This window comes from Xenopus laevis, chromosome 8S (assembly GCF_017654675.1).
Source record: "Xenopus laevis strain J_2021 chromosome 8S, Xenopus_laevis_v10.1, whole genome shotgun sequence".
Taxonomy (NCBI): Eukaryota; Metazoa; Chordata; class Amphibia; order Anura; family Pipidae; genus Xenopus; species Xenopus laevis.
The window spans coordinates 103829394-103973572 of NC_054386.1; the positions used below are offsets into that span (position 1 = coordinate 103829394).

At 43.1% G+C, this 144179-nt stretch overlaps 2 protein-coding genes and 1 long non-coding RNA gene across 6 annotated transcripts in view; 1 reads left to right on the forward strand and 2 right to left on the reverse strand.

Moving 5' to 3' along the window:
• Positions 1–43753: 43753 nt before the first annotated feature.
• Positions 43754–66158, reverse strand: arhgap30.S (Rho GTPase activating protein 30 S homeolog). 2 transcript variants are annotated; one of them, NM_001093552.1, is given in 12 exon segments: positions 43759–46257; positions 48402–48625; positions 48848–49576; positions 51723–51797; positions 52288–52394; positions 52911–53070; positions 55025–55152; positions 55369–55476; positions 55818–55900; positions 58252–58396; positions 61169–61271; positions 65836–66158. In NM_001093552.1, coding segments are annotated over 12 exon segments (4212 nt in total). In that variant the 5' UTR covers positions 65942–66158; the 3' UTR covers positions 43759–44013.
• An 846-nt stretch (positions 66159–67004) lies between these two features.
• nectin4.S (nectin cell adhesion molecule 4 S homeolog) lies at positions 67005–96297 on the reverse strand. 2 transcript variants are annotated; one of them, XM_018233659.2, is made up of 9 exons: positions 95880–96297; positions 80451–80804; positions 77004–77294; positions 75999–76113; positions 73777–73928; positions 72137–72284; positions 71763–71844; positions 71273–71347; positions 67005–68943 (listed from the first exon to the last, which is right to left on the reverse strand). In XM_018233659.2, exons 1-9 carry the CDS (start codon positions 96007–96009, stop codon positions 68641–68643), a joined length of 1650 nt encoding a protein of 549 aa, XP_018089148.1. In that variant the 5' UTR covers positions 96010–96297; the 3' UTR covers positions 67005–68640. The 2 variants fall into 2 exon arrangements, with proteins under 2 accessions (XP_018089148.1, XP_018089149.1); XM_018233660.2 differs by lacking the exon at positions 95880–96297 and adding an exon at positions 81836–81995.
• Positions 96298–142521: 46224 nt separating this feature from the next.
• LOC108705851 overlaps positions 142522–144179 on the forward strand; it is a 2489-nt gene continuing 831 nt past the window's right edge. For both annotated transcript variants that reach the window (XR_005963800.1, XR_005963799.1), the window contains exon 1: positions 142522–143578. This is a non-coding gene — a long non-coding RNA (uncharacterized LOC108705851). The remainder of the gene's footprint in view (positions 143579–144179) is intronic.

Sequence of the window (144179 nt, forward strand, 5' to 3'; positions counted from 1 at the left end):
CGAAGTACATTGGGGGTTGTATGCAGACACGAGTACATTTGGGGTGTATGAGACACGAGGTACATTTTGGGCGTGTATGAGACATCAGTACATTGGTGTCATGAGACATCAGGTACATTTGGGTGTAGAGACACGAGTTACATTGCGGGTTGGTATTGAGAACTCGAGTACATTTGGGGTGTATTGCAGACACGAGTACATTTGGGGTGTATGAACATGAGTACATTTGGGTGTATGAGACACCAGTACATTGGGGTGCTATTGAGACACGAGTACATTTGGGGTGTATGAGACAATGAGTACATTTGGGCGTGTATGAGACACCAGTACATTGGGCGTGTATGAGACACGCAGTACATTTGGGGGTGATGAGACATCATACATTTTGGCGCGTGTATTCGATGACACGCAGCTACATTTTGGGGTGTATGAGACACGAGTACATTTGGGGTGTATGAGACAATCAGTACATTTGGGGTGTATGAGACACGAGTACATTTGGGGGTGTATAAACATCAGTACATTGGGGTGTATGAGACATCAGTACATTTTGGGGTGATGAGACACAGTACATTTGGGCGGATGAGACACCGAGTACATTGGTGTGTGATTGAGACACGAGTACATTTGGGCAGTGTATGAGACACGAGACATTTGGGGTGTATGAGAACATCAGTACATTTGGGGTGTATGAGACATCGTACATTTGGGGTGCTAGAGACACGAGTAACATTTGGGGTGTATTGAGAACACGAGTACATTTGGGGTGTATGAGACACGAGTTACCATTTGGGGTGTATGGAGACCTATGAGTACATTTGGGGTGTATGAGGACACCAGTACAATTGGGATTGGTGTATGCATACACGAGTACATTTGGGTGTATGAGACATGATACATTTGGGGTGTATGAGACTACCAGTAACATTTTGCGCGTGTATGAGAAACGGAGCTACATTTGGGGTGTATGAGACACGAAGTACATTGGGGTGTATGAGGACATCAGCTACATTTGGGGTGTATGAGACACCCGAGTTACATTTGCGGGTGTATGAGACACGAGTAACATTTGGGGTGTATTGAGACGACGAGTACATTTGCGGCGTGTATGAGACACCAGTAACATTTGGGGGTATGAGACACGGTACATTTGGGGTGTATGAGACATCAGTACATTGGGGTGTATGAGACACGCCAGGTACATTTTGGGGTGTATGAGACATCAGTACAGTTGGCGTGGTATGAGACACGAGTACATTTGGGGTGTATGAGACACGAGTACATTTGGGGTGTATGAGCACACGAGTTACATTTTGGGGTGATGAGACATCAGTACATTTGGCGTGTAGAGACATCAGTACATTGGCGGTGTATGAGACATCATACATTTGGGTGCTATGAGACACGAGTACATTTGGGGTGTATGAGGACACCAAGTTATCATTTGGAGTGTATGCAGACACGAGTACATTTCGGTTAGAGGACACGAGTACATTTGCGGGTGTATGAGGACACCGAGTAGTACATTGGGGTGTATGAGACATCCAGTTACATTTTGGGTGTATGAGACATCAGTAATTTGGGGTGTATGAGACATCAGGTACAGTTTGGGTGTATGAGACACGAGATACATTTGGGGTGTATGAGACACAAGTTACATGGGGTGGGTATGGAGACACGAGTACATTTGGGGTGTATGAGAACATCCCAGTACATTTGGAGTGTATGCAGACACCGAGACATTTGGGCGTGTATGAGCACATGAGTACATTTGTGGTGTATGCAGACTTGAAGCTACATTTGGGGTGTATGAGACAGAGTACATTTGGACTGTATGCAGACACGAGTACATTTGGGGTGTATGAGACACACCGAGTACATTTGGTGTAGAGACACGAGTACATTTTGGGGTGTATGAGACATCAGTACATGGGGTGTATGAGACATGAGTACATTGCGGGTGTATTGAGACACGAGTAAACATTTGGGGTTGTATGAGACATCAGTTTATCATTTGGGTGTATGAGACATCAGTACATTTGGGGTGTATGAGACATCCCAGTACATTTGGGTGTATGAGACATCAAGTACATTTGCGCGCGTGTATGAGACATGCAGTACATTTTGGGGTGTATCGACGACATGAGTACATTTGGGGTGTATGAGACACGAGTACATTTGGGTGTAGAGACACCGAGTACATTTGGGGTGTATGCGAATGAGTACATTTGGGGCTGTATTGAACACCAGTTACATTTGTGGTGTATGAGAACTTGAGTACCATTTGGGGTGTATGAGACAGGAGTACATTGGGCTGATGAGACACGAGTACATTTGGGGTGTATGAGACCGAGTACATTTGGGGTGCTATGAGAACACGGAGTACATTTGGGCGTGTATGAGACACAGTACATTTGGCGGTGTATGAGACACCAGTACATTTGGGGTGTATGAGACACGAGACATTTGGGGTGTATGAGACACGAGTACATTTGGCGTGATGAGACACGAGTACATTTGGGGTGTATGAGACATCAGTTCACATTTGGGGTGTATGAGACATCAGTACATTTGGAGTGTATGAGACAGAGTACATTTGCGGGTGTATGAGAACACGAGTACATTTGGGGGTGTATGAGCGACACGAGTTTACATTGGCGGTGTATGAGACATCAGTACATTTGGGGTGTATGCAGACACGAGTTACCATTTGGGTGTTATGCAGACCATCCGTACATTTGGGGTGTATGAGACATCAGTACATTTGGGGTGTATGAAGACCACGAGTACATTGGTTAGGAGACACGAGTACATTGGGGTGTTATGAGACATCAGTACATTTGGGGTGTATGAGGGAACATCAGTACATTTGCGGCCGTGTATGCGAACAGCAGTACATTGGGGGTGTATGAGACACGAGTACATTTGGCGGTGTATGCAGACACAAGTACATTTGGCGGTGTAGAGACACGAGTACCATTTGGGGTGTATGAGACATCAGTACATTTGGGGTGTAGTGAGACACGAGTACATTTGGCCGGTGTATGAGGACATGAGTAGACCATTTGTGGGCTGTATTGAGAACTTGGCCAGTTACATTTGGGGTGTATGAACATGAGTACATATATGGCTGTATGCAGACACGAGTACATTGCGGGGTGGTATGAAGACACGAGTACATTTGCGGGTGTATGAGACACACATTTGTAGGCGTGTTATGAGACATCAAAGTACATTTGGGGTTGTATGAGGACACGAGTACAATTTGGGGATGCTATGCAGACACGAGTACATTTGGGGTGTATGAGACATCAGTACATTTGGGGGTGTATGAGAAAGACTACCATTTGGGGGTGTATGAGACACGAGTACATTTGGGGTGTATGAGACACGCAGTAAAAAAAAACCCCCAATTTTTGGGGGTGTATGAGACACGAGTACATTTGAGGTGCTATGAGACACGAGTACATTCTGGGTGTATGAGACACGAGTTACATTTGGGCAGTGTTATGAGACACGAGTACACATTTGGGGTGTATTGAGACACCGAGTACATTGGGGTGTATGAGACACAGTACATTTGGGCGTGTATGAGGACACGAGTACATTTGGAGGTGTATGAACATCAGTACATTTGGCGGTGTATGCAGACACGAGTACATTTGGGGTCTGTATGAGACACGAGTACATTTGGGTGATTGGGAAAGACCATCCCAGTGATCAACAATGGTGGTGTATGAGACACGCAGTTACATTTGGGTGTATGAGACACGAGTAACATTTGGGTGTATGAAGACATCAGTACATTTGGGGGGTATGATGACGATCAGTTACATTTGGGGTTGTATGAGAACGAGTAACATTTGGGTGTTATGAGACACGAGGTACATTTGGTGTATGAACACGAGTACATTGTGGGGTGTATGGAGACATCCCAGTACATTTGGGGTGTATGAGACACGAGTACTTTGGTGGTGTATGAACACGAGTACATTTTGGGGGTATGAGAAAAGTACATTTGGGGTTTATTGAGACACCAAGTACATTGCAGTGTATGAGACATCAGCTACATTTGGGGTGTAGAGAAATCAGTACATTTAGGGGTGTATGGAGACCACGAGATACATTTGGGGTGTATGAGACACAGCAGTTACATTTGCGGTGTATGAAGACACGAGTACATTTGGGGTGTATGAGGACACGAGCTACATTTTGGGGTGCTATGAGACGCACGAGTACATTGGGGCGTGTATGAGACATGAGTAACATTTGGGCTGTATGAGACACGGTACATTTGGGCGTGTATGAGACACTAGCTACATTTGGGGTAGTATGAGACACGAGTACATTTGGGGGTGTTATGAGGACATCAGTAACATTTGGGGTTGTTATGAGACACGAGTACATTTGCTGGGTGTTATGCAGACACGCAGTACATTTGGAGGTGTATGCAGACATCAGTAACATGGGGTGTATGAGAAGCACTACATTGGCGGTGTATGGACACCTGAGGAACATTTTTGGGGTGTATGAGACACGAGCTACATTTGCCCGGGTGTATGAGACACGCAGACATTTGGGCGGCTGTATGAGAACACGAGTACATTTTGGGGTTGTATGAGACACGAGTAACATTTGGGCGTGTATCGAGACAAGAGTACATTTGGGCGGTGTATGAGACACGAGTACATTGGGGTTGTATGAGCACGAGTACATTTGGGGTGTATGAGGGACACGCAGTACATTTGGGGTGTATGCAGACACGAGTACATTTGGGGTGTTATGAACATCAGGTCATTTGGGGGTGTATGAGACATCAGTACATTTGGGTGTTATGAGACACGGCAGCTACATTTGTGGGGTGTATGAGACACGAGTACATTGGCGCGGTGTATGAGGACACGAGTACATTTGGGGTGTATGAAGTACATCAGTACATTGGGTGTATTGAGACACGAGTACATTTTGGCCGGTGTATGAGACACGAGTACATTTGGGTGATGCAGAAAAGTACATTTTGGGGTTTATTGAGACACAAGTACATTTGGGGTGATGAGACAGGCAGTACATTGGGCGTGGTATGGAGAATCAGTACATTTTGGGTGTATGAGACACGGAGTACATTTGGGGTGTATGAGACACTGAGTACATTTGGGTGTATGAGACACGAGTCATTTGGGGTGTATGCAGAACGAGTACATTTGGGGTGTATGAGACACGAGTACATTTGGCGGTGCCTATGAGACATCTAGTACATTGGCGGTGCTATGAGACATCAAGTACATTTGGGCGTGTATGAGACATCAGTACATTTGGGGTGTATGACGACACGGAGTACATTTGGGGTGATGAGACACGAGATATCATTTGGTGGTGTATGAGGCACACGAGTACATTTTGGGTGTATGAGCACATCAGTTACATTTGGCGTGTATGCAGACACGATACATTTTGGGCGTGTATTGAGACACGCAGTACATTTGGCGTGTATGCAGACTGAGTACATTGGGTGTATGAGACATCATACATTGGGGTCGGGTGTTATGAGACACGAGTACATTTGGGGTGATGAGACACGAGTACATTTTGGGGTGTATTGAGACATGATTACATTTGAGGTGTATGAGACACGAGTACATTTGCGTGGTGTATGAGACACTGAGTACATTTGGGGTGTATTGCAGACACGAGTACATTTGGGGAGTCGTGTCGTGTATGCAGACATGAGTACATTTTGAGGTGTATGAACACGAGTTACATTTGGGGTGTATTGAGAACACGAGTACATTTGGGGTGTATGAGACATCCAGTACATTTGGGGTGTATGAGACACGAGTTACCATTTGGGGTGTATGAGACACGAGCTAATTTGGGTGTATGAGACATCAGTACATTGGGGTGTAATGAGACATGAAGTACATGGGGTGTATGAGACACGAGAGTACATTTGGATGTATGAGACACACGAGTACATTTGGGGTGGATGCAGACACGAGTACATTTGGGGTGTATGAGACCACCAGAGTACATTTGGGTGTAATGAGACACGATACATTGCGGTGTATGAGACACGAGCTACAATTTGGCGGTGTATGAGACATGAGTACATTTGGGCGTGTATGAGACATCAGTACATTTGGGGTGTATTGAGACATCAGTACATTTGGGGTGCTATAGACACCCAGTACATTTGGGGTGTATGAGACACGATACATTGGGGTTTGGACACGAGTACATTGGGGGTGTGATGAGACACGAATACATTTGGGCGTGTATGAGAACATCAGTAACATTTGGGGTGTATGGAGCACGGAGTACATTGGGGTTATAGACATCAGTACATTTGGGGTGTATGAGACACGCAGTTACATTGGGTGTGTATGAGACACGCAGTACTTTTGGGGGTGTATGAGACATCAGTACATTTGGGGTGTATGAGGACACGAGTACATTTGGCGGTGTATGAGACATCAGTTACATTGGTGTATGGACACAGAGTACACATTTGGCGGTGTAGAGACATCAGTTACATTTGGGCGTGTATGAGACATCAGTTACATTTGTCGGTGTTATGGGACACGAGTACATTCTGGGCTGTGTATGAGGGACATCAGTTAACATTGGGTGTATGAGACACGGAAGTACATTTGGGGGCGTGTATGAGAACCGAGTTACATTTGGCGTGTGGTATGAGACACGAAGTACATTGGGCGTGCTATGAGACGCAGACATTTGGGCGTGTATGAGACATCAGTACATTTTGTTGGTGTATGAGAATCCAGTACATTTGGGGGTATGAGACACGAAGTACATTTGGGTGATGAGACAACAAGTTAACATTTGGGGTGTTATGAGACACGAATTTAACCATTTTGGGGTGTATGAGACACGAAGTACAATTTGGGGTGTATGAGACACGAGTACATTTGGGGTGTATGAGACATCAGTACATTTGGGGTGTATGAGACATCAGTACATTTGGGTGTGTATGAGACACGAGTACATTTGGGGTGTATGAGACACGAGTACAATCAGTGTAATGAAGGACAATCACCAGTACATTTGGCGGGTTGTACTGAGACATCAGTACATTTGCGCGGTGTATGAGACATCAGTACATTGGGGTGTAGCGACACGAGTACATTTGGGGTGTATGAGACACAAGTAACATTTGGGGTGCTAGAGACACAGTTCACATTTGGGGTGTAGAGACATCAGTACATTTGGGGTGTTATGAGACACGGAGTACATTTGGGTGTATGAGACATAGTAGCTACATTTGCTGCGTGTATGCAGACTGTAGTACATTTGTGCGTGTATGAGAACATGAGTACATTTGGGCTTGTATGAGAACACGAGTACATTTGGGCGTTGTATGAGACACGCAGTAACATTTTGGGTTGTATGAGACACGAGTACATTTTGGGGTGTATGAGGACATCAGTACATTTGGGGTGCTTATTGAGGACACGAGTTACATTTCGGGGTTATGGAAGACACGAGTACATTTGGGGGTATGAGACATCAGTACATTTGGGGTGGATGAGAAGACTACATTTGTGGGTGTATGAGACACGAGTACATTTGGGGCTGTATGAGACACGAGCATTTTGGGGTGTATCGAGACACGAGACATTTGGGGTGTATGCAGAACACGATACATTTGGGTGTATGAGACACGAGTACATTGGGTATGAGACACGAGTACATGGAGTGTATGAGACACGAGTTACATTTGGCGTGTATGAGACACGCAGTAACATTTGGGCGTGTATGAGACACGAGTACATTTGGGGGTGTATGAGACACGAGTACATTTGGGGGTGATGAGACATCAGACATTTGGGTGTATGAGACATCAGTACATTTGGGTGTATGAGAACACGAGTACATTTGGGGTGTATGAGACACGAGTACATTTGGGTGTTATGAGACACGGAGTTACATTTGGGGTGTATGAGGGACATCAGTTTACATTTTTCGGGTGTATGAGACACGAAGTTACATGTGGGGTGTATGAGACACGAGTACAATTTGCGGGTGTATGACGAAAAAGTACATTTTGGGGTTTATGAGACACGAAGTACATTGGGTGTGTATGAAGACATCATACATTTTGGGTATGAGAAATCATACATTTGCGGTGCTATGAAGCACACGAGTACATTTGGCGTGTATGAAGACATCCAGTACATTTGGGGTGTATGCAGACACGAGTACATTTTGCGGGGTGTTATGAGACACGAGTAACATTTGGTGTGTATGAGACTATCAGTAACATTTGGGGTGTATGAGACACGAGTACATTTGGGGCGTGTATTGAGACATCAGTACATGGGGGTGTTATGAGACATCAGGTACATTTGGGGTGTATGAGACACGAGTACAATTTGGGGTGTATGAGAACACGAGTACATTTGGGGGTGTATGAGACACGAGTCATTTGGGCGTGTATGAGACACGAGTGAACATTTGGGGTGTATGAGACGATGCAGTACATTCTGGGGTGCTATGAGCACATCAGCTTACACTTTGGATGTATGAGACACGCAGTACATTTGGGGTGTATTGAGAACACGAGTACATTTGGGGTGTATGAGACATCAGTACATTTTGGGGTTGTATGAGAACATCAGTACTTTGGGGTGTATAGACATCAGCTACATTTGGGGTGTATGAGACACGAGACCATTTGGGGTGTATGAGACCCAAGTACATTTGGGGTGTATGAGACACGAGTACATTTGGGTGTATGAGACACGAGGTTACATTTGGGCGTGTATGAGACACGAGTACATTTGCGGGGTATGAGACATCAGTACATTTTGGGTGTATGAGACATCAGTAATTTGGGGTGTATTGAGACACGAGTTAACCATTTGGGTTGTATGAGACACGATAGTACATTTGCGGGTGTATTGGAGACATTTCAGTACATTTGGGGTGTATGAAGACATCAGTAACATTTGGCGTGTATGAGACATCAGTACATTTGGGTCGTGCTATGAGACACGAGTACATTTGCAGGGTTGTATGAGACATCAGTACATTTGGGTGTATGAGACATCAGTACATTTGGGTGCTATGAGACATGAGATACATTTGCGGCTGCTATGAGACACGAGTACATTTGGGGTGCTATGAGACACGAGTACATTTTGGCGGTGTTATGAGAACACGGTACATTTGGGCGTGTTATGGAGAACATCCAGTACATTTGGGGGTGTATGAGACACGAGTACATTTGGGGTGTATGAGAACACGAGTACATTTGGGGTGTATGAGACACGAGTACATTTGGGGTGTTATGAGACACGAGTACATATTGGGGTGTATGGACACGAGTACATTTGGGGTGTATAGACACGAGTAACATTTGGGCGTGTATGAGACACGAGTACATTTGGCTGTGATGAACACGAGTACATTTGGGGCTGTATGAGACATCGTACATTTGGGGTGGTATGAGGACACGAGTACATTTGGGGTGTATGAGACACGATGTTACATTTGGGGTGTATGCAGACATCAGTTTACATTTGTGGTGTATGAGACACGAGTAACATTTTGGCGGTGTATGAGACCGAGTAACATTTTGGGCTTTATGAGACATCCAGTACATTTGGGAAAGTGTATGAGAATCAGTACATTTGGGCGATTGTATGAGACACGAGTACATTTCGGGGGTGTTATGAGACACGAAGCTACATTTGGGTGTTATGAAACACGACGTACATTTGGGGTGTATGAGACATCAGTACATTTGGGCTGTATGGAGACCACGAGTACATTTGGGCAGTGCTATGCAGACACGAGTACATTTGGCGGTGTATGCAGAAAAAGTACATTTGGGTTTATAGACACAAGTACATGGGTTATGAGACATCAGTACATTTGGGGCTGTATGCAGAAATCAGTACATTTGGGCCAAGGGCTGTGTATGAGCACGAGTACATTTGGGGTGTATGAGACACGAGTACATTTGGGCGTGTATGAAGGACACGAGTACATTTGGGGTGATGAGACACTAGTACATTTGGGCGCTGTATGGAGACACGAGTACATTTGGGTGTATGAGACATTGAGTACATTTGGGCTGTATGAGACACGAGACACTTTGGGTGTATGATACACGAGTAAACATTTGGGGTGTATAGACACGATTACATTTGGGTGTATGAAAGACATCAGTAACATTTGGGGTGTATGCAGACCCACGAGGTACATTTGGCGGGTGTATGAGACACCGAGGTACATTTGGGGTGTATGAAGACATCAGACATTTGGGGTGGATGAGAAGACTAATTTGCGGGTGTATGAGACACGGAAGAACATTGCGCGCGTGTATGAGACACGAGACATTTGGGGTGTAATGAGACACGAGTACATTTGGGGTGTATGCAGACACGAGTACAGTTGGCGGTGTATGAGGGACACGAGTACATTGGGTGTACTTGAGACAAGAGTACCATTTGGGGTGTATGAACACGAGTTACATTTGGCGGGTGTATCGAGACACGAGACATTTGGGGTGTTATGATACACGAGTACATTTGGGGTGTATGAGACACGATACATTTGGGTGTATGAGACATTCAGTACATTTGGGGTGTATGAGACATCAGTTATACATTTGGGTGCGATGAGACACGAGCTACATTTGGGGTGTTATGAGACACGAGCTACATTTGGGTGTATGAGGACACGAAGTACATTTGGGCGTGTATGAGACATCAAGTACATTTGGCGGTTGTAGCAGACACGCAGTACATTTGCGGGTGTATTGAGACACGAGTACATTTGGCGGTGTATTGAGAAAAGTACATTGGGTTTATGAGACACAAGTACATTTGGCGGTGTATGAGGACATCAGTAACATTTTGGGGTGTATGAGGAAATCAGTACATTTTGGGGTGTATGGAGACACGAGTACATTTGGGGTGTATTGAGACACGAGCTACATTTGGCGGTGTTATGAGACACGAGTACATTTGGGTGTATTGAGACACGAGTACAATTTGGGGTGCTTATGAGACACGAAGTACATTTGGGGCGTATGAGACATCAGTACATTTGGGGTTATGAGACAAATTCAGTACATTTGGGTGTATGAGACATCAGGTACATTGTGGCGCGTTGTAATGAGGACACGAGTACATTTGGGGTATGGACACGAGTACATTTGAGGGTGTATGCAGACACCGAGTGACATTTAGGGGTGTTATGAGGACATCAGTACATTTGCGGGTGTATGAGACACGAAGTACATTTGGGGTGTTATGAGACACGAGTAACATTTGTGAGCGGGTATGAACTGAGTACATTTGGGGTGGTATGAGACATTCAAGCTACATTTGGGTCCGGTGTATGAGGACACGAGTACATTGGGTGCATGAGACACGCAAGTACATTTGGGGTGTATGAGGACATGAGACATTTGAGGTGTATGAGGACACTAGTACATTTGGGGGTATGAGGGACCACGAGTACATTTTGGGGTGTATGAGACAACGAGTACATTTGGGGTGTATGCAGACATGAGTACATTTAGAAGGTGTATGAGACACGAAGTACATTTGGGGTGTATGAGACACGAGTTACATTGGGGTGATAGAGACATACAGTACATTTGGGGTTGTATGAGACACGAGTTACATTGGGGTGCATGAGACACGAGTACATTCTGGCGGTGCTATGAAGACATCAGTTACATTTGGGGTGTATGAACCATGACGTACATGGGCGTGTATGCAGACACGAGTACATTTGGCTGTTATGAGACCACGTAAGTACATTGGGGTGTAATGCAGACACGAGCTAATTTTGGGTGTATTTGAGACACGAGTACAATTGGTGCGTGTATGCAGACCACGAGTAACATTTGGGGTGTTATGCAGACACGAGTACATTTGCGGGTGTAGCAGACATTGAGTACATTTGGGGTGTATGAACAACCAGTACATTTGGGTGTATGAGACATCAGTACATTGGGGTGTATGAAACACCAGTACATTGGGTGTATGAGACACCAGTACATGTTGGGTGTATGAGACACGAGTTACATTTGGGGTTGGTATGAGACACGAGTACATTGGGGGTGTATGAGACACAGTAACATTGGGGTGTAGGAGACACGAGTACATTGGCGGTGTATGAGACATCAGTACATTTGGGGTGTATGAGGACACGAGTACATTGGGTGTAGAGACCACGATACATTTGCGGGTGTAGAGACATCAGTACATTTGGTGTATGAGACACGAGTACATTGGGTGTGGTATGAGACATCAGTACATTTTGGGTCTTGATGAGAACCAGAGTAAACATTGGGGTGTATTGAAGACATCCAGTACATTGCGGGTGTATGAGAACATCAGTACCATTTGGTCGTTGTATGAGACACGAGTACATTTGGGGGTGTATGAGACATCAGTACATTTGGGGTGGTATAGACAACGAGGTACATTTGCGGGTGTATGAGACACGAGTACATTGGCGTTATGAGACACCTAGACATTTGGGTGTATGAGACCACAGTACATTTGGGGTGTATGAGACAATCAGTACTTTGGTGTATGAGACATCAGTAACATTTGGTGTGGGGTGTATGAGACACGAGTACATTTGGGGTGTATTGGAACACAAGTTACATTTGGGGTGTAATGAGACACGGAGTTACATTTGGGGTGTATGAGACACGAGTAACATTTGGCCGCGTGTATGCAGACACGAGTACATTTGGGGTGTATGAGACATCAGAAAACATTTGGGGTGTATGAGACATCAGTACATTTGGGGTGTATGAGACACGAGTACATGTGGGCGTGATATGAGACCACGAGTACATTTGGGTGTATGGAACATCAGTACATTTGGGGTGTATGAGACATCAGACATTTGGGGTGCTATGAGACATCAGTACATTGGGGGTGTATGAGCACTGAAAGTACATTTGGCGGTGTAATGAGACCCACAAGTAACATGGGGTGTATGAGAAGACACGAGTACATTTGGGGGTATGGAGACATTCAGTACATTTGGGTGTATGAGACACGAGTAACATTTGGGGTGTATGACGACATGAGTACATTTTGTGGTGTATGAACTTGAGTACATTTTGGGGTGTATGAGACATGAGTACATTGGGCGGTATGAGACACGAGTACATTTGGGTGTATGAGACACTGAGTACATTTGCGGCGTGTATGAGACACGAGTACATTTGCGGTGTATGAAGACATCAGTACATTTTGGGGTGTATGCAGAACACGAGTAGCATTTGTGGGTGTATGCAGACACAGTACATTTGGGGTATGTATGAGACATCAGTACATTTGGGTGTGATGAGAAGGACTACATTGGGTGTATGAGACACGAGTACATTTGGGGTGATGAAGACACGAGTACATTTGGTGTGTATGAGGACACGAGTACATTTGGGGGTGTATTGAGACACGAGTACATTTGGGGTGTATGAGACACGAGTTACATTGGGTGTATTGAGACCACGAGTACATTTGGGGGTGTATGAAGACCACGAGTACATTTTGGGGTGTATGAGACACGAGTAACATTTGCCTGGGGTGTATGAGACACGAGTACATTTGGGGTGTATGAGACACGAGTACATTTGCGGGTATGAGACATCAGTTACATTTTGGGGTGTATGAGACATCAGTTACATTGGGGAGTGTATGAGCACACCGAGTACATTTGGGTGTATGAGACACGAGTACATTTTGGGGTGTATGAGACACGGTACATGTTGGGGTGTATGAGACATCAGTAACATTTGGGGTGGTATGAGACACGCGAGTACATTGGGGTGATGAGACACGAGTACATTTGGGTGCTTATGAGAAAAAGTTACATTTGGCGTTTATGAGACAACAAGTTACATTTAGGGGTATGAGCACTCAGACATTTGGGGTGTATGAGAAATCAGTACATTTGGGGTGTATGAGACACGAGTTACATTTGGGTGTAATTGAGACATCAGTTACATTTTGGGGTGTATGAGACACGAGGTTACATTTGGGGTGTATGAGACACGAGTACATTTGCGGGTGTATGAAAGACATCAGTACATTTGGGGTGTATGAGCACACGAGTACACTTTGCGGGTGTATGGAGACATCAGTACATTTGGGGCTTTTATGAGACATCAGTACATTTGGGGTGTATGAGACACGAGTACATTTTGGGTGTATGAGACACGAGTACATTGGGGTGTAGAGGACACGAGTACATTTGGGGTAATGAGGAACACAGATACATTTGGGTGTATGGAGACATCAGTACAATTTGGGGTGTATGAGACATCCAGTACATTTTTTTTGCGGGTGTATTGAAGACACGAGTACATTTGGGGTGTATGGACACGAGTTACATTTTCGGGGTGTATGAGACATCAGTACATTTGGGTGTATGAGACATCAGTTACATTTGGGGTGTATGAGACATCAGTACATTTGGCGGTGTATGAGACACGAGTACCATTTGGGGTGTATGAGACACAAGTACATTGGCGGTGTATGAGACACGAGTACAGTTTGGGGTGTATGAGACACGAGTAATTTTGGGGTGTATGGAGACACGAGTACATTTAGGGGTGTTATGAGACATTCAGTACATTGGGGTGTATGAGACATCAGTACATTTGGGGTGTATGGAGACACGAGTACATTTGGGGTGCTAATTGAGACACGAGTACATTGGCGGCTGGTATGAGACATCAGTACATTTGGGGCTGTATAACATCAGTACATTTGGGGTGTATGAGACATACAGTACATTTGGGGTGTATGAGACACGAGTACATTTGGGTGAGGTCCGCTATGAGGACATTCAGTACATTTGGGGTGTATGAGACATCAGTACATTTGGGGTGTATGAGACTATGATGTACATTTGCCGGCGTAATATTGCAGGACACGAGTACATTTGGGGTGTATGCAGACACGAGTACATTGGGGTGATTTATGAGGACAACGAGTACATTTGGCGGGTGTATGCAGAACATCCAGTACATTTGGGGTGTTATGCGAGGACACGAGTACATTTGGGGGTGTTATGAGCACTACACGAGTACATTTGGGTGTATGAGACATCAGTACATTTGGGTGATTAAGAAGGGACTACATTTGGGGTGTATGAGACACGAGTACATTTGGGGCTGTATGCAGACACGAGTACATTTGGGGTGTATGAGACACGAGTACATTTGGGGTGTATGAGGACACGGAGTACATTTGGGGGTGGTATGAGACACGATGTACATGTTGCGGAGAGTTGTATGAGACACGCAGTACATTTTGGGGTGATGAACACCCGAGTACATTTTGGCGGTATGAGACACGAGTACATTTTGGCGCGGGGTGTATGAGACACGAGCTACCATTTGGGTGTATGAGACATCAGTACATTTGGGGTGTATGAGACATCAGTACTTTGGGGTGTATGCAGACACGAGTTACAGTTTGGGGGTTGTATGCAGACACGAGTACATTTGGGGGTATGCAGACACGCAGTACATTGGGGTGAGTATGAGCACATCAGTGTACATTTGGGGTGTATGCAGACACGAGTACAATTTGGGGTGTTATGAGACACGAGTACATTTGGGGTGTATGAGAAAGCTAATTGCGGTTTATTGAGACCAAGACATTTGGGGTGATATGCAGACATCAGTACATTTGGGGGTATTGAGAAATCAGTACAATTTGGGTGTATGAGACGACGAGTACATTTTGGGGGTTGTATGAGACATCAGTACATTTGTGAGTGTATGAAGACACGAGTTACATTTGGGGTGTATGAGACACGAGTACTATTGCGGGTGTAGAGACATCAGTACATTTGGGGTGTATGAGGACACGAGTACATTGGGGTGTTATTGAGACATCAGTACATTTGGGGTGTATGCAGGACATCAGTACCATTCTGGGTGTGTATGAGACCACGAGTACATTTGGGGGTGTATGAGGAACGAGTACATTGGGGTGTTATGGAGACACGAGTACATTTTTGCCGGTGTATGAGACACGAGTACATTTTGGGGATGTATGAGACATCAGTAGCATTTGGGTGTATGAGACATCAGTACATTTGGGCGTGTATGCAGACAACGAGTACATTTGGGGTGTATGAGACACGAGTACATTCTGGGGTTGGTATGAGACATTCAGTACATTTGGGGTGCTATAGACATTCAGTACAATTCGGGTGTACTGAGGACATCAGTACTTTGGGGTGCTATGAGGACACGAAGGTACATTTGAGGGTGTATGCAGACACAAGTACATTTGGGTGTATAGAACGAGACATTTTGGCGTGTATGAGCGACACGAGTACATTTGGGGTGCTATGAGACACCAGTACATGTTGGGAGGTGTAGAGACACGAGTACATTTGCGCGGTTGTATGAGACATCAGTACATTTGGCGTGTATGAAGAACACGAGTACATTTGGCGGTGTATGAGACACGAGTACATTGGTGGCTGTATGAGACACCGAGTACATTTGGGTTTATGAGACACGAGTACATTTGGGGTGTATGAGGACGCACGAAGCTACATTTGCGGGTGTATTAGACACGAGTACATTTGGCGGTGTATAGAGACACGAGTACATTTGGAGGTTGTATGAGACATTCAGTACATTTGGGGCTGTATGAGACATCAGTACATCTGGGTGTTTATGAGACCACCGAGTAACATTTGGGCGTGTATGAGAACACGAGTCACATTTGGGTGTATCCCGAGACCACGTAGTACATTTGGGGTGTATGAGACTATCCAGTAGCATTTGGGGTGTATGAGACACGAGTTACATTGGTGTATGAGACACGAGTACATTTGGGGTGTATGAGAAAAGTACATTTGAAGGGTCAAGTCGAGACACAAGTATTCATTTGGGGTGTATGAGAACATGCAGTACATTTGGGCGTGTATAGAGAAATCCAGTAGCATTTGGGGTGTATGAGACACGAGTTACATTTGGGAGTGTATGAGACATCAGTACATTTGCGGGTGTATGAGACACGAGTACATTTGGGGTGTATGAGACACGAGTAACATTTGGGACGTGTATGAGACATCAGTACATTTTGGGGTGTATGAGACACCGAGTACATTTGCGGGTAGTATGAGACATTCAGTACATTTGGGGTGTATGGAGACATACAGTACATTTGGGGGTGGTATGTAGACACGAGTACATTTGCGGTGTATGAGACACGAGCTACATTGGGTGCTATGAGACACGGAGTACATTGGGGTCTATGAGACACGAGTACATTTGGGGTGTAAGACATCACGGGTATCATTTCGCGGCGTGTACTCCCCATCAGTACATTTTGGGTGTATGCAGACACGCAGTACATTTGGGGCTGCTATGAGACACCGAGTACATTTGGGGCGTGTCATGGAGACTACAGTACATGCGGTGTACTGAGAACATCAGTAACATTTTGTTGTAATTGAATGGACATCAGTAACATTTGGGAAGTGTATGAGACACGAGTACATTTGGGAGCTGTATGAGACACAAGTTACATTTCGGGCGTGTATGAGACACGAAGTACATTTGGGGGTGTATGAGAACACGAGTACATTTGGCCGCGTGTATGAGACACGAGTACATTGGGTGTATGAGAACAATCAGTACATTTGCGGTGTGTATGAGACCATCAGTACATTTGGGTGTATAGACACTGAGTACAATTTGGGAGTGTATGAGACACGAGCTACCCATTTGCGGCGTGTATGAGACATCAGTACATTTGGGGTGTATGAGCACATCAGTTACATTTGGGAGTGTATGGAGACATCAGTACATATTGGGAGTGTATGCAGACCGAGTAACATTTGGGCGTGGTTATTGGGGCGAAGGGGCGGGGGGGGACCAATTTCAGGGCTTAAACATTTTTTGGGGGGGTGTATGAGACATCAGTACATTTGGGGTGTATGAGACATGAGTACATTTGGGCTGTATGAGACACGAGTACATTTGGGGTGTTATGAGACACGAGTACATTTGGGGTGTATGAGACACGAGTACATTTGGGGTGTATGAGACATCAGTACATTTGGGGTGTATGAGACACGAGTACATTTGGGGTGTATGAGACACGAGTACATTTGGGTGTATGAGACACGAGTACATTTGGGGTGTATGAGACACGAGTACATTTGGGGTGTATGAGACAATCAGTACATTTGGGGTGTATGAGACACGAGTACATTTGGGGTGTATGAGACACGAGTACATTTGGGGTGTATGAGACATCGAGTACATTTGGGGTGTATGAGACATCAGTACATTTGGGGTGTATGAGACACGAGTACATTTGGGGTGTATGAGACACGAGTACATTTGGGGTGTATGAGACATCAGTACATTTGGGGTGTATGAGACACGAGTACATTTGGGGTGTATGAGACACGAGTACATTTGGGGTGTATGAGACATCAGTACATTTGGGGTGTATGAGACATCGAGTACATTTGGGGTGTATGAGACACAGTACATTTGGGGTGTATGAGACACGAGTACATTTGGGGTGTATGAGACACGAGTACATTTGGGGTGTATGAGACATCAGTACATTGGGGTGTATTGAGACACGAGTACATTTGGGGTGTATGAGACACGAGTACATTTGGGTGTATGAGACAAAAGTACATTTGGGGTGTATGAGACACAAGTACATTTGGGTGTATGAGACATCAGTACATTTGGGGTGTATGAGAAATCAGTACATTTGGGGTGTATGAGACACGAGTACATTTGGGGTGTATGAGACACGAGTACATTTGGGGTGTATGAGACACGAGTACATTTGGGGTGTATGAGACACGAGTACATTTGGGGTGTATGAGACACGAGTACATTTGGGGTGTATGAGACATGAGTACATTTGGGCTGTATGAGACACGAGTACATTTGGGGTGTATGAGACACGAGTACATTTGGGGTGTATGAGACACGAGTACATTTGGGGTGTATGAGACATCAGTACATTTGGGGTGTATGAGACACGAGTACATTTGGGGTGTATGAGACACGAGTACATTTGGGGTGTATGAGACATCAGTACATTTTGGGGTGTATGAGACAGACTTACATTTGGGGTGTATGAGACACGAGTACATTTGGGGTGTATGAGACACGAGTACATTTGGGGTGTATGAGACACGAGTACATTTGGGGTGTATGAGACACGAGTACATTTGGGGTGTATGAGACACGAGTACATTTGGGGTGTATGAGACAAGAGTAATTTGGGTGTATGAGACACGAGTACATTTGGGGTGTATGAGACACGAGTACATTTGGGGTGTATGAGACACGAGTACATTTGGGGTGTAATGAGACACGAGTACATTTGGGGTGTATGAGACATCAGTACATTTGGGGTGTATGAGACATCAGTACATTTGGGGTGTATGAGACACGAGTACATTTGGGGTGTATGAGACACGAGTACATTTGGGGTGTATGAGACACGAGTACATTTGGGGTGTATGAGACATCAGTACATTTGGGGTGTATGAGACACGAGTACATTTGGGGTGTATGAGACACGAGTACATTTGGGGTGTATGAGAAAAGTACATTTGGGGTTTATGAGACACAAGTACATTTGGGGTGTATGAGACATCAGTACATTTGGGGTGTATGAGAAATCAGTACATTTGGGGTGTATGAGACACGAGTACATTTGGGGTGTATGAGACACGAGTACATTTGGGGTGTATGAGACACGAGTACATTTGGGGTGTATGAGACACGAGTACATTTGGGTGTATGAGACACGAGTACATTTGGGGGTGTAATGAGACATCAGTACATTTGGGGTGTATGAGACATCAGTACATTTGGGGTATGAGACATCAGTACATTGGGGTGTATGAGACACGAGTACATTTGGGGTGTATGAGACACGAGTACATTTGGGGTGTATGAGACACGAGTACATTTGGGGTGTATGAGACATCAGTACATTTGGGGTGTATGAGACACGAGTACATTTGGGGTGTATGAGACACGAGTACATTTGGGGTGTATGAGACATCAGTACATTTGGGGTGTATGAGACATCAGTACATTTGGGGTGTATGAGACACGAGTACATTTGGGGTGTATGAGACACGAGTACATTTGGGGTGTATGAGACATGAGTACATTTGGGGTGTATGAGACACGAGTACATTTGGGGTGTATGAGACACGAGTACATTTGGGGTGTATGAGACACGAGTACATTTGGGGTGTATGAGACATGAGTACATTTGGGGTGTATGAGACACGAGTACATTTGGGGTGTATGAGACACGAGTACATTTGGGGTGTATGAGACATCAGTACATTTGGGGTGTATGAGACACGAGTACATTTGGGGTGTATGAGACACGAGTACATTTGGGGTGTATGAGACATCAGTACATTTGGGGTGTATGAGACATGAGTACATTTGGGGTGTATGAGACACGAGTACATTTGGGGTGTATGAGACACGAGTACATTTGGGGTGTATGAGACACGAGTACATTTGGGGTGTATGAGACACGAGTACATTTGGGGTGTATGAGACACGAGTACATTTGGGGTGTATGAGACACGAGTACATTTGGGGTGTATGAGACATGAGTACATTTGGGGTGTATGAGACATCAGTACATTTGGGGTGTATGAGACATCAGTACATTTGGGGTGTATGAGACACCAGTACATTTGGGGTGTATGAGACACGAGTACATTTGGGGTGTATGAGACACGAGTACATTTGGGGTGTATGAGACACGAGTACATTTGGGGTGTATGAGACATCAGTACATTTGGGGTGTATGAGACACGAGTACATTTGGGGTGTATGAGACATCAGTACATTTGGGGTGTATGAGACACGAGTACATTTGGGGTGTATGAGACACGAGTACATTTGGGGTGTATGAGACATCAGTACATTTGGGGTGTATGAGACACGAGTACATTTGGGGTGTATGAGACATCAGTACATTTGGGGTGTATGAGACACGAGTACATTTGGGGTGTATGAGACATCAGTACATTTGGGGTGTATGAGACATCAGTACATTTGGGGTGTATGAGACACGAGTACATTTGGGGTGTATGAGACATCAGTACATTTGGGGTGTATGAGACACGAGTACATTTGGGGTGTATGAGACACGAGTACATTTGGGGTGTATGAGACACGAGTACATTTGGGGTGTATGAGACACCAGTACATTTGGGGTGTATGAGACATCAGTACATTTGGGGTGTATGAGACATCAGTACATTTGGGGTGTATGAGACACGAGTACATTTGGGGTGTATGAGACACAAGTACATTTGGGGTGTATGAGACACGAGTACATTTGGGGTGTATGAGACACGAGTACATTTGGGGTGTATGAGACACGAGTACATTTGGGGTGTATGAGACATCAGTACATTTGGGGTGTATGAGACATCAGTACATTTGGGGTGTATGAGACACGAGTACATTTGGGGTGTATGAGACACGAGTACATTTGGGGTGTATGAGACATCAGTACATTTGGGGTGTATGAGACATCAGTACATTTGGGGTGTATGAGACATCAGTACATTTGGGGTGTATGAGACACGAGTACATTTGGGGTGTATGAGACACAAGTACATTTGGGGTGTATGAGACACGAGTACATTTGGGGTGTATGAGACATCAGTACATTTGGGGTGTATGAGACACGAGTACATTTGGGGTGTATGAGACATGAGTACATTTGGGGTGTATGAGACATGAGTACATTTGGGGTGTATGAGACATGAGTACATTTGGGCTGTATGAGACACGAGTACATTTGGGGTGTATGAGACACGAGTACATTTGGGGTGTATGAGACACGAGTACATTTGGGGTGTATGAGACATCAGTACATTTGGGGTGTATGAGACACGAGTACATTTGGGGTGTATGAGACACGAGTACATTTGGGGTGTATGAGACATCAGTACATTTGGGGTGTATGAGAAGACTACATTTGGGGTGTATGAGACACGAGTACATTTGGGGTGTATGAGACACGAGTACATTTGGGGTGTATGAGACACGAGTACATTTGGGGTGTATGAGACACGAGTACATTTGGGGTGTATGAGACACGAGTACATTTGGGGTGTATGAGACACGAGTACATTTGGGGTGTATGAGACACGAGTACATTTGGGGTGTATGAGACACGAGTACATTTGGGGTGTATGAGACACGAGTACATTTGGGGTGTATGAGACACGAGTACATTTGGGGTGTATGAGACATCAGTACATTTGGGGTGTATGAGACATCAGTACATTTGGGGTGTATGAGACACGAGTACATTTGGGGTGTATGAGACACGAGTACATTTGGGGTGTATGAGACACGAGTACATTTGGGGTGTATGAGACATCAGTACATTTGGGGTGTATGAGACACGAGTACATTTGGGGTGTATGAGACACGAGTACATTTGGGGTGTATGAGACAAAGTACATTTGGGGTGTATGAGACACAAGTACATTTGGGGTGTATGAGACATCAGTACATTTGGGGGTGTATGAGACATCAGTACATTTGGGGTGTATGAGACACGAGTACATTTGGGGTGTATGAGACATCAGTACATTTGGGGTGTATGAGACACGAGTACATTTGGGGTGTATGAGACACGAGTACATTTGGGGTGTATGAGACATCAGTACATTTGGGGTGTATGAGACACGAGTACATTTGGGGTGTATGAGACATCAGTACATTTGGGGTGTATGAGACATCAGTACATTTGGGGTGTATGAGACACGAGTACATTTGGGGTGTATGAGACACGAGTACATTTGGGGTGTATGAGACACGAGTACATTTGGGGTGTATGAGACACGAGTACATTTGGGGTGTATGAGACATCAGTACATTTGGGGTGTATGAGACATCAGTACATTTGGGGTGTATGAGACACGAGTACATTTGGGGTGTATGAGACACGAGTACATTTGGGGTGTATGAGACATCAGTACATTTGGGGTGTATGAGACATCAGTACATTTGGGGTGTATGAGACATCAGTACATTTGGGGTGTATGAGACCGAGTACATTTGGGGTGTATGAGACACAGTACATTTGGGGTGTATGAGACACGAGTACATTTGGGGTGTATGAGACACGAGTACATTTGGGGTGTATGAGACACGAGTACATTTGGGGTGTATGAGACATCAGTACATTTGGGGTGTATGAGACATCAGTACATTTGGGGTGTATGAGACACGAGTACATTTGGGGTGTATGAGACACGAGTACATTTGGGGTGTATGAGACATCAGTACATTTGGGGTGTATGAGACATCAGTACATTTGGGGTGTATGAGACATCAGTACATTTGGGGTGTATGAGACACGAGTACATTTGGGGTGTATGAGACATCAGTACATTTGGGGTGTATGAGACACAGTACATTTGGGGTGTATGAGACATGAGTACATTTGGGGTGTATGAGACACGAGTACATTTGGGGTGTATGAGACACGAGTACATTTGGGGTGTATGAGACACGAGTACATTTGGGGTGTATGAGACATCAGTACATTTGGGGTGTATGAGACACGAGTACATTTGGGGTGTATGAGACACGAGTACATTTGGGGTGTATGAGACATCAGTACATTTGGGGTGTATGAGACAGACTACATTTGGGGTGTATGAGACACGAGTACATTTGGGGTGTATGAGACACGAGTACATTTGGGGTGTATGAGACATCAGTACATTTGGGGTGTATGAGACACGAGTACATTTGGGGTGTATGAGACACGAGTACATTTGGGGTGTATGAGACACGAGTACATTTGGGGTGTATGAGACACGAGTACATTTGGGGTGTATGAGACACGAGTACATTTGGGGTGTATGAGACACGAGTACATTTGGGGTGTATGAGACATCAGTACATTTGGGGTGTATGAGACATCAGTACATTTGGGGTGTATGAGACACGAGTACATTTGGGGTGTATGAGACACGAGTACATTTGGGGTGTATGAGACACGAGTACATTTGGGGTGTATGAGACATCAGTACATTTGGGGTGTATGAGACACGAGTACATTTGGGGTGTATGAGACACGAGTACATTTGGGGTGTATGAGACAAGTACATTTGGGGTGTATGAGACACGAGTACATTTGGGGTGTATGAGACATCAGTACATTTGGGGTGTATGAGACATCAGTACATTTGGGGTGTATGAGACACGAGTACATTTGGGGTGTATGAGACATCAGTACATTTGGGGTGTATGAGACACGAGTACATTTGGGGTGTATGAGACACGAGTACATTTGGGGTGTATGAGACATCAGTACATTTGGGGTGTATGAGACACGAGTACATTTGGGGTGTATGAGACATCAGTACATTTGGGTGTATGAGACATCAGTACATTTGGGGTGTATGAGACACGAGTACATTTGGGGTGTATGAGACACGAGTACATTTGGGGTGTATGAGACACGAGTACATTTGGGGTGTATGAGACACGAGTACATTTGGGGTGTATGAGACATCAGTACATTTGGGGTGTATGAGACATCAGTACATTTGGGGTGTATGAGACACGAGTACATTTGGGGTGTATGAGACACGAGTACATTTGGGGTGTATGAGACACAGTACATTTGGGGTGTATGAGACACAGTACATTTGGGGTGTATGAGACATCAGTACATTTGGGGTGTATGAGACACGAGTACATTTGGGGTGTATGAGACACGAGTACATTTGGGGTGTATGAGACACGAGTACATTTGGGGTGTATGAGACACGAGTACATTTGGGGTGTATGAGACACGAGTACATTTGGGGTGTATGAGACACGAGTACATTTGGGGTGTATGAGACATCAGTACATTTGGGGTGTATGAGACACGAGTACATTTGGGGTGTATGAGACACGAGTACATTTGGGGTGTATGAGACACGAGTACATTTGGGGTGTATGAGACACAGTACATTTGGGGTGTATGAGACACGAGTACATTTGGGGTGTATGAGACACGAGTACATTTGGGGTGTATGAGACACGAGTACATTTGGGGTGTATGAGACATCAGTACATTTGGGGTGTATGAGACACAGTACATTTGGGGTGTATGAGACACGAGTACATTTGGGGTGTATGAGACACGAGTACATTTGGGGTGTATGAGACACGAGTACATTTGGGGTGTATGAGACATCAGTACATTTGGGGTGTATGAGACACGAGTACATTTGGGGTGTATGAGACACGAGTACATTTGGGGTGTATGAGAAAAGTACATTTGGGGTTTATGAGACACAAGTACATTTGGGGTGTATGAGACATCAGTACATTTGGGGTGTATGAGAAATCAGTACATTTGGGGTGTATGAGACACGAGTACATTTGGGGTGTATGAGACATCAGTACATTTGGGGTGTATGAGACACGAGTACATTTGGGGTGTATGAGACACGAGTACATTTGGGGTGTATGAGACATCAGTACATTTGGGGTGTATGAGACACGAGTACATTTGGGGTGTATGAGACATCAGTACATTTGGGGTGTATGAGACTCAGTACATTTGGGTGTATGAGACACGAGTACATTTGGGGTGTATGAGACACGAGTACATTGGGGGTGTATGAGACACGAGTAATTTGGGGTGTATGAGACACGAGTACATTTGGGGTGTATGAGACATCAGTACATTTGGGGTGTATGAGACATCAGTACATTTGGGGTGTATGAGACACGAGTACATTTGGGGTGTATGAGACACGAGTACATTTGGGGTGTATGAGACATCAGTACATTTGGGGTGTATGAGACATGCAGTACATTTGGGGTGTATGAGACATCAGTACATTTGGGGTGTATGAGACACGAGTACATTTGGGGTGTATGAGACACAAGTACATTTGGGGTGTATGAGACACGAGTACATTTGGGGTGTATGAGACACGAGTACATTTGGGGTGTATGAGACACGAGTACATTTGGGGTGTATGAGACATCAGTACATTTGGGGTGTATGAGACATCAGTACATTTGGGTGTTATGAGACACGAGTACATTTGGGGTGTATGAGACACGAGTACATTTGGGGTGTATGAGACATCAGTACATTTGGGGTGTATGAGACATCAGTACATTTGGGGTGTATGAGACATCAGTACATTTGGGGTGTATGAGACACGAGTACATTTGGGGTGTATGAGACATCAGTACATTTGGGGTGTATGAGACATCAGTACATTTGGGGTGTATGAGACATGAGTACATTTGGGCTGTATGAGACACGAGTACATTTGGGGTGTATGAGACACGAGTACATTTGGGGTGTATGAGACACGAGTACATTTGGGGTGTATGAGACATCAGTACATTTGGGTGTATGAGACACGAGTACATTTGGGGTGTATGAGACACGAGTACATTTGGGGTGTATGAGACACGAGTACATTTGGGGTGTATGAGACACAGTACATTTGGGGTGTATGAGACACGAGTACATTTGGGGTGTATGAGACACGAGTACATTTGGGGTGTATGAGACACGAGTACATTTGGGGTGTATGAGACACGAGTACATTTGGGGTGTATGAGACATCAGTACATTTGGGGTGTATGAGACACGAGTACATTTGGGGTGTATGAGACACGAGTACATTTGGGGTGTATGAGACATCAGTACATTTGGGGTGTATGAGACACGAGTACATTTGGGGTGTATGAGACACGAGTACATTTGGGGTGTATGAGACATCAGTACATTTGGGGTGTATGAGACATCAGTACATTTGGGGTGTAATGAGACACGAGTACATTTGGGGTGTATGAGACACGAGTACATTTGGGGTGTATGAGACACGAAGTACATTTTGGGGTGTATGAGACATCAGTACATTTGGGGTGTATGAGACACGAGGTACATTTGGGGTGTATGAGACACGAGTACATTTGGGGTGTATGAGAAAAGTACATTTGGGGTTTATGAGACACGAGTACATTTGGGGTGTTATGAGACATCAGTACATTTGGGGGTGTATGAGAAATCAGTACATTTGGGGTGTATGAGACACGAGTACATTTGGGGTGTATGAGACACGAGTACATTTGGGGTGTATGAGACACGAGTACATTTGGGGTGTATGAGACACGAGTACATTTGGGGTGTATGAGACACGAGTACATTGGGGTGTATGAGACATGAGTACATTTGGGCTGTAATGAGACACGAGTACATTTGGGGTGTATGAGACACGAGTACATTTGGGGTGTATGAGACACGAGTACATTTGGGGTGTATGAGACATCAGTACATTTGGGGTGTATGAGACACGAGTACATTTGGGGTGTATGAGACACGAGTACATTTGGGGTGTATGAGACATCAGTACATTTTGGGGTGTATGAGAAAGACTACATTTGGGGTGTATGAGACACGAGAACATTTGGGGGTTATGAGACACGAGTACATTTGGGGTGTAAAATTGGGGTAATGAGACACGAGTACATTTGGGGTGTATGAGACACGAGTACATTTGGGGTGTATGAGACAAGAGTACATTGGGGTGTATGAGACACGAGTACATTTGGGGTGTATGAGACACGAGTACATTTGGGGTGTATGAGACACGAGTACATTTGGGGTGTATGAGACACGAGTACATTTGGGGTGTAATGAGACATCAGTACATTTGGGGTGTATGAAGACATCAGTACATTTGGGGTGTATGAGACACGAGTACATTTGGGGTGTATGAGACACGAGTAATTTGGGGTGTATGAGACACGAGTTACATTTGGGGTGTATGAGACATCAGTACATTTGGGGTTATGAGACACGAGTAACATTTGGGGTGTATGAGACACGAGTACATTTGGGGTGTATGAGAAAAGTACATTTGGGGTTTATGAGACACAAGTACATTGGGGTGTATGAAGACATCAGTACATTTGGGGTGTATGAGAAATCAGTACATTTGGGGTGTATGAGCACGAGTACATTTGGGGTGTATGAGACACGAGTACATTTGGGTGGGGGTTGGTATGAGACACGAGTACAATTTGGGGTGTATGAGACACGAGTACATTTGGGGTGTATGAGACATCAGTACATTTGGGGTGTATGAGACATCAGTACATTTGGGGTGTATGAGACATCAGTACATTTGGGGTGTATGAGACACGAGTACATTTGGGGTGTATGAGACACGAGTACATTTGGGGTGTATGAGACACGAGTACATTTGGGGTGTATGAGACAATCAGTACATTTGGGGTGTATGAGACAACGAGTACATTTGGGGTGTATGAGACACTGAGTACATGTTGTGGTGTATGAGACTTTGAGTACATTTGGGGTGTATGAGACATCAGTACATTTGGGGTGTATGAGACACGAGTACATTTGGGGTGTAATGAGACACGAGTACATTTGGGGTGTATGAGACATGAGTACATTTGAGGTGTATGAGACACGAGTACATTTGGGGTGTATGAGACACGAGTACATTTGGGGTGTATGAGACACGAGTACATTTGGGGTGTAATGAGACATGAGTACATTTGAGGTGTATGAGACACGAAGTACATTTGGGGTGTATGAGACACGAGTACATTTGGGGTGTATGAGACATCAGTACATTTGGGGTGTATGAGACACGAGTACATTTGGGGTGTATGAGACACGAGTACATTTGGGGTGTATGAGACATCAGTACATTTGGGGTGTATGAGACATGAGTACATTTGGGGTGTATGAGACACGAGTACATTTGGGGTGTATGAGACACGAGTACATTTGGGGTGTATGAGACACGAGTACATTTGGGGTGTATGAGACACGAGTACATTTGGGGTGTATGAGACACGAGTACATTTGGGGTGTATGAGACACGAGTACATTTGGGGTGTTATGAGACATGAGTACATTTGGGGTGTATGAGACATCAGTACATTTGGGGTGTATGAGACATCAGTACATTGGGGTGTATGAGACACCAGTAACATTTGGGGGTGTATGAGACACAGTACATTTGGGGTGTATGAGACACGAGTACATTTGGGGTGTATGAGACACCGAGTACATTTGGGGTGTATGAGACATCAGTACATTTGGGGTGTATGAGACACGAGTACATTTGGGGTGTATGAGACATCAGTACATTTGGGGTGTATGAGACACGAGTACATTTGGGGTGTATGAGACACGAGTACATTTGGGGTGTATGAGACATCAGTACATTTGGGGGTGTATGAGACACGAGTACATTTGGGGTGTATGAGACATCAAGTACATTTGGGGTGTATGAGACACGAGTACATTTGGGGTGTATGAGACATCAGTACATTTGGGGTGTATGAGACATCAGTACATTTGGGGTGTATGAGACACGAGTACATTTGGGGTGTATGAGACATCAGTACATTTGGGGTGTATGAGACACGAGTACATTTGGGGTGTATGAGACACGAGTACATTTGGGGGTGTATGAGACACGAGTACATTTGGGGTGTATGAGACATCAGTACATTTGGGGTGTATGAGACATCAAGTACATTTGGGGTGTATGAGACATCAGTACATTTGGGGTGTATGAGACACGAGTACATTTGGGGTGTATGAGACACAAGTACATTTGGGGTGTATGAGACACGAGTACATTTGGGGTGTATGAGACACGAGTACATTTGGGGGTGTATGAGACACGAGTACATTTGGGGTGTATGAGACATCAGTACATTTGGGGTGTATGAGACATCAGTACATTTGGGGTGTATGAGACACGAGTACATTTGGGGTGTATGAGACACGAGTACATTTGGGGTGTATGAGACATCAGTACATTTGGGGTGTATTGAGACATCAGTACATTTGGGGTGTATGAGACATCAGTACATTTGGGGTGTATGGAGACACGAGTACATTTGGGGTGTATGAGACACAAGTACATTTGGGGTGTATGAGACACGAGTACATTTGGGGTGTATGAGACATCAGTACATTTGGGGTGTATGAGACACGAGTACATTTGGGGTGTATGAGACATGAGTACATTTGTGGTGTATGAGACTTGAGTACATTTGGGGTGTATGAGACATGAGTACATTTGGGCTGTATGAGACACGAGTACATTTGGGGTGTATGAGACACGAGTACATTTGGGGTGTATGAGACACGAGTACATTTGGGGTGTATGAGACATCAGTACATTTTGGGGTGTAATGAGACACGAGTACATTTGGGGTGTATGAGACACGAGTACATTTGGGGTGTATGAGACATCAGTAACATTTGGGGTGTATGAGAAGACTAACATTTGGGGTTATGAGACACGAGTACATTTGGGGGTGTATGAGACACGAGTACATTTGGGTGTATGAGACACGAGTACATTTGGGGTGTATGAGACACGAGTACATTTGGGGTGTATGAGACACGAGTACATTTGGGGTGTATGAGACACGAGTACATTTGGGGTGTATGAGACACGAGTACATTTGGGGTGTATGAGAACAGAGTACATTTGGGGTGTATGAGACACGAGTACATTTGGGGGTATGAGACACGAGTAACATTTGGGGTGTATGAGACATCAGTACATTTGGGGTGTATGAGACATCAGTACATTTGGGGTGTATGAGACACGAGTACATTTGGGGTGTATGAGACACGAGTACATTTGGGGTGTATGAGACACGAGTACATTGGGTGTATGAGACATCAGTACATTTGGGGGTTTGAGACACGAGTACATTTGGGGTGTATGAGACACGAGTACATTTGGGGTGTATGAGAAAAGTACATTTGGGTTATGAGACACAAGTACATTTGGGGTGTATGAGACATCAGTACATTTGGGGTGTATGAGAAATCAGTACATTTGGGGTGTATGAGACACGAGTACATTTGGGGTGTATGAGACATCGAGTACATTTGGGGTGTATGAGACACGAGTACATTTGGGGTGTATGAGACACCGAGTACATTTGGGTGTATGAGACATCAGTACATTTGGGTGTATGAGACACGAGTACATTTGGGGTGTATGAGACATCAGTACATTTGGGGTGTATGAGACATCAGTACATTTGGGGTGTATGAGACACGAGTACATTTGGGGTGTATGAGACACGAGTACATTGGGGGTGTATGAGACACGAGTACATTTGGGGTGTATGAGACACGAGTACATTTGGGGTGTATGAGACATCAGTACATTTGGGGTGTATGAGACATCAGTACATTTGGGGTGTATGAGACACGAGTACATTTGGGGTGTATGAGACACGAGTACATTTGGGGTGTATGAGACATCAGTACATTTGGGGTGTATGAGACATCAGTACATTTGGGGTGTATGAGACATCAGTACATTTGGGGTGTATGAGACACGAGTACATTTGGGGTGTATGAGACACAAGTACATTTGGGGTGTATGAGACACGAGTACATTTGGGGTGTATGAGACACGAGTACATTTGGGGTGTATGAGACACGAGTACATTTGGGGTGTATGAGACATCAGTACATTTGGGGTGTATGAGACATCAGTACATTTGGGGTGTATGAGACACGAGTACATTTGGGGTGTATGAGACACGAGTACATTTGGGGTGTATGAGACATCAGTACATTTGGGGTGTATGAGACATCAGTACATTTGGGGTGTATGAGACATCAGTACATTTGGGTGTATGAGACACGAGTACATTTGGGGTGTATGAGACATCAGTACATTTGGGGTGTATGAGACATCAGTACATTTGGGGTGTATGAGACATGAGTACATTTGGGGTGTATGAGACACGAGTACATTTGGGGTGTATGAGACACGAGTACATTTGGGGTGTATGAGACACGAGTACATTTGGGGTGTATGAGACATCAGTACATTTGGGGTGTATGAGACACGAGTACATTTGGGGTGTATGAGACACGAGTACATTTGGGGTGTATGAGACATCAGTACATTTTGGGGTGTATGAGAAGACTACATTTGGGGTGTATGAGACACGAGTACATTTGGGGTGTATGAGACACGAGTACATTTGGGGTGTATGAGACACGAGTACATTTGGGGTGTATGAGACACGAGTACATTTGGGGTGTATGAGACACGAGTACATTTGGGGTGTATGAGACACGAGTACATTTGGGGTGTATGAGACACGAGTACATTTGGGGTGTATGAGACACGAGTACATTTGGGGTGTATGAGACACGAGTACATTTGGGGTGTATGAGACACGAGTACATTTGGGGTGTATGAGACATCAGTACATTTGGGGTGTATGAGACATCAGTACATTTGGGGTGTATGAGACACGAGTACATTTGGGGTGTATGAGACACGAGTACATTTGGGAGTGTATGAGACACGAGTACATTTGGGGTGTATGAGACATCAGTACATTTGGGGTGTATGAGACACGAGTACATTTGGGGTGTATGAGACACGAGTACATTTGGGGTGTATGAGAAAAGTACATTTGGGGTTTATGAGACACGAGTACATTTGGGGTGTATGAGACATCAGTACATTTGGGGTGTATGAGAAGACTACATTTGGGGTGTATGAGACACGAGTACATTTGGGGTGTATGAGACACGAGTACATTTGGGGTGTATGAGACACGAGTACATTTGGGGGTGTATGAGACACGAGTACATTTGGGGGTGTATGAGACACGAGTACATTGGGGTGTATGAGACACGAGTACATTTGGGGTGTATGAGACACGAGTACATTTGGGGTGGTATGAGACCACGAGTACATTTGGGGTGTAATGAGACACGAGTACATTTGGGGGTGTATGAGACATCAGTACATTTGGGGTGTATGAGACACGAGTACATTTGGGGTGTATGAGACACGAGTACATTGGGGTGTATGAGACATCAGTACATTTGGGGTGTATGAGAAGACTACATTTGGGGTGTATGAGACACGAGTACATTTGGGGTGTATGAGACACGAGTACATTTGGGGTATGAGACACGAGTACATTTGGGGTGTATGAGACACGAGTAACATTTGGGGTGTATGAGACACGAGTACATTTGGGGTGTAATGAGACACGAGTACATTTGGGGTGTATGAGACACGAGTACATTTGGGGTGTAATGAGACACGAGTACATTTGGGGTGTATGAGACACGAGTACATTTGGGGTGTATGAGACACGAGTACATTTGGGGTGTATGAGACACGAGTACATTTGGGGTGTATGAGACATCAGTACATTTGGGGTGTATGAGACATCGAGTACATTTGGGGTGTATGAGACACGAGTACATTTGGGGTGTATGAGACACGAGTACATTTGGGGTGTATGAGACACGAGTACATTTGGGGTGTATGAGACATCAGTACATTTGGGGTGTATGAGACACGAGTACATTTGGGTGTATGGAGACATCGAGTACATTTGGGTGTATGAGACATCAGTACATTTGGGGTGTATGAGAAATCTGTACATTGGGGTGTATGAGACACGAGTACATTTGGGTGTATGAGACACGAGTACATTTGGGGTGTATGAGACACGAGTACATTGGGGTGTATGAGACACGAGTACATTTGGGGTGTATGAGACACGAGTACATTTGGGGTGTATAGACACGAAGTACATTTGGGGTGTATGAGACATCAGTACATTTGGGGTGTATGAGACATCAGTACATTTGGGGTGTATGAGACACGAGTACATTTGGGGTGTATGAGACACAAGTACATTTGGGGTGTATGAGACACGAGTACATTTGGGGTGTATGAGACATCAGTACATTTGGGGTGTATGAGACACGAGTACATTTGGGGTGTATGAGACATGAGTACAATTTGTGGTGTATGAGACTTGAGTACATTTGGGGTGTATGAGACATCAGTACATTTGGGGTGTAATGAGACACGAGTACATTGGGGTGTATGAGACACGAGTACATTTGGGGTGTATGAGACATGAGTACATTTGAGGTGTATGAGACAGCGAGTACATTTGGGGTGTATGAGACACGAGTACATTTGGGGTGTATGAGACACGAGTACATTTTGGGGTGTATGAAGACATGAGTACATTTGAGGTGTATGAGACACGAGTACATTGGGGTGTATGAGAACACGAGTACATTTGGGGTGTATGAGACATCAGTACATTTGGGGTGTATGAGACACCGAGTACATTTGGGGGTGTATGAGACACGAGTACATTTGGGGTTGTATGAGACATTCAGTACATTTGGGGTGTATGAGACATGAGTACATTTGGGGTGTATGAGACACGAGTACATTTGGGGTGTATGAGACACAAGTAACATTTGGGTGTATGAGACACGAGTACATTTGGGGTGTATGAGACACGAGTACATTTGGGGTGTATGAGACACGAGTACATTTGGGGTGTATGAGACACGAGTACATTTGGGGTGTATGAGACATCAGTACATTTGGGTGTATGAGAACATGCCGTTACATTGGGGTGTATGAGACACGAGTACATTTGGGGTGTATGAGACACGAGTACATTTGGGGGTGTATGAGACACGAGTACATTTGGGGTGTATGAGACATCAGTACATTTGGGGTGTATGAGACACGAGTACATTTGGGGTGTATGAGACACGAGTACATTTGGGGTGTATGAGAAAAGTACATTTGGGGTTTATGAGACACAAGTACATTTGGGGTGTATGAGACATCAGTACATTTGGGGTGTATGAGAAATCAGTACATTTGGGGTGTATGAGACACGAGTACATTTGGGGTGTATGAGACACGAGTACATTTGGGGTGTATGAGACAAGAGTACATTTGGGGTGTATGAGACACGAGTACATTTGGGGTGTATGAGACACGAGTACATTTGGGGTGTATGAGACATCAGTACATTTGGGGTGTATGAGACATCAGTACATTTGGGGTGTATGAGACATCAGTACATTTGGGGTGTATGAGACACGAGTACATTTGGGGTGTATGAGACACAAGTACATTTGGGGTGTATGAGACACGAGTACATTTGGGGTGTATGAGACATCAGTACATTTGGGGTGTATGAGACACGAGTACATTTGGGGTGTATGAGACATGAGTACATTTGTGGTGTATGAGACTTGAGTACATTTGGGGTGTATGAGACAGCAGTACATTTGGGGTGTATGAGACACGAGTACATTTGGGGTGTATGAGACACGAGTACATTTGGGGTGTATGAGACATGAGTACATTTGAGGTGTATGAGACACGAGTACATTTGGGGTGTATGAGACACGAGTACATTTGGGGTGTATGAGACACGAGTACATTTGGGGTGTATGAGACACGAGTACATTTGAGGTGTATGAGACACGAGTACATTTGGGGTGTATGAGACACGGAGTACATTTGGGGTGTATGAGACATCAGTACATTGGGGTGTATTGAGACATCAGTTACATTTGGGGTGTATGAGACACGAGTACATTTGGGGTGTATGAGACACGAGTACATTTGGGGTGTATGAGACACGAGTACATTTGGGGTGTATGAGACATCAGTACATTTGGGGTGTATGAGACACAAGTACATTTGGGGTGTATGAGACATCAGTACATTTGGGGTGTATGAGACACGAGTACATTTGGGGTGTATGAAACATCAGTACATTTGGGGTGTATGAGACATGAGTACATTTGAGGTGTATGAGACACGAGTACATTTGGGGTGTATGAGACAAGTATATTTTGGGTGTATGAGACATGAGTACATTTGGGGTGTATGAGACATGAGTACATTTGAGGTGTATGAGACACGAGTACATTTGGGGTGTATGAGACAAGTATATTTTGGGTGTATGAGACATGAGTACATTTGGGGTGTATGAGACACGAGTACATTTGGGGTGTATGAGACATCAGTACATTTGGGGTGTATGAGACACAAGTACATTTGGGGTGTATGAGACACGAGTACATTTGGGGTGTATGAGACAAGTACATTTGGGGTGTATGAGACACGAGTACATTTGGGGTGTATGAGACATCAGTACATTTGGGGTGTATGAGACACAAGTACATTTGGGGTGTATGAGACACGAGTACATTTGGGGTGTATGATACAAGTACATTTGGGGTGTATGAGACACGAGTACATTTGGGGTGTATGAGACATCAGTACATTTGGGGTGTATGAGACACAAGTACATTTGGGGTGTATGAGACACGAGTACATTTGGGGTGTATGAGACATCAGTACATTTGGGGTGTATGAGACATCAGTACATTTGGGGTGTATGAGACACGAGTACATTTGGGGTGTATGAGACACGAGTACATTTGGGGTGTATGAGACATCAGTACATTTGGGGTGTATGAGACACGAGTACATTTGGGGTGTATGAGACACAAGTACATTTGGGGTGTATGAGACACGAGTACATTTGGGGTGTATGAGACATCAGTACATTTGGGGTGTATGAGACACGAGTACATTTGACCCTTCCTTATACCTATCTAATGTATCAGCCTGTACCCCTGATTCACTTCCCAGCTCTCCCTGTAACACCCCTTTCCCTCCTCTAATCTCATTGGCTCCCTCTTGTCTGCTGGGAGGAGCTACTGGTGAATAAAGCATCCGACCCTTCCTTATACCTATCTAATGTATCAGCCTGTACCCCTGATTCACTTCCCAGCTCTCCCTGTAACACCCCTTTCCCTCCTCTAATCTCATTGGCTCCCTCCTGTCTGCTGGGAGGAGCTACTGGTGAATAAAGCATCCGACCCTTCCTTATACCTATCTAATGTATCAGCCTGTACCCCTGATTCACTTCCCAGCTCTCCCTGTAACACCCCTTTCCCTCCTCTAATATCATTGGCTCCCTCCTGTCTGCTGGGAGGAGCTACTGGTGAATAAAGCATCCGACCCTTCCTTATACCTATCTAATGTATCAGCCTGTTCCACTGATTCACTTCCCAGCTCTCCCTGTAACACCCCTTTCCCTCCTCTAATCTCATTGGCTCCCTCCTGTCTGCTGGGAGGAGCTACTGGTGAATAAAGCATCCGACCCTTCCTTGTACCTATCTAATGTATCAGCCTGTACCCCTGATTCACTTCCCACCTCTCCCTGTAACACCCCTTTCCCTCCTATAATCTCATTGGCTCCCTCCTGTCTGCTGGGAGGAGCTACTGGTGAATAAAGCATCCGACCCTTCCTTGTACCTATCTAATGTATCAGCCTGTACAACTGATTCAGGGAGACAATTCCACATCTTCACAGCTCTCACTGTAACAAACCCCTTCCCAATATTTAGGCGGAACCTCATTTCTTCTAATCAGAATGGGTGACCTTGTGTCAGCTGGAAAGACCTACTGGTATATAAATCATTAGAGAGATTATTATATGATCCCCTTATATATTTATACATAGTCATCATATCACCCCTTAAGCGCCTCTTCTCCAGAGTGAACATCCCCAATTTGGCCAGTCTTTCCTCATAGCCAAGATTTTCCCTTTACCAGCTTAGTTGCCCTTCTCTGTACCCTCTCTAATACAATAATGTCCTGTTTGAGTGATGGAGACCAAAACTGTAGGGCATATTCTAGATGGGGCCTTACCAGTGCTCTATACAGTGGGACCCCCTCCTCCCGTGACTCTCTGCCCCATTTAATACAAGTCAAGACCTTATTTGCCCTTGATGCTGCTGACTGGCATTGCTTGCTACAGACAAGTTTATTATCTACAAGGACTCCAAGCTCCGTCTCCATTATGGATTTGCCTAGTGCAGTCCCATTAAGGGTATAAGTGGATATTGTTACATCCCAGGTGCAGGACTTTACATTTATCAACATTGAATCTCATTTGCCACTTAGCTGCCCAGATTGCCAGTTAGTCAAGATCCTGTTGCAAGTGCCACATCCTGGATGGAATTAATTGGGCTGATAGTTTTGTCTCATCTGCAAACACTGATACTTTACTTGCAATCCCCTCCCCTAAGTCATTAATGAACAAGTTAAATAAAAGTGGCCCCAATACTGAGCCCTGAGGGACCCCACTAAGAACCTTACTCCAAGTAGAGAATGTCCCATTAACAACCACCCTCTGTACCCGATCCTGTAGCCAGTTTCCTATCCATGTGCAAACGACTTCATTAAGCCCAACAGACCTTAGTTTAGAAAGCAGTCGTTTGTGGGGCACAGTATCAAACACGAGACACGAGTACATTTGGGGTGTATGAGACTCAAGTACATTTGGGGTGTATGAGACACGAGTACATTTGGGGTGTATGAGACTCGAGTACATTTGGGGTGTATGAGACACGAGTACATTTGGGGTGTATGAGACACAAGTACATTTGGGGTGTATGAGACACGAGTACATTTGGGGTGTATGAGACACAAATACATTTGGGGTGTATGAGACATGAGTACATTTGGGGTGTATGAGACATGAGTACATTTGGGGTGTATGAGACACAAGTACATTTGGGATGTATGAAACACGAGTACATTTGGGGTGTATGAGACACGAGTACATTTGGGGTGTATGAGACATCAGTACATTTGGGGTGTATGAAACACAAGTACATTTGGGGTGTATGAGACACAAGTACATTTGGGATGTATGAAACACGAGTACATTTGGGGTGTATGAGACATCAGTACATTTGGGGTGTATGAGACACGAGTACATTTGGGGTGTATGAGACATCAGTACATTTGAGGTGTATGAGACACGAGTACATTTGGGGTGTATGAGACATCAGTACATTTGGGGTGTATGAGACATCAGTACATTTGGGGTGTATGAGACATCAGTACATTTGGGGTGTATGAGACATCAGTACATTTGGGGTGTATGAGACATCAGTACATTTGGGGTGTATGAGACACGAGTACATTTGGGGTGTATGAGACATCAGTACATTTGGGGTGTATGAGACACGAGTACATTTGGGGTGTATGAGACACGAGTACATTTGGGGTGTATGAGACATCAGTACATTTGGGGTGTATGAGACACGAGTACATTTGGGGTGTATGAGACATCAGTACATTTGGGGTGTATGAGACATCAGTACATTTGGGGTGTATGAGACACGAGTACATTTGGGGTGTATGAGACATCAGTACATTTGGGGTGTATGCAGGACCGTCATCAGAAATTGCAGGGCCCCGTACAACAAAATTTCCTGGGCCCCTGGGCTGCGCTCACTGCAAGCCCCACCTACAGGTCCGCCCTCCCCACCACACAGTAAAAAAAACAAAAAAAAATATTGGTGGCTAGGGTTCCCACATGTTAATAAAAAATAAAAAGATATTGGTGGTCAGGGCCCCCATAAAAAATATTGGTGGCTAGGACCCCACATGAAAAAAAAATTGGTGGCCAGGGCCCCCCCCCACATTATAAGAAAATTGGTGTCCAGGGCCCCTTAAACGTCCATGCCTTCCCAAAGTCAGCAGCTATGAGAAAGATGGGGGCCCCGGCTAATTAAGTAAGTGTGGCGTGGCCAGGGCCCCCCTTACCCTACAACTCTCCCCCCTGTCCCCCCCTGACGGCTGCCCTGGGTGTATGAGACATCAGTACATTTGGGGTGTATGAGACACGAGTACATTTGGGGTGTATGAGACATCAGTACATTTGTGGTGTATGAGACACGAGTACATTTGGGGTGTATGAGACATCAGTACATTTGGGGTGTATGAGACACGAGTACATTTGGGGTGTATGAGACATCAGTACATTTGTGGTGTATGAGACATCAGTACATTTGGGGTGTATGAGACATCAGTACATTTGGGGTGTATGAGACACAAGTACATTTGGGGTGTATGAGACACGAGTACATTTGGGGTGTATGAGACACGAGTACATTTGGGGTGTATGAGACATCAGTACATTTGGGGTGTATGAGACATCATTACATTTGGGGTGTATGAGACATCAGTACATTTGGGGTGTATGAGACATCAGTACATTTGGGGTGTATGAGACTTGAGTACATTTGGGGTGTATGAGACATCAGTACATTTGGGGTGTATGAGACACGAGTACATTTGGGGTGTATGAGACACGAGTACATTTGGGGTGTATGAGACATCAGTACATTTGGGGTGTATGAGACATCATTACATTTGGGGTGTATGAGACATCAGTACATTTGGGGTGTATGAGACATCAGTACATTTGGGGTGTATGAGACTTGAGTACATTTGGGGTGTATGAGACATCAGTACATTTGGGGTGTATGAGACACGAGTACATTTGGGGTGTATGAGACACGAGTACATTTGGGGTGTATGAGACATCAGTACATTTGGGGTGTATGAGACACGAGTACATTTGGGGTGTATGAGACATCAGTACATTTGGGGTGTATGAGACATCAGTACATTTGGGGTGTATGAGACACGAGTACATTTGGGGTGTATGAGACATCAGTACATTTGGGGTGTATGAAACACAAGTACATTTGGGGTGTATGAGACACAAGTACATTTGGGATGTATGAAACACGAGTACATTTGGGGTGTATGAGACATCAGTACATTTGGGGTGTATGAGACACGAGTACATTTGGGGTGTATGAGACATCAGTACATTTGAGGTGTATGAGACACGAGTACATTTGGGGTGTATGAGACATCAGTACATTTGGGGTGTATGAGACATCAGTACATTTGGGGTGTATGAGACATCAGTACATTTGGGGTGTATGAGACATCAGTACATTTGGGGTGTATGAGACATCAGTACATTTGGGGTGTATGAGACACGAGTACATTTGGGGTGTATGAGACATCAGTACATTTGGGGTGTATGAGACACGAGTACATTTGGGGTGTATGAGACACGAGTACATTTGGGGTGTATGAGACATCAGTACATTTGGGGTGTATGAGACACGAGTACATTTGGGGTGTATGAGACATCAGTACATTTGGGGTGTATGAGACATCAGTACATTTGGGGTGTATGAGACACGAGTACATTTGGGGTGTATGAGACATCAGTACATTTGGGGTGTATGCAGGACCGTCATCAGAAATTGCAGGGCCCCGTACAACAAAATTTCCTGGGCCCCTGGGCTGCGCTCACTGCAAGCCCCACCTACAGGTCCGCCCTCCCCACCACACAGTAAAAAAACAAAAAAAAATATTGGTGGCTAGGGTTCCCACATGTTAATAAAAAATAAAAAGATATTGGTGGTCAGGGCCCCCCATAAAAAAATATTGGTGGCTAGGACCCCACATGAAAAAAAAATTGGTGGCCAGGGCCCCCCCCCCACATTATAAGAAAATTGGTGTCCAGGGCCCCTTAAACGTCCATGCCTTCCCAAAGTCAGCAGCTATGAGAAAGATGGGGGCCCCGGCTAATTAAGTAAGTGTGGCGTGGCCAGGGCCCCCCTTACCCTACAACTCTCCCCCCTGTCCCCCCCTGACGGCTGCCCTGGGTGTATGAGACATCAGTACATTTGGGGTGTATGAGACACGAGTACATTTGGGGTGTATGAGACATCAGTACATTTGTGGTGTATGAGACACGAGTACATTTGGGGTGTATGAGACATCAGTACATTTGGGGTGTATGAGACACGAGTACATTTGGGGTGTATGAGACATCAGTACATTTGTGGTGTATGAGACATCAGTACATTTGGGGTGTATGAGACATCAGTACATTTGGGGTGTATGAGACACAAGTACATTTGGGGTGTATGAGACACGAGTACATTTGGGGTGTATGAGACACGAGTACATTTGGGGTGTATGAGACATCAGTACATTTGGGGTGTATGAGACATCATTACATTTGGGGTGTATGAGACATCAGTACATTTGGGGTGTATGAGACATCAGTACATTTGGGGTGTATGAGACTTGAGTACATTTGGGGTGTATGAGACATCAGTACATTTGGGGTGTATGAGACATGAGTACATTTGGGGTGTATGAGACACGAGTACATTTGGGGTGTATGAGACATCAGTACATTTGGGGTGTATGAGACATCATTACATTTGGGGTGTATGAGACATCAGTACATTTGGGGTGTATGAGACATCAGTACATTTGGGGTGTATGAGACTTGAGTACATTTGGGGTGTATGAGACATCAGTACATTTGGGGTGTATGAGACACGAGTACATTTGGGGTGTATGAGACACGAGTACATTTGGGGTGTATGAGACATGAGGCGGAACCCGGGTTCATTAGGGTGTATGGGGTAGGAACCCCAGGTTTTTGTTGGCATGCTCAGGGCATCTGCTGTGGCAGTCCTCACTGTGCCAAGAGATCAATCAAGAAGAGTCAGGCATGGGACAGGCAGACAGGTCAGAAACGGATAGCAGAATAGTCGGTTTACCAGGCAGAGGTCAGGGACACAGAAGTCAGATTAGTCAGGCAGGCAGGGCATAGGAATAACAGCCAGGTACTCTTGGAGATGAACCTATAATAGGCAATGAAAAAATACAAAAGGCCCCTTTAAATATCTTTGAATTTTGCCATTGCGCGATGGCATCATCACACCAGCGCAAATGCGCATATAAATCAAGAGGATGTGCGTCGTGTGCGCCCTAAGGAAGATGAGGAACGGTGTGGCGGCCATCCCCCCCGATGTCGCTGCGGGCGTCCCCACGGAACCGCTAGACCACCAGGGTGAGTAGCTATTACAAGGGCACAGTCACCTAAACAGTTGCTATGATTATTTTGTGAGAATCTGATCTCCCTGCTTGTCATCTTTACTGATCCCCCCTCCACTCATGATGTTGGGGGGGGGGATCAGTAAAGATTTAAACTCTCAGTATTAGGTTTATTACCCAGTGTTAGTTTTTAGTAATGCCCTTCAGCTTAGTTCAGATTGGGGCACTTTGTGTTTGTATTTGTTGTGTGTAAGTGCTGATACGTGAGGATACACAATGGCGACGGGGTGTAGGCAGTGGTATAAAACTCACAGAAAAGAGTCTACAAGCTTGGCTTGGGCCAACATGCATGTTTTGGTTAGAGGTTCTTTGGAAAGGGTTTACTTCTCCTTTGTTATCATTTCTTCTACCCATAGATTAGGACAGTGTTTCCCCAGCTAATACACAGAACATATTAGCTTGTCCTTTAAATTCTATTTCATAATTACTTTTCTCAGTTTATTTGCCTATAAACAAATGTAAATGCATTAAGGACCAACTCATGAGGCTTAACTCTGATGTTTAGATGAACAGGTCCGGACTGAAATTCAAAATAGGCTCTGACATTTCAAGTACAGAGGCCCAAACAGCCCTATTGGCCCAATCAATAGTGAGTGTCTATGGCAACTTACAGTAGTCATGGATATGAATGAACTAGTCAGCGGGGACAGACATATATTAGGAACTATTAACACTGCAAGTTGTAAAACAGCAGTTTCCAATGGGGAACCGATTGCTTCAGTTGCAAAGACAAATCCCCAAAGATTTGGCTTGAGAGTGTGGGTTCTCAGAAATGGAAACATTTTGGTTAGATTTTTTGGTCAGCCCCATGTTCCATGGAAACACAGGGCATAGAACAAAGTGCTGACTGTGCTACTGAAGGAATCTCACGTTCTGGCTCTCTCCCTGTGAGGACATCTGCCGAGACCCCTGATGGCTCTAGAGTTAATTCCGTATGTAAACTGACCAATCCCACAGCCACATGAGCGTATTCCCACCAGTCCGTGCCCTTTGAAGTGAAGATGTCCAGACTATATAATATTAGCAAGTGGTGTGTTTATTAATGATGTTTCATGTAAGACAACTGCCAGTATGGACCTTTAAGGCTTGAGCTGGCAGTAGGGAAAGTTTACACTTAATCTGCAGAAAGAAACATTTATTTGACATTACTCAGCTACTGCCCCACAGCCATGTCAGTTTCCTACTCTGCATCACAGGGACCTGTATTTATTTTGCTTGAATATCACACAGTTAGGAGGAGCAATATAAATCCTTTTTCAAATAACCAGATCATGATTATAGCAGGGATCTGCGCTGTGGCTTCTGACAGGTCTCAGAAAGTTCTTCAGTGCTTGTCTGCTTGCCCAGACGGGACATGCTTTGTCTGTTCCACAGTGACTGCCCATCTGGTGCCATTATGGCTTCCTGGCTCATTACATACTTACAGTCTTGCAGTAATTGACTTCTTTTTGTATCTTCATCAATATTATTTCCTTTAATTGTGACTTCCAAAGAGTTTAGCGCCACAACACAGCTGTGAGGTCTGCCTCCTCCTTGCTTTTGGGCAACTTTTTGACGATGCAGAGTAACATCTTCCTTGGTGGTGTCCAGAACATGGTGTGATTCCCCAACACAGTAAGTCTGCATTCTCCTGATGGGATATTGGGACATCTGCCTTTCTCTAGCTTGAGCTACTGCTGTGTCAAATGAAATGCTCCCCCCGCTTTTCCAGCTGGAACGCATCTTTCCTTGGGGAGACTGACTACAAGGATTCCCTACCTCTACAGTGGTGATACTGTCTGTTTTCTGGCTTCCCATGTCCTTAGATTTATTACTTGCTGGGCTAACATGAATTTTACTTTTGAGGGCAGGGGGTAGCTTTGCAAATTGTGGTTTTGGTGGCACAACAGGTACAGATTTCACCTGGTGTATTCTATGAGGAGTAGTACTTAGTGTCATTGAGACACTTCCGTCAGGGAACACTGCGGGTATTAATTCAATTTCTGTCTTCTCCAGTGGGGTAACTTGCCTACATATACTGGTGTCCTGGTCAGAACATTTAGTTAAGTGCTTGTGATCAAGGCCCTCAACTTGTTGGACTGAATCAGTTGTCTCTGTTAGTAGAACATGCTCTGAAGCTGGTGGATCTGTTAGTAGAATATTTTCTGAAACTGGTGTATCTATTAGTGGAATATTCTCTGAAACTAGTAGAATATTTTCTGAAACTGGTGTATCTGTTAGTAGAATATTCTCTGAAGCTGGTATATCTGTTAGTAGGATATTCTTTGAAGCGGGTTTATCTGTTAGTAGGATATTCTTTGAAGCTGGTTTATCTCTTAGTATAATATTTTCTGAAACTGGTGTATCTGTTAGTAGAGTATTCTCTGATGCTGGTGTATCTGTTAGTAGAACATGCTCTGAAGCTGGTATATCTGTTAGTAGAACATTTTCTGAAACTGGTGTATCTGTTAGTAGAACATGCTCTGAAGCTGGTATATCTGTTAGTAGAAAATGCTCTGAAGCTGGTGTATCTGTTAGTAGAACATGCTCTGAAGCTGGTATATCTGTTAGTAGAATATTCTCTGCAGCTGGTGTATCTGTTAATAGAACAGAAGTTGGCGTATCTATTAGTAGAACACTCTCTGATGCTGGTGTATCTATTAGTAGAACATTCTCTGATGCTGATGTATCTGTTAGTAGAACACTCTCTGATGCTGGTGTTTCTGTTAGTAGAACATTCTCTGATGCTGGTGTTTCTGTTAGTAGAACACTCTCTGATGCTGGTGTATCTATTAGTAGAACATTCTCTAAAGCTGATGTATCTGTTAGTAGAACTTTCTCAGAAGCTGGTCTTACACAGTCAGTAAGTTGCATGTTATCTGCACTGGTTCCATCACATTCAGCAGAGCACACCAGGCCTTTGCTATTCTCTTGCTGCATATCCAGCATGAACATGTTTAGATCTAAACATGGAGCTGGTTTCGACACTTGTTTATTATCAGTGGTCTTAAAACCAAGGTTCAAAAGATGTAGGTGAGCCTTTTGTAAACTGGCGTGTAACAGTTCTGTAGAATCTTTACATTGCATTAAACCATGCTTGGACTTGTCTTTTTCTGATGTAGCATTAGTCTCAGGGATGTAACTGCCACCATCTTGTACTGAGGGGTCTTCCATGCTATCTTGCAAGGCTTCTGTAGAAATGTTTATAGTGTGCTGCATAATGGGAGCCTCTAATTCCAATTGTGTTGCTTTATTGACGTCCCAATTAGAATCACTGTTTAAATTCTGACAAATGCTTTTGTCCAATTCAGTTTCATTTGTCAACAAGTCCGTTGAATTTTCTACCACAAACATTGTGCTTGTTTCATGGGCCAGGGGGCTGAGTTCATCATAGGCACTCAGAAATATGTCATCTGAATTGTTGTCAATATCTTTTGAATTCTCTAAAATGTCCAAGCAATCTGCTGGCATGGAGTACATATCTTCGTCATCTTCTGTAGAGAGGTCATCTGGTGGAGGCTCCACTGAAAATTCCTCTGTCTGTTAAGGAAAAAGAAAATGTGACTTTTAGTATGGGTTAGAATGTTGACGTAATATAGCAGAAGCCATCTTATTAAAAGACCTGTGAAGAAGCATTTGGCAGGAGCCTAAAGTTGAAAATCCATTTGATTACTAGCCATTACATAATGCCCAACACAGAACCACAGCTGTGCATTGGGACTGAAAGTGGAGGTCTGTGGCTCTGAAATGCTCTGACGTGTAATTTTATTGTTTCTGACGAAATTATATACAGTACCACACTATGGGTTTGTGGCCCTCTTTGTAACTTTTATATTCTAGATCATTGAAGAAGCATGCAAGGCATTGTGGGAACAGGCATGAGTGCAGAAGAGCTGACCTGCTCAAAAGGAAGAACTTATATCCTTAACACTGAAGGCCTAATACAATGCAAGAAGCCAAAAGAGAAGTTGATTTGTCCTTTCTACCATTGGCTGTAACTTTTACTTTTTATAATTTGCAAACACTAACACTGGCCCCTCATAGGGGAATCAAGCCTGGTGATAGAGGGGCCCAACAGGAAGAACAATTAGGATGAGACTGAAGTTGAATAATTATTTGCTGTCCTAGATATTCTAGGAAGTGCAGTAAGATGGCAGCAATGATACAGCAATATTTTCATATATCTGTCACTGTGTTATAGGCTGAGGAGGCTCCTGGCCAAATAATGACTCATAAATGGGGAAGTGAAACTAAATACACTAGTCTGAAAGCTTTAATCTTGCTTTTTAAGCATTTAAGGGACATCTTACAGAAAGTGAAAGCATCTCACAGTTTTAGAGGTTTTGTTAAGCAATATTCTTTTGGTTTATCCAGGGTTGTATGTTTAGAGGTGTAATGGAGTTGAATGGTCCATTCATTGATAATGAGCAGCAGAATTTAAACCATCCTAGGGCAGGTAGGATGTCAGAATGTTATGAGCAGCAGCTAAACCTTTAGGGTTAGAGTGATATCACAACAGTAAGTATACAGTCCTGTACTTTAAACATCTTCAATAAAAGCCGTGTTTTAGCCTTTTAAAAGAAATTCCAATCTGCTTCAGTATTTTTGGTTAGGTGGATGAATTTGGCTGATTGCACCCGGTACATATTTATTGATTTATGTGCTTAGGTGTGCTGAAATGCAATCAATTTGTATATCTATATGAGGGATGTACCAAATCAAAGATATGATTTGGGATTCAGCCAAATTCAAGTACCTGGCCAAACAGTATGCGGATCCTAAAAATCACTTGACTTTTCATCACATAATCAAGGAAGTCAAAATGTTTTATCCACGCACTGTGTGTTTGGTTCTCTTTATGGGGCAAATTCACTAAGCGACGAAGCGCCTAATGCTAGCGTCAATTCGCTAGCGTTGGGCATTTTCGTTACTTCGCAAATTCACTAACGAACGCTGGCGTAAATTCGCTAGTGTTACTTCGCACCCTTACGCCTGGTGCATTGTACTGAACGCTACCTTTTACGCTAGACTTCCTTCGCCACCTCAGACCAGGCGAAGCGCAATAGAGTAGATAGAGATTGCTTCAAAAAAAGGTCAAATTTTTTTATTTGACCTTTTTTTGAAGCAATCTCTATCTACTCAGCCTAAAACGCTGGCGTTTTTTCTATATTATGGGTGATAGGCTGAAAAAGATCGAATTTTTTTTTAGGCTCCCCTCCTTCCCCCCTACATTTCCTAACTCATGGCAACTTAACTATACAGTGGGCACATGTATAGGGCAAAAAAAAAAATTTATTTGATGTTTTGAAGGTTTCCCAGGCATTTGTAGTGATTCTACGTATTCCTCCATTGAAATTTGAATTTGGCGCCGTATGCAAATTAACCATCGGTAGCGTAACTTCGCTTCGCTTAGCGAATCAACGCTAGCGCAACATCGCAACCTTACGCTACCCCTGTGAGCAACTTCGGATTTTAGTGAATTTGCGGAGCGCTGGCGAAACTACGCGAAGTGTGGTGAAGTGCGGCGAAGTTGCGCCTGGCGCAACTATGAATCTTAGTGAATTTGCCCCTATGCCTTCCGCATTCTGACAAATCTTTTACGAGTGATTTGGTGCAACCCTAATTAGTTAATATATATTTTTGCCCTTTTTGAATGTTAGGAAGCCAAAAGGTGCCTGACTTACCTGCACACAGGATGTAATCATGTCAGTCATGTATGCATTCCGAAGTTCCTCCTCCCCTGGAACCCAGCCAGAACCATATCCCTGCAGTTCCTCCTCTGCCTCATCAGCATCCAATGCACTGATCTCTGCTGTCATATCTGGCTTATCCAAAAATGAAAATGTGTCTTGAACTTCAAGAGAAATTCTTTTTTTCTCTGTGTCTGGATTCTGCTTATCTGTAGTAGCTGCATATAGAAAGCATGAATCAAGATAGTGTAACCTGTTATATTATAAATATACATCACTCTGTAATGGGCAAAGCAGTGGGCATCTATGTGCCAATCAGGGTATTGGAGTATTCAGAATTAAAATGTGCCCTGTCTAGCGGGGACAGTAAGGAGATGTGTGCAAGGCCCTCTATATGACATGGATATGGACTTTTCCATTTTCCAGAGTATCCTACTTACCAAATGGGGAACCTTTTCCTTTGACATTTGGGTCCACTTGGTCCCTTTCAGTGATAAGTTCAGGGTGTCTGAAGCCTGGTTTCTCTTGCACTGTATCAAGGCTTCTGTCAGAGTTAGCAGAAGATTTCAGTTCATTCATAACAAGGTCCCCATCGCTTTCCATACATTCTGTTACTTCATCAGGCATCAGTGTGTCCAAATGTATTTCACTTATGAGAAGTTCAATGTCATTCAACATGGCTGATTTGATTGCACTGTAATCTTCAGGGTCTATACTGGGATTTACCAGCTTTGATTGAGGTGGGTTTTCCTCTGCTGAAGAAATCTTCTCAGAACTTCTCTGCAACCCAGGATTTGTGAGACTTGGACACTCCAAACCTCTGGTCAGACGGGACAAGTTTGAAGTGATATGGCGAGGTAGAGTAACAGAAAATGGCTCTGAGATATGGACTCCTAAACATTTCTCTGCTCGATTCTGAGCACTTTTGGGGGATCTTCCTTGTGGGCTTGCCACAATAGATGACCTTCTTGGTTTTGGTGTTGTTGGTTCAGACTTAGATTCTTCTTCATAGGCTGTTTGATTACATGTCTCTGGTTGGATGGGTTGTTCCCCTGAAAATGTGTAGTCATTACCTGGCTTAGACTGAGCCCCAAAACTGTCCCTGTGCAAGGGGATCATACTTTTAGGAGATCTGCTTCTCATCAGGCTTCTGTTCTCAGAATCCATTGCTGTGAACACAAAATGAATTGATTTAGTGGAAAAAGCTCTTCACATTGAATTTCTTATTGACTTTTATTAGATTTTTCCCTAAGTTTGGGATCTTATTCTAGATCACTATTTTAGAATAAAAGCACATTTTGTATACAGCTCTGTTTGTACTTAAGACAGAAATGTAAGGCAGCTCTTATATCTGTGCAGAAAATCATTTAATATAATTTCACCTGAAAGTGGATTCTTCTCTCAATAGAACAAATACCAATTGCTTTCATTGTTTTATTAGTTTCTTAGGTACAATAACCCTAATCCTATGTTTTTTCTCGTAACCAGGCAATAAAATACAGTAACAAAGGAACAGTAACAAAGATACAAACACAAGGGGGCAAATTTTCTAAAGGGCTAAAATTCACCAGAAATCTCATCCGCAGGGACATTGCCAATTTACTAACAAGCATAAATGACAATTCGCTAGCGAAAGAGACCATCGCAAGCACAGTTTCACGCCCTATCGCCGGGCGAATTATTTACAGAACATTACCTCTTTCACCAGAGTTTCCTTCTCCACCTTAGATCTGGCGAACTGATAAAATTAAGCTACATCCTCCTCAATCTTATGTTAGTGACATCATTTCCTGTATGCCAGAAACTCATAAAAATTCTAAAAAATGCTGTAGTTTTTTCATATTTTAAAGCGGGATTGCCTTCAAAAGTCCTAACTAAGACTTTTGTGTTAACATTTTTTCCAACCATTTGAGGGGCATGCCACATTTATTTTAGGGTGGTCTCATGTCTAGGGCATTAGAGGACCTCTTGTCTTTATTATGCTTCCTTGGACATTTGTAATAATAAGTGGCCCACATCTCTAATAAAGACATATATATGACCTATATGTACCCGCCCTATGCAAATTGACCTATGTGTAAGAGTACTAACTAGGTTTGCTCTGAAATGCTCATGCTGATGAATTAACGCTAGCAAAACTTCTGCAGCGTTCGGTTGCTGAGACGCAACTTCACATTTTAGTGATTTAGCATAGTGGTAACAAATTTGCGCCTGACGAAGCGGATTCGTCTGTTAATATACCCCAAGGATTCACCTTTTCTGGTGGCATGTAAATTTCTGTGGGTGATACTAGCCATGTCTCCTTTCATATAGCCCTTGAACATCAACTTATCTAGTGGGATGTATGTCTCCCAGTCTGACACTGCATTCATATTGAGTTTCCTTCCATATGGTCCATCAGTATCTCCTCTGATCAGGTGTAGTTATGCCAGCCTGAAACTGATGCCCCATTCTGATATTGACCAGATCTCTGTCCATATAATATAAGTCCAAAGAAGGGGAGCATCATACCTCACCGCCAACACTACGCTCCATGCTACACGTGGTATCTGTCCCCCACCAAAAGTCATCCGTACAAAGATGAAGAAGTCACGGAGCAACAGGAGAAGCATTGTAAAATTTCATCTTAAATTGTATCCAGCAAATCAGCATATGGAATTTTAGATAATACTCTTCACGCGTTTCGTGACGTTTCGCCACTTCCTCAGAAGCGGTCTACATTTCAAGATCGATTATTAAAGTTGAAATTTTACAATGCTTCTCCTGTTGCTCCGTGACTTCTTCATCTCTGTCCATATGATCCATGAATGTCATCTTCTCTGATGGGATGTATGTGTCCCTGTCTAATACTGAATAAGTTTCCTTCCATATGGTCCATCAGTGTCTACTCTGGTCAGGTATAGTTATGCCAGTCTGATACTAAGCAGGTTTTCTTTTATACGATCCATATTTGTTACCTTCTGTGTTAAGACATAGATGCCCCATTCTCTTCCATATGATCCATGAATGTGGGATGTGGGCTTCCCTGTCTAACACTAGCCTGGTCTACTTTTATTGAACCCTACATGTCACCTTCTCTTGCTGGGGTGTTCTAGTCTGGCTGGCCAGATCTTCTTCCATACCTTCACCAAATAATATAGTCTGTTGTGGGACATAAGTCATATCTGATACTGGCCAAGTCTCTTTCCATATGATTCATAAATGCCATCAGGTCTATGTCACATTCTCTAGTAGGTAGGTGTTCATCTTTAAAATAGAACTCACCTGTCTTAAAGGGGGTTTTCACTAAAAAAATCGGTACAATAACTGACTTACCATCCGATGCATGAGGCACAGAACTAAGGGAGTCCATGCTTTTTGCCGGTCGAAGACTCACTTTGCCTGTTTTGTCTTAAGCAAAAGGGAAGAAAGCATGAGAAAGTGTTCCAGACAGGAAACATGGCAAACACTTACTATTATTAGCATGTTTTTTTAAAGCGCCAACATATATACTGAGCCATATAGGTGGTAAAGAGGTCCCTGCTCAACAGAGCTTACAATTTAAATGGAGAAGGGGTATGGGACTCAATGTATCTGGCAGGAACAAATTCGATTTCTTGTTCTTTCCCTGGGAAAGTTTGTTGGACTCTGCACTTTTCAGGTGCTAAAGCATGTGGAAATCACATAGGTAAGTGAGAAACCCTTCTGCATCTTCTAAGTTCTACCCACCACTGTATTGCTCCATTAATAAACATCCAGTGAGCCCAAACTGTGACCCATTTCTGGGCCTGCCCACCACCTACGCTCAGTTGCCATTGTCATATCCACCCATCAATATTATGCTGAGCAACATATAACAATGACAGGGCATGATGCCGTATGGTGAGAATATTGTGAGTACCTGAGTCTTTCTCATCCTGCTTGTTTGCTTTGCGCTTGGAATCGTTGTTGGATCTGCCAAGGTTGAAAATGGATTTCCATTTCTTTGCTTTCAAGGAACCCTTTCGCCTATGCACATAGATTGAATTATTATTGCTACCATGAGATACAATGCAGTCTGATATATATATGCTTCTATTCTTCTACAGACTACTACCTGGCGAGTCCAGCAAAATAGCCCTCCCCACCTTCCCGAGTCTCATGATATAAATCCTCCGCTCTTCTTCCTCTGACATCAGCTTATTATGATTAATTATATCTGAAGCATTAAGGGAGATTCATTAATGGCTAATGGAATAAGAGAAATTCTGAACTGTGCTACAACATTGGCTTTGTCAGGAGAATGACATGGCAGGTCTGTCCCATTTAATGTTCCTGTGGATTCAGATTAACTCAGGAAGATGCCAGAAGGGCCAATTACCTTATATATTCCTTTGCATCCAGATAAGCTTTAGTTCAGGCAATGAACGGTTGGGCTGAAATATCTGAACTCCCAATTTTGTGAGCCCCCCACACACAAATTAGCTGGCTCTGTAATAGGGACATCTATAGCAACATGATATAACATATTTAACAGGTAGTTACTTGTGATCAGAAAGCTCAATGATGGTGTGGTAAGGGCGCATCTGCGGGGGCCCATCACCCTGGTGTAGCACACTTGGTATGTTATAGGTCAGGGAGCGGAAATAATCCTCACGGACACAAGATGGCGAATTCACACTTGTTATAGAGCAGTGCTCACTTCCTACACCAAAAGACCAGTGTTAATAGTTGCACCCATCAAACAACTTACTTACTAAGTATATTGGTTTAAAGGACCAGTAACATGAAAATTTTTTATTTTTTTAAAGTAATAAAAATATAATGCAGTGTTGCTCTGCACTAGTAAAACTGCTGTGTTTATTGTTTATATAAATAAGCTGCTGTGTAGCCATGGGGGCAGCCATTCAAAGGAGGAAAGGCTCAGGTTACACACAGACAGCAGATAAGCTCTGTAAAACATAATGTTATCTGTTATCAACTACTGTATTTATCCTGTGCCATATAGGATTTTTTCAATTTCCGCCATTGCTATTCAACAATTTGTTAATATAAACTATAGTAGTGTTTCTGAAGTAAACACATCAGTTTTACCAGTGCAGGGCAACAGTACATGAAATTTTCATTACTTTAAAACAATTTCGTTTTTGTTGTTACTGTTCCTTTAACTTTGCTCTTTGACATCTGGACAGAAGTGCTAAAGAGCTTCACTGCTGTCACTGACATTTTGTATACAGCAACTAGATGCTACACTTTGTTACCAGCCTGTTCTCATTGCTCCTATAGCAAGATGGCGGCACACAATGCTCTTATTCCAGGCCATCAACCCTACACTCAATCATTATTGACATGTATTTATAAAGCGCCAACAAATTCTGTTGTGCTGTACTGTAAAGGGGTGTATACACATACAGTACAGATGAATACAAAACTAAAACCTATAACCAATACAAAAGAATGTCCTACTGCATCAGCTAACAGAAGGCAGTGGTGATAGGCAAAACTGCAATGGCGCCTGGATCCCTTTGTACCCTCTGGATGATACTAGCCTCGTGATAAGGTTTGTAATTTGGAAACACATTGTTCTCATCCAACTTGGGTTTCAGGAGAAGCCAAGACAGCAAATGAGCAATGGGGTGGTTTGCTCTTGAGGTGAGGCCCTAAAATGCTCATGTAAAGTAACAAGTAGGCATTGCTGGGATTAGAATTGGTGATCATGAGGAAAAACCAGCTATGTTTGCTAATGATACACTATTATACCTTGAAATGAAAATGTTACCAATCCCAATCCACCTCTCGAACTCTCTACTTATAGCACTATAGTGGGTGAACTCTGCTCCCAGAGTCTTCCTGACCTTTTTACAACTGTCTGTAGACTCTGTTGGTGTAGCCACCCCAGATATGCATAGGTATTACTCGTCTGCCAGATCACAGCCTGGTGGTGGGCAGCACCCAAGGGAATGAACACAACTACTACACTTGAATCTCACCTTATAAGGTCTTCTAAAGCATTAAAAAAACGCCTTTATAGAGGCCAGGGCCCTAACACATTTTGCACTGCCTATGACAGCCTTAATCAGGGACTGGAAACTTCCTCGAAACACTTCCCAGTGAACCAAAACTATTGCCCATGTTACAGATCGATGGTACAACCCAACCCTGCCTCATATCTCAGATCCTAAGATATGGACACAATACAGTGTATATGGGGGAAGGTTGTCTGCTACTCTTTGATGACCTCAAAACTAAATGTAACCTTCCAAATAAAATGCTGTTTTGCTGCTTACATGCCCTCAGCACACAATTGCTACATACCTCCTTAGAGACAACACCACTTTCCTGTGGTGCTTTCCAAATCCCTATACTGGTTCCTTGTTTCCTCTCAGACTGAGCGAGAAGTGAATTATGTACCAATTCTTGCAGCAGAGTCAACCTCCACTGTATTATGTCCAGTCTGTCATCTACCCACTGTTCCTGGATTTCCCATTCAGTCTCTTCCTGGTATTAGAGCTATGGGTGATGCTCCTCTCCAGGAATCCTATCTGTTTAATCTGAAATATAGCCATTCCTATGTTTTCCCTCACAACCATTGTCCCCTGTTCCTCTTACATTTTCAGCAATGCTTAATGGAGTTTTGTATGGGTATATGAAGTTCCTACCAGCCAGAGGCATGTCCCCAAACAGCTGCTCCACATGTGTTAGCATGAATTCCACTACAATGGATTGGATTCGGACCTCCATGAATGCCGCTGTGCCATTAAAGCCAGATGATTCAATATCCTTAGATCTGTAGAGAGGAACATCTTATAGTATAGTAACATGCTTCCAAGAACATTTTGCCATTAAGAAACATGTAACCCAGAGAAAATGGAGCGGGGTCAATGGTTTATAGTATTATTAGGTTGAGCAGATGGGTTTGTAGGAATGTGGTTCAATGGTTAATTGCACAGAAAATGACATAGGCACTTTTACTGTCCAGCAGAAGGACTGGGAAGAATCTTACCTGAGCAGGTTAGGGGCCCATACTATAGCCAGGTTCCGTGCATGCATGTTTGTTTGAGAGCTGAAGGAAGCCATGTGTAGCAGATGCCTCATTAGATACTCCAGAGTCCTGCAGGGAATATGTAATTAAAAAATCCTCTTTGGTAATGTAAATTAATTTAGGGACGTCTATACAATGTCTTTAACCATGGTAAGTTAATCTACTTTTCCCAGAGGTTCTAGCCTAGGCTAGCAATACACAATTGCTTATATACCCTAGCAGTGACCCCCCAATAACCAGAGAGCATTAATTATAATTAATTAAGAAGTTGTTTAGCATAAGGCCATATATAACATCTTTACATGGTACATGGTAGACAAGCCTTCTGCAGTACTAAACATGTGGGATGAAACCTGCCACCTTGAAATGGCTGTATTCCTTGCTGGGAGTGGATATTGTAACCTCATTACCTGTAATGTGGGAGTGGAAGTTCATTCATCACCTCCTTAATCTTTATAAGTCGTTGTTCCTCAAGCTGGATCGCCACAGCATCCTGTATTAGGAAAGGCAGTATTATCAGCAGCAAAGTGATTGTCATTGTGCATGAGGCAGGTAGTGGTGCTGGCTGAGGGGTGGCATTATTTTCTTTTAATTTCTACATTTAGTTCTATGAGGTTTGCTCAGCTATACAAAGCACTTGTTGAGTAGCAGCAGCTTGGTCCTCATGGCAAATCAGACATTCCAATCTAATTGTTTTTGTCTAATTGCACAATGTAACCATTCCTAGAAGTGTTGAGCTATGGAGTTATGTCATTGTGCAGTCAGAGGAGTGGTCATGCTCAATTCACAGGTCTAATGCATGATTTGGGGGGGCAGGGTTCCTATACCTATAATATGTATCAGAGCTCACACTTTCAAAATCACCAGAAATCCTGTCTCTCAACATGCAGAATTGTGCCAGAGTCAGTTACGTTGTTAGCTTTATTTGAGTGTGCTCTGCCACAAAAGGGAACGCTCCTAAAATAAATATTAGACCTACCTGTCAAAAGCTGACCTGACTTTTGCATGCATGAAGAGAGAATGACGTTTATATTAAATGTATATTTTAGTGATTGTTCTCCTTTAAATTCTTTAGTTTTGGGATGTTCTGGGGTAGTTATGAAGAAAGATTTGGGAAAACCATGACCTTTTTTTCAGTGAAAACCTTGATTTTTTCATAGTGAAAAGCTCTATTTTTGTTTTTTAATTTTTTCACCTTTTTTCCATCATTTACAGTTTTTTTCAGAATAATAGTGTGTTTTATAAAGAGACTAAAGGTGGCCATAGACGCACAGATAATATCATACGAAACGAATTTTCGTCCAATATTCGTTGCGTGTATGGTGGAAAAAGAGCCGACCGATATCGGCAGAAGACTTGGATATCGGTCGGCTCATCGATCGGGCTGGACGGAAAATTTTGATTGGGTGCCTTTGAAGGGACCCAAACATCGCCCATTGTTAGTGCTGAATCGTCAGATACAGGTAGAATTTTATTGTTTCTTACCATATATTTACCTGTATATCTGCCGATTCAGCTCTACACGTGTGTATTGAAACGAACGATCTTTCTTGAAAAGATCTTTTCCAAGAAAGATCGTAATTGTTACGTCTATGGCCACCTTAAAGGTCCAAATCCTTATAATACGTTTTTTTTCCATCCAGTCAAACGCATTGGGAGCACTTCCCATTCTATTCCAAATCAAACCAGGAAGAAAAATGGATGAAATGTGTTTTATTCCTTTAAAGAAAGTAAAGGGAATATTAGGCAGCAGTCTCTGAATTTTTCTTTCCCAACTCATTGACTGTATCAAGTGAAAGATGGTTGTGTTGCTTTGAATGAGGGAACTAATATTGAGTTTGTGTTGTATGGACTCCACCAACTTTCAAGATAGTCACTTCTAATTGTAACAGTATCACAGGTAACTTTACTCCTTCTTTCATCTTCTTGGTCTTCTTTGGTCTTCTTTGCCATTTTGGATATTCTTCTATCCATTCCAATGGTCTTTTTCCCTTTTCTTCCATGGATTTCAGGTTTTGGTGCCATTTGAGATCATTTTAGCTGAGCAGCCTCTCATTGTCTATAATTCTTTCTAAATTTCCCCCTATCCAATCAATTTTTGAATCAAAGTCGACTGTTCTTCTGAACAATGTGTGGAAGGAGCCATTTGAGTGAGAGTTTCAGAGAGAAATACACTATAACCAGCAGCACAACATTTGCTCCTTCCTTTCTTTAATAAGGGCCCAAATCGACTCCTGTTTATTCCAAAAATGAATGAACTTACTAATTGAACCCCACACTGCTATTATTTGGAACAAGCTATTATTTGGACCAATGAATGATTCAATGATACAGAATAAGCAGCTTGGCATGACTGTTGGTCTGTTGGTTTCTATGACTCTACTACACCTATTAGTAAATTATTTGCCATCCAGAAATAGAATTTCTACTAAAACCAGTGATTGATCAGGTTAGTGACGGTGCCCTGCTATTATTCTGAACACAACTGTATGTGTCTCATGGTCCATTGGAATGATTCACAAGGGAACTAGCAATGCTTCCAATTGAGTCCTTTATAGGAGACTCATGCTGACATAGACATCTGGAGCACTTCTGGGTATACAGGTGGGGTCACTACATGCCCAGACTGAGATTAAAAATCTACTCTGCCATTTCTGGTACAATGAGGGGCATTACTACAGAGGAAGTAAGACCCTGTGGTTGCGGGAGGCACAGAAGTGTAGAGGGCAGAGTGATTAATCAATGAGTGATTTCAGTACACTGAAGAAGTCAACCAGCTCCATCACAGGCCCCTTTGTGTGTGTGATGTTTGTTGTGCCATTTGGGGAGACACACAGTACTTACAGCAAATTTATCATAGAGCTGATAGGTCAGCAGTGGGTTGGGTAACTCCCTGAAATAGGCTTTGCACAGAGAGCTGACGCAGTGCACATCTTGTAGGTAGGTGTCCTTACTTAGGTTTGGCTGGCGCTCCAAATCGAACTCCTGCCTGAGGAAGGTGCATGAGGTAATAAGTATTAACATCTGAGTAATGCAAGCTGGTCGGTAACAAAAATACGATGTGATATATATATATATATATATATATATATATATACAGTATATATATATATATATATATATATATATATATATATATATATATATATATATATATATATATATATAGTAAGGGGTTTAGGTAGCTGGGATCAGTTTTTTTGGGGTAACACAACCCACGGCACAAGCACACCTTAGGAGAGTGTAGTCACTTTTTGCCAGTTTATTTTCTCTTGTAGTAATATAAACAAAACAAACAATTCAAAATAAAATCCTTGCCACTTAATGGGCTTCTAAATAATACAGTTCAGTTTGCCTAACTAACCAGGAGGGTGCCTACCACCTGTCTCCCCAAAACAGAGAACATACAGGAATATACAAAATCCTAAACCTTGTGGTGATTTCAATCCCTCTCAGTCGGCTCACACTGGCAGCTTTCCTGTGTCTTTTTCCCCATCAACACTCACTTTCTCTAACCTTTATCAATATTCACAGCCTCCATCCTTCATCAACACTCACTTTCTTTAGCCTTCATCAACTCTCACTTTCTTTAGCCTTCATCAACACTCACTTTAACATTCATCAACACTCACTTTAACCTTCATCAGCATTCACTTTATCTAACCACACTTTCTGTAACCTTCATCAACACTCACATCCTCCAGCCTTCATCAACACTCATTTTTTTAACCTTCATCAACACTCACTTTCTCTAACCTCCATCAACACTCATTTTTTTAACCTTCCTCAACACTCACTTTCTCTAACCTTCATCAACACTCACTTTCTCTAACCTTTTTCACATCCTCCATCCTTCCTCAAAACTCACTTTCTCTAACCTTCATCAACACTCACTTTCTCTAACCTTCATCAATGCTCACTTTCGCTAACCTTTATCAATACTCACATCCTCCATCCTTCATTCACTTTCTTTAATCTTCAACAATACTCACATCCTCCAGTCTTCATCAACACTCACTTTCTCTAACCTTCATCAAAACTCACTTTCTCTAACTTTCATCAACACTCACTCTCTCTAACCTTCATCAAAACTCACTTTCTCTAACCTTCATCAACACTCACTTTCTCTAACCATTATCAATACTCACATCCTTTAGCACTCACTTTCTGTAATCTTCATCAATACTCACATCCTCCAGTCTTCATCAACACTCACTTTCTCTAACCTTCATCAAAACTCACTTTCTCTAACTTTCATCAACACCCACTTTCTCTAACCTTCATCAAAACTCACTTTCTCTAACTTTCATCAACACTCACATTCTCTAACCTTCATCAAAACTCACTTTCTCTAACCTTCATCAACACTCATTTTCTCTAACCTTTATCAATACTCACATCCTCTTTCCTTCAGCACTCACCTTCTGTAATCTTCATCAATACTCACATCCTCCAGTCTTCATCAGTACTCACTTTCTCTAACCATCATCAAAACTCACTTTCTTTAGCCTTAATAAACACTAACTTTCTCTAATAGGTCTGGTTCAGGAGAATCTCTTATAATCCAGTTGTCATAGACTTTAGTTGTTTTGATGGGAACAGTAAATGGTTAAGGAAATTGAATCAGGCCCAAAATAAAAGCTCCAATAGAAAGTTATATGTGTTGAGTGCTTGTTAGCAATAATTGGGGGGGTCGTCACTGATCAATTTTCCCTCTAAGTTGTGGGGCACTTACAAAACTTTCGAGTCCAGCACACAAAACAAATTGTGGTGCACACAGACTTAAGTCCAGGTACAAATTATGGTGCACACCTAATGACAGATATCTAATAATGGGAAAAAAGATACCAGATAAATGCAGTAAATGAGCAATTTTTTCAGTAGCTGAAGTGACTTTCGGGACAATTTATATGCACTGTCTTTATTTTGCCAGATAATTTTGGAACTGTTTGGTACCTAATGCTACGTGGGAGATACGAAGATTCTTTTAAGGTGATTTTTCAAAAATTTTCCCTCATTTTTATAAAAACTGTTAAGTTCAGAAATACTTTGAAGTTATGTAATTAGGAGTAGAAAAACACATTTACCCTTTCTGGATTCTGCTGAATGGCTACTTTCAAAAACGATATAGTTTCCTGAGGTAAACCAACTGTTACAGGGTGTTTGACTTTGGAATCTAAAGTCTGCTGATTTCTTCAGTATTGCTTTAAATATTTGGTCATTTTCCATGTGGGAATTCTTGGTTTATAGACATCATGACCCCCCCTCTATACACATCTCGTATTGGCATGTTTGGCATCAATTGGAACATTTTTGTGTATAAATCCATTTATCATGAAAAAGTTGTTGGTAAATGGAGTCTTGTTACACAGTTACACACAGTGTAGAAAAAAACCCAATGTATCTGGGTTGTTTTTAGGTAAACTTAAAGTTTCCCCCAGGGAATGCCTTTAAAGGGAAAGAGTACAAAATGTTCAAAAAACATTTGGCACTGAAAGGGTTAATGAGATGACAGGAACAAATGATAATGCAAATGTTACTAAAAGGGGAAAAAAATGAGAAGAGAGATGAGACGCTGTCAGGTACTTGAACTTGTGTGTTGGTAACTTCCCCCGAAGTGGCTGGAGCGACACACAAGCCTTATACAGGTACACAGGTAAGTGGCTGCAACTTTTGGTGACATTGGGTCATTAACATTAACATTAAAAAAGAACAGTGAGAAGCAAATGACTAAAACTATGAGAAGAGAGACATTATTTACCTTAACTTATGGACATTGGAGGCAATGCCGCACAGCCTGTAGATCCCATCGACTATTCCATGTTCCTCCACAAACTCTGTGCAGCTTCTCAACACCTGGGGAACTGGTATAAAGCCATTTAGACTTAGAGATCACAGCTAGATATCCATACTCACACACTAATACTCACACACTATGGGGCACATTTATCAACGGTTGAATATTGAGGGTTAAATGACCCTCGAATTCGACCCTCAAAGTTAAATCCTTCGAATATCGAATTCGAAGGATTTAGTGCAAATACTTCAATCCGAACTATTTTAATCGAACGATCGAAGGATTTTTCTTCAATCAAAAAAAGCTTATAAAAGTGATGGGGAAGGTCCTCATAGGCTAACATTGTACCTCGGTAGGTTTAAACTGCCGAAGTATGTAGTCGAAGTTTTTTTAAAGAGACAGTACTTCGACTATCGAATGGTCGAATGAATTTTAGTTTGAATCGAAGGTCGTAGTGGCCTATTCGATGGTCGAAGTACCCAAAAAAATGCCCCTTTGTCTATAGGACACCTGGGGAACTGGTATAAAGCCATTTAGACTTAGAGATGACAGCTAGATATCCATACTCACACACTAATACTCACACACTATCTCTAAAGGACACATGGGGAACTGGTATAAAGCCAGAAAGATATCCATACTCACACAATATGGCTATATGACACCTTGGGAACTGGTATAAAGCCAGAAAGATATCCATATTCACATAATATGTCTATAGGACACATGGGGAACTGGTATAAAGCCAATTAGCTTAAAGGTCACAGCTAGATATCCATACTCACACAGTAATACTCACACACTAATACTCACACACTATGGGGCAAATTCACTAAGATGCGAAGTGCCGAACGCTAGCGTTATTTCGCTAGCGTTTGGCATTTTCGTTACTGCGCAAATTCACTAACGAACGCTGGCGTAGTTTCGCTAGTGTTACTTCGCAACCTTATGCCAGGCGAAGTTTCGCTAGCGACAAAACTACGCAAATTCAATAACTTGCGCAGGGTACTGAACGCTTCCTTTTATGCTAGACTTCCTTCGCCACCTCAGACCTGGCGAAGCGCAATAGAGTAGATAGGGATTGTTTCAAAAAAAGTCAATTTTTTTTCTAAGTCCCAAAAAAATGCTGGCGTGTTTTCTACATGATGGCTGATAGGCTGAAAAAGATCGAAAAATTTTTGGGGCTCCCCTTCCTCCCCCCTACATTTCCTGACTCATGGCAACTTACCTAGACAGTGGGCACATGTGTAGGGCAAAATAAAATTATTATTTGCAGATTAGAAGGTTTTCTAGTAGTGCAGATACGTATTCCTCCATTGAAATTTGAATTTCGCGCCGTATGCAAATTAGCCTTCGCTAGCGTAACTTTGCTTTATATAGCGAATCAACGCTAGCGCAACTTCGCATACCCCAGTGCGCAACTTCGGATTTTAGTGAATTTGCGGAGCCCTGGCGAAACTACGCCTGGCAAAGTGCAGCGAAGTGCGGCGAAGTTGCGCCTGGCGCAACTTCGCATCTTAGTGAATTTGCCCCTATGTCTATAGGACACCTGAGGGGAACTGGTATAAAGCCAGTTAGACACATAACAGACACATTTTGTGTTTTTATTGCATTTGTACCACTGCGTTATTGTTTATTACATGTATTTTAGCAAAGTTTGCAGCTTGGAGCAAAAATACATTTACCCACATTGGATTTGTCAGTATATGTACTTTCCAAAATACACGTACAATACACAGGCAGGGGCTTTGTTTGCAGAAGCAGCTCAGTAGTTAGGGTGATTTGCCTTTGAATGTAATACGTTGTGTGAGATAAATGCAGCAAATTGCAATATTTTAGGTCAGTTTTCAGAATTGTCACAAAAGCAGCTAGATTTAGGAAAGCTTTGCAGTTCAGTTGTTTGGTAAGATATATTTACCCATTTTGGATTTGTCAGAATGTATACTTCCCAAGAAGATTTGGATTTCAGGGGTCAACATACTTTTGGGGGCTCATATAGCACATCAAATGCATTCAGAGTGCAAAAGTGACAATTTGTATGCATTATTTTTATTTCAGCACCTCTACATTCTATATACTAGGGTAAACTTACTCACATTGGCCAACAACATTTTCAGTGGAGCCCTGGTATTCACATTTAGGGTGTTTTATTTTGGTACCTAATAACCTGTGGGAGATAAGATCATATCAAATGGAAACTTTTGCTGTTTATTTAATTAATTTTTTGAAAAAATGTTCAGAAAAGATTTGCAGTTAGGTAGTTTGGAGTAGAAAGGCATACCCATTTCAGATTTAGCCGTATGTGTTCTTTAAGAAAATATATGATTCCACTGGATAAAATTCCTGTCAGTGGCATTCTTGGCCTTAAAATCTACAGAGTATGCAGGGAGAGCCGGAGTGGTGCTTTCGGACTATTGAAGTACACTTCTGGCAGTTTTTGACATTTTCAACTTTAAAATCTCCATACAACTAAACAAATTTGCTACTGACATGATTGGGAGACAGGATTTTCCAAATATAAAAAAAAATAAATTAAAGTTTGGTTATATGATACAAAGTTCCATGTTGATTTGGGTCATGGCATTATGAAGGTGTTTAAGGGTAATTCATCCAACTGAATGTAATGTGGGAAATCTGGAAGCCAATGAATGAACTGGAAGGAGGTAAAAAGGCCACTGATTGGGGGTTTATTGATGACAATTCCAGCTATAAATGCACACTGCTCTACATAATTTCCTGTGGGATAAGCCCCGGTGCTTTCACTATTTCTCAGTTTCCTATGTCAGGTGTCTTGTTTGAATGCTATTGGTTTTGGGTTTTGGAATTGGTTCTGATGTTATTGTAATTTATATTGCTTGTTTTTGTCCATAAATAGTTTACCGTGAGATTATTATAAGTGGACTTTGCCATTGATCTCACAGTTATTTTAGTCCCTTTAATTGGTGTTATTGGATTTTAAGTGATTGTATTAAATTTTTCATTTTTCCCCATTTATCTGTTTTTGTGTGCACAATTTTTATTTTGTGAGTACATCTTACTGCTTGAGCTTGTAGGGCACCAAATGAATGCAGCGGTAAGGGGTAACCATGATTGCACACTAATAACTTTGGGTCTGAATGTGACCCATGGTTGGGTCCTTGTATACCTACTGGACATCAAATGCCCCATAAAACCACTAGCATTCATGTTTCTGATGTTTTATCTGTCCACAGAAGAGATGTTGCAATTGAGAATTTAACACAATGTATACTTTCCAAATATATATGATTTTCTGGGATCAAATTACTGTTTTGGGGCTTACATAAAAAATGCAAGAAGTGTATGGTGTTTGCACTAGACAAAGAGTCAGGAAATAATACCTATACACTGTTTTAATTCTTGGCTCTCGGCATAGAATTCTTTTTATAATCCCATGCATACTTTTGTACCTAAGGGAAGTAGTTGCTACCTGTGATGCTTTTAAGCAAATGTGAAAGAGCTGAAATGTTTCGCCTATAGTGGAGGAAAGGGGAAGTATTCACTTACACAAGCCCCTATTTCCTGCATTACAAAATGTGTCTCAGGAAGCCACTTACCACTCACTCGTATGTGTGTCAATGTTGTGCGTCTATGTGTGTCATTCCCATATGTGTCTATGCTGTGTGTGTTTGTACTTACTGGAATGAGCTGCCATGATTATCACTGCAGGCTCTAAATGTCAGTCTGTCTGTGAGGTTCTCTCTAAGCCAGCAGGTCCCACAGTCTAGCTGTCAATTTATGGTACCAGGGGGACAAAATACTACACAACTCCCCCCATTTAAGTTGAATGGGAAATATAAAAATCCAATGTGGAGGTAGAGGTATGGGTTAGTTTCTTCCTGTAAATCGACCAAACAGTCCAACTGGCACAGTGTATGGCACCCTGCCCCGACCAAACCCCTGGTACCAGGCACAAAGTATGGCACATTCCTTTACCCTGCCCCAGCCAGTCCCCTGGCACCAGGCATAAAGTATGGCACATTCCTTTACACTGCCCCGGCCAAACCTCTGGCACCAGGCACAGTGAAAGGGATATGTACCAGGGAATAACACGGAATATCCAGTGGGCTAATGTCACTGTTGAACTTTAGGCAGGGAAGGAGATGGCCCCTTATAAATTGCCCCACCGTGAAGGAGATGGGAGTCTGGGTATTACACAAGTGGGTGCTGGAACTTATATATTCGTGGGAAGTTTTGTAGATTTTAGCATCACTATCATTTTATCCATTGACATTTTCTGTATTTTGTGATGTTCATTAATTCTCATGTGGCACAGAGGTATCTGTGAGCTGTAATATATTGTAATAATATTAAATGTGGGTGGTACATTAGCAGTCGGACCTATATACATATTATATATATTGTAAATCTCTAGAGCATATGGAATGGAATTCAGTTCACATCTGTAAGGATACGGCCTGCCTTCCAGTTGATGGGGAGTTTATATAGGCTGAGGGGTGTTTTCAGGTCTAGCTGTATTTTGGAATTAAGCACTATACTGTTCAAGGTATTTAGGTAGAGACATGGTTCTTGTGGACAATTTAAATGATGGAACAGTCACTTCTTATACAACTGTAGCTTTAGGAAATCATTAATTGTAATTTGGAAATTACCTTCTAGTCCAGAAATGGTGAGATGTTCCAGTAAATCACATCCAAAGGTTTTGTCTTTGGTGGCTTTCTTCCTCACCTTCTGCCTGGCCTTCATTGCAAGCGACATTGGGGCAATTACTCACAAGTAACAAATCTTTCTCTGCTATTAAATGGGCCAAGAGATTTCATTACAGCCCACAATTCTGTGGCACAGAACATTCATTAGGGGCAGCTCTGATCTCTCCACCAGTTCCCAAAGTCTCTCATTGTCAGATTGAGGCAAACCAGATCCAAGTTCTTCCATGTATGATTTCCATTGCACAGCTACCACCTCGATCCCGTGCACCTTCTCTTGCAATTCAACCTGAAAGGATGTGGTTCTCGTAGAGGAAGCAGCTTACTGAAATGATTACCGCCCAAGAACAGCATTTAGCTGAGCACCCACCCTGATTCTTCTGATTCTTAGATCAGAGTTTTAGAGGAAGCCAGAGTTACTGTCTTCAGAAACCACATCCTGTTCATAGCATCACCCAGAGCTCACAGAATGGCGTCTCAGAGCTAATGGGGCTGTACCCTGAGCCTCCTTTCTTCAGCAAATGGCTATAATAACCCCTATAGTATTGTGCCCCTGTTCTGTAGAGCTCACATCTCTCCCACCGTGTCATCTCAGACAAAGAGAAGCTGTACCCACAGTGTCTCTTCTTCACCAAAGGGCTACTACAATTCTGTGCCCCTGTCCCATAGACCTTACTGTCCAACATCTCTCCCAGAGCTCATACAGTGCCATCTCAGACCAAAATAAGCTGTGCCCATAGTATCTCTTCTTTAGGAAAAGGCTATATTTAACCCTTACAGTATTTTGTGCTGTCCCACAGAGCTAACAATCCAACATCTCACCCAGAGCTCACAGGGCGGGTTTTTCTGCAATGGGCTTAAATTATCCTAAAGTATTTTGTCCCTGTCCCATACAGCTTACAATCCACCATCTCACCAATAGCTCCCAGAATATTAGGGTGTTCATACAGATGAGTGGGAGCTATACTATTGTTTCCCTTTGACATTATGAGGATGTATCTTATTGTATACTCAGCTCGTTTATTTTCTACAGTTTTTAAGATGGTTAGAGCTGCCATATTGCTTCTATTCCTTTGTGTACAAAGCATACAGATATAAGTGTACAGGCTGATTACACAAGTATGAACACAGAACTGTAGAACAGCCTTATAACAGTACAAATGATAAGGAATAAAGACATTATAATATTAATATAAACAGCAGATTTCTACTCGTCATGAGCAGTGAGAATTTATTCCTAAAATGGGTCTAATCCAAGTGCTTTTACCATTTCAAGACATATACTCTTTTTGGGTCTTAGGAGCTGTGACCGAGTGGTCTGCTTCCTTACATACACATGCAGTTTCCTAAGCCACAAACTTCTGCTCACACTTCGGCCTTTTATTTCCACAAGCACGAAGAACCACAGTTTAGGGAGCAGGAACTTCCTTGTGGCACCAGCAGGAAGTCCTGCACTCCTACAATTCCACAAAAAGGAAGAACTACAGTTTAATGGGCAGGAAGTTCCTCAGGAGAACTAGCAGGAAGTCCCTCATTCCTATGGTTCCACAAGCAGGAAGTCCCACAGTTTAGTCAGCAGCAAGCTCCTCAGGGGCACCAACATGAAGCCCCTCACTCCAGTTCCACAAGTAGGAATAACCACAGTTTAGTGAGCAGGATGTTCTTCATGGGTACCAGCAGGAAGTCCCTCACCCTCATAGTTCCACAAGTAGGAAGAACCACAGTTTAGTCAGCAGGAATTTCTTTAGTGCCACCAACAAGGAGTCCCTTATTCCCATAGATCCACAAGCAGGAAGTACCACAGTTCAGTGAGAAGGAAGTTCCTCACTCCCACAGAGCCAAAAGTAGGATGTCCCATAGTGCCACTGACAACAAGTGGGAAGTCCATTAAGCAGGAAATGTCACAGTCTCATAAGTAGGAAGTCCCTCAGTGGCAGCAGTAGAAAGTGCCAAACTCCCACATGCATAAACACTCATTTCAAAAAGCAGGAGCTCACTCCCACCAAGGGAAATTTGTTCCTAGCAGCAGCCTTACCATGGATAGATCACACATTCCCACCAGCAGGCCAATGAATGCTAAATAGTGCAATACATTTTACAAAAGATTTTTTTGCATTGGCTCAAATAGTCAGCTAGAGTATGGGGGACAATAGGTCATGTTACCTACTGAATTAAGCAGATGCCCACTCCTGTTTTGTGAAATCCCATAAATTCTAATTATAACTAATGGGGTGAAATATTTGCTGCTATCCTGAAACTGAAGTTCATTGTTCCTAATGGCTTTTTTGTTCATGTATATTAAATTTCCATGTATTCTTTCACTGTACCTTAGCCCAAAAACACAATTGTCCCCTGCTGGGAAATGGTCTTTTTCATTCTGAGTATGAGGGCCAGTGAGGAGACTTCAGCTCTTTCTCCTCTCAGATCTGTACAGGTGGGAAGAGTCATGTGAATACTTTCCCTTCCCCATCAGTGGTATCCAGAATTGCCACACTTTTTGCTTTTGTGCCAGTAACAAACCTGTGAATGGGAAAGATTTTATTTTGTCCCAACCCAATACAATAATCTTAGAAGGTTGTCTATAGAGAAAGTCATGGTAAGAAGATCATTGGGCATCTGGGAGAAAAAAATCTTCTAAGATCACAGGTCCCCTTTTGGCACAATTATCCTTAGAAGTTCGTAAAAAAAAAGTTATTTTTAAATTCAGTCCTCGTACTTTTGGCACATTTCCCATGAGGGTGAATAGTCTTGTTATACTAGGTGCCCCCTTCCATTGATATAAATACCATTGGCGCTGGGCTTTGCCCTTAATGTGCCATTCTCTTGGTAGAAGTGTGCCATTCCCTGTTTGATGAATGGTTGGATGGCCACTCCGACTATGCCGTCTGCCTCTGTGGGGTTTTGCTCTTTCTCTTTTGACTGCTCCACTTGCTCTGTTTCTTCACTATCTTCTATCGCCTCTTCATCTGGGACAGTAGATAAAAGCTCTGTCTGGGTCTCTGTTTCCTTTAATGTGGTGAGAGTGGAATAACTTCGTCTGTCAGCCTCTTCCCCCTGCAAAAAATGGACATTAGGGTTAGGGGAGATGCACAGTACTAAGCACAACAACACCTGCTCAGAGTTAAGAACAAGAGAGCCTTACCAAGTGGAGATGCACAGTACTAAGAGCAAGCTTCTTACCAAGCAGAGATACACAGTGCAAAGCACAAGAGAGTCTTACCAAGCAGAGATACATAGTACTAAGAGCAAGAGTCTTACCAAGCAGAGATGCACAGTGCAAAGAGTAAGGGAGTCTTACCAAGTGGAGATACATAGTACTAAGAGCAAGAGTCTTACCAAGTGGAGATACATAGTGCAAAGCGCAAGAAAGTCTTACCAAGCGGAGATACACAGTGCAAAGAGCAAGAGAGTCTTACCAAGTGGAGATATACAGTGCAAAGCACAATAGAGTCTTACCAAGTGGAGATGCATAGTACTAAGAGCAAGAGTCTTACCAAGCAGAGATACACAGTGCAAAGAGTAAGAGAGTCTTACCAAGTGGAGATACCCAGGGCAAAGCACAAGGGAGTCTTTCCAAGTAGAGATACATAGTACTAAGAGCAAGATTATTACTAAGCAGAGAAACACAGTGCAAAGAGTAAGAGAGTCTTACAAAGTGGAGATACATAGTACTAAGAGGAAGAGTCTTACCAAGTGGAGATACACAGTACAAAGAGTGCAAGAGGGTCTTACCAAGCGGAGATACACAGTGCAAAGAGCAAGAGAGTCTTACCAAGTGGAGATATACAGTGCAAACAGCAAGAGAGTCTTACCAAGTGCAGATACCCAGTGCAAAGCGCAAGAAAGTCTTACCAAGCGGAGATACATAGTACTAAGAGCAAGAGTCTTACCAAGCAGAGATACACAGTGCAAAGAGTAAGGGAGTCTTACCAAGTGGAGATACATAGTACTAAGAGCAAGAGTCTTACCAAGTGGAGATACATAGTGCAAAGCGCAAGAAAGTCTTACCAAGCGGAGATACACAGTGCAAAGAGCAAGAGAGTCTTACCAAGTGGAGATATACAGTGCAAAGCACAATAGAGTCTTACCAAGTGGAGATGCATAGTACTAAGAGCAAGAGTCTTACCAAGCAGAGATACACAGTGCAAAGAGTAAGAGAGTCTTACCAAGTGGAGATACCCAGGGCAAAGCACAAGGGAGTCTTTCCAAGTAGAGATACATAGTACTAAGAGCAAGATTATTACTAAGCAGAGAAACACAGTGCAAAGAGTAAGAGAGTCTTACAAAGTGGAGATACATAGTACTAAGAGCAAGAGTCTTACCAAGCGGAGATACACAGTGCAAAGAGCAAGAGAGTCTTACCAAGTGGAGATATACAGTGCAAACAGCAAGAGAGTCTTACCAAGTGCAGATACACAGTGCAAAGCGCAAGAAAGTCTTACCAAGCGGAGATACATAGTACTAAGAGCAAGAGTCTTACAAGCAGAGATACACAGTGCAAAGAGCAAGAGAGTCTTACCAAGTGGATATACCCAGTGCAAAGCGCAAGAAAGTCTTACCAAGCGGCGATACATAGTACTAAGAGCAAGAGTCTTACCAAGCAGCGATACATAGTACTAAGAGCAAGAGTCTTACCAAGCAGAGATACACAGTGCAAAGAGTAAGGGAGTCTTACCAAGTGCATATACCCAGTGAAAAGTGCAAGAAAGTCTTACCAAGCGGAGATACATAGTACTAAGAGCAAGAGTCTTACCAAGCAGCGATACATTGTACTAAGAGCAAGAGTCTTACCAAGCAGAGATACACAGTGCAAAGAGTAAGGGAGTCTTACCAAGTGGATATACCCAGTGCAAAGTGCAAGAGAGTCTTACCAAGCGGAGATACATAGTACTAAGAGCAAGAGTCTTACCAAGCAGCGATACATAGTCCTAAGAGCAAGAGTCTTACCAAGCGGAGATACATAGTACTAAGATCAAGAGTCTTAACAAGTAGAAATACCCAGTGCTAAGGACAAGAAAACCATGAGGCTGGACTCAGTGGGAGTTCCTTTGGTACTATGGCAGGCTAGAGGGCTGGGAATGTTAATTAGGAGGCTGGAGGGGATTCGGGTGCATAGGAGAGATAGTTAGAGACTTTGGAGCGGAAGTCAGGAAATAAGACAAGCAGAGGGATTGCACATTTTGAGTAGAGGGATATGAGGAGTTATTATAGGTTTGAGAGGGGCAGTTAGAGTTATGAGGGACAGAGAGAAAGATGTGAGTGACAGCAGGGGATGTGAGATTAGAGGTTTGGGAGGGGGAGTTAGAAGGTTATGCAGGTTAGTTATACAGTTATTGGCCATTCCTTCAGTTGCAACATGCTGCCTGTTGAAATGATTCCTTACCATCATAGAACTGATACTTGGATCCCTTAGGCTGTCACAATGCATTCCAGACCTCAGATGGATGCCTTCTTCCAGCTGATTATATCAAGTAAATAGAGGGGTGAGGTACAATCAATATACTTCAGCACTTGAGATCTGCCTGAAATTAGAGTTCTTGGGGGCCTCTTGCTATATTTATATCTTGCCTGGGGGTATCTCAGAGGGTTTCTATCATGTTTGCTCCAAGAGCTGTGAGCTAGGGATTGATTCTGTTGGAGAGAGATGCACAGTACTGAGAGCAAGTGAGGCCTATAAAGAGATAGGGCAAATACTGAGCAGGACAGGAGCGGGCAGTTATATGGCTGGGGGGCAGTTAGAGGGGTATACTTGCACTTATGTCTTACAGGAAATCTATTGTATGAAAGGAGGTGAGTGAATGGTCACTGTGGGGACATGAGGGAGTTATTGGGGCATATTCATGGATTTATCTTGGGTACAAAGGGGCTGTTACCTGGAGGCGGGTATCTGTGCTGGCTGTAGTAGAGTTCAGCCTCCTCCGAGATGCCTCCCTGGAGAGAGTGGAAAGTTCCTCACTAGAATAGAGAAAAGCAACATTTTCATAACAAAACTGTGTATCCAGCTAATGATTGTATTGTCCCTCATTTAGTAACATTCACAACCATCTCTATAGGGCCTGCCAACTGTCAGTGCTCTTATAATGTGTGTATATTAGTGCTAACAGTTACTTGTGATGTGCAAGCTTCTCATCCATTTCGGCATATCTGTTAGGAGTGATGTGTATCTAATAGCCACCCTCTGTGTAACATGGAAATACTCTCAGAGGCATCTGTCTCCCCCTAGTGGTGATGTATGTAAGTCTCTTACATTTTCTCAGAGAGCTGCTTGGTTCTCTTCTTGTGATGCCGGTTGACCATGAGTAGAGTAATGACCAGGACTACCAGTAGGATTGCAGTCAGAACTCCAACCGAGCCCAGTGACACCGACACTAAATCGATTTTTCTTGCCTCGTATTCTGGGGAAAAGACAAAGGAAATATGTTAGTGAGAGGGTCAGTTCTTGGTAAGTTTAGCTTCTGAGCATTATTGGAGGTAAGAAGTCATTCAGCAACACGTGGGCCAAACAAACCAAGCTACTTCCCTGCATCATAGTTGGGCCCTAATGTACTTCATGTACAGGGAGTACTGTGAATATACTGTGTGAATATACTCCTGCTAGTGTGTGTATAGTAGCCATGAACATAAAATGCAGGACAGTAGTATAACTACAGTGGAAGTACACCCCACAGCACACAAAATCTCAGCCTACCTGCTATGGGTAATTACCAGTATATGGGCAATAGCCTGATAGTTGTTACTCTGTATATGGGCAATAGCCTGTCAGGCAGTCGTTACTCAGTATATGGATTATTGCCAGGCAGTCGTTACTCAGTATATGGGTAATAGCCAGGCAGTCGTTACTCAGTATATGGGTTATTGTCAGGCAGTTGTTACTCATTATATGGGTAATTGTCAGGCAGTCATTACTAAGTATATGGGTAGTAGCCAGGCAGTTGTTTCTTGGCATATGTGTAATTGCCAGGCATTTGAGGCTGCTGCCAGTGGTTGAGGAGCTGTCGCTTGGGATGATGCCTCATACTGAGCCTGGTACTTATTTGGGTGTCAGAATGGGAACCTGCCCATTTATTAGAGTCATTACTGAGCCATTAGTGTGTGTATATGAGATAGCAAAGTGGTGATGATGCACCAAGACTAGTTCTACCTCCCGTCATTACCAGGGATTAGTTACTCTGTGGTTCAGTAATTATTCAGGGTGGCTAGTGACTGGGGCACAAAGGAATTTGCAGGTTGGAGTTTCCCTTGTGTGCCATGGGACTAGACCTCAGTCCTTACTAAAGCCATAAAAAATAGTGACACAATGGAAGGACATTTGTGGTAGGTTTGTCCAAGTAACACAAACTGAGAGCACCTTGGGTTGTGCTACATATTGTACACCTTTACTGTCCATCCATTTACCTATCTGCCTGCCTACTAACTGTCTCACTGACATACATATCCCTATAGCTTGTATTGTGCCCTGCTTCCACGGAACCCCCAAACCCCTGTCATATCTACACCCCTATTCTGATTGTGCCCTACCAGCCTACCAACCACAAGGCTGCTTTGAGAAGCACATACACTTAGCATATCTTGAGGGGACTTACAAGTCAAGAAAGGCCACTCTGAGATGGACATTTCTATAGTCTTTGGGCACTTATGGTACTCTGCCTGGCATGGAACCCCAAAGCTAAGGTGCACATCTCCATGTTCCCTCTTAAATGTGATTATTTGTATACTTGTGTGTTCTCATCAATAGTCACGGCTCTGGGATGTCACACCGCACATCATAATTAGGGCCCTCCAAATTCTGAGTTTAGATTTGGGGAGCAGGGTACTTCCATTCCTGTAGCTTTACAACATTATCCATTTTCCTTAATGTCTGACTCCCTATGGAAAGGAGTGACTTACCTGCTATAGAAACAGTGGCCTGGGCACTCTTGCTGCCGATGCCATTAGTTGCATGACAGACATAGACACCGGCGTCTTCTGGTGCCAGACCTCTGAGAAACTGCAGTGTGTTTCCTTCAGTCTTTATCTCTGCTGGAAGAGACCCATTGGTCCTGTGTATAGAGAATATCATGATTAGGGGGAATGGTTTGTGCATGTTCAGGCTCATTAGCAACAACGACACTGGCAGTGAGAGAGAAGTTGTTAGGGGCCACATTTGTTTGCTTAGTCCTGGCAAGTCACTCCCCACAGTACTCTCCAATCTTATCCCCAATGCACATTCTTTTTAAACACACGGGAGATCATAGAGACTGCTCGGCTATAACCCCCGCAACTGTACCCACATGTCCCATTGACCAGCAGTATCGGGGGCCCAACCCTGGTATCATCTGCAGACAGAACCACTAAGTGCAGGCTGTTACCATTGAAACTCTAAAGAAGATTGTTACATGGCAGTTGCCATGCTGCAATAAAGAGCCTTATTCTCTAAAGGAGTTGTGTGTAAGTTCTACCCTATTCCAACGTCCTTGCACAACCTGGTGCCATCACAACACCCCTCTTCCTTTGTCATATTAATTATCTTGCTATCGTTTCAAGAATATCTAAGACTGCAATAAAGAACTTACCCAAAGGCTACATAATGAATATATATTTAGAAAGAAATGTTGTGGTAACAGTCACCCTGCTATAGTTCCAGGGGTTCCCAGGGCACAAATAAGCACTCACCCAAATCTCCCCCTAACTGGCCTTCAGGCTGGGCCCCCTTAGCTCATAACAAGGTTACAGATATATAGAAACATTGGGGTGTCATGCTGCTATAGTTCCAGGGGTACCCAGGGTACAAATAAGCACTCACCCCAAATCTCCCCCTAACTGACCTTCAGACTGGGCCCCCTTAGCTCATAACAAGGTTACAGATATATAGAAACATTGGGGTGTCACCCTGCTATAGTTCCAGGGGTACCCAGGGCACAAATAAACACTCACCCCAAATCTCCCCCTAACTGACCTTCAGACTGGGCCCCCTTAGCTCATAACAAGGTTACAGATATATAGAAACATTGGGGTGTCACCCTGCTATAGTTCCAGGGGTACCCAGGGTACAAATAAACACTCACCCAAATCTCCCCCTAACTGGCCTTCAGACTGGGCCCCTTTAGCTCATAAAAAGGTTACAGATATATAGAAACACTGGGGTAACAGTCACCCTGCTATAGTTCCAGGGGTACCCAGGGCACAAATAAGCATTCACCCCAAATCTCCCACTAACTGACCTTCAGACTGGGCCCCCTTAGCTCATAATAAGGTTACAGATATATAGAAACATTGGGGTGTCACCCTGCTATAGTTCCAGGGGTACCCAGGGCACAAATAAGCACTCACCCCAAATCTCCCCCTAACTGACCTTCAGACTGGGCCCCCTTAGCTCATAACAAGGTTACAGATATATAGAAACATTGGGGTGTCACCCTGCTATAGTTCCAGGGGTACCCAGGGTACAAATAAACACTCACCCCAAATCTCCCCCTAACTGACCTTCAGACTGGGCCCCCTTAGCTCATAACAAGGTTACAGATATATAGAAACATTAGGGTAACAGTCACCCTGCTATAGTTCCAGGGGTACCCAGGGTACAAATAAACAGTCACCCCAAATCTCCTCCTTACTGACCTTCAGACTGGGCCCCCTTAGCTCATAACAAGGTTACAGATATATAGAAACATTGGGGTGTCACCCTGCTATAGCTCCAGGGGTACCCAGGGCACAAATAAACAGTCACCCCAAATCTACCCCTAACTGGCCTTCAGGCTGGGCCCCCTTAGCTCATAACAAGGTGACAGATATATAGAAACTTTGGGGTAACACTGAGGTCAGGTTTGTGAGTAGGGCAGAATGAGAAGGGAACGGGAATATAATGTTGAAGGAAACTGATGTGCCTTCTTGCCCTGGACAAGTCAATATGAAATGTTTTGGTGAATAAGCAATTCTGGTCCTACCCAAGTCACTTTCTCCCTGAATATGTCAGAAACTGTAACACAAAAAGCCCCCAACACAACAATATGTATCTGAATGTCTCTAACTCTCATGATACCAACAACTCCCCATTGTCATGATTCATCCAATACCAAAATAAAAAGGAACACTGAGAAACTCAATGAAGTTGGACAAGAAGTGCCAGTTACCTGGACCACGTATATGTTGGTGGTGGGTTTCCATCAGCTTGGCATTGTAACATGGCCCCCTCTTTCCCAGCAAACAAGCCTTCTTCATGTCCTTGGACTGAGATTTCTGCCAGATCTGAGGATAATGTAGTGTTGAGTTAGAATTGGTCCTCTTCATATAAATTGGCCATCGCATAACAGTAACTGTCCAATAATGACACAAACACACTCATATTTGTACAGACAATCATACACACACATATATACACCAATCTATCACAACTGTATGGTAAGGAGAGTACCATGTTAAACACATTTGAGTCTTTACACAGAGTCTCTGCTCTACACACAAAGGCCCAGTGCAAAGTTGCATAGGGTAATGTGGGAATCTGGCATCACATTGTGTCAGCAACTACACTGCTGTCCTGGGCAATGCACCTTTAAAGCCACAACCCAGAGTGACTGTGCCCCTGGTTGGCAATCAGAGTGGTGGAGGCTCAGGATGGATGAGGCCAAACACGGAGGCCATTCTGTTGCACAGCTCTGAAGGATAGAGGAATGAGAATCCTTTTATGGGTTTAGGTGATATGGTAGGTGCAACCATCCTTCAGTACTTTGGTGCTTTGGTTATGAGACATAGGGAAGTCTGACTAATATAAGAAACAACATACCTAAGATTGAACTAGGCCCCATAAGTAGTTGTGAGTGTACCCCAGGAGGTCACTATAACTCTGCTAAAATGTGTAACTCTTGTGTCACAGTTTCTTTGGGCTAACCCTTCTGTACTACTAGTAGTGGATTCTATTATAGTGTATATCTACCCCCTAAACACACACACATTGGGGTACATATCATTATGAAGGCCAGTAGGCTTCCATGCTAAGGGGGCATTTATTAGCTAAGAGATTGGGCACCCATACTACTAGGTGCTTGTTTATAAAAAGGGTTATGTTGTCATGTTCGAGTTCTTTGGGGTCCTGTTTACTACTCATAGAAGTAAGTGGGTTCATTAATGACAGAACTTACATCTCACTCCCAGAACATGGGTGATCCTTTTCTCTTGCTGGAACCCAGGATGAGAGACCACACAGGTCAGTACCTTTCCATTCATGCGGCGGGTGGGTACCACATAGAATTCACTAGTGACAGAGGCAGAGCGTTGGTGCTCGTATTTCTTAGTCAAATTGGTTCCCTCCACTCCTGTCTCCCAAGTGAGAGCTGGAGCAGGATTGCCTTCTGCTGTGCATGAGGCGGCCAGAGATCTTCCTTCTCCTTCGATCAGTGGAGGCCCAGGGCTCAGGGTGGGCAAAGGAGGAACTGCAGGAGAAGGTACACAGAACAACAGATACACATATATCATTAGAACATTGTTCTTCCTTCCCCTTTACTATAAAAAAATGACTGTACATGTTGCCTAACAAGCCTGTTTGTATCCAGTGTTTACTCCATCGGCCAATCGACCCTACAGTGTATAACAAATGTTACATTGCACATACATGATACATACAAGATACATACAAGATACATACAGGATACATACAAGATACATACAAGATACATACAGGATACATACAGGATACATACAAGATCCATACAGGATACATACAGGATACATACAAGATACATACAGGATACATACAAGATACATACAAGATGCATACAGGATACATACAAGATACATACAGGATACATATAGGATACTTACAGGATACATACAGGATACGTACAAGATACATACAGGATACATACAAGATACATACAGGATACATACTGGATGCATACAAGATACATACAGGATACATACTGGATGCATACAGGATACATACAGGATACATACAGGATACATACAGGATACATACAAGATACATACAGGATACATACAGGATAGATACAAGATACATACAGGATACATACAAGATACATACAGTATACATACAGGATACACAAGACCCCAGTAGGTCATCTGGACAATAACAAGAAAGCAGATGGATGTTAGGTACATCAGACACGTAGGATAACCCTAACCTTAGTGATAACCCTTGTAGGAGCCAAGTGTAAATTATATTACAGCTGAGCTTGAAACAAGACACAAATCCTTTCAATAAATCCCACCCAACATCTACTTCATATATGTCAATGCTAGCACAGATGAAGAGAGTCAGATTGCAGTTAGAAGAAAGTTCTCATAAGCATAGACATTAAGCTTGGCTTACAGGAACAATACCACTAACAATTCAAAGTGTTATAAAGGAATTACAATATGATATACTTTTGCCCTCAATGGGTAAAAATGATGTATGAAATTATAATTTCTACAAACAAGCTACTCTGTAGCCATGGGGCAGCCATTCAAGCACAGGATACACATTAGGTAACAGATAAGTACTACTATAGTTTATATAAACAAGCTGCTGTGTAGCCATGGGGGCAGACATTCAAGCACAGGATACACAGTAGATAACAGATAAGTACTACTATAGTTTATATAAACAAGCTGCTGTGTAGCCATGGGGGCAGCCATTCAAGCACAGGATACACAGTAGATAACAGATAAGTACTACTATAGTTGATATAAACAAGCTGCTGTGTAGCCATGGAGGGCAGACATTCAAGCACAGGATACACAGTAGATAACAGATAAGTACTACTATAGTTTATATAAACAAGCTGCTGTGTAGCCATGGGGGCAGCCATTCAAGCACAGGATACACAGTAGATAACAGATAAGTACTACTATAGTTTATATAAACAAGCTGCTGTGTAGCCATGGGGGCAGCCATTCAAGCACAGGATACACAGTAGATAACAGATAAGTACTACTATAGTTTATATAAACAAGCTGCCGTGTAGCCATGGGGGCAGCCATTCAAGCACAGGATACACAGTAGATAACAGATAAGTACTACTATATTTTATATAAACAAGCTGCCGTGTAGCCATGGGGGCAGCCATTCAAGCACAGAATACACAGTAGATAACAGATAAGTACTACTATAGTTTATGTAAACAAGCTGCTGTGTAGCCATGAGGGCAGTCATTCAATCACAGGATACACAGTAGATAACAGATAAGTACTTCTATAGTTTATATAAACAAGCTGCTGTGTAGCCATGGGGACAGCCATTCAAGCACAGGATACACAGTAGATAACAAATAAGTACTACTATAGTTTATATAAGCAAGCTGCCGTGTAGCCATGGGGGCAGCCATTCAAGCACAGAATACACAGTAGATAACAGATAAGTACTACTATAGTTTATATAAACAAGCTGCTGTGTAGCCATGAGGGCAGTCATTCAATCACAGGATACACAGTAGATAACAGATAAGTACTACTATAGTTTATATAAACAAGCTGCTGTGTAGCCATGGGGGCAGCCATTCAAGCACAGGATACACAGTAGATAACAGATGAGTACTACTATCGTTTATATAAACAAGCTGCTGTGTAGCCATGGGGGCAGCCATTCAAGCACAGGATACACAGTAGATAACAGATAAGTACTACTATAGTTTATATAAACAAGCTGCTGTGTAACCATGGGGCAGCCATTCAAGCACAGGATACACAGTAGATAACAGATAAGTACTACTATAGTTTATATAAACAAGCTGCTGTGTAACCATGGGGCAGCCATTCAAGCACAGGATACACAGTAGATAACAGATAAGTACTACTATCATTTATATAAACAAGCTGCTGTGTAGCCATGAGGGCGGCCATTCAAGCACAGGATACACAGTAGATAACAGATAAGTACTACTATAGTTTATATAAACAAGCTGCTGTGTAGCCATGGGGGCAGTCATTCAATCACAGGATACACAGTAGATAACAGATAAGTACTACTATAGTTTATATAAACAAGCTGCTGTGTAGCCATGAGGGCAGTCATCCAATCACAGGATACACAGTAGATAACAGATAAGAACTACTATAGTTTATATAAACAAGCTGCTGTGTAGCCATGGGGCAGCCATTCAAGCACAGGATACACAGTAGATAACAGATAAGTACTACTATAGTTTATATAAACAAGCTGCTGTGTAGCCATGGGGGCAGCCATTCAAGCACATACACATATATATATATAATATATTACCATTACTTTTAAACACTTTCATTTTTTGGTGGGTGGGGACTAGTGATGTCACTGGTACTAACACAGATGGGGAGAGTGAGTTGGCAGTTAGGAGAAGGTTCTCATAAGCGAAGGACATATCAGGCTTGTGTTAATGGGGGGCTAGTGATGTCATTGGTACTAACAAAGATAGGGAAAGTCAAATGACAGTTAGGAGAAGGTTCTCATAAGCAAAGGAGACATTAGGCTTGGGTTAATGAGGGGGGTCAGGATGTCACTGGAACTAACACAGATGGGGAGTTTTTTTACTTGATGATTTTGGGGGTTACATTCGTTTCCTAGAATATGAAATGATTTTCAGTCTAAGGTAGGTACATGTATCAGCACTTACCCAACACTTTCAGCTCCAGTTCAGCATCAAAGTTTCCAGCTGGGAAAGTGTTGACACGACACTGGTAGGTCCCTTCATCAGCTTGTACTGCATTCTTCAGAATAATGCCCCCATCTGCTGACTCCAAGGGGGCTTTTTCTTTCACTCGTCCCTCATAGGCACCAAATATGTTGGCTCCATATTCAGTGTTCAGAATAACAATTTCTGTATTCTGCCCATTTATTCCTTTTTTTATCCAAACAACTTGTGCCACCTTCTCATCTGCTTCTGCCTGGTAATAACAGGGAAGGGTAACATCCATGCCCAGCACTGCAGTGATGCTCCTCTCTGTCTGCACGACCCCACAGATGCCCCCTGAACAACGAGAAGGGGAACAGTGTTAATGCCTTGTCAATACAGAGAAACTAGTGCAAGATATACAAAGCAACTAGGACAGAAGATCTGAGAGTAGGTATACACCTGAGGTACACCTGAATAGGCTCTACCCAATGGCACAGAACTATATCATATACATAGTTCTGATGAAGATGTGGGATTGGGTTAAGCCATGCATAGTGTAGAGCAGTCTTTGGGTTGGAGAGCAGAGGTTCTGCCTAATGAAACAGAACTTTATACATTGTTCTAATGAAGATGTGGGATTGGGTTGAGCCATGCATAGTGTAGAGCAATCTCTAGGTTGGAGATCAGAGGTTCTGCCCAGTGGCACATAACTAAATAATATACCTGATTTGGATGAAGATGTGGGGATTGGGTTGAGATAGATAGTGTAGAGCAATCTCTGGATTGAAGAGCAAAAGTTCTGCCTAATGGAACAGAACTATATAGATTGTTCTAATGAAGATGTGGGGATTGGGTTCAGCCATGCATGCTCCTCTGCATAGTTTAAAGTTAGCAGTGCGAGACAAGGAACTGATTGGAGAGCAGAGGTTCTGCCCAGTGGAACAGAACTATATTATATACATGGTTATGATGAAGATGTGGGGATTGGGGTGAGCCATGCATAGTGCAAAGCAGTCTCTGGGTTCGAAAGCAGAGGTTCTGCCCAGTGGCACATAACTATATTATATACATGGTTCTGATGAAGATGTGGGATTGGGTTGAGCCATGCATAGTGTAAAGCAGTTTCTGGGTTGGAAAGCAGAGGTTCTGCCTAATGGAACAGAACTTTATACATTGTTCTAATTAAGATGTAGGGATTGGGTTTAGCCATGCATAGTGCAGAGCAATCTCTGAATTGGAGAGCAAAAGTTCTGCCTAATGGAACAGAACTTTATACAGTGTTCTAATGACGATGTAGGGATTGGTTTTAGTCATGTATAGCGTAGAGCAGTCTCTGGGTTTGAGAACAGAGGTTCTGCCTAATGGCACAGAACTATAAATTATACCTGGTTCTAATGAAGATGTGGGATTGGGTTCAGCATGCATAGTGTAGAGCAGTCTCTGTGTTGGAGAGCAGAGGTTCTGCCCAGTGGAATAGAACTATATAATATTCATGGTTCTGATGAAGATGCTCCTCTGCGTAGTTTAGGGCTAGCAGTGCAAGAGAAGGAACTGATTGGAGAGCAGAGGTTCTGCCCAGTGGAACAGAACTATATAAGGTGAATTCCTGGGATGAAGCTCAGCGCCAGGGTGTGCCCTATGTATCGGTCACATGCTCCTTTGCTACTCGCCCAAATCAAGCTAAAAACTGGCCGGGCTCCTTCAACAGGAAAAACAGGAGTTAGTAGCTGCTCGGTGCAGCCCTAGAGACTTGCAGGAACTTGCCCCCTCTGCTCCCAGATCCCACGCAACTGTCACAGGCAGAAAGCTGGCAATTTACTCAGCAATTTCATGTGTTCAGGAAAGCTGGACCCCTTTCTGCTGATTCATATTCAGCTGCTAATCTCTCATCATCTTGGCAAGGATGCCAAGCTCTTCTTACAAATGCAACTGCCAACTCCTTGTATGTGCCTAATATTTCTCCTGTGGTGCCCACTGATGAGATGGGGAAAGGGGGAAACTTCATGGTGCCAGATACCAGAGAAACCTCATAGTGCAGATAAGGAGAGGCCACATTGTGTCTTGTCTGTGTACCAATAGTGATGCCCAAGCACAGGGGACACAACCAGAAGCACCTGCACCCTATATAATCCTGTCCTGCCTGTGCACCAATAGTGATGCAGTACAACAGGGGGAGGCACAATTACAAGCACCAGCACACTATCCAGTGCATTCCTAAACATTCAATGCCCCACTATTAATTCCCAGATAGTGAAGCAGTGGGCACAGGTTGTGCAGGAGGGGCAGGGAGTTGTTGCACCCCAGTTATTATTGCAGCTGGAAAAGCTCAGGCAGCACAGCGAGGAGACAGGCCGTGCTACTTTCCCACCCTCTGATAAGCAAACTTGCGTGAGAAAAAAGGTGCCAAACCTGATTCTCCACATTTCTGCTCTGTGTATTGTGTTAACCTTAAGCCACACTCTGCAGGGAGCTGCTGCACATGTCTGACAGTTACTGATCAGCACACAAGGGGTTACACATGTGCACCTGGAACAGTTTTGCCTTCACCCAGAATGGCCTCATTTATTGTGAGTGGCAATGGCCAGTGACATACGCTGGGGCCACTTACTTGCACACGTCTCTCTGTAACTACAACTCACACACTGACGTATTTGTCACACAATAAACTGGGGCTCACGTCAGTATTAGGAATATATTGGGGAGACATCTGGTTTATTCAATAAATAGAAGCCTTACTACGATTGGGAGAAAGTTTGGGGTGCAGAGACCTGCAGCAACACAAGGAAGCCAGAACACAATGTGCAAAGTTCTAAAAATGGCCGATTACAGCCTAAATGTCCCTGAAAGTTTCCAGCCAGAGACTCCAAACCCCTCACATGGGCATCCGAATCGCACATCTGTTTGGTTCACATTTCATGCAACATTTCTCAAATATGAATATACTAATGAAAGTTGTAATTCACATCAGTATTTGGTCCGATTCCTTATTAGTAACACCCCAATAGTCAGACTGAAACCTCTGTTCCTATTTAATGCATTAGGGTTACGTATGAGCGCCTTCTCCATCTGAGCTCAGCCCGAATGTCACAGGAGGGGGGCACAAGAGCAAATCAGACTTCCATAGAAGAGCAGGTTGAAACAAGACACTGAAACTTACCTAACCCTAACTGAGACCACAAGCATCTTAAGGAAGGTTCTCATGGGTAATAAGCAGTCCGTTTACATGCACCATGTTTCTGCCCCCTAGTGACACTGCATACAGGGGTGAAAGGGCCCCTCACACAGGTGCTACTCATTGTTCAGTTGGACACCAGCACTAAGTATATTGCCCTATATCTCTGTCCAACATTAGTGAATGAGCCCCATGTTCCTTTTTGGTATTTGGAGTTGGAAGTGAAACAAAACTGGGCATGGGGCACTGTGTGTGCTTCTTCTCAATGTTATATGGCACCACCTGGAATATTCCATAACACTCATGTAACACGTATTGATGTGATTGGCTGGCCTGTATTAGCTGCTTTGTGTCATTTACACTCAATAAACCCACCCTGACATGGATTTCAACACCTTGAAAAAGAATACTAAAGAGTGAAGTCAAACATAACTTCATTTATTAAACTGAAGTTGTCCGCAGCTCGTAGAATTATTTTCAAATATTGGATTAAGTCCACTCTACCTTCCGTTAAAGAGGTTTTATCAGAACTACGTAGTTTGTACATCAACAGAGCTACAAACTTCAGTTTAGATAACCCAAAGAACCAACAAAAATGAACATCAAAATGGAAAATTTATCTTCATGGCTTAGACAAGGAAGAAAGAGAGAATATGGATTTGCTCCTTAATAATTCCAAAGATAATTAAGTTCTTTGCGTTCTAGCCTTAACAATTTAACAATTTCAACCTTCTACCAACCATTGGTTTACCTCACTTTATCTATAGAAACTTGATCTTACGTTTCATAGTCAAACTTACTATACTTTATATTTTAGCTATAATTTCATGAAGATTATTTTCATATATTAAATTTTATTTGGAACATTCAACTTTGGACGTGCAGAGACTTTTAGATATTATATACTATATTGAATTTCTTTTATTCTGGCAAGAGTGCTAATATTATCTAATGTTATTGATGTCATTGTTAATGATGTTATTGATATTATCATTACATTTTTCATTTGTACTCTTTTCATTATCTATGAATTAAATAATAATAAAAAAAAAAACAAAACACCCTTGGGACGGGAGCTCTCAGTGACCCCTCTCAACTCAGCACAATAAAAATGAGAAATTTGCTGTTTAGAAGAAAACCGGTTCCCCCCAGTTCTTGCCCAGTGTTGTCTCAGCCTGTTCTTGTTATGGGTCTGCTTTCATGGAGCTCTAGAACTCACAACTGCGTGTAACCAGTGTAACTAACTTACTCCAAACATTCAGCTATACTGCAGAACTGCAAATAGGAGCATTAAGTTCACTGGGACAGGGACTGATGGGAATGCAATAGGAACTTTAGATTGTAAACTCACTGGGGCAGGGACTAATAGCAATGTTATAGGGACATTAGAGTGTAAGTTCACTGGAGCAAGGGTGGATGGGATATGGACAGTAGACTGTAAGCTCACTGGAGCAGAGACTGATGGGAATGCAATAGGAACTTTAGATTGTAAGTTCACTGGGGCAGGGACTAATAGCAATGTTATAGGGACATTAGAGCGTAAGCTCACTGGAGCAAGAGCGGATGGGATATGGACAGTAGAGTGTAAGCTCACTGGAGCAGGGACTAACAGCAATGTTATAGGGACATTAGAGTGTAAGCTCACTGGAGTAGGGGCGGATGGGATATGCACATTAGAGTTTAAACTCACTGGAGCAGTTGCTGATGGGAATAGGATAGGGACATTAGAGTATAAGCTCGCTGGAGCAGGGACTGATGGGAATATGATAGGTACATTAGAATGTAAGCTCGCTGGGGCAGGGACTGATGGGAATAGGATAGGAACATTAGAATGTAAGCTCACTGGGGCAGGGACTGATGGGAATAGGATAGGAACATTAGAGTGTAATCTCACTGGGGCAAGGACTGATGGGAATAGGATAGGGGCATTAGAGTGTAAGCTCACTGGGGCAGGGACTGATGGGAATAGGATAGGGACATTAGAGTGTATTTGAGGTAGAGCTGAGTGGGGTGCCAGTTACTGCGCAGAACTGGGGGACACAGATAAATAGGGTGGATATGTCTATATACAGTATACAGTCTGAGTGATAAACTCTGCCTCCCTGATGGGATTACTTTGCCTTTGAAGCTGATCTCAGTGCCGTGGGGTATTTCAGTGAATTGACACTCAACTTTCTCATGGAACAATGTCCTGCGTGGCAGTTATGGAATAATGAGAGGAGGGGAAAATAAAGGGAAACTGTCACATGCCTGGAGGTGCAATCTAGTTAATTGCTGCATTGTTGGTGCAGTGGGTCGGAGGCTTTAGTTCCCAGCACTTGGGTTACTTGGGGCCCCGCTAAACTCTCACTGTTCTACTCAATCCATTAACAGCTCTGCTTTACTGCACTGCTGAATCATCACTAGCAGCCAGTACTACAGTAAATCAATTGATTGGATAACTGCCCCGGAGAGGACTCTCTGTCTCCTATAGGCAGATCTATGGTCTTTTATTATAAGGGCCATTTGCTCCACTTCATTTACATCCAGAAATCCCAAGGTAAGTGGATTCAGTGTGAGTACACAGAGTTAAGTATCCCATGGAAGTCAGCACAGGACAGGTTAGTTGGGGTTCAGTACTTGGGGTGCCAGTGTTAGTTAGATCCCACTGATACATGGGGGTGCCAGTGTTAGTTGTAGGTAGATCCCACTCATACATGGGGGTGCCAGTGTTAGTTGGCAAGTAGACAGGGCCGGGCCAAGGTATTTTGGCACCCTAGGCAAGGGCTTCAATCAGTGCCCCCCCACCCGGGCCTACATTATCATTTTCCACCTTACCATTCATACTGCCTACTGTACCTGTGCCAGCAGCCATTATGTTGCCCCATGTACCTGTGCCAGGGCCTATCATATTACCCCTATTTGTACCTGTGCCAACGGCAGTCAATCACTCAGATTACCCCCAAGACTCCTATCTGTACCTGTGCCAGCATAAGACAAAACATCCATCATAGTGTTACCCCCAGTCTGTAATTATGCCAGCAGCAACCAAAAAAAATCCATCATATTGCCCCTAATTTGTACCTGTGCCAGCAGAAGCCAAAAATCCATCATACTGCCCCAAACATCTGTGTACCTGTGCAAGCAGCTATCATATTAACCCCATTTGTACGTGTGCCAGCAGCAGCCAATCCCTCATATTGCCCCCAATCTGTACCTGTGCCAGCAGGAGCCAAAAATCCACCATATTGCCCACAAATATGTAGCTGTGCCAGCAGCAGCCAAGAGAGAGGTGGGGAGTGCCCACAGTACAAATCACGGGCAAGAGGGGGTTGGAATAGGCGGTTTATAAAATTAAAAACTATTAAAGGCCAATCAAACCAGGGTTTAAAAAAAGCAAACAAAATCCCCCTAAAAGTGCACCCCCATCATGATTTCGCCCTAGGCGGCCGCCTACTCTGCCTACCCCTAGTTCAGGCCCTGTAAGTAGATCCCACTGATACATGGTGTGCCAGTGTTAGTTGGTAAGTAGATCCCACTGATACATGGGGGTGCCAGTGTTAGTTGGTAAGTAGATCCCACTGATACATGGGGGTGCCAGTGTTAGTTGTAGGTAGATCCCACTGATACATGGGGGTGCCAGTGTTAGTTGTAGGTAGATCCCACAGAAACATGATGATTGCTTTGCTTTCTGTAGCTCAGTCCTGTGCTTGACTGGATAACAATCACTCTATAAACCAGACGGCCCAAAATGGCACAAATATTCTGAGTTTACACAGGCCCACCCCCGGCGTACAATGGAGCATCTCATTACAAAAGACACAAATATACCCAGTCCTGAAAAAGCAAATATTTGAAGTATTTATTTGTCCCTGGTGCAGCTACTGTTGTCCTATTGCACGGCACTGAAGCTGAAGGTGTTTGGATTGGGAAATATGTCACATTTCCAGCAGGACTAGCAACCGGGCACTAAGGGTGGAATGTGTATATTACTGTGTGGGGCTCATGGCTCCCAACTTCACTATAATAATGTACCATACTCTCATTGATGGCATATATAGGAAAACCCCTTTTTTGTATTTCAGGGGTGTAAAATTCAGGAAAATACATTATATAATGGCGGGACCAGAAAAAAGTGTAAGATGAGGGAAGTCTCAAAGTCCTGGGATGGAAATGTGAGGTTTCACTGTATATGCTTGAAGCTCAGTGATAGTTGGGGTAGGTGGGTGCATTCACAGTTTGGGGGTGTTTGTAATGCTAGAAATATATGGATTGCACCCTACACAACCTTTCACAACAGATCCATATGTTTCTAGGGGTGCCACGTGGCCAGTATATCCTTTTAGAAAAGGTGGCACTTGCCTAGTCTTGATAACAAAGTGATAGGAAAGAGAGGAGAAAGGGAATAATGAAAGGCAGGAGTCGTTGCAAACCCAAGTGAAGGAAACACAACAATCCCCAGTGTAGGCTGCTTGGGCAATGTAATAAGCAATAATCAGAAAAGACAACAATAGCAGAGGGTGTTCCTGGGTTGGGTAGAAACACCCAAGCTACAGCATTATATCACACCTGCTGAGTTCAACAACAATAATAATGTGCAAGTAAAGAGGTGGGGCCCTCACAGCATCATGGATGGACCATCCAGACCAACTAGAAAGGGAGACACAACCTGCAAAGCCAGAAATATTTCCTTTGCCCAGACACTCCATGGATTATACCATCAGTACTGGCACAATCCTAATAACAAAGGATGGATCATTCCATATTACTGCTACTGGCACTTTCTCTCCCAGAACCTCTGGTAACACAGAATGGATCATACCATTTTATTATTATTATTAGTACTGGCACAATCATTATGTTAAACCTAATAACAAAGGATGGATCATACCATTTTATTATTATTATCAGTACTGGCAAAATCATTATGTTAAACCTAATTGCAAAGGATGGATCATTCCATATTACTGCTACTGGCACTTTCTCTCCCAGAACCTGCTGGTAACACAGAATGGATCATACCATTTTATTATTATTATTAGTACTGGCACAATCATTATGTTAAACCTAATAACAAAGGATGGATCATACCATTTTATTATTATTATCAGTACTGGCAAAATCATTATGTTAAACCTAATTGCAAAGGATGGATCATTCCATATTACTGCTACTGGCACTTTCTCTCCCAGAACATGCTGGTAACACAGAATGGATCATACCACTTTAGCATATACTGAGTGCAAGCGGATTGCTACTTCACTTTTCATCTTGTGCAGTAAGGTGTGAGGGCCATGGACAGTTCTTGCCCCAAGATGCGTATTTAACTGACTAGGGGCTCACATGCACCCTTTTGGCATAGATCATTGCTATAGACTTGTCATGGATCGGTGCTACAGACTTGACATAGATCGGTGCTATAAGCTTGGCCTAGATCTGTGCTATAGATGAAATAGATCGGTGCTATAGATGACATAGATCGGTGCTATAAGCTTGGCATAGATTGGTGCTATAGGCTTGGCATAGATCGGTGCTAAAGGCTTGGCATAGATCGGTGCTATAGACTTGGCATTGATCAGTGCTATAGGCTTGGCATGGATTGGTTCTTTAAGCTTGGCATGGATCGGTGCTAAAGGCTTGGCATAGATCAGTGCTATAGACTTGACATAAATCTGTGCTATAAGATTGGCATGGATCGGTGCTAAAGGCTTGGCATAGATCAGTGCTATAGACTTGACATAAATCTGTGCTATAAGATTGGCATGGATCAGTGCTATAGGCTTGCCATAGATCTGTGCTATAGGCTTGGCATAGATCAGTGATATAGGCTTGGCATAGATCTGTGCTATAGGCTTGGCATGAATCAGTGCTATAGGCATGGCATTGATTGGTGCTATAAGCTTGGCATGGATCGGTGCTATAAGCTTGGGATGGATCGGTGCTATAGGCTTGATATAGATCGGTGCAATAGGCTTGGCATGGATCAGTGCTATAAGCTTAGCATAGGTCGGTGCTATAAGCTTGGCATAGATCGGTGCTATAGGCTTGGCATAGGTCGTTGCAATAAGCTAGGCATGGTCAGGATACAATTATATGTATTAGATGTCATTTTGACCTTGTGCTTTTTTATTGTCATGGAACTCTTGGGTGGCTTATAATATCCTTATATTTTACAAAATGGTGTTCTTTATTAATTTTATATTTCCATTATATACTGTATCCCCATTGCCTTAAGGGAACCCTATAGCACTGATTGCACTGTGCTCTCTTTTTCTCATTGTATCTCTCCAGAGAAGTCAAACTGTGTGAAACTTTATACAAACCACCTAATGTGTAGGGAGTGCATCTGCCAGATGATTACAGAGGGGGCGCTGTTCTCAGAATATCACTGAATAAGAAAGTATCAGCAGCCTCTAACTGAATTTTTTCAGCTGTTTTCATGTAGAAGATAATGCCAAGCTAAATTAAGTAGTAGTTTATGGTAGAAATGTCTACTGCTCTGAATTAGGACCTGGAGGAGGACTAATGGGGTCAACAACAAAAAATGCACCTTATCTCATGGATCAAGAAAGATGTTATGAAAATGCAAATTCTGAGAAGACTCCAGAAGTGTAAACTCATTTGACCATGCAGTAACTGAACAGGGGGCTGCTCCCCTAGGGTGGATGTGGCCTTAGCTCACTGTTCTAAAAAATGATCCTTCCAAGTAAAGAATGGGCCAAGTTCTAAAGGTTAAAGTAAAATCAGAAATGGCTTTAGGAGAATCCAGCCTGCCGGAAAGTTCAGCTCTGATCTTCACATCATTAGCAATTGTGGCTGTTCCAGTTGGAGGAGAATGACATAGTGGGGAAGAGAAAGACCCTGGTGGAACTTCTTCATACCATCAAGCCCACATAAAATTCCAGTGTCCAGAAAGATGGCGGCACCCAGCACAAGCAAAAGACTTATGTGGATAACACTGGAACAATCTATGGAATGTGGAGTTTTATCTGGGGAACCTACTGTATTTGCTGAACTAAAAGAGAGATTTTTTTCTCCAAACCAACCAAAGATTCCAAAGATGTGAAGAAGTCACACATTTTGTGTTTGTTGGCTCCCTGGTTCTGACTCCTGACATGCTGTATCCCTGCCACCTGCAGAGGGGCCAATAAAGATTATTCTGCCCTGGTACCCGTGAGTAAGGGGGGCAGTAGTACCTGAAACATGTTAGGGTGGGTGATTCTGCTCACTGAAAGTGCATTTGTATCTGCAGAGCTGAGCAATATTTATTTGGGTCACATTATGACTCTTAAGTAGAATAAGATCATAGGTGCCAGTTTGTGGGTGAATCTAACAGCTGCCAGCAGGAAGGGTAACTGTTTTCTCAGCTTATTTGGGGGAAGACTGTGAGGCATTTGGGGGTGCGAGTAGAGTATATAATTCAGTGTGCCAAGTTTGTCATAATGAGAATAAAAGTATTGGCAGGACATGGGTTATGAGCAACTGAGGGAAAGCATCAGGGCAGCTAAATGTGCACACTTGAACCTTTCTGTAGAGACAATTGGGTTAATAAGTATGAGGGGTTTAGGCAAGTCCTTAGATTTCAGCCAAAGCCGAACCCTTAAACCCATGTGACACTCTGCAAGTCTAAACGGGACCTTTTTGTTTTCAAACAAGATTCTTTTGAATTTGCTCTTTTTTGAATATGCCAATTAGGGGTTGTGCAACCACCAACTTGGAATTTAGCTGAATCCAAAACTTACCCCTAAAGAATATGTGCGGCCCAGGAAAGCTCTCAGGGAGTTGTAGAAAGCCTGTTGTTGTGAACATTCCCCCCATTAGTATCACAGGACATATGAAGCCATTGTATTAGGGTTAGATGAGATTTTGGGTAACATGGGGTTCACTGGTATCAAGCTCATTAAGTACCAGTGAACCCCAGTTATACTGACACACAACTACTTGTCAGGAGATGCCATATAACTCCAACTGATGGGAAGCAAAATTGCACCTCAGTTGCCAATCTGATAATGGGCAAGTTAGAGGAACATTTCCTTTCTTCCTGCAACAACAGGCCCTTAACCTAATTACGGTATATCGATGACATACTTCACATCGTATGGAGCAGCAGAAAAATAACTATTGGCATTCCCCCAAAGATTAAACAAATTCCACCCACTATCAACCTTAACCATTCTTATTCACACATCAGCTTCCTGAAAACCCCCATCTACATCAAATATGGAACTATACCAACATCCCTATAGCAAAAACCAACAGGCCGTCCTGCATAAATTAGGTGGGACAGTTTGTGGGACAATTGTATTTAGCCAGGCTATGAGATACAAGCGGATTTACTCAAACCTTGATGACAGAAATAAACATCTTTGTTCCTTACTGAAAGCTTTTGTTAATCAGGGATCCCATCCACAGGTTATTAATGATCAAATCCACAGAGCAACTTAAATACCCAGAGACACACTCTTGGAATACAAAGAAAATACAGAAAATAACAGGGTCTTTATTGTACTTACCTACAACCCACAATTATTAGAGGAATAGTCAGAGACCTGCAGCCCATGCTCCATACAGATACCAGACTAAAAGATATATTCCCAGAACTACCTCTCGTCTTATAGACAACCACCTAATCTGATGGAAATGATTGTTAGCTCTTCCTCAAGGAACTAAAGCAATGACATTTTCCTGCAACAGATGTGAAACCTACAAATCCATCCTGTGCAAAGATCAAGCTGCAATACCAGATACACAAAAAGTCTACACCATTCAGGAGGACTATTGGTGTGCTTCATCCAATGTGCTATACATTACATTATATGTGCTAAGTGCTCTATAGGAGGCAGATACATTGGACAAAAACTCTACACAAGCATGAACCAACACATACATAATATCAGGAGCAAATCATGTGATACACCAGTGGGGCGACACTTCTGCAGTCACAATCATTGCATGAAGGTCTTGATTCTAACTGAATGGGAAGGTCTATGAATTGAAATGTATGGAGTTAATTAACAAGGCAGGACCTTCATTTAGGGTCAGGTTTCATGTGACACTGTGTGACCCAACTGAATCCAGACTCCTGGACTATTTACACCCCAACCTACTTCATTTTATTATCTGTACCATTGATCTCTATTTATCTCACGTATTGCCTATGAATCCCTCTCACTGATCTAACAGTATATATGCTGAGCCTTTCCAGATTTCATTTCTATTTTGCCTGATGAAGGGGCCTTGGTTCTCCCACAGTTTGCAATCTATTTTTATTGTTAGCCAATATAGGTATCACTTCTACAATACTTTTTGTATTTGTTTGTTTTTTATTTGTTATTTCTCCAAAAACAACTAACATTGACCTCATTGGCTGGGACTACCTTTGGGTGTGGCTGTCCTGGGAAAAGGTTAGTATGCTTGCTTGAATGGTCAGCCTTATGCGTATATAATGAGCATTGGAAATACTTCCCACTCCATTGCACCTTTCCCTATCCCTTTCTTCCTCCCTCCATCTTAGTTGTCTTTTTATGGTACACCTTTTACATCTTTTGTAAATAAATACACCGCTTATTTAATAAATCTGGCTGTCTCAAATCACTAGCCTGACGCCCCAAAATAGAGCAGATCCAACACTAGCAGCCACTGTAGCAGTCTAGTAGAGAAGGAATGTTCTGGGCACATAATAAGCTATACCCTCATACTGTACTGTCTCTAAGGGAATCAATATGGCACCTCCTCCTCCCATATGTATAAATACAAATATACAGAGAAGTAATGTTCTGGGCACACGATAAGCTATACCCTCATACTGTACTGTCTAAGGGAATCAATATGGCACCTCCTCCCATATGTATAAATTCAAATATACAGGGAAGGAATGTTCTGGGCACATACTAAGCTATACCCTCATACTGTACTGTCTAAGGTAATCAATATGGCACCTCCTCCCATATGTATAAATTCAAATATAGAGAGAAGGAATGTTCTGGGCACATACTAAGCTATACCCTCATACTCTACTGTCTAAGGTAATCAATATGGCACCGCCCTCCTCCCATATGTATAAATACAAATATACAGAGAAGGAATGTTCTGGGCACACAATAAGCTATACCCTCATACTGTACTGTCTAAGGGAATCAATATGGCACCTCCTCCCATATGTATTAATACAAATATACAGAGAAGGAATGTTCTGGGCACACAATAAGCTATACCCTCATACTGTACTGTCTAAGGGAATCAATATGGCACCTCCTCCTCCCATATGTATAAATACAAATATACAGAGAAGGAATGTTCTGGGCACACAATAAGCTATACCCTCATACTGTACTGTCTAAGGGAATCAATATGGCACCTCCTCCTCCCATATGTATAAATACAAATATACAGAGAAGGAATGTTCTGGGCACACAATAAGCTATACCCTCATACTGTACTGTCTAAGGGAATCAATATGGCACCTCCCTCCTCCCATATGTATAAATACAAATATACAGAGAAGGAATGTTCTGAGCACACAATAAGCTATACCCTCATACTGTACTGTCTAAGGGAATCAATATGGCACCTCCCTCCTCCCATATGTATAAATACAAATATATAGAGATGGAATGTTCTGGGCACACAATAAGCTATACCCTCATACTGTACTGTCTAAGGGAATCAATATGGCACCTCCCTCCTCCCATATGTATAAATACAAATATATAGAGATGGAATGTTCTGGGCACACAATAGGCTCATAGCAAATATTCTTCTTTTTAGAGAAATGAAAGGGAGAAGAAATACTGCACATATCTTTGGCATTGCAGAAGTTTATTGTAAGTCAACATTAGGGCAGTTGTAGTGAGTAAAGACGTATTTATGGCGTATGATTGTGCAAGACACACACTGGTGCACTGTTACACCGACACCTTCAGGGCTGCCGCTTGTTCAGCTCCAGAGTGAGACTTACAAAAATGCCACAGAAGAATGGGGTGTCACAGGGAAATATTTAGTGCCCCAACAAGAGGCTGAATAGTTGTACAACCTTCCCGCATTAGGAATGCACTGACCATTGTAGTAACAATCGCTTTGTTTGCTGATTCCTTTCATCACTTTCTTATTGCCTGATATTTGTTTATTGCAGGTGAAACAAACTGAATGGCAGTCACACCCCTGGCTCAAAGTTTCAGTTTATGGGCTGAAGGGTGAGGACATGTTCTCTCAGTGTGGGCTGATGTTTTACATGTGGAGCAGAGATATAGCACTGCCGGGGATCCAATACAGTGTAGGGGACCAATAGCATGATGTCATTCATTATCTTAGGGGCAAAATTCAGTGACCCATTATTCTGGGCAGCTGCTGATCCATTAATGGGGCTTCTATGGGAGAGAAGTTGTGCTAATGAGGTATGGGGTACTGGTGTATAAAGGGTGTGCTGGGCCAATATAGGAGGGTGCTATGGAAGGTATGTTGTGTTGACCCATTGCACAAGGGAGCCTAGAAGAGAATTTGTGCAACTAGTACAGGGGGGCACTGGGGGAAAGAAGCTGTACTGGTCCCTTACAGCTGTTCCAGAATTACTGGGATGATCCAATATGTGGACCCAGAAATGGAAACCCAAGGAACCAGCTCTTCTGTATAACCCTGTGTCTTCTAGGTAATATGACTTCAACAATGCCAGAAGATGATCCAGCTTGTATTACTATTATTACCTTGGTATAGAACCCCATTACTCTATGGTAACCCCAACTATTCTGCTATGTAAATGCACAAAACAAAGGATGGACTGGACTATATGTATTAGGGATGGTCAAGGTCTTTCTGACGTGGGGAGACAAGGGAGACTGCCCTGGAGACTTACCCACCCCTCTGCCACTTTGCCCCAAACACAGGGCAGGACTGGAACACCAGAGTGATGTCATTGGATTTAATATGCAGCATTGCTTGCTCTGACATCACACACTCACCTAATTAAAGGGTTTTTAGGGAGTTACCTTAGAAGAACACAAGTTGTGAACTGTACATAGCATCTACAGTAAATATTGCACACACACCCCTTTAATTCCACCTGCTCCCCAATAGTCCAGCAGCAGTGGTTGTTTCTCTGCCACTCAGTGGCTTCTCTAGAGCAGAAAACCTCAGAGTATTTCACAACAATAGCAACACTTTGTGTTATTGTGAGCAGCGCTGCTCAAGCATGAAATCCTAAGTAAACATTGTATTGAGGAAGTGTCAGACTGCGGTGCAGCAGTGCTGGGGGGACGCACGTACAATGAGCTGAGGGTACTCACCTGACACACAGAGCAGGAGGATCAGCACCCTGACAATCACAGAGAAGGGAATCTGCAGGGAGAAGCCCACCGCCTTGGCACAATGTAGGGAACTGCTGGGCATGTCAGCTTGCACTTCCTCTGCCTTCATTGGTCACTGGGAGAATAAGTCGGAAAGATTGGGGTGTTAATATCCCAGGAAATCCAATGGCCCTATTTGTCCCACTGGAAAGAGGCGAAAGAGTGAGACTGTTTGTGTCTCACGCACTCTGATCAGTCACAGCCCAGAACCTGACCAACCTGCTCCCTTACCTGCAGGCAAATTCATCAGGTGGAATGAGGGGAGGAGGGAGGGGAGGGACGCCCAATCTAATACTCAGGCTTCTTCTTCTCTGAATTCCTTTAGACTCTTTCCTCTGTTGTGTACAACTCACCCCAAATTACCACCAGCAATTTCAGCTTCACTCACTTTTCCTCAGACTCCCCTGGCCCTTCCCTTTATAACTGCAAACATGCACATTTACCCTTTATTTGCTGCATACAAATAAACTTCATGTGACAGCAGAGGCTGCCTGGCCCATAGCTCCCCCTGCCTAATGTGTTCCACACCAATGAAAGCTGGATTTTAGCAGCACCTTCTCCTGCAAATGTTCTACCAACCCTCTTAGTACTACTCTTACTATTAGTCTTTATTTGTATAGCATAATAGTGTTTAGAATGTTTATGCACCATAAACCCCTTATTTCTTCAATATTTTGATTCCAACCCCCCAGATTGAAGACCATTCTTATCCTCCACCTAAATGCTGCAATCCCCTCACAACCAAGCCCAGATAAATTGTTTAATCTCTTTATAACCCCCCCAGGTACTTCAGACACTTATTCCCCCCCCCCATACAGATAAACAGCGATGTCTAAATCAGGGGGCTCTATCAAGTAGTTTCTATGGGGTGTCTCCAAGTAGTAATTCTACTGCCCAGGTAGGGGGCAGGGGTGGTTACGACTATCAGGCAAGGAAAATGAGTGGGTTGGGCGAGAAAGAGTGGATGAGGCAGGAAAGTGGGCAGGAAAATGAGCAGAATGGGTGCCTGGATGGGCAAAGGGTGGATCCAGTGTTAATAAATGAGTCTGAAGGGGTTTTACTGGCAACTATTTTGATGTTATGTTTCTAATACCTACAGTAGCTGGTGATTAATGGGATGGGCCAGTCAAATAGTGGCCAGGTGGCAACCATATTGGTAGAGCTACGTGGCTAGTACATTGACGGCACATTTGCAATAGCGGGACCAGCCCTGGCTGCTGTTTTAATTGTTAGGCCAGTGAAATACTAGCCAAGAAATAAAGGAAATCAAAAATGGGGGCACCCCATCCAAAATCCTTCTAAATTGGGGCACCCAAATACACATCAACTAGAAATCCCAGGTTAATCTTAAAAATTTTAGCAGAGAAAGGGTCCAATAGTTGTCCAGGGGTCAGAGATGCATGATGTGGCCCCAATGATTTCACTGCACATTAAACTCTGATGAGGAATTGAAATAAGTCATGGGAATAGCCTACACTCCCTACAGTGATGGGATGGGCTCCAAAACTGGGTAACAGTTGGCAACTCTGAGCTGGGCACTGAGCTTTGGTCCTGACTATTTCAGGTTTCACATAGAAATAGAATGAGTGGTAGGCGAGAAGAGGGCTGTAACAAGTTGAGTTGCTCCTCTGGCAGCGATTTAAGGAGAAATCCCCAATACACGGTTCTGATGGGTGCTAAATCTTTCAGGAAAGTAACTGTTTGGGATCAGCTGCTCAGATGTGAGCAGGACAAAACAAGACCAAGGCAGGACTGAAAGTCAGGAGTGAGATGGAGATGGTGTAGAGACATGAGTAGGAACAGGACTGGAGCAGGAAGAAGAACAGGACCAAGCAGGACTGAAAGTCAGGAGTGGGATGGAGATGGTGTAGAGACAGGAGTTGGAACAGAACTTGAGTAGGAACAGGACTGGCGCAGGTAGAAGAACAGGACCAAGGCAGGACTGAAAGTCAGGAGTGGGATGGAGATGGTGTAGAGACAGGAGTAAGAACAGAACTTGAGTAAGAACAGGACTGGCGCAGGAAGAAGAACAGGACCAAGGCAGGACTGAATGTTAAGAGTGAGATGGAGATGGTGTAGAGACATGAGTAGGAACAGGACTTGAGTAGGAACAGGACTGGCGCAGGTAGAAGAACAGGACCAAGGCAGGACTGAATGTTAAGAGTGAGATGGAGATGGTGTAGAGACAGGAGTAGGAACAGGACTGGAGCAGGAAGAAGAACAGGACCAAGACAGGACTGAAAGTCGAGTGGCATGGAGATGGTGTAGAGACAGGAGTAGGAACAGGACTTGAGTAGGAACAGATACAGAACTCAAGTCAAAACTACCCTAATTCTCAGGCAAGGAAATGAGGTACAAGCAGTGGCGTAACTAGATGTTGCTGGGCCCCACAGCAAATTAATTTTAGGACCCCCAACATATCCAGTGTTTGTCCTGTTTTACCAATATATGTTCAAATTGCTCATCAATGAGAGCCTCATGGGGCCCCCTGTACCTCCTGGGCCCCCCTGCAGCCGCAGGGTCTGCTTCCTCTGTAGTTATGCCCCTGGGTACAAGAAGTGCTTAAATTGGGAGGGTTAGAGTATTGGGGTTAGGGTTATAAGCGTTAGATAAGAATGTTTTCATGGATCTTACTGGATATATCAGAAAATTGGAAGAGACGAGAGTACAAAAGGGAATACATCAGACTCTTACACAAGAAATAGACTGTAGTGTGTTGGGCAGAATTCAGGAAATAAAGAAAAGTGCAAGTAGTTTATTGCCAACATAGAATAGCTGATACAAACATGTTTTGCCCTCACATTCACATTACTTTGCTATTTGTTGCTTAATGAATGAAGCAATGTCAGAATTTGAGTTATATCTTATAAAGGAGAAGTAAAGCTACTCTGGCAAATTTCAGTTCTTTTACAAGTACACAGACCCCCTCCCCATCCCAGAACTACAGTGATGTAGGGCAACTTATTCCCAATGGAGAGAAGCAATGGAGGCTGAGGTAGAGGGGCAGATAAAACCAGATAAAGTCTGTAGGGTGTTTCGCTTCTCCCCTATGAGTAATTCCATTATGTGTCTGCTGTGACTCACTGGTGACATGGCTTCAAAATGGGAATTCAGTTACTCACACTATAAATATATATACATATAAATATACCGAAACATTTGTATCTAAATCATTGGCAGCAAATAAAAAAATTTGTGCATTTTTTGCTTGTTTGCACAATACGTGTATATTCAGGGCCTCTGTAGTGAATTACACACAATAGATGGTTCTAAAACGTTAGTAACACTCAGTAGGGGCTGCTGGGAAATTAAGCGACTCATGTATCGTATGTAACAGTTGCTATGGAACAGACGTTAGTAACACTCAGGGAGCATGCTCAGTAGGGGCTGCTGGGAAATGCAGCGACTCATGTACTGTATGTAACAGTTGCTATGGAACAGACGTTCGTAACACTCAGGGAGCATGCTCAGTAGGTGCTGCTGGGAAATGGAGCAACTCATGTACCGTATGTAACAGTTGCTATGGAACAGACGTTAGTAACACTCAGGGAGCATGCTTAGTAGGGGCTGCTGGGAAATGGAGCAACTCTGGTTACTTACATTTTATGAATACAATAGAAATTAAAACATAAAAGCAACTGGAAAAAAATTATTTAAATGTTCAGAAAATTGAAAATGAAATGTGTTTGTAACAATGAACTTCCACTTTTAGGAAGAGGAAATGAAAGTGTTATAAGATAAATATAATGTAGTGTTGTGCTGCATTGGTACAACTGGGTGTTTGTGTTGGAAACCATTGTGTATAGAAACAGCTGCTTTGTAGCAATGGTGCCAATTGAAATAGGGCTAAATGCACAGGTTAAATAACAAAGAAGCTCTGTAGAACACCATTACATTTTATAGAGTGGATCTGCTATGTAACTGTTTCTCCTTTGAACGACTGCCTCCTGGCTACACAGCAGCTTGTATATACTAATATATAACCATTATATATATATATATATATATATATATATATATATATATATATATATATAAAATCATTTTTGGTGTTTCTGTTTCTAATGCAGTTTGTCAGTTATACAGTGCAGCAATCTGTCGAATATTAGGCAGACAGAGAAGAGGATAAAAGAGACAATTTGAGCTGATTATCCACATAAAATGTCATTTCTTGGTATTAAGTCTTGGATTCTACATGAATGACTCATTATTACTTTACATAGTTTTATTAGTGGATTCAATACAAAAGTGAATGTGCTGAATAGTCCAATGGGTGCAGTCAGAGGGTTGAGTAACCAGTCAGCCTTGGACAGACACAGAGAGGGGACTTACATGTGGCCCTTACTGCCCATCACTGGGGAACCCCCTATGGCCCCAACATTTGTACAAAGAAAAATAAATACAGGATTAGCAGGGTAACGACAACAACCCGAATATTCCCCAGTGTACCAGTACCACTATGTCTCTCTAGGGGCAATTACAGGAACTAGTAAAGAGGAATGATTAGGGACATCCAGTGGCAGGGGCAATTAAAGGGGACATCCAGTGACAATTTGAGGGGGCATCCAGTGGCAAGGGAATGGGGTGCACATATTTATTATCCAGCGGATACATTTGCTGCATCTTGAATGGTACCTCTTACATAGGCACAGGTATGGAAAATACCTGGAAAGAGAAAGAGAGACATTGTGAGCTCCATCCAGTAATGATCGACACATTAATCTGGGTCAGTTTTTCCCGCCCAGAGAAAACGGGAATCATGGGGGACAATTGGCCGTTTGTCATTTCTGTGACTGTGGGAAAAGGGACAACAATGAGACTTTATGGCAATCAGCATGTTCTACACGGCTCCTGACTCAACGCTGGGTATGGAGGGCAACCACTTACACATGTATCTCATGTATCATGGGCATAGCATTACGTATCTATCAGGTTAAAAAGCAGCTAATGTTAATAAACAGAACTGGCTCCATTCCCCCTTCCTTGTATTTTCATTGGCACAAATATGAGACCTTTCAATAACTCAAGAAGAAATGTCAGCCAATAAAGTCCAGAGGTGCTGGGTCTCCACTTCCACATAACCACACTTCACAGATCAGGGGGGGGGGGTTGTGAGGTGCAGACGATCAGCCTCACTGCTTCTCCTAGGTTAGAAATGTTGGTCAGTCAGAATGATCATGTTTGGGAGGCCCATTTTGAAAAATCTCTAGGCAGCCTTGGAGATACTTCAGCCAAGCCACAACAGCTAGATGAACTGCCAAAGAAAACCTTGGGTGACTAGGGTGACCCAGGTGACATTGCTATACAGCATTCTTACATGAGAAACCCAGTGTGAATTCCATTGTATACTACAGAGCTTATCTGTGTTTCCTGTGCTTGAATGGCTGCCCCCATGGTTACACAACAGCTTGTTTATATAAACTATAGTAGTACTTATCTGTTATCTACTGTGTATCCTGTGCTTGAATGGCTGCCCCATGGCTACACAGCAGCTTGTTTATATAAACTATAGTAGTACTTATCTGTTATCTACTGTGTATCCTGTGCTTGAATAGCTGCCCCCATGGCTACACAACAGCTTGTTTATATAAACTATAGTAGTACTTAACTTTTATCTACTGTGTATCCTGTGCTTGAATGGCTGCCCCCATGGCTACACAGCAGCTTGCTTATATAAACGATAGTAGTACTTATCTATTATCTACTGTGTATCCTGTGCTTGAATGGCTGCCCCCATGGCTACACAGCAGCTTGTTTATATAAACTATAGTAGTACTTATCTGTTATCTACTGTGTATTCTGTGCTTGAATGGCTGCCCCCATGGCTACACGGCAGCTTGTTTATATAAACTATAGTAGTACTTATTTGTTATCTACTGTGTATCCTGTGCTTGAATGGCTGTCCCCATGGCTACACAGCAGCTTGTTTATATAAACTATAGAAGTACTTATCTGTTATCTACAGTGTATCCTGTGCTTGAATGGCTGCCCCCATGGCTACACAGCAGCTTGTTTATATAAACTATAGTAGTACTTATCTGTTATCTACTGTGTATCCTGTGCTTGAATGGCTGCCCCCATGGCTACACAACAGCTTGTTTATATAAACTATAGTAGAGTTTCTGAAGCAAACCCACCATTTGTAACAGTGCAGCACAACACTGCGTTATATCATCATTCCTTTAAACACTTTCATATTTGCTGTTGCTGTTCCTTGAAGCACTAGTTTAAGGCTGGTGTTGGATGCGGAGACTAGTCCCCCCAATAAACCTCCAGCAATAATGTGAATCGCTAGTAAGAAAACATTTTCCAAACTTGCCTCACTAACCCTAACCGTAACCTTTGTTATTAGGGTTCCAGCTACAAATCTCATTGCGCCCTATTTTTATGTCCATAACCCAAGGTGACCTTTCCCAGTGCCTCTAACAGACCCACCTGCAGATACTGTGAGTATAACTCCAATCCAACCCAAGATGTACGGCCAGGAAAACCTCCAGTCGGCATATAGTTTCCCGAAGAAATTAATGGTCATGCCTGTGTATACGGCCAACGCCAAGAGGGCGAAGAACTCTACAAAGAAAAAGAAATCTGTGATATTGGCTTTGTTCTTATCATAGAGGAGACAGTACTTTATTTTGTTACTTGCAACTTTCTATCATAGGGATTAGGCTGTGGGTCAGGATCACTTTCTTGTTTGAGGTGAATCTCCATAATAATCTTTACTACACTTTAATGCAGATAATTGAGAGGTTCATAATTAATCCTAAAATAATTCTTGGGCACAAATCGGAATAAATCTCAGCTCCCTTTAAAGCCTTGACCAATAACAGAGTGAGACACTCACGTGTGACAGGACCCTTGATTTATGGCCCTGGGGGGGAGGGGACATGTTTCCAGAATTCTCTTGGGAAAACCTTGAACTTAGAGGCCACAATATGAGCAAATAGGTTTCCTCTCCCATTTCTCTCTGAATGTCTCTCAATATCTAATCTGTATTTACTAATCCTTTAGTTATCTGAAATTATGCTGCTTACAATAGGGATCAGATAGGATTTTTTTTATTAGTGAAAACAAATACAATATTACTTTCAATTCAGAAAGAAACTAAATATTCAGACCATTCAGACTTAAAAACATCACCAGTTAACAGGTAAAAAGTTAATCATTTTTCAGTTTGCAAGAGGTTTCCCATCATACATACCTTCTGTCCATGAAAACGATGTTCTCCATTGCGCTGCTCTCCACTGTGCTGCTCTCTATTGTGCTGATCTGTACTGCGCCACTCTCCATTGTGTTACTCTCCACTGTGCCGCTCTCTATTGTACCAATCTCTATTACACCGCTCTCCATTGCACCATTGCTCCATTGCGCCAATCTCCACTGTGCCACTCTCCATTGCACAGATCTCTATTGCACCACTCTCCATTGTGCCGATCTCTATTACACCGCTCTCCATTGCACCTATCTCTACTGTGCCACTTTCCATTGCGCCGCTCTCCACTGTGCCACTCTCCATTGCACCCCTCTCCACTGTGCTGCTCTCTATTGTGCCGATCTTTACTGCGTCACTCTCCATTGTGTCACTCTCCACTATGCCGATCTCCATTGTGCCACTCTCCATTGTACCAATCTCTATTGCACCGCTCGCCATTGTGCCGATCTCCACTGTGCTGCTCTCCATTGCCCCGTTCTCCACTGTGCCACTCTCAATTGTGCTGCTCTCCACTGTGCTGCTCTCTATTGCAACTGCTCTCCATTGTGCCGCTCTCCATTGTACCGATCTCCATTGCACCACCCTCCATTGCGCCGATCTCCACTGTGCCACTCTCCATGCACCGATCTCTATTGCACCACTCTCTATTGCACCGCTCTCCATTGCACTGATCTCCACTGTGCCACTCTCCATTGCGCCGATCTTTATTGCACCACTCTCCATTGGGCCGATCTCCACTGTGCCATTTTCCATTGCGCCGATCTCTATTGCACCGCTCTCCATTGCACCAATCTCCACTGTGCCACTCTCCATTGTGTCACTCACCACTGGGCCAATCTCCTGTGTGCTGCTCTCCATTGTGCTGATCGGTACTGCGCCACTCTCCATTGTGTCACTCTCCACTCTCTATTGCACCGCTCTCCATTGTGCCACTCTCCATTGTACTGATCTCTATTGCACTGCTCTCCATTGCGCCGATCTTCACTGTGCCACTCTCCATTGTGTCACTCTCCACTGTGCCACTCTCTATTGCACGTCTCTCCATTGTGCCACTCTCCATTGTGTCACTCTCCACTGTGCCACTCTCTATTGCACCGCTCTCCATTGTGCCACTCTCCATTGTACTGATCTCTATTGCACTGCTCTCCATTGCTCCGATCTTCACTGTGCCACTCTCTATTGTGCCGATCTTTACTGCACCACTCTCCATTGTGTTACTCTCCATTGTGCCGCTCTCCATTTCGCCACTCTCTTTCACACTTGGAGATGATTTTGTTAAAACTTCTATTTGACTTTATTCTCCTGCTTCTAGGATTCCTTCACACTGTTTCTCACTTCTCACAGAAGCAGACTTGCATGGTGACTTCACATTCAGTTTGCCTTTAACCTTTGGTAAATCTGGATCCGAAGATAACTCAAAATCTGCAGATCTTGTTTCTGTTTATTAAATTTAAAGGTTTTAATTACAGATTTGTTCTTTTCCGGATTATCCACATCTGTTTTGCCAGTTTACCTTTCCTCTGCCCCTTTGCATTTTTGGGGGGTAACAGCTTGATAAACTCTGTTTCACTCTCGGATGAGCCGGGGCTATTGGATGTACTTGCTTGGTGGGATTTCTGCAGAACAGGCTTTGATACAGAACTACGGACATTAGATCCCATTGTTTCAAATCGTTGTTTATTTGGTAGATCTCTTTCCATGGACTGACATCTTTATACAGCTCACTTATTTGAAAATCAATATCAGCAAGTTCATCCCTTAACTCATCTCTCTTCCGTGCATTTAATTCTTTCTCATTTCACCTTCAGAAACTGCTAACACATATGTTACAGATTTGATTGACAACTGCAGTTTTTTTTCTTATTTTGCAAGTTGGCTAGGTGGCTAGTAGGCTTCAGCTCCTTTTTCAGCAGTTAGTGTTTCTTTGACTTTGCCTTTAATTTTTGGTTCTTTTGTGTCTGTACCTTTAAGAGACAGTACCTTCTCTTCAGTCAACCCCCCCCCTTCACACAGTCTATGGGGCAAATTCACTAAGCGACGAAGCGCCGAACGCTAGCGTTACTTCGCTAGCGTTTGTCATTTTCGTTACTGCGCAAATTCACTAACGAACGCTGGCATCGTTTCGCTAGTGTTACTTCGCACCCTTACGCCTGGCGAACTTTCGCTAGCGACGTAACTACGCAAATTCACTAACGTGCGCAGTGTACTGAACGCTACCTCTTACTCTAGACTTCCTTCGCTACCTCAGACCTGGCGAAGCGCAATAGAGTAGATAGGGATTGTTTCAAAAAAAGTCAAAGATTTTTCTAAGTCCCAAAAAACGCTGGCGTGTTTTCTACATTATGGGTGATAGGCTGAAAAAGATCGAAATTTTTTTTGGGGCTCCCCTCCTTCCCCCCTACATTTCCTGACTCATGGCAACTTACCTAGACAGTGGGCACATGTGTAGGGCAAAATAAAATTTTTATTTGATGATTTGAAGGTTTTCTAGCCATTTGTAGTGCTGATACGTGTTCCTCCATTGAAATTTGAATTTCGCGTCGTATGCAAATTAGCCTTCGCTAGCGTAACTTCGCTTTACTTAGCGAATCAACGCTAGCGCAACTTCGCAACCTTACGCTACCCCTGAGTGCAACTTCGGATTTTAGTGAATTTGCGAAGCGCTGGCGAAACTACGCCTGGCGAAGTGCGGCGAAGTTACGCCTGGCGCAACTACGAATCTTAGTGAATTTGCCCATATGAGCTTTGCCGAGTTTGCATAAACCGGGCTCCTGTATTGGCACTTGTGCTTTAAATACAACTCCTTTACTGGTGTTATTATCAATGCTGGTACCAGGGCTCACACCAGGGCTGCTGCTTTCTGAGCTCAGGGGATACAATGGTGCAATGGTGCAAACTGCACTTCTCCTCCCTCCACTGCTACAGGTGCCAGCTGCTCCATGCTCTGGAGATGTGGGGGCACCAGTGTAAAGTCTGGCAGCTGTATCTGGGGTCCCAGTCTCTTGGCAAGTCTGCTGTAACACATACACTAAAGGGTTAATTGCTGCACCCGATTCCTCCCCCACCTGGCCAACTGATTCCAGCTCACACAGTGGAGCCTCTGCTTGTTTCTCAGCACAGCCCTGGATTCCCTGCTGCTCACAGGCCCCAGTCACACACTTCTGGGACGGATTTTGGCAAAGGTTTAATTTCTTCAGCACAGTTTCCTTATTCTTTACATTAATATCAGTTTGTGATACAGACACAGGTTGTTTCCCAGACACATCCACACTCACTATTGGCAGTTCATTTACAATTAAAGGTACAGATTGTGTTTCCATACCTTTGTGCTTTATTACTTCATCCTTGCATTTGTTTACTTTGCTTTCCATCCACTTTAACCAGAAGCTCAGTCTTTGCTGCTCTAGGGGGATTGATCCTTCCTTGTGGGGCACCTCTGCGGCCTTCCACCACAAGCTGCTGCTGCGCTTCTTCTGCCTCCTGCTCTCAGCCACAAACTTCTCCACCTCCATCTCACTCTCACTGCTGGTTTTGCAACAAGGTGTTGTTGGCTTCCCAGCAGATGAGGATCTTAGCCTTGGCCTTGGCCTTGAAAGTTCAGCCACATGGCTATGCCCCAAAGCCTGGGCCTCAGTTTTCCTGGTAGCCCAACCAGCCCTAGAAGGGCCTGGGCTTGTTCCAGACATTCACAGAGCTCACTAATATACTACCACTTCCACTGGGGATCATATAGGATCTGTGCAGCCACTAGGGTTGTCACCGGGCCGGTATTTTACCAGCCTGGCCGGTAAAAATGATGCATACCTCCCAACATTTGAGAACCTGAAAGAGGGACATAAACACTCCCACTTAATGGCCACACCCCCAAGATCAGCAAATAGTTAATGTAATTTTGAAAGGTAAAAAAAGAAAAAAGTGAAATTACTCAACAAACTTTTGTTGTATAATTTCCCTTTTTTCTTATTTTTTTTTTACCTTTCAAAATGACATTAACTGACAAATCACACAAAAATCTAGCCCCCTTTACGTTTTGATCAGTCAAACTCAAGTCAAAGTTTCAGTCACTCACTGGAGTCTCACACCAAAGTTGATCGAATCCTTCCTTAAAATAAACTAGAGAATTCATTTTTCCCCCTAATTTATAAATTTCTCTTCTCCATCTTAATTTTTTTAATTTCAGCCTGTAACTTTTCTCTCTGCCACTTCTCTTGGCCTTACCTACATTGCTCCTCCATTCCCAGTGTGCCATTTTATCATCTCTAGCTATGGCATGCCTTCCCCTTGTCAGGTCAGTATCCTGCCTACCTTCTTTGTCCCCTCCTTTCTGCAACTTTTCATGCACACGTAAGATTAAAGAAAAACACAACATCTGGGGCAGTAAGGTAACTAGAAGGGGCGGACCCTGGCATGGGACGTGCAGCTGTGCCCCCCGCCCCCCTCCGTACACTCGAAACTCCGTAGAAGACAGTGGCGCATGAGCTGTCGGGGGGCCCTGAGGGGGTGCGGCCCCTGGCCCAATCACACTCCCTGCTCCCCCGGTAGTTACGCCATTGATCTGGGGAACAGAATGCTGAGACGCCGGCGCTTATCAAGCATAAAAACGTAAGATATTCGCTGTCACAAGTGGAACCCTCTGTGTCCGGAACCATATCGGAACTTTTTTTAAGCAACTCTGGAAGTTGCTCTGATTCCCGCTTGTAATGTTTATCAGTTCCCCGGAAACTGAATTCAAAAGTTAGACTTGGACATTAGAAACAGATCAAGAGGGAGGAAGGTGGAACCGCTAAAGTGCTTCTGGCAGGCTGTTGCTTCTCCTATGTAACTGAATTACTGTGTTGCAAAAATTGCCGGAAGATTATCAGAACTGCGGGACATCTTCACTCACTCTCCGGGACAGCGGGACAAGCAGGGAAAATTGGGACTGTCCCGCGTAATGCTGGACAGTTGGGAGGTATGATGATGGTTGATCCCAATTTTATTAATAGATAAAAAACACAAATATATAGGAAGGCCGGTATTTTTTTCCAGAAAAGGTGGCAACTCTAGCAGCCACCGGGACAGAATACAGATAGCTAGAATCTCAGCTGCCATAAAGCAGGACAGGACTGCTGCTTACAATGGGGATCAGATAGGATCTGTGCAGCCACTGGGACAGAATGTTCTGTTATACAGATAGCTAGAATCTCAGCTGCCATAAAGCAGGACAGGACTGCTGCTTACAATGGGGATCAGATAGGATCTGTGCAGCCACTGGGACAGAATGTTCTGTTATACAGATAGCTAGAATCTCAGCTGCCATAAAGCAGGACAGGACTGCTGCTTACAATGGGGATCAGATAGGATCTGTGCAGCCACTGGGACAGAATGTTCTGTTATACAGATAGCTAGAATCTCAGCTGCCATAAAGCAGGACAGGACTGTTGCTTACAATGGGGATCAGATAGGATCTGTGCAGCCACTGGGACAGAATGTTCTGTTATACAGATAGCTAGAATCTCAGCTGCCATAAAGCAGGACAGGACTGCTGCTTACAATGGGGATCAGATAGGATCTGTGCAGCCACTGGGACAGAATGTTCTGTTATACAGATAGCTAGAATCTCAGCTGCCATAAAGCAGGACAGGACTGTTGCTTACAATGGGGATCAGATAGGATCTGTGCAGCCACTGGGACAGAATGTTCTGTTATACAGATAGCTAGAATCTCAGCTGCCATAAAGCAGGACAGGACTGCTGCTTACAATGGGGATCAGATAGGATCTGTGCAGCCACTGGGACAGAATGTTCTGTTATACAGATAGCTAGAATCTCAGCTGCCATAAAGCAGGACAGGACTGTTGCTTACAATGGGGATCAGATAGGATCTGTGCAGCCACTGGGACAGAATGTTCTGTTATACAGATAGCTAGAATCTCAGCTGCCATAAAGCAGGACAGGACTGCTGCTTACAATGGGGATCAGATAGGATCTGTGCAGCCACTGGGACAGAATGTTCTGTTATACAGATAGCTAGAATCTCAGCTGCCATAAAGCAGGACAGGTCTGCTGCTTACAATGGGGATCAGATAGGAATTTTTTTTATTAGTAAAAACTTAAGAAAATATAAAATCTTTCAAATTAAATAAAACAATACCTAACAATATTTAACATATTAGCCAATATGAGTCCGTTTTCTTGACGGTAAATGAGATAAAGCATAGATGCCCTCTGTTCTCCACACATACCAAAATAGCAAAGAACTTGTTTGCAGTAATAACGGAGGTGCTTGGACCAACCTACAATATTCAAGGCAAAGGGAAGGACAAGGGCATTTAAAGATTAATATTCCTCCATTTTGAGGCATTTGAGGTGCAGTGTTTGATCTCTCACTCCTTCAGGAAACCCAAATCACACAACACTGACTTTACTATCTGGTCAATAGCAACATCTTCTTGGCCAAAGGATTTCCTAAAGCGGCATTGCCACAGATGGTACCTCATCACTGATATTATCAGGTACATCGTTCCTCTGTCAAGTGGGTGCTGGGTAGACAAAACGCCATAGGCCGCGTCAGCAAAAGAAAATTGTCTAATGTGGGGCACCTTCAAAACCTCTGCCAACTGACACCGCACAGTTTTTGTTACAGGGCAATCAACTAGAAAATGTTTCAGGGTCTCGTCAGTGGAACAGCCCTACGGGCACTGCCTTTCAGCGATGTTTAAATAGCTCACATTGCCCTGAACAAAAAGCTTTCCCTGAAGAGTCAGCCAGTTAAGATCAAAGTATTTGGGGGGCAGCCTTCTGTCATTGAGCCACTGGAGGCTCTGACAAAGAATATCCCCCACACAGTCTCTCAAGGCCAAGGGGACAGCGAAATACTGTAGGTTCCCAGGATTCTGCAATAGATCTGCTTTCTCGGGGCAGAACCCAGTTCCCCAATTCCGACATCCCACTTCCTCAAAAGTTTCAGCCCCAATTCAAGATGTTGAGAGAGAGAACAACAGCGCACACGGACTTTCTTCACACTACCGCCGAGCAGCCAATCTCCCACCAGAGGCAATACCCAATTTCTGATGCAACTCTCCCACAGGGAATCAGTTCTTTAGCCCAGGATCCCAAAGTTGAACTTCAGGTGAATGTGAGGAGAGTAGTGACATCTAGGAAGTGCTGAATGGAAAGTTAAAGTAATTGCCTGCCCCGCCTAAGGCATATAGGAGGGGCAGACAATATTTGATTGACAGCTAAGATTTTTAAATGAGTTTAAAACATCTATGAATGTTTTAATAAAAAACAGAGTTTTGATTTCATGTTTAATTTGAAAAGGACTTTTATTATACAGCATTTTGTGTCTGGGTGGCAGGTTCACAAAATTTAACATATAACTTACCCACAAGCCAGCCAGGCATTTGTTGTTGGGTGAAGAGGTGGAGAGCTGAGAGAAGCAGGATTGTGGCATCCTGGACACTTCCAGGAAAGACAGATTTCCCACTTATGATGCACATATGGGAATCATGCACCACCTGCACATTGTTGTAATGGGAGCTTTTACAATGACAGTAGCGCTCCTGTTGATGACGAGGTGGTGTGTGGGCAAAGGATGAATGCAATCAATGACTCCTTGGTAATTATAAAATTGTCCAATTAGGAAAATCTTCTGCTTCTATGTTATCCATTCTTTCCGGGTTGAGGTTAAGAAAATCATAGCCCACAGAAAATCGGAGGCACAGTGATACTCCCCATAGCCCACAGAAAATCAGAGGGACAGTGATCCCCCCCAATAACCCACAGAAAATCAGAGGCACAGTGATACCCCCCTCATAGCCCACAGAAAATCAGAGGCACAGTGATCCCCTCCCTCATAGCCCACAGAAAATCAGAGGCACAGTGATCCCCTCCCTCATAGCCCACAGAAAATCAGAGGCACAGTGATCCCCCCCATAGCCCACGGAAAATCAGAGGCACAGTGATCCCCCCCATAACCCACAGAAAATCAGAAGCACAGTGATACCCCCCATAGCCCACAGAAAATCAGAGGCACAGTGATACCCCCCGCATAACCCACAGAAAATCAGAGGCACAGTGATACCCCCCCATAGCCCACAGAAAATCAGAGGCCCAGTGATACCCCCCACCCACACAGAAAAGTCAGGCATTCCACGAGCTTCATACATTATCTTAATCATTGGAAGCATACAATTCACCAAATGTATCCAGTGATCATAGGAGGGAGGATTGGATTGCAGCCATTGTATGCTGTCCTGGCATAGAACAGCAATGTCCTCTATAAAATTCTGGTATAATTACGTGGGTCTAAGTCATCTACAACCCCCAGAACACAAGCTTCAGGTGAAATAACATGAGGCAGATCTAAATAATTATTAAGGCATTTACCACTTTTCTCCAAAAATTCAGAATTTTGGGACATACTCCATATAACATGGAGGAAAGCTGCTGAAGGGTATTGGCAACGGGGACACATAGGAGATTTGTTTGGGAAGATTCGATGGAGTCTATAGGGGAGTAATAGTACAGCTAATCAACCTATCTCGCATGGAAATCCGGTAATAATATGCTCTGTCAGTGGCCTCTTCCCATATATCTTCCGTGATTGAAGGCAAAATCGTTTGCCATTTCCCAAAAGCTGATTGAAAAGGAGAAGGCGTTGCCTCTATCAGGGCCTTGTATAGAACAGAAACCAGTTTCCGAGGTTCCGGTGAATGTAGTGCATTACTGACCTCAAATTTATGATAGACAGGGTTGTATCCATTGAATTGTCACCTAAAAGCATGCTTCAATTGCATTGTTTTCCCGTTGTTTTCCGGACCAAATAAAAGATGTCAGGATGGAATTTACTCTTTTAAAATTAGAGGTTGGTATATTAGTTGGGGAATTCCTAAAAAAAGTAAAGGAATTTGGGTAAATTCATTTTTAAAATGTTTATTTTCCCTCACATAGAAAGTGGCATCTGTTTTCAGGACGTAACCACCGTGTTGAATTTATCTAACAGAGGGGTTAAGTTAAGGTCCATGAATTCAAGCTTGTTAGGGTCTACATTGATCCCTAGGTACTTAACTCTGGAAGCCCATATAAGTGTAGTGTTGGCAGGACGTACGTTCAAACAACCCCTTTTAACTGACTTTAGATGGTGTTCAGTTAGAAAACAGCTCCTTTAACAGCTAATTCAAACAAGATGCCCTGGTATTATTACAAATAGTATTTAGTTAGCTCTGACTGGAGACTGATGAATACCGATAACTAAAATTTACAGTGGTGAACATTGGGTGTGGACTTGGTCATTTCAGACTGTCAGCAGACTATTGGCCCTTATACAGTGCCAACTGCCCAAATTATAGCAGATGTGATAAATGGTTTAGTTGTAACATTTACTGCAGTAAAAATGTTCTATATTGACATGACTGATGACCTTGCCCAACCTTTAGTAACAGACCATCTGCATAGGAGTGACTGGTAACTCCAAAACAAATGCTATTGTCAGTAAATGTATATAAGAGGGGGAAAAAGCCATAATAGTGCAAACGGAGGGGCTGATTTAGTAAACCATGACCTTTTCAGGTCAGACTTTTTGACAGCAAAGTCCAAAAAAAGTTTTGGAAAAAGCCACAACTGGAGTTTTCGTCTCATAAAACTGATGGTAATACAATCTCCATGTCCACAAACAATTCCGACTTAACCTCCAATTTCATTTTTTGGTGAAACAAAAGACACTTTTGTGAATGTCATTAAAGAACAAAAATGGAAAAGAAAACTATTTTTAAAATGGAGTAAAGCTGAATTTTAACTACTCCATCTGTGTCAGCTTTTCATTCTTCAGTCTCCATTCACCCCACTTTTAGGTGCGATATGGGGGGGATTAGCAGCCTATTGTCAGGGTACAAATTTTCTTTTCTATATTACCAGTGTAGCGCTATAGTAAACTGACTTGTGCTAGGGCAGTTTTAGCTATTTTCCTTTGTGGGCTGAGACCACAGATGAGCTCTCTTTCTCAGGGGTAAGCCCTCGCAACACGGTGGAGGCAAGGGTGTAGTGTAACTGTAACTGGGTGCGATAGCACAAAGATGGGCGCCAGTAGTTCTTTAACGTTTGAACCAAGAACTGTGTTTATTGAACAATAGCACATAGATCATTTAGCACATTGATCCACAATGGAGCATAGAACATACACAGCAGCATAAAGGAAGCATATACTCACAGCACGTATAGGCTGAATCCCCACAGGCTAGGGAATATACAGCAGAGACTAAGTTGACAGCATGTGATGGGTATTGCCCAGTTATCAGGATATCTTCCAGTGGCAGACTAGGGGAACTCCTGATATCCCTATCTCAACACTTGGTTGCTTACTCTGGGTCAGTAATACCCTGGGATCTTAATCCCTCTAATCTCCTCAGGGGAGCCTTGAGCTGCTCAACTAAATAACCTCTCTATCACTCCTAGAGCGATCTATAAATGAGTATAGCTGTCTAATTACTAGGGCCAAGGCGCCTAGGGTCAGCACTACCCATTCCCTTCCAGCCTGCTTGGTTGGGCTAAAGCAATGGACCCAGAGCACATGGTTCCTAAACCTTTTATACTCTGGCACAGTGACATCTGGTGTACACTGTGTGAACTGCAGGGGTTTCATAAGCACAAGGTCCCCATAAGGGCCCACTGAGTTGTCCATATTACTAGGGACAGGGCCGCCATCAGGGGGGGACAGGGGGGACAAGCGTACCGGGCCCGGGCATGAAGGGGGGCCCGGCAGCGCTGCATTTTTTGAAGATCCGGGCCCCCCTTACGAGCGCCCGAGCCGTACGTCTTGCCTCTTGCGTGCCGAATGCGGAAGTGCCGAAAAGCCGAAGCCGATGCGCCGAAAAGACCCGAAGTCACGGAAAAAGCCGAAGTCCCGAAGTCACGAAGCGCCGAAAAGACCCGAAGTCGCGAAAACAGCCGAAGCCGAAGTCCTGAAGCAGCGCAAAGACCCGAAGTCACGAAAACAGCCGAAATTGAAGTCCTGAAGCGGTGAAAAGACCCGAAGTCACGAAAGGAGGCGAAGTTGAAGTACTGAAGCCATGAGTTCAATCCTACTGAACACCAGTTTGTGTTTTTTTTTTTTTTTAATCCCCTGGCCACCAATGTATTATTTTAATATTCTATAGGCCCCTGCCACCAATCTTTTTTTTAAAACTTTTTTTTTGGGGCCCCAATTTTTTTTTTTAACTCGTAAGGGGCCCCTTGCCACCATTGTATTTTTTTGTTTGTTTTATTTTTTAAAAAAAAAAATTAATTTTCTTTTTGGTGGCCCCAAATTTTTTTTAACTTGTAAGGGGGCCCCTGCCACCAGTTTTTGTTTTTTTTTTTCAAAAAAAAAATAATTTTTTTTTCAAATTTTTTTTTGGGGCCCCAATTTGTTTTTAACTTATAAGGGGGCCCCTGCCACCAATGTTTTTAAAAAAAAAATAAAATTTAATTTTTTTTTTTTGGGGCCCCAATTTTTTATAAGGGGCCCTGACCATCAATAGCTTTTTACAACTTGTGTGGGGGGGTTACTTTTTTAGCGCTGATGTCTGTGTGGTCTTTTAACTGCGATGTGGAGTAGGCGGGATATGGGGTGGAGCTTGGTCGTCAGTGTGGGCGGGGCCCAGGGGGGCCCCAAAAATTTTGTTGTACGGGGCCCCGTGATTTCTAATGGTGGCCCTGACTAGGGATGTGCCTGTCTGTAAAGTGTAAGGGTGTCTAAGATTTTCACATCCTTACACGTGTGTGCGTGTGTGTGCGTGCGCACCTGCATGCGGCGCGTCTCTGTGTGAGCGCATCTGTGTGTGTGCGCACGTCTGTGTGTCTGTGATACCACTCCAACTTGCAGTACAGTAGCAAAGAGTGACTGAAGTTTATGAGAGCACAGGTCACATGACTGGGGTTACCTGGGAAACAATGTCTAGCCCCAGTCTAGATTTCAAAATTAAGTATAAAAAAACATCTGGTTTGCTCTTTTTAAAAACTAATTTCAATGCAGATTTCTGCTGGACCAGCACTATTAACCGATATGTTTAGAAAAAAACCCAAAAAATATACAGTTGCAGCCCTGTGTAGCTAACTAAATAGCTGACATTGAGGATAGTATCCCCACCCTGTCAAAACTCAGGAGACCCAGAATGAATGTTCTGTGTAAAATGATTAGCCCTGACTAGAATTTTCGAGTTTGTCTGCTGAAAGAAAGTGAAGCAATGCTACATATGTACCCAGTCCAGTCACTTATAATATTGCAACTCTTTCACAGAAGATGTATATTCTACAACTGTAATTAGTGTCTCTCAGCAGGGCACAGCAGGTAGGAGACCTGGCTGTGTAAAGAACTTCCAGAGGAGCTGGGAGTGCTGCCTGTGACTGCCTGAAGCAGCAAGTGATCAGGACCATAAGTAGATCAAGTTGGTGAGTCTGGCTAAGAGTCCTGTGAGTACAGGGGTGAGCCAAACAATACTGTTTTGTTGTGCTGGTCGCCCACAAGGGGGCAAGTCTAGTCAGGGACTGCTTCAAAGTGTGAAGTTAGTGCCCAGTGGGCAAGGTTTTTTGATTTATGTTTGTTTGCTACAATGTTCACCCCTGTGCAAAATTGATAGTTTGTTTAAAAGTGGGAAATATACCCGTGTTTTCCTTGAAGAAGATTTGGGTCTCTGTCTTTATGCTCTTTTGTCCTATGCTGCCTGCCCACCATTGACTAATCCCCCCAAAAGTTACATGTGCAAGCTGCCAGTTTGCCACAATATATATATTGTAATGGCGATATATTTACCAACATCGGTCTGTGGTAAAAGAAAAGACCGTTGGTATGTGTACAGGAAAATAAGAAGCAAAATCTGAATCAATTAGCTAAAGGGGATAAACTGAACATGCAATAAGTCAAAATCTTAAAAATGACAATGATAATGTAAATCTGCCAGTGCCAATATGTTAGGATATTCGACTGGATTACAATCTTTTACCCAAAATCCCAGTCTAAAAATATCACTAACACCAATGCCAAAGTATTTTCTATAAACTTGTTTTATTTTCTGTATTAAAGCACATTATATTTCAATGTATAATATAGCCCTTTAACTTTATACATTTTTCCAAGCATGCATGCTGGCCAATTTAAAAATAAATAAATAAATATATATATATATATATATATATATATATATATATATATATATATATATATATATATATATATATATATATATATATATATATATATATATATATATATATATATATACAGTGGTGTGAAAAACTATTTGCCCCCTTCCTGATTTCTTATTCTTTTGCATGTTTGTCACACAAAATGTTTCTGATCATCAAACACATTTAACTATTAGTCAAAGATAACACAAGTAAACACAAAATGCAGTTTTTAAATGAGGGTTTTTATTATTTAGGGAGAAAAGAAATCCAAACCTGTGTGAAAAAGTAATTGCCCCTGAACCTAATAACTGGTTGGGCCACCCTTAGCAGCAATAACTGCAATCAAGCGTTTGCGATAACTTGCAGCGAGTCTTTTACAGCGCTCTGGAGGAATTGTGGCCCACTCATCTTTGCAGAATTGTTGTAATTCAGCTTTATTTGAGGGTTTTCTAGCATGAACCGCCTTTTTGAGGTCATGCCACAACATCTCAATAGGATTCAGGTCAGGACTTTGACTAGGCCACTCCAAAGTCTTCATTTTGTTTTTCTTCAGCCATTCAGAGGTGGATTTGCTGGTGTGTTTTGGGTCATTGTCCTGCTGCAGCACCCAAGATCGCTTCAGCTTGAGTTGACGAACAGATGGCCGGACATTCTCCTTCAGGCCGGCCACTCCTGGGAAGGTTCACCACTGTTCCATGTTTTTGCCATTTGTGGATAATGGCTCTCACTGTGGTTCGCTGGAGTCCCAAAGCTTTAGAAATGGCTTTATAACCTTTGAAATTGAACTCAGGTGTGATAAACCACAGTTAAGTTATTTTTTAACAAGGGGGGCAATCACTTTTTCACACAGGCCCATGTAGATTTGGAGTTCTTTTTCTCCCTTAATAACGTAAACCTTCATTTAAAAACTGCATTTTGTGTTCAATTATGTTATCTTTGACTAATAGTTAACGGTTTTTGATGAGCAGAAACATTTAAGTGTGACAAACATGCAAAAGAATAAGAAATCAGGAAGGGGGCAAATAGTTTTTCACACCACTGTATATATATATATATATATATATATAGCAAAATTGGTCACAGTGCACATGGACAACCAAGAAAACAATGTCTGTGTGCTGGTTACATGTAACAGTAATAGTAAGCAAAAGAAAAAAACCGCACCAACAGGTCTTTATACAAAAATAGAAAAACATTTATTAATCAATGTTTCGGCTCGACCGCTGGAGCCGTCTTCAGGAACAAAAAAAATATAGGGATTCCCTTCAAGCACTGTTCCAATCCACAAGCCCCCATACAAAGGGAAAACTACCCACAACAGAACAGACGTCAGAGGATGGAAGAAATTGGGGATTAATATTTCCTCCATAGAACTGTCACCTGCTGACATCACCCTAGTTTAAAAAAGTGACTTTGTGGATTGGGAAATAGACTTTAGAAAGTTTACAAGGTGTTTAAAACTGAAACTGTGTTTTGAGAGAGACTGTGGGACTTATTGTTCCAACTCTGCTATTGATACACTTACAGTGTCGGACTGGCACACCGGGATACCAGGAAAACTCCCGATGGGCACAGGTGTCAGTGGGCCCTCATGCTGCTCAATGTTGACCTATTTCATGGCCATTCTATGAGAACAAAGAGCCTAAATAGATGGAATAATAGATTATGGTATGTAAACAAAAGAGACTAGGAGACTGGAGGTTGAATGAGGAGAGAAAGAATATAGTACAGAGAGTGGGCCGCTGGTCTAAGGTATTTGAGTGGGCCCCTGGTGTTCCAGTCCGACACTGTACACTTAAAAACCCTAGCACTTTTATGCCTACTGTAACAAATGCTGCAATGGATACATTTGAGAAAGTTGTTATTTCTGAAGCACAAATATGGTATAAAACAGAAATAGTAAACCTAATCAAAACATCATCCGCAGAGAAAAAGATGCATTGCACACATTAAGTAAAGAGAGAGCATTACTATAAAAAAAAAAAGCTAACAAGGGGGGAGCAATTGTGATGATGGATACAGCTGCTTATGTGAAGGAAGCCATAAGACAATTAAGGGGCAAATTTACTAAAGGGCAAAGTGGCTAAAGCTGGCGAAAATTCGCCAGCATGACATAATTTTGGCACTTAGCCGATTTACTAACCGGTGCTGGTGTAAATGCGCTAGCGAAGTAGACAGACTCTAGCGGTACTTCGCACCCCAAGGCCAGGCGAAGTTGCGCTCTGGCGAAGGGATGTAACTACGGCAATTCACTAAGTTTCGGATTTTACTGAACGTTACCTCTTGCGCCAGACTTTACTTTGCCAGCTCAAACCAGGTGAAGTGCAATAGAGTAGATAGGAGTTTCTCCCAAAAGAACGCTGGTGTCTTTTACTTTTTTCAGGGTGATGGGCTGAAAAAGATTGTAATTTTATTTTGGGGTACCCTCCTTCCCCCCTACAGGCACCTAAACTATACTGCAGGCACATGTGTAGAGCAATATAACACCTCTATTTTATTTTATTAAGGTTCCCCGGCTTGTGTAGTGTAATGTAGTTGCTGCAGCATATACGTCCGTAGTATTTTAACTTGGCGCCATATGCAAATTAGGCTTTGCTATAGTAACTTCACTTTGCTTGACAAATTAATGTTAGCGGCAACTTCGCTACCTTTCGCCTCCCTGGACGCAACTTCAGATTTTAGTGAATTTGCGCAGCCTGTTGAAACTAAGCCTGGCGAAGTGTGGCATGGTGAGCAAACTTCGGACCTAAGTAAATTTGCCCCTAAATGTAACAGGGCACAATGAGATAATACCAAGTGACCCCACACACACGATAAAGAAAGAAATTGATTCACCAGTAAGTGAAGCGTGTGAAAATGGCATCATCAACACTAAATTGAAAGATTTTTTATGTGTCGAACATCCCAGAATCCCGGTACTAGATCTTCTACCAAAAATCTACAGGTCTTTAATAGAACCTCCAGGTTGCCCAATTGTGGCAGGGAATGATTCAGTGCTAGAACCCCTGGCAAAACTTGTGGATAAATATTTATAGCCTATAGTACAGGGTATTCCTACTTGTGTTAAGGATACCAATACATGCCTCCAAATTTTACAGCAAATACAGGGCTTAACTACTGATTGCATGGTTTGTAGCATTATTGTAGAAAGCCTTCATACATCCATTCCATGATGTGGATTATTAGTTTCCAGCAATGTTTCTTCCACATACTGAAGAGAGGGGATTCAGTATGTTGAAGAAACATTGCTGGAAACTAACAATCCACATCATTTGGTTTATTTTCTAATTGACTGCTTTATTTTGGTACTACATAGAAACTACTTTAGATTTGATGGTACCTATTATTGGAAAAGGCAAGGCACATCAATGGGTGCAGCAGTTGCACCTGCTTTTGTGAATATCTTTGTGTATTTGCCGGAACAGAAATACTTTCTTGAGCATATATACAAGAGGCACATTGTTAAATACATGCGCTATGTGGATGATATATCAATTATTTGGGATGGCAAACCAGAAGAATTTGTGGAAATGGTAAATGATGCTAACCAACAGCCCCACGCAGTTAAGTTCACATATGAAGCTGGGGGGAAAGCATTAACTTTCTTGATATAGAAATAAACATTGGAGGTGACAGAATAACCACTGGTCTATATAGAAAACCCACCGATAGAAACAACATTCTTCATGTGCGTAGCTTCCCTAACCCTTGGATCATAAAAGATATTCCTAACGGTAAATTCTTATGGGCCTGTAGGATTGCCTCTAGTGACCTTGTATACAATACAGCTGCAAAGTCACTGGAAAAAAAAAAATTCCTACAAAAAGGATATAATGCACATTATATTGCCAAGGTGAATGATGATGTTTTTTTTAATGGAAAAAAACAAAATATACGATAGAAATCAAACTAATCGCCCAGTGGTTGCAAGTCAATATTGTGTTTTCAGCAAAAAAGTAGAAAATGTGGTCAAAGTGATAAAAAAGTGGAAAACAGTTTGGAGCCCCCCTATGTTAAGCTGTAAAATAGGAGGAACTCTCAAAGATGAGCTATGCCCTGAAGAACAGAAAAAGAGAGACAGGGGTCACAAATATTCTTGGGGGAACCCCAAATTTGGTACATCACCATGTTTAAACTGTGTGTGCTGTTCAGGAGTGATCAAAGGGGAAACAATTAATCACCCCACCAAGGACATAAAATGTTTTGCTACCTACGATACAAAGCAAGTGATTTATTTGTTGAAATGTCCTTGTGGCCTTGCATATGTATTCTACAGTAAAGGAAATGGTGCAACCAACCTGTATGAGCTCTACTGAAGTGAAAAAAATGTATGATCAAATATGAAAAAAAGAGGACATACTCACAGTTCACCTCAGTCCAGTGGTGCATATACATAAAGTAGAAACCAAAAGATGAGAGTTCTTCCAAAAATTAGACATGGCCTAATATGTCATAATAAACCTTTTGTACTTTTTAAATTACTGCCTACTTAATTTTTTTGAAGGATCTCACATCCTTTGGTTTCTACTTCTTGCATATGTAGATCAAACTATGAGAGCCGTAAAAAATAGGATTAAGGAACACAAGGTCAATATTCGTAATTTTAAAGAAAAAACTGGTACAGATACGGTGGTATTTCGTCATTTCCATGATGCTAGACACAATCAGGCCCAACTATGTTGGCAAGTTCTGGAAGTTGTTAAATATCTGGCATGGGGAGGTGATTTACAAAAACTGGTACTACAACGTGAAGCAATCTGGATAAAAAAAACTGAATAGCCTAACACTATTTGGTAAGAATGACTCAAGGAGTATAAAATGTTTTTTGTAGTAGGGAACTTGGTGTATGTTTTTTAACCTCTAATCTGCTGTTTTTCATCCAGATAATCTTATGCTGCCCTAGTTACAAATTAAATCAACATTTGGTAAGATAAATATTATTCATTTTTATGGATATAAAGGCAGCTTATTTTGAAATAGTGGATGTGAGAAAACCTATGGGTGTAATATGCTACTTATGTTAAGTGAATTTTGTTGCTATGGTAAGACCCATTGGTTACCGGGTTATTTCCCATTGGCCATGAAGAATTGAACTGTATTCGTTTGGGTTAGGCTCTCATGTGACTAGCCAGAGAGCAATCGCCCAAAAAAAGAAAGACTTTGGACTAATTTTTATATATATCTATATACATACATATATCTATCTACACATATCTATATCTATCTACACATATCTATCTACACATATCTCTCTCTCTCTCTTATACCTGGGTGCAAGACAGAAAAATGTATATAATGTGGGTGGGTGGGTGAATGTTGGACCGGTGAGTAGTTGTCTGCAGGTGGTACAATCTGTGCATCGGTAGCAACCAGTCCTGGAGGTGGGTAGCCATGTGGATTTGAGAGATGGTAGGTAGCAATGTTCAGGATCTTTACCAGATGGTCCCTGAGAATGTGGCCTCTCCTAAAAGCAATCCGGGGAGGAGACCTAAAAGGAGGTGGCAGAGTCCTGTCTTTTTTGACTATGGTCCAGTGGTCATGAATGGCCTTGGTAAAGGATCTTGTACTGGGCGAGAAAGTGGTTAGGAAAGTGAGATATATATATATATATATATATATATATATATATAGACAAATACAAGATTCCTCTGCACTCAACCCATTATCAATATATTTAAGACAGCGACATTTTGTGCATACTGCTACTGAAAAATGCCTTACCTTTAAACAAAACAGGGATTGTTTGTCCATATATTGCAATATATTTAAGATGGCCAACTACGTCAAAGTCATCCCATATCTGGCCAGTCCTATGCTCAATTTTCATCTGATTCATTAAAAATGTTGTAGCTCCCACCCCCTCCAACTATAGTCAGGTGATCCCACTGGTGTCTAATAAAAGGGCAGCCAAGTTTGGGAGTTTTACTTTGAAAGCAGCTAGTAAGTTGCAGGTAAAACGTATTCGTCCCTTTTATAAAATGTATAATTAAACCATAGAATTCTTAATGAATCAGATAAAATTGAGCATAGGACTGGCCAGATATGGGATGACTTTGACGTAGTTGGCCAGCTTAAATATATTGCAATATATGGACAAACAATCCCTGTTTTGTTTAAAGGGTAAGGTATTTTTCAGTAGCAGTAGCACAAAATGTCTCTGTCTTAAATATATTGATAATGGGTTGAGTGCAGAGGAATCTTGTATTTGTCTATATGTTTTTTGTGGTCACACCCTCATTGCACCCCCGCCTAATGATTTTAAAAACTAGTGGTGAGCACAACTTTCCCGTTTTTTCGTTTTTTAATATATATATATATATATATATATATATATATATATATACACATACATATACACACACACAAATGGACGGACCTAGTGCTCTATACCCCTCTTTTCTGGTTGAAGTGGTCTGCCTGGCCCAGTATCCAGTGTGTTCCATGAAACATTGAATCCCGTTTTTCTATAACTTTTGATACTAACTCAAACCATCCTGTCCCTAATTCAGCCTGTCACTTCACCATCCCTTCTCTCTCTCTCTGGTTCCTCCCCCAACTTGCCTTCTCATATTTTGACTTGCTCATTCTTTTCTGACTCGCTCTTTTTCTCTGTTCCATGACTACTTGAATGCCTTTCTCTTTCTGACTATCTCTACTCTATGAATAACCATACAGCCATGTAACTAAAATCTTTGCTAATAATTCTTCTGTGGTGGCACTTGTTGCTATGCCACAAATCCGTAACAACCCAGACCACGTGAGCCATGCGTATAGTTCATAGATGTTATGCTCACGAGCGCCACCTATGATCGCTCCCGTCCCTACTAACAACTTCCAAATCTGCAAAACTCCAAGCAACTCTTCCTCAGGGCGGGTAGCGTCTATTTCCTTTAGGACGTGGTGACGCCACGATCACATGACCCCACCACGTGGCCGCTGTTTTGTGGATCAGCAGATATTCACCGGTAAATTCAAACGCTAACTAAAGCCTCTCCCGCCTCATTCAGTATCCAAACCCCTCCCAGTCGCGAATATTTCCCGTCAGCCAGTGCGGGCGCTTCCCAGAATGCTCCTGGACTGGCAGAGGAACCGGATATGGAGTTCAGGGTATAGAGCGAATCCGGCAGCGCTCGGTAAGGTGTATCATCGGTAACTGCCCTCTAGCGTATGAGGTGGGAGTCGGACATATTGGGATTTAGCTACTCGGCTTCGTACCCACCCCACCCTAGGCATCATGGGAAAGTAGCTGCTAGTTCCTACTTGAAAACGGACCCATTGGGTTTTCAACTTCTGGAAATTCCTTCAGACAGGAACGAAATTTCTCCAGCGCTATTTCCGGCCGGACGGCTATTCAAGCGGCCTGGTCGCGCCCTCTCTCCTACTTCTTCGCGCTCTGATTGGCTGTCGAAGCTGAATTCTTTGGCTCAGTTTCTGGTTCGGACTGTATCCGGCACGATGGCGACTGATTCCTGGGCCCTGGTGGTGAACGAGCAGCAGCAGCAGCAGGCGGCTGAAACGGTGATAGTGTGAGGGGGACGGGTGCCGGGCATGAACTTCTCACTTCTCTCCTTTGAGTTTTGTATCTCAATTTCCTGCACATGGCGAGGCTCGGGCTAATATTTTCTGTGGGCTATGGGGGGGGGGGGTCTCTGAGCCTCTGATTTTGATCTTCTATGGGGGGGTATCACTGTGCCTCTGATTTTGATCTTCTATGGGGGGGTATCACTGTGCCTCTGATTTCCTGTGGGTTATGGGGGGGTGTCACTGTGCCTCTGATTCTTTATGGGGGGGTGTCACTGTGTTTGATTTTTTTTATGGGGGGTATCAATGTGCCTTTTCTTTTCTGTGGGCTTTGGGGGGTGTCACTGTGCCTTTGATTTCTATGGGGGGGTATCAATGTGCCTTTTCTTTTCTGTGGGCTTTGGGGGGTGTCACTGCGCCTTTGATTTTCTATGGGGGGGTATCAGTGTGCCTTTGATTTTTTATGGGGGGGGTATCACTGTGCTCCTGATTTTCTGTGGGCTATGGGGGGTCACTGTGCCTTTGATTTTTTTTATGGGGGGTATCAATGTGCCTTTTATTTTCTGTGGGCTATGGGGGGTGTCACTGCGCCTTTGATTTCTATGGGGGGTTATCAGTGTGCCTTTTCTTTTCTGTGGGCTTTGGGGGGTGTCACTGTGCCTTTGATTTTCTATGGGGGGGGTATCAATGTGCCTTTGATTTTCTGTGGGCTTTGGTCGGTGTCACTGTGCCTTTGATTTTCTATGGGGGGGTATCAATGTGCCTTTGATTTTTTATGGGGGGGTATCACTGTGCTCCTGATTTTCTGTGGGCTATGGGGGGTCACTGTGCCTTTGATTTTTTTTATGGGGGGTATCAATGTGCCTTTTATTTTCTGTGGGCTATGGGGGGTGTCACTGCGCCTTTGATTTCTATGGGGGTTATCAGTGTGCCTTTTCTTTTCTGTGGGCTTTGGGGGGTGTCACTGTGCCTTTGATTTTCTATGGGGGGGTATCAATGTGCCTTTGATTTTCTGTGGGCTTTGGTCGGTGTCACTGTGCCTTTGATTTTCTATGGGGGGGTATCAATGTGCCTTTGATTTTTTATGGGGGGGGTATCACTGTGCTCCTGATTTTCTGTGGGCTATGGGGGGTCACTGTGCCTTTGATTTTTTTTATGGGGGGTATCAATGTGCCTTTTATTTTCTGTGGGCTATGGGGGGTGTCACTGCGCCTTTGATTTCTATGGGGGGTTATCAGTGTGCCTTTTCTTTTCTGTGGGCTTTGGGGGGTGTCACTGTGCCTTTGATTTTCTATGGGGGGGGTATCAATGTGCCTTTGATTTTCTGTGGGCTTTGGTCGGTGTCACTGTGCCTTTGATTTTCTATGGGGGGGTATCAATGTGCCTTTGATTTTTTATGGGGGGGGTATCACTGTGCTCCTGATTTTCTGTGGGCTATGGGGGGTCACTGTGCCTTTGATTTTTTTTTATGGGGGGTATCAATGTGCCTTTTATTTTCTGTGGGCTATGGGGGGTGTCACTGCGCCTTTGATTTCTATGGGGGTTATCAGTGTGCCTTTTCTTTTCTGTCGGCTTTGGGGGGTGTCACTGTGCCTTTGATTTTCTATGGGGGGGTATCAATGTGCCTTTGATTTTCTGTGGGCTTTGGTCGGTGTCACTGTGCCTTTGATTTTCTATGGGGGGGTATCAATGTGCCTTTGATTTTTTATGGGGGGGTATCACTGTGCTCCTGATTTTCTGTGGGCTATGGGGGGTCACTGTGCCTTTGATTTTTTTTATGGGGGGTATCAATGTGCCTTTTATTTTCTGTGGGCTATGGGGGGTGTCACTGCGCCTTTGATTTCTATGGGGGGTTATCAGTGTGCCTTTTCTTTTCTGTGGGCTTTGGGGGGTGTCACTGTGCCTTTGATTTTCTATGGGGGGGTATCAATGTGCCTTTGATTTTCTGTGGGCTTTGGTCGGTGTCACTGTGCCTTTGATTTTCTATGGGGGGGTATCAATGTGCCTTTGATTTTTTATGGGGGGGGTATCACTGTGCTCCTGATTTTCTGTGGGCTATGGGGGGTCACTGTGCCTTTTGATTTTTTTTATGGGGGGTATCAATGTGCCTTTTATTTTCTGTGGGCTATGGGGGGTGTCACTGCGCCTTTGATTTCTATGGGGGGTTATCAGTGTGCCTTTTCTTTTCTGTGGGCTTTGGGGGGGTGTCACTGTGCCTTTGATTTTCTATGGGGGGGGTATCAATGTGCCTTTGATTTTCTGTGGGCTTTGGTTGGTGTCACTGTGCCTTTGATTTTCTATGGGGGGGTATCAATGTGCCTTTGATTTTTTATGGGGGGGGGGTATCACTGTGCTCCTGATTTTCTGTGGGCTATGGGGGGTCACTGTGCCTTTGATTTTTTTTATGGGGGGTATCAATGTGCCTTTTATTTTCTGTGGGCTATGGGGGGTGTCACTGCGCCTTTGATTTCTATGGGGGGTTATCAGTGTGCCTTTTCTTTTCTGTGGGCTTTGGGGGGTGTCACTGTGCCTTTGATTTTCTATGGGGGGGTATCAATGTGCCTTTGATTTTCTGTGGGCTTTGGTCGGTGTCACTGTGCCTTTGATTTTCTATGGGGGGGTATCAGTGTGCCTTTTCTTTTCTGTGGGCTTTGGGGGGTGTCACTGTGCCTTTGATTTTCTATGGGGGGGTATCAATGTGCCTTTGATTTTCTGTGGGCTTTGGTCGGTGTCACTGTGCCTTTGATTTTCTATGGGGGGGTATCAATGTGCCTTTGATTTTTTTATGGGGGGGTATCACTGTGCTCCTGATTTCTGTGGGCTATGGGGGGTCACTGTGCCTTTGATTTTTTTTATGGGGGGTATCAATGTGCCTTTTATTTTCTGTGGGCTATGGGGGATCACTGTGCCTTTGATTTTTTTTATGGGGGGTATCAATGTGCCTTTTATTTTCTGTGGGCTATGGGGGGTGTCACTGCGCCTTTGATTTCTATGGGGGGTTATCAGTGTGCCTTTTCTTTTCTGTGGGCTTTGGGGGGTGTCACTGTGCCTTTGATTTTCTATGGGGGGGGTATCAATGTGCCTTTGATTTTCTGTGGGCTTTGGTCGGTGTCACTGTGCCTTTGATTTTCTATGGGGGGGTATCAATGTGCCTTTGATTTTTTATGGGGGGGGTATCACTGTGCTCCTGATTTTCTGTGGGCTATGGGGGGTCACTGTGCCTTTGATTTTTTTTTATGGGGGGTATCAATGTGCCTTTTATTTTCTGTGGGCTATGGGGGGTGTCACTGTGCCTTTGATTTCTATGGGGGGTTATCAGTGTGCCTTTTCTTTTCTGTCGGCTTTGGGGGGTGTCACTGTGCCTTTGATTTTCTATGGGGGGGGTATCAATGTGCCTTTGATTTTCTGTGGGCTTTGGTCGGTGTCACTGTGCCTTTGATTTTCTATGGGGGGGTATCAATGTGCCTTTGATTTTTATGGGGGGGTATCACTGTGCTCCTGATTTTCTGTGGGCTATGGGGGGTCACTGTGCCTTTGATTTTTTTTATGGGGGGTATCAATGTGCCTTTTATTTTCTGTGGGCTATGGGGGTGTCACTGCGCCTTTGATTTCTATGGGGGGTTATCAGTGTGCCTTTTCTTTTCTGTGGGCTTTGGGGGTGTCACTGTGCCTTTGATTTTCTATGGGGGGGTATCAATGTGCCTTTGATTTTCTGTGGGCTTTGGTCGGTGTCACTGTGCCTTTGATTTTCTATGGGGGGGTATCAATGTGCCTTTGATTTTTTATGGGGGGGGTATCACTGTGCTCCTGATTTTCTGTGGGCTATGGGGGGTCACTGTGCCTTTGATTTTTTTTATGGGGGGTATCAATGTGCCTTTTATTTTCTGTGGGCTATGGGGGGTGTCACTGCGCCTTTGATTTCTATGGGGGGTTATCAGTGTGCCTTTTCTTTTCTGTGGGCTTTGGGGGGTGTCACTGTGCCTTTGATTTTCTATGGGGGGGGTATCAATGTGCCTTTGATTTTCTGTGGGCTTTGGTCGGTGTCACTGTGCCTTTGATTTTCTATGGGGGGGTATCAATGTGCCTTTGATTTTTTATGGGGGGGGTATCACTGTGCTCCTGATTTTCTGTGGGCTATGGGGGGTCACTGTGCCTTTGATTTTTTTTATGGGGGGTATCAATGTGCCTTTTATTTTCTGTGGGCTATGGGGGGTGTCACTGCGCCTTTGATTTCTATGGGGGTTATCAGTGTGCCTTTTCTTTTCTGTGGGCTTTGGGGGTGTCACTGTGCCTTTGATTTTCTATGGGGGGTATCAATATGCCTTTGATTTTCTGTGGGCTTTGGTCGGTGTCACTGTGCCTTTGATTTTCTATGGGGGGGTATCAATGTGCCTTTGATTTTTTATGGGGGGGGTATCACTGTGCTCCTGATTTTCTGTGGGCTATGGGGGGTCACTGTGCCTTTGATTTTTTTTATGGGGGGTATCAATGTGCCTTTTATTTTCTGTGGGCTATGGGGGGTGTCACTGCGCCTTTGATTTCTATGGGGGGTTATCAGTGTGCCTTTTCTTTTCTATGGGCTTTGGGGGGTGTCACTGTGCCTTTGATTTTCTATGGGGGGGTATCAATGTGCCTTTGATTTTCTGTGGGCTTTGGTCGGTGTCACTGTGCCTTTGATTTTCTATGGGGGGGTATCAATGTGCCTTTGATTTTTTATGGGGGGGGTATCACTGTGCTCCTGATTTTCTGTGGGCTATGGGGGGTCACTGTGCCTTTGATTTTTTTTTATGGGGGGTATCAATGTGCCTTTTATTTTCTGTGGGCTATGGGGGTGTCACTGCGCCTTTGATTTCTATGGGGGGTTATCAGTGTGCCTTTTCTTTTCTGTGGGCTTTGGGGGGTGTCACTGTGCCTTTGATTTTCTATGGGGGGGGTATCAATGTGCCTTTGATTTTCTGTGGGCTTTGGTCGGTGTCACTGTGCCTTTGATTTTCTATGGGGGGGTATCAATGTGCTTTTGATTTTTTATGGGGGGTATCACTGTGCTCCTGATTTTCTGTGGGCTATGGGGGGTCACTGTGCCTTTGATTTTTTTTATGGGGGGTATCAATGTGCCTTTTATTTTCTGTGGGCTATGGGGGGTGTCACTGCGCCTTTGATTTCTATGGGGGGTTATCAGTGTGCCTTTTCTTTTCTGTGGGCTTTGGGGGGTGTCACTGTGCCTTTGATTTTCTATGGGGGGGTATCAATGTGCCTTTGATTTTCTGTGGGCTTTGGTCGGTGTCACTGTGCCTTTGATTTTCTATGGGGGGGTATCAATGTGCCTTTGATTTTTTATGGGGGGGGTATCACTGTGCTCCTGATTTTCTGTGGGCTATGGGGGGGTCACTGTGCCTTTGATTTTTTTTATGGGGGGTATCAATGTGCCTTTTATTTTCTGTGGGCTATGGGGGGTGTCACTGCGCCTTTGATTTCTATGGGGGGTTATCAGTGTGCCTTTTCTTTTCTGTGGGCTTTGGGGGGTGTCACTGTGCCTTTGATTTTCTATGGGGGGGGTATCAATGTGCCTTTGATTTTCTGTGGGCTTTGGTCGGTGTCACTGTGCCTTTGATTTTCTATGGGGGGGTATCAATGTGCCTTTGATTTTTTATGGGGGGGGGTATCACTGTGCTCCTGATTTTCTGTGGGCTATGGGGGGTCACTGTGCCTTTGATTTTTTTTTATGGGGGGTATCAATGTGCCTTTGATTTTCTGTGGGCTATGGGGGGTGTCACTGCGCCTTTGATTTCTATGGGGGGTTATCAGTGTGCCTTTTCTTTTCTGTCGGCTTTGGGGGGTGTCACTGTGCCTTTGATTTTCTATGGGGGGGGTATCAATGTGCCTTTGATTTTCTGTGGGCTTTGGTCGGTGTCACTGTGCCTTTGATTTTCTATGGGGGGGTATCAATGTGCCTTTGATTTTTTATGGGGGGGTATCACTGTGCTCCTGATTTTCTGTGGGCTATGGGGGGTCACTGTGCCTTTGATTTTTTTTATGGGGGGTATCAATGTGCCTTTTATTTTCTGTGGGCTATGGGGGGTGTCACTGCGCCTTTGATTTCTATGGGGGTTATCAGTGTGCCTTTTCTTTTCTGTGGGCTTTGGGGGGTGTCACTGTGCCTTTGATTTTCTATGGGGGGGTATCAATGTGCCTTTGATTTTCTGTGGGCTTTGGTCGGTGTCACTGTGCCTTTGATTTTCTATGGGGGGGTATCAATGTGCCTTTGATTTTTTATGGGGGGGGTATCACTGTGCTCCTGATTTTCTGTGGGCTATGGGGGGTCACTGTGCCTTTGATTTTTTTTATGGGGGGTATCAATGTGCCTTTTATTTTCTGTGGGCTATGGGGGGTGTCACTGCGCCTTTGATTTCTATGGGGGTTATCAGTGTGCCTTTTCTTTTCTGTGGGCTTTGGGGGGTGTCACTGTGCCTTTGATTTTCTATGGGGGGGGTATCAATGTGCCTTTGATTTTCTGTGGGCTTTGGTTGGTGTCACTGTGCCTTTGATTTTCTATGGGGGGGTATCAATGTGCCTTTGATTTTTTATGGGGGGGGGGGGGTATCACTGTGCTCCTGATTTTCTGTGGGCTATGGGGGGTCACTGTGCCTTTGATTTTTTTATGGGGGGTATCAATGTGCCTTTTATTTTCTGTGGGCTATGGGGGGTGTCACTGCGCCTTTGATTTCTATGGGGGGTTATCAGTGTGCCTTTTCTTTTCTGTGGGCTTTGGGGGGTGTCACTGTGCCTTTGATTTTCTATGGGGGATATAGTTACATAGTTACATAGTTAAATTGGGTTGAAAAAAGACAAAGTCCATCAAGTTCAACCCCTTCAAATGAAAACCCAGCATCCCTACACACACCCCTCCCTACTTTTAATTAAAATTCTATATACCCATACCTATATTAACTATAGAGTTTAGTATCACAATATCAATGTGCCTTTGATTTTTTATGGGGGGGTATCACTGTGCTCCTGATTTTCTGTGGGCTATGGGGGGTCACTGTGCCTTTGATTTTTTTTATGGGGGGTATCAATGTGCCTTTTATTTTCTGTGGCTTATGGGGGTATCACTGTGCCTCCTGATTTTCTGTGGGCTATGGGCTGGTGTCATTGTGCCTTTTATTTTCTGTGGGCTATGGGGGGGTTATCACTATGCCTCTTGATTTTCTGTGGGCTATGGGGGGTATCACTGTGCCTCTGATTTTCTGTGGGCTATGGGGGGGTGTCACTGTGTATTGAATGCATATTGAACTGCACCCACAGATGTACATGTAGGAAAGACAGGATGGTGCTGCTGAACAGCTGCAGGTGTGCACAAGCAATATATAGTTTGTGTGGGTATTTCACAAGTAAGGGGGTGTTTAGACTAAAGAACTGCAAGGTGTGTCCCTACAGTGCAGCACCACCCTTTCCAGCTAAAATTGCTCTTGTGTATTGACTCTGTTTTGGTGTGTTTGGAAGCCGTGTCTTTGGGTGCACCCATACATGCAGGGTATCATTTTGTTTGGGAGAAGTTGGAGATTGATACTTAGCAGGGTTTTTTTTAGTTGTCATGACAATTTTGGGGAGAAATGTAACTGTGGTTTGACCTGAAATAAAGAAAAAAAAAAAAGTTCCAAATTTATATTTCTCCCCAAATTGGCAATAACTACTAAAAAAAGCATGCTAAGAATAAATCTCCAACTTCTACTGAACAATATGATGCCCTGCATGTATGGGTGCACCAAAAGACATGACATCCAAACATCACAAAACTGGGTCAATACACAAGCCATTTCAGTTGGAAGGTTTGGGTCACAGTTCTCTGTAGAAGTTTGTGGTTTGACCTGAAATAAATATAAAACAATTCCAAACTTCAATAACTTTTATGGAGAACTGTACCCACAGATCTGCATGTAGGAAATCAAAGATGGCACCGCTGAATAGCTACAGGTGTGCAGTTTCAAGCAATATATCATTTGTGGGGGGTATTTCACAGGTAATGGGGTGTTTCGACTAAAGAGCTGCAAGGTGTGCACTTAAAGCGCAGCCCTAAACTTTCCAGCTAAAATTGTTCTTGTGTATTTACCCTGTTTTGGGGTGTTTGGAGGCCACATCTATAGGTGCACCCATACATACAGGGTATCATTTTGTTTGGGAGAAATTTGAGATTGATACTCGGCAGATTTTTTTTTTTTTTTTTTTGATTTTGGGGAGAAACCTAACTTTGGAACTTATTTTTCTTTATTTTAGGTCAAACCACAAACTGTTACAGAGAACTGCGCCCACAGATCTGCATGTAGGAAAGCAAGGATGGTGCCGTTGAATAGCTACAGGTGGGACTTTCAACCAATATGTATTTTGTGGGGGGTATTTCACAGGTAATGGTATGTTTAGACTGAAGAACTGCAATGTGTGCACTTGAAGCACAGCCCACGCTGTCCAGCTGAAATTGCTCTTGTGTATTGACCCTGTTTTGGGGATTTTGGAGGCCGCATCTTTATGTGCACCCATGCATGCAGTTCTACAAAGAACTGCGCCCACAGAGCTGCTTGTAGGTAAGCAAGGATGGCACCACTGAATAGCTACAGGTATTCACTTTCAAGCATTATATAGTTTGTGGGGGTTATTTCATAGGTAAGGGGGTGTTTAGACTGAAGAACTGCAAGGTTGTGCATCTGGAGTGCAACCACAAACTTTCTAGCTGAAATTGCTCGTCTATTGACCCTGTTTTGGGGAGTTTGGAGGCCGCATCTTTATGTGCACCCATACATGCAGTTCTACAAAGAACTGCGCCCACAGAGCTGCTTGTAGGAAAGCAAGGATGGCACCGCTGAATAGCTACAGGTGTGCACTTTCAAGCATTATATAGTTTGTGGGGGTTATTTCATAGGTAAGGGGGTGTTTAGACTGAAGAACTGCAAGGTGTGCATCTGGAGGGCAACCACAAACTTTCTAGCTGAAATTGCTCGTCTATTGACCCTGTTTTGGGGAGTTTGGAGGCCGCATCTTTATGTGCACCCATACATGCAGTTCTACAAAGAACTGCGCCCACAGAGCTGCTTGTAGGAAAGCAAGGATGGCACCGCTGAATAGCTACAGGTGTGCACTTTCAAGCATTATATAGTTTGTGGGGGTTATTTCATAGGTAAGGGGGTGTTTAGACTGAAGAACTGCAAGGTGTGCATCTGGAGTGCAACCACAAACTTTCCAGCTAAAATTGCTCTTGTCTATTGACCCTGTTTTGGGGATTTTGGAGGCCGCGTCTTTATGTGCACCCATACATGCAGTTCTACGGAGAACTGCACCCACAGAGCTGCTTGTAGGTAAGCAAGGATGGTGACGCTAAATAGCTACAGGTGTGCACTTTCAAGCAATATATAGTTTGTGTCAGGTATTTCACATGTAAGTTGGCCAGCTTAAATATATTGCAATATATGGACAAACAATCCCTGTGTTGTTTAAAGGGTAAGGCATTTTTTAGTAGCAGTATGCACAAAATGTCGCTGTCTTAAATATATTGATAATGGGTTGAGTGCAGAGGACTCTTGTATTTGACTATATGTATTTTGTGGTCACAGCCTCATTGCACCCCCGCCTAATGGTTTTAAAAAATAGTGGTGAGCACAACTTTTCCTTGTTTGTTATAGTTATACAGGAGCAGTGACCAGCTCCATGTTGTAGCTCCCACCCCTCCCAGCTATAGTCAGGTGATCCCACTGGTGTCTAATAAAAGGGCAGCCAAGTATGGGGGTTTACTTTGAAAGCAGCAAGTAAGTAAGTAAGTAAGTAAGTAAAACCTAGTCCCTTTGTAAAATGTATAATGAAGCAATAGAATTCTTAATGAATCAGATAAAATTGAGCATAGGACTGGCCAGATATGGGATGACTTTGACGTAGTTGGCCAGCTTAAATATATTGCAATATATGGACAAACAATCCCTGTGTTGTTTAACCCTTTAAGTGCCAGCAGAATTTCACATTTTGGTTACGCGAAATGCCAGCCGTTTTTGAAACATTTTGTGCTCTCTCACTTTAGGGGCATTTTCTGAGGGGAAACTTATAGTTTACCTAGGAAAACTATACATTGTTTTTTTCGGTAGAAACTGAGCTTTCTAAATCTGCCTGAGTTTTCATGTATTTCCACCTGTGCAAAAAAATTTATAGTGCTAAATACCAAAAAAAAAATGAAAAATTACCATTTTTCATCGTATATCAATTTATACCAGAAAAATATTTCATTTTACGGATGAAAATCCAACTGATTTGGAAAGCCTTATGTCTCTCGAACGTGCCAATACCAGATATGTATAGTTTTAGGGAGATTTAGGACTTCTGTACCTCAAAAACTCCCGGCAGTATATTGCCGAATTTTGAAAGTACTAAGGCAGAAAACGGCATGCTTTAGATTCCAAGGCAGAAACTCCTGAAACCGTAGGTTTACCCCAGAAAACCATACATTTTTGAAAAGTACACATTCTGCCGATTACAAAATGGGTAACTGTCTCTCTACTCCCAACTACCAAACATAAAAGCTTGTCTGAACATAGCGGTTTTTCAAAAAAAAATTCAAAATTCTGAAAAATCATTTCAAAGGTTTTATTTTGCTGCTCCGCATATCCCAAACGATATTAGGTACCAAGAAAAAGCACCTGAAATATGATTGCCAGGGGTCCACTGAACAGTTTGATACCCATTATGCATAGGTTTACCAAAGTATCTGGCATTTAGAGACACCAATATGAAGTTAGCACATCCAAATTGATCAGGACTTTACTTCAGCTACTGAGAAATCAATACATTGACTGCATTTTTTGTGGGGTAAAAACACAGAAATATATGTTTACCCCCCAAACCCATATATTTTTGGAAAGTACACATTCTACCGAATCTAAAATGGGTACCCATGCCTTTCTGCTCCAAACTACTGAGTCGCAAGGCTTTCCCAAAATTGTCGGTTTTGGTGAAATATGTGAAAATTGCCTCAAACCTTCAACTTCCCAGCACCATATCACCCATGTATCATTATGCACTAAGAAAAAGCACCCTAAATATGATTGCCATGGTTCCTCTGAACATTTTGGTGGCCATTGTTCATAGGTTTACCAAAGTATCTGGCATTTAGAGGCCCCAAAATGAAGTTAGCGCATACAAACAGTCCCGTGGGTAACTTCAGCTAATGAAAAATCAACACATTGACTGCATTTTTTGTGGGGTAAAAACACAGAAATATATGTTTACCCCCAAAACCCATATATTTTTGGAAAGTACACATTCTACCGAATCTAAAATGGGTACCCATGCCTTTCTGCTCCAAACTACTGAGTCGCAAGGCTTTCCCACAATTGTCGGTTTTGGTGAAATATGTGAAAATTGCCTCAAACCTTCAACTTCTCAGCACCATATCACCCATGTATCGTTATGCACCAAGAAAAATCACCCTAAATATGATTGCCAGGGTTCCTCCAAACAGTTTGGTGGCCATTGTTCATAGGTTTACCAAAGTATCTGGCATTTAGAGGCCCCAAAATGAAGTTAGCGCATACAAACAGTCCCGTGGGTAACTTCAGCTAATGAAAGATCAACACATTGACTGCATTTTTGTGGGGTAAAAACACAGAAATATATGTTTACCCCCAAAACCCATATATTTTTGGAAAGTACACATTCTACCGAATCTAAAATGGGTACCCATGCCTTTCTGCTCCAAACTACTGAGTCGCAAGGCTTTCCCACAATTGTCGGTTTTGGTGAAATATCTGAAAATTGCCTCAAAGCTTCAACTTCTCAGCACCATATCGCCATGTATCGTTACGCACCAAGATAAAGCACCCTAAATATGATTGCCAGGGTTCCTCCAAACAGTTTGGTGGCCATTGTTCCTAGGTTTACCAAAGTATCTGGCATTTAGAGGCCCCAAAATGAAGTTAGCGCATACAAACAGTCCCGTGGGTAACTTCAGCTAATGAAAAATCAACACATTGACTGCATTTTTGTGGGGTAAAAACACAGAAATATATGTTTACCCCCAAAACCCATATATTTTTGGAAAGTACACATTCTACCGAATCTAAAATGGGTACCCATGCCTTTCTGCTCCAAACTACTGAGTCGCAAGGCTTTCCCACAATTGTCGGTTTTGGTGAAATATCTGAAAATTGCCTCAAAGCTTCAACTTCTCAGTACCATATCACCCATGTATCGTTACGCACCAAGAAAAAGCACCCTAAATATGATTGCCAGGGTTCCTCCAAACAGTTTGGTGGCCATTGTTCATAGGTTTACCAAAGTATCTGGCATTTAGAGGCCTCAAAATGAAGTTAGCGCAGACAAATAGTCCTGTAGGTAACTTCATCTAATGAGAAATCAACACATTGACTGCATTTTTGTGGGGTAAAAACACAGAAATATATGTTTACCCCCCAAACCCATATATTTTTGGAAAGTACACATTCTACTGAATCTAAAATGGGTACCCATGCCTTTCTGCTCCAAACTACTGAGTCGCAAGGCTTTCCCAAAGTTGTCGGTTTTGGTGAAATATCTGAAAATTGCCTCAAAGCTTCAACTTCCCAGCACTATATCACCCATGTATCATTACGTACTAAGAAAAAGCACCCTAAATATGATTGCCAGGGTTCCTCTGAACATTTTGGTGGCCATTGTTCATAAGTTTACCAAAGTATCTGGCATTTAGATGCCCCAAAATGAAGTTAGCGCATACAAACAGTTCCGTGGGTAACTTCAGCTAATGAAAAATCAACACATTGACTGCATTTTTGTGGGGTAAAAACACAAATATATGTTTGCCCCCCAAAACCCATATAGTTTTGGAAAGTACACATTCTACCGAATCTAAAATGGGTACCCATGCCTTTCTGCTCCAAACTACTGAGTCGCAAGGCTTTCCCACAATTGTCGGTTTTGGTGAAATATCTGAAAATTGCCTCAAAGCTTCAACTTCTCAGCACCATATCACCCATGTATCGTTATGCACCAAGAAAAAGCACCCTAAATATGATTGCCAGGGTTCCTCCGAACAGTTTGGTGGCCATTGTTCATAGGTTTACCAAAGTATCTGGCATTTAGAGGCCTCAAAATGAAGTTAGTGCATACAAATAGTCCTGTGGGTAACTTCAGCTAATGAAAGATCAACACATTAACTGCATTTTTGTGGGGTAAAAACACAGAAATATATGTTTACCCCCCAAACCCATACATTTTTGGAAAGTACACATTCTACAGAATCTAAAATGGGTACCCATGCCTTATTGCTCCAAACTACTGAGTCGCAAGGCTTTCCCAAAGTTGTCGGTTTTGGTGAAATATCTGAAAATTGCCTCAATGCTTCAACTTTCCAGCATCATATCGCCCATGTATCATTACGTATCACAAAAAAGCACCCAAATTGTGATTGCCAGGGGTCCTCCAAACAGTTTGGTGCCCACTGTGCATAGGTTTACCAATGTATATGGCATTTAGAGGCCACAAAATGAAGTTAGCACATACAAATTGTCCTGTGGGTAACTTCAGCTAATGAAAAATCAGCACATTGTCTGCATTTTTGTGGGGTAAAAACACAGAAATATATGTTTACCCCCCAAACCCATACATTTTTGGAAAGTACACATTCTACAGAATCTAAAATGGGTACCCATGCTTTTCTGCTCCAAACTACTGAGTCGCAAGGCTTTGCCAAATTTGGCGGTTTTGGTGAAATATCTGAAAATTGCCTCAAAGCTTCAACTTTCCAGCATCGTATTGTCCATGTATCATTACCAGCATAAAGCATCCTAAATATAAACATACGGGTCTACTAAATAGTTTAATGCCCAATGTGCATAGATATACCAAACTATGTGGCGCACAGAGACCCCCTAATGACAATATGTATAGACATTTTCACGGCTGACGCGCTGGCTGCTGCAACATAACCACCCGGTGTGTGTATTATGCGACATTAGACCACCTAACAGTACAGAGACCCCAGAAAACCATATATTTTCAGAAAGTACACATTCTGACGAATCCAATATGGGTAAATAAGTGTTTCTACTACAAACTGCCAAACTGCAAAGCAATGCTGAACATAACGGTTTTTATCAAATTTCTGAAAATCGTCACAAAGCTTGAATTTTACCCCATTATATGCTCCACGTTTCGTAACGTATCAGCATAAAACATCCTAAATATGAACGCCAGGGGTCTACTGAACACTTTGATGCCCAATATGCATAGATATACCAAACTATGTGGCGCATAGAGACCCCCAAATGACAATAGTGTATATACATTTTCACGGCTGACGCGCTGGCTGCTGCAATATAAGCACCTGGTGTGTGTATTATGCGACATTAGACCCCCCTAACAGTACAGAGACCCCAGAAAACCAGATATTTTCAGAAAGTACACATTCTGATGAATCCAATATGGGTAAATAAGTGTTTCTACTACAAACTGCCAAACTGCAAAGCAATGCTGAACATAACGGTTTTTATCAAATTTCTGAAAATCGTCACAAAGCTTGAATTTTACCCCATTATATGCCCCACATTTCGTAACGTATCGGCATAAAACATCCTAAATATGAACGCCAGGGGTCTACTGAACACTTTGATACCCAATATGCATAGATATACCAAACTATGTGGCGCACAGAGACCCCCAAATGGATATATAGTAGATAAAATTTACAAGGCAAAACAAAATAAGGCAGTAAAGAGTGAAATGAAAAAAAATCCAATAAAACCACAAAAATCAATGTTTTTTTTCCAGAATAGTGTTATCGGCCATCAGAATCACAGTTTGAATATTTTAGCTGAGCCAAACAGGTTATACGGCTAGAAACAAGTGAACACAACATATGCAGAGCTGAAAATGCAATAAAATGGCTAAAAATTCAATAAAATGGCTAAAAATGCACCAAAATACCCAAAATTGCAATATAATCACCGAAATAACATACAAAAGATATTGCACAGTACGGTTAGCGAATACGCTATTCGTAATGGCAATAAAACATTTTTTTCAGCAAAAAAAAGAGACGATGCGATAAGAAAAAAAAAAAAAGCCACAATGCCATGTATGTTCGTGTGCGTGTGTACAAATGGTAAATTACATGTTATGTGCGTGTGTGTGCATGTGCACGTGTGTGTAAGTGCAGTGAGTGTAAGTGACCCCCCCAATCCCCAAAAATGTATGTGTAAGTGTGTGTAAGTGTGAATCTAAGTGTGTATTACTGTAATAAGTGTGTGTTGGTGTGTTTGTGTGTGTAATTGTTGCACTAACCTGAAAAAGTCGCTGAAGACTGTTGCACACGATGTGGAGGGGTCCCAGGAAGACATCTGCGACGATCTGCGTGTCTCTGTGCTGTGGGGGCGGAGCTGGATGGAGCAGTGTAGGCTGCAGCAGCAGGACACGTAAGGAACACGTGCCTGCTGCTGTTTTTGGGCCCCTGGGCGATCGCGCCCCAGGGGCCACTCGATCCCCTGCTCTGCTCGTTGCCTAGGGGCAGGGGATCGAAGTGGAACGGAGCGAGCGGCTCTAACAGCCGCTCCTCCGCTCCAGAACCCGGAAGTGCTGCAGAACGTAGAATCTACGTTCTGTGGCATTTCAAGTTACTTTTCCACAGAACGTAGCTTCTACGTTCTGTGGCACTTAAAGGGTTAAAGGGTAAGGCATTTTTTAGTAGCAGTATGCACAAAATGTCGCTGTCTTAAATATATTGATAATGGGTTGAGTGCAGAGGACTCTTGTATTTGACTATAAGTGGGTGTTTAGACTGAAGAACGGCAAGGTGTGCACCTAGATCACAGTCCCAAGCTTTTCAGCTTAAATTGCTTTTGTGTATTGACCCTGTTTTGGGGTGTTTGGAGGTCGCATATTTAGTTGCACCCATACATGCAGGGTATCATTTTGTTAAGGAGAAGTTGGAAATTGATTCTTAGCAGGTTGTTTTTAGTTGTCATGGAAATGTTGGGGAGAAATTTAACTTTGGAACTTTTCTTTTATTTATTTTAGGTCAAACCACAAACTTCTACGGAGAACTGCGCCCACAGATCTGAATGTAGGAAAGCAAGGATGGCACCACCGAATAGCTGCAAGTATTCACTTTCAAGCATTATATAGTTTGTGGGGGTTATTTCATAGGTAAGGGGGTGTTTAGACTGAAGAACTGCAAGGTGTGCACCTGGAGTGCAACCAAAAACTTTCTAGCTGAAATTGCTCTTGTCTATTGACCCTGTTTTGGGGAGTTTGGAGGCAGCAGCTTTAGGTGCACCCATACATGCATTTCTTCAGAGAACTGCGCCCACGGAGCTGCTTGTAGATAAGCAAGGATGGTGCCACTGAATAGCTGCAGGTGTTCACTTTCAAGTAATATATAATTTGTGGGGGTATTTCACAGGTAAGGTGGTGTTTAGACTGAAGAACTGCAAGGTGTGCACCTTGAGCACAGTCCCAAGCTTTCCAGCTGAAATTGCTCTTGTGTATTGACCCTGTTTTGGGGTGTTTGGAGGCCGTGTCTTTAGGTGCACCCATACATGCAGTTCTATGGAGAACTGCACCCACAGATCTGCATGTAGGAAAGCAAGGATGGCACCGCTGAATAGCTATAGGTGTGCACTTTCAAGCAATATATAGTTTGTGGGGGGTATTTCACAGGTAAGGGGGTGTTTAGACTGAAGAACTGCAAGGTGTGCACCTGGAGCCCAACCACAAACTTTCCAACTGAAATTGCTCTTGTGTATTGAGCCTATTTTGGGTTGTTTGGAGGCGGCATATTTAATTGCACACATACATGCAGGGTATCATTTTGTTAAGGAGAAGTTGGAGATTGATTCTTAGCAATTTGTTTTTAGTTGTCATGGCAATTTTGGGGAGTAATTTAATTTTGGAACTTTTCTTTTCTTTATTATAGGTCAAACCACAAACTTCTATGGAGAAGTGCGCCCACAGATCTGCATGTAGGAAAGCAAGGACAGCACAACCTAGCTACAGGTGTGCACTTTCAAGCAATATATAGTTTGTGAGGGGTATTTCACAGGTATGGTGGTGTTTAGACTGAAGAACTGCAAGGTGTGCACCTTGATCGCAGTCCCAAGCTTTCCAGCTGAAATTGCTCTTGTGTTATGACCCTGTTTTGGGGTGTTTGGAGGCCGCATCTTTAGGTGCACCCATGCATGCAGGGTATCATTTTATGAACTATATGATGCCCTACATGTATGGGTGCACCTAAAGTCATGACCTCCAAATGCCCCAATTCACGAGCCATTTCAGTTGGAAAGTTTGGAGCGGCGCTAATTGTGTATTGACCCTGTTTTGGGGAAATACCCCCACAATCTACTGTCTTGTGTATTGACCCTGTTTTGGAGAGTTTGGAGGCCGCGTCTTTAGGTGCACCCACACATGCAGTTCTACGGAGAACTGCGACAAGAAGATCTGCATGTAGGAAAGCAAGGATGGTGCCACTGAATAGCTGCAGGTGTTCACTTTCAAGCAATATATAGTTTGTGGGGGTATTTCACAGGTAACGTGGTGTTTAGACTGAAGAACTGCAAGGTGTGCACCTTGAGCGCAAGTACCAAGCTTTCCAGCTGAAATTGCTCTTGTGTATTGACCCTGTTTTGGGGCGTTTGAAGGCCGTGTCTTTAGGTGCACCTTTACATGCAGTTCTATGGAGAACTGCACCCACAGATCTGCATGTAGGAAAGCAAGGATGGCGCCGCTGAATAGCTGCAGGTGTTCACTTTCATGCAATATATAGTTTTTTGGCGGTATTTCACAGATAAGGGGGTGTTTAGACTGAAGAACTACAAGGTGTGCACCTGGAGCGCAACCACTAACTTTCCAGCTGATATTGCTCTTGTGTATTGACCCTGTTTTGGGGTGTTTGGAGGCCGCATCTTTATGTGCACCCATAGATGCAGTTCTACAGAGAACTGTGCCCACAGAGTGCATGTAGGAAAGCAAGGATGGTGCCACTGAATAGCTGCAGGTGTTCACTTTCACGCAATATATAGTTTGTGGGGGTATTTCACAGGTAAGGTGGTGTATAGAACTGCAAGGTGTGCACTTTGAGGGAAGTCCCAAGCTTTCCAGCTTAAATTGCTCTTGTGTATTGACCCTGTTTTGGGGTGTTTGGAGGCCGCGTCTCTAGGTGCACCCATACATGCAGTTCTATGGAGAACTGCGCCCACAGATCTGCATGTAGGAAAGCAAGGATGGTGCTGCTAAATAGCTGCAGGTGTGCACTTTCAAGCAATATATAGTTTTTGGGGAGTATTTCACATATAAGGGGGTGTTTAGATGGAAGAACTGCAAGGTGTGCACCTAGACCACAGCCCCAAGCTTTCCAGCTGAAATTGCTCTTGTGTATTGACCCTGTTTTTGGGTGTTTAAAGGCCGCATATTTAGTTGCACCCATACATGCAGGGTATCATTTTGTTAAGGAGAAGTTGGAGATTGATTCTTAGCAGGTTGTTTTTAGTTGTCTTGGCAATTTTGGGGAGAAATTTAACTTTTGAACTTTTCTTTTCTTTATTTTAGGTCAAACCACAAACTTCTACGGAGAACTGCGCCCACACATCTGCATGTAGGAAAGCAAGGATGGCGCCGCTGAATAGCAACAGGTGTGCACTTTCAAGCAATATAAAGTTTGTGGGGGGTATTTCACAGGTAAGGGGGTGTTTAGACTGAAGAACTGCAAGGTGTGCACCTTGAGCACAGTCCCAAGCTTTCCAGCTGAAATTGCTCTTTTGTTTTGACCCTGTTTTGGGGTGTTTGGAGGCCGCATCTTTAGGTGCACCCATGCATGCAGGATATCATTTTATGAACTATATGATGCCCTGCATGTATGGGTGTACCTAAAGTCATGACCTCCAAATGCCCCAAAACTGGCTCAATTCACAAGCTATTTCAGTTACAACGTTTGGAACGGCGCTAAAATTGTGTATTGACCCTGTTTTGGGGAAATACCCCCACAATCTACTGTCTTGTGTATTGACCCTGTTTTGGGGAGTTTGGAGGCCGCGTCTTTAGGTGCACCCATGCATGCAGCTCTACGGAGAACTGCGACAAGAAGATCTGCATGTAGGAAAGCAAGGATGGTGCCGCTGCAGGTGAGCACTTTCAAGCAATATATAGTTTGTGGGGGCTATTTTACAGTTAAGGGAGTGTTTAGACTGAAGAACGGCAAGGTGTGTACCTAGAGCGCAGTCCCAAGCTTTCCAGCTGAAATTGCTCTTGGGTATTGACCCTGTTTTGGGTTGTTTGGAGGGCACGTCTTTAGGTGCACCCACAGATGCAGTTCTACAGAGAACTGGGCCCACAGATCTACTTGTAGGAAAGCAAGGATGGTGCCGCTGCAGGTGTTCACTTTCAAGCAATATATAGTTTGTGGGGGGTATTTCACAGGTAAGGGGGTGTTTAGACTGAAGAACTGCAAGGTGTGCACCTAGAGCGCAGCCCCAAGCTTTCCAGCTGAAATTGCTCTTGTGTATTGACCCAGTTTTGGGAGGTTGCGTCTTTAGTTGCACCCATACATGCAGAGTATAATTTTGTTTGGAAGAAGTTGGAGATTGATACTTAGCATGTTTTTTTTTCTTTCCATGGCAATTTTGGGGAGAAATATAACTTTGTAACTTTTTTCTTTTTCGTTTGGTCAAACCACAAACTTCTACGGAGAACTGCACCCACAGATCTCCACGTTGGAAAGCAAGGATAGCGTCCCTGAATAGCTACAGGTGTGCACTTTTAAGCAATATATAGTTTGTGGGGGTAAGGGGATGTTTAAACTAAAGAACTGCAAGGTGTGCACATAGAGTGCTGCCCCAACTTTTCAGCTAGAACTGCCCTTCTGTATTGCCCTTGTTTTGGGACATTTGGAGGCCACTTCTTTAGGTGCACCCATACATGTGGGGCATTGTTTTCTTCAGGAAAACTTGTTTTTTGATATTTGGGTTAATTTGAAAACTTTTATTTGAGTATTTTCCCAAATTCACTTCTGACTTTGATGATATTTCAGAAATAAAAACTTAATTCCAAAAAATTATGTTGCGTTTTAGGGTGATCTGTAGGATGGAAGCTACATTTATAGCAAAAACTACACCACATCTAAAAACCTAGACGTATGTGGTTTCTGAAAACTTAAGGGGGTATTTCATTTCTATCGTTAGATATGCTATGTTAACCTAGAGATGCCCTATCTATTGTGTTCCAATGTAAAATTGTACAAAATGCTGTTTTATTATTGGGGTGTCTTCTGGACAAGAAAAGGGGGATACCAATACATATCTGGTATCGTTAGTCAATGTAATTCTTCTTTGAAATAAAACACAAAATAAA

Excerpts from the sequence above, each read along its gene's own strand:
- arhgap30.S (XM_041574239.1), bottom strand. The coding sequence starts at position 55,846 with ATGAATGAACTTCCACTCCCACATTACAG. Across the intron at positions 51,798-52,287 it reads GCAGGATGAGAAAGACTCAG|ACAAAACAGGCAAAGTGAGT; the intron begins GTACTCACAATA and ends CTTTTGCTTAAG. Across the intron at positions 46,258-48,401 it reads TGATTACATCCTGTGTGCAG|ACAGAGGAATTTTCAGTGGA; the intron begins GTAAGTCAGGCA and ends TTTCCTTAACAG.
- nectin4.S (XM_018233659.2), bottom strand. The coding sequence starts at position 96,009 with ATGAAGGCAGAGGAAGTGCAAGCTGACATGCCCAGCAGTTCCCTACAT. Across the intron at positions 73,929-75,998 it reads CCAACATATACGTGGTCCAG|GACCAATGGGTCTCTTCCAG; the intron begins GTAACTGGCACT and ends CTCTATACACAG. Across the intron at positions 71,348-71,762 it reads GCACAGATACCCGCCTCCAG|CTGGAAGAAGGCATCCATCT; the intron begins GTAACAGCCCCT and ends TGATATAATCAG.